A 106285-nucleotide genomic window follows, 5' to 3' on the forward strand; every position below is an offset into this window, starting at 1 on the left:
AAAATTAGAAAAAGCAAAAGATTTTTTTACAGTCCATCTGAGTTTTAATTTATTCTTGTTTTACTGCCCTACTGTTGGTGGGGTGGACATATTGGACAAAGGATGTAGACTATGGAGCTGCCAGGTAGGTGGAGGTTCATGGACGTAGTGAAGGAGGACATGCAGAGGGTTGATGTTACAGAAGAGATTCTTGGGAGAGGATGAGATGGAGGACGATGATGTGGCCTAATGGGAGCAGCTGAAAGAAAACGTTGGTCAAGGTTTTGAGTTCCTGCTTTAGGTTTATGGTTGTTCTAGTGATATGTTTCAGTTTATTACTAATCTCCACAGTTTGAGTTCCCTCTGTCTTATCTAAGTGTCAGTGACTTCCATCACTTCTGTGATGCTGCTTAGTGTTACCCTTCGAGTCATGAGTTCTGCTGTCTTGTCTTTAGGTTATTTCCTGTCTTACTTTGAAGGTTATCTGTCTTTCATTTCTCATTTTACTTTCTGTTTTTCGCTTCTTTATGATTCTCACTGTTACAGCCCCATCGTCTTCATGTTCCTGGTTTTCTGTATATTGCATCGTGTTGTTTAAAGTGTCTCTTTAATATCTCATAATTATCCCATGTAAAGTATCTCGGACTACACTCTAGTATTTAACTTATTTATGTGATATGAGTATGTTTTATTGTAAAATATTAAGAACTTCTCTGCAGGTTTCACACTTTTCAAAACCACCCACTGAGCCATCTGGTGGAAAGGTTGAAAGTAACATCATTTAAGTAGTTCTGGTTGTAGAAGCTCATCCGGTTCCCAATCCATCACAGTTCACTGGTCGCTCTGATCTGTGAAAGACAGAAAGAAAGTGATATGTTCTTGTCTTTGGATGGCTTTATTTCACAAACTAATCAAGTCACAGAAGCTCGTAAACAGTCATAACCAGAATGATTGAATCTCGTTCACCGTCAAATGAAAGTTTGGTTTAGTTTTACTAGGAACTACGACCATTGGAGTTGAATAAACTTGGCTGTCTGCTCCTTGCTATCTAAAATATAACAGGACACTGGAGTAAATTTTTTAACCACCTCACACTTCTGTTTAATCAGTTTTCTGTTCAACGTTTATTCAGCTGTGTGAAAATCCCGGAGGAACCCTGTAACATGGTAGACTAATGTGCCTGTATTAATTCAACTCCATATTATTGTGTGAAGTTGCACTGAGTTGTGAGTGGTTGTGTGTGCCACATTTTTGGTGAGCTAATGGCTGTAATGGGGTTGGACTAATTAGAGGCAGGTGTAACTGATTGCACTGATACACTGGTCTACTTATAGCCCACACAACAAACACTGCTGTGTGATTTTGTCTCTCTGTGCAGGTTTGTAATGTGATGAAGCCTGATATGTTTGGGATGGATGGGTTGTGCGCTGTGAATTATATAGTGAAGGTGTAATTTTGTCTCTCTGTGCAGGCCAGGGCCTATTATATGCCACAGCCTAAAGGCAGCGGAGTTGCAGAGGCTGGAGTGACCACTGGCTATCTATTTTAAGGGTGGTTAGTCTCAAAGGACAACTGCTAACCCTGTTGAAGTCGATGTGTGGAGTGCAACTGGCGTTGTGGCATAGCTGGTTCTGGCCTTGGGACTGTGTGCTTTTACTTGATCTGCAAATGGGACACTGGACTGTTTTATCTTTTGAGTACTGTATCAATAAATTATCTTTTAGAATTTTTATGACTGTCATTTTTTTGCCCACAGCTGAGACGGTTGGTCAGACCTAGAATCTTTTTGGGTGTGTTACAACCCAGGAATTAATAAAGTTTTATTTAATCTAATCTCAAAACTTTGATCTCAGCCAAACCAATTTACTCAGGAACAAATAAAACACTGAAAAAAGCCAAACAATAACATTTTTAAGTTATCCGAGCGACTTATATATCATGTTTAACCTGAGTAGTGAAAGACCGCGGGGGCCTGAAAACAATGAAGCCGGGAGTCTGCTGTTCTCGCAGACTCAAATGACCATTGGACCCCCCGGCTTGCTATCGAGCAGGTGGGTAACAGACATCTCCGACAACGTCGGAGCACTTTTGCAAATATGTGATGTCTTGATAAACCAAGCAGATATTTGAAGTTCACACAGCTACATTCTTGCCTGAAAATATCTTAAAAGTTTATTTTGTGACCCAGAAAGTGTAATAAGAGTAATTTTAAAACTTAGTAGCGGCCGCCATTGTTGGAAACTGGAATTGGCTGGGCCACGCTATGAATTCTGGGATTTGGTGGGCCACGAAGGATACACCTGACCCCTGCTTCAAATCTGAGGAAAAGGAGGACGCATTTGTCGGCCGGATTTGGGGGAGTCTACGAATTGGGACAGCCTTCAGCGCATCGCTGTGACGTAATCTGTCTACAAGTGTGGCCTCAGGAGGAGGTAGCCTATGTTTTGGGACACAGCTTCTATAGATTTGACTGCATGCTGAGGCAGCAATTCAGCCATTTGATTCATGTTACAGCAGCTCATGAGTGAATGAACATGGTGCAATAGAAGTACATTTTTCCAAGCACTTAGATTTACTTAAACCTACTTGTCTTTCTAATGACCTACAAATGGTATTTAGGTGTGCTGAAGCAGGGACACATGGAAAAGTCCTCGAGGACTGGAGTTTGGTAATCACTAATGTCTAACCAATCCTCTAGGTGGAGCAGTGAGTGTGTCTTGCTAATTGGTTCTTCAACCAGATGAGATAAAATGTGATGATGTAAATAAAACTGAATTTATGTCAAAGTGAGCAGTTAAGAAAATTGAAGTCTAGTAAGTTAAGATAAGGAAAAGTACAAAAGAAATTGAAGGACAGCTACCTGTGGTGTCGTGGTCCTGGGTCATTTGACCCAGTTTTCTGTGTTCTTGCATTTTCATGTCATATAGTTTATTGTTAAATTCCTTTAGTTAGTCTTGAGTTTATTCCTATAATGCCTAGGCTGTTCTGTTTTTATGCCTTTCCTCCACTTCTGTGTCATGTACCTCGTTTCCTGTTTTATTGTGAAGGTCTCGTGTTTCCACGTTCAGGATGTCTAGTTGTGCTTCACCTGTGGTGTCATGTTAATTCATGTCAGCTGTGTTCCCCATGTGTTCTCACTTTCCTCGTTATCCTTCTGTGTAATTATGTCAGCGTCTCCCTCGGTCCTGTGTCGTGATCCTCCTCCTGGCTGTGTAATTCTCCCTGTGTTTCCCTACATGTTCAGATTCATAGATTTCCTTATATAGTTTTGCATCGCTTTTTTGTTCAGCAAATGAAGCTGTGTTCTTGGAGTTTAAGTCATGCCTGTGACAATACATTTGGGTCCTATCCTGCCAGCGCTACACAGCCGTTTATGACATATGGTTGTAAATTAAAATTAAGTAAAGCCACAAAGTGAGGTGAGCTGAAGTAAAAGGAGGTGAGATTAGATGTGGTAATGCTACAAAGTAAAAAACAGAACAATATTTTGACTGAAATACATTAGACGGAATGAAAACTATAATTTTAATTATCAGTATTCAGAAAAAGAAATGAAACTTCTTAAACTGGTGAAGGTTTTAAAAAGTGGCTGAAGAGCAGAAGAAATTTACTCTCTTGCTTAAATTGATAAAATTTCATGTGAAAAATTAATGAGTAAATGAAATAAAGGAAATTGTTGACTTAAGTAAGAATTGATAGGAAAGTGGATACACAAAAAGTACTTGATTGCAAAAGAAGTTTGGCAGATGCTTCAGACAAAAAAAACGTTAACGTCACAAATTGGAGAAAAATAACAAACTGTGATGTTTATCTCTTTTATTTACCGACTTATAAAACCCCTGACGTCTGTTCTTCTGTCATGCTTTAATTCTCTCATCCAGCCAGGAGCCACTTCTTATTGTGGTTCTTGATTAAAAATCATACCGTACTTTATGAAGATTAACTTTAATTGCTGTACATGCTGACTTTTTGAAAACCTGCCTGCTGCTTTTTTCCAAACAACTCATCTGCCCTGCTTTGCTGACTAATCCTTCCTCATATTTTTTCGATAACATTCTTTCACTGTTTGTTTTACTCCTTCCAAATCTTTCCATGAGGTTTAAGGATTTTTTTTTAAATGTTCCCCTTGGCATGCAACTAAAGAAAAGACAGTCTGAAAAATACCCCTCTGTGTAATCTGAAGAGAAGTTTTGACATCTTTGACACGTCAAAGTCTGGTTTTGCTGTGGTTCTTTACGTCTCTGAGTGAAGCAGGAAGTCGGGATGAGTAATGTGTAAATGGATGAGACGTAAATGAAATTATTAAGAACTCACTATCTTGTGTGCATAATGTTTGGAAAGGCCAATACACTCAGAATGTGTTCGGTGCAAGATAAATTATATATTTCCTAAGAAAGAAGGCTTTTTTGGTAAATATTGCATGCAGGAAACATGATAAGAAAAAATGGCATGGAAAGAGATAAAGTTGGAGGTGGTGAGTGGTTGAATGTGAAAGAACTTAAGTGTTGCTCACTAAAGAATCATAGAATATTAGAAGGTAACAGAATGATCTGCCACATTCATTGCTGTAAGAACTGTCATCACTGCAGTAGTACATCCTCCACATATTTCAACACAGCGAGCATTTACTTTCCATTTACTTCCTTATTTTGAGCTACCACAAGGTAGTGAAATTAAGTTGTCATATCTAATACTAGTCTCACATCCTGAAATATTTCAACTCTACTAAAGCAGCCGTAATATCTAAACCTCGTGTTTTAGAGTTCACCTAAGGACCTTTTTGTCGGGAAAATGAATTTGATGCATGTCAGCAGCCACTTATGTTTTAAATGCATGAAACGAGGAAGGATGTCAGTGACATTTTGTGGCCAGTCAGTCTTGAATTTATAGGCCTTGTTTACTATGCAGACTGAGCTGGGGTGGGGAGGCGGGGGCTTCTAGCCTAATCTGGGGACCTGCAGTGTGGCCTCTGACTGTGACCAGCTCCAGGTGTGGTGTTCCTGTTCAAACATATCTGAGCAGTTTGGACATCTGAGGCGGGAGTTGTTTGTTCTTCATTTCTGAACTTCTGGCATCTGACAGGAAATAAATACTCTGACCGGCCAGCAGCGGTTGGAATCTGTCAAAAAGTAGTAGAAGTAAGCAAAGTTATAAAATCCAGAAAGAGATGTGAGAACTATACTTAATCACTCTGGTGTCATAGTAGCTACTGTTGAAATTCTTAAACTTGTTTATTTTTATTCACTTTTCTTACAAAAGTATTTACTGCCAAAGGTAGTAAATAATAAAGTAAAAATACTTTGTAGCAGTTCTTAGTAGTACCATTAACACTTTAAAACCTGAACCATGAAATAACTACCAGAAATCTTTCATTTTTCGATAATGGAGTGTTTTAATCTGCATGTATGAGTTTTCATTTGTATCACGTTTGCTGAATAAGCCATATATTTGCAATTTAGTCACTAAAAATTTGTCATGCAATTTATATCATTTTTGAGTTTTAAAAAAGAAAGTCACGCTCATAATGTAAAGTCTCAAACTCACAAAAATACATGTATCAAATACGATACACTTGGCTTTAAAGGCTTAAATGAATTATGAAGAATGGAATATGGAAATTTAATTGGTTTGTCTGTTAGCATACCTTCATGTTGAGTCCGTGCAAGCGAGTAAAAGTGACGTAAGGAGCAAACACACATGCACTGCAACCTTGAAATTGTCTAGACATCACCCCACAAAGGTGCACATTAGAACATAAATCAGTGATGGAGACAGCTCAGACATTAAGTGGTCATTAGCCTGCCAGCTCCTTAACACAGGGGCCTCCAGTAATCCTCCAAAAAGGATTAACTATATGCGCTATATACACTAAAGTCCAAGCGAGGCCTGAAAAATAAAATAAATGAATAAATAAAGTCCAAATAGCTATAACTGCACTGCCATCATCACACCATATCTTTGAAAGCAGTGCAGTCATTTCACACTACTAAGTATAACCATACTTTACCCGCAGCACCCTTTGAAAGGGAAATGCTGCAAACAAAAAACAATTAGAAAAATACAAGAAGTTATCCTGCACACACACACACACACACACACACACACACACACACACACACACACACACACACACACACACACACACACAGACGTTTTCATCTTATAGCCGTACAGGGTTGAGTGGACGAATTAAAACAAAGGACAGCAGGATTCAATCAGATCCTTGCAAAACACAAACACAACTCTCAAATTAGAAACTAAACATTTACAACAGGAACTCACAAAAAGGATCAGATGCAGTAAACATAACTGAAAACAGTTGTTAATCTAAAACTGCAGCACTGATAAGTTTCCCACACATAGTAGATCTTGGTCTCAGCAACTCCCACCCTCATAAAACAAGTGTTCACACTGAAATGTTCAGAGACAATTATTAAAATAAAATAAAAACAGTTTACTTCTGAAACAGAAGACGGTTCAAGGGGACTTTAAAGCACTCAACAGTGATTCTACTTAAGGGCAGCAGCCTGGCTGCTTACATGTTAACATTCGGGGTCTGGCTGCTGGGCTGGGGTCAGCATTCACTCGGCTTTAAAATCACTCTGGTTCTTGGGTAGCCTTGTGTCAACATGTCTGTGCAGATGTTTTACAAAGATCCAAACTTGTGTTAGCAGCATAACGTAGGTGTGTCTGTGACCTCGATGCAGTTCGTGCTTTACGGTTGCACTCGTGTCTTTTCATGCAATAACAATGTAATGTAATCCCCATATGTCCACTCCTCAAAATCTGTCAATAGCTCCATCATTTTGCTCTTCTTTATCTTTAATTCTATATTCTATTCTTGTTTAGTTCAGTAATATATTGTATTAATGCATTACTGACAAATACTTGACTCAATGTGTGGATATAGCATAAATTGTATATAAAGATGGATAGAGCCACTATGACATCACCTCTTGTTTTCTGGAGTTATTACCTCTTGTATGGTGTTCAGGTTTGATTTATCATTAAGTAACTTTACCCCCCAACACACACACACACATTTACATTACACATGTAGTGTTCAAGTCCAAGGGGAATAGAAGAAGAGAGAAGATTTCAAGGATTGTTACGAAACTGAGGCTTTTTGGACACTGGATATACAGTGGGGCAAAAAAGTATTTAGTCAGCCACCGATTGTGCAAGTTCCCCCACTTAAAATGATGACAGAGGTCAGTAATTTGCACCAGAGGTACACTTCAACTGTGAGAGACAGAATGTGAAAAAAAAATCCATGAATTCACATGGTAGGATTTGTAAAGAATTTATTCGTAAATTAGGGTGGAAAATAAGTATTTAGTCACCTCAAACTAGGAAAATCTCTGGCTCTCACAGACCTGTAACGTCTTCTGTAAGAAGCTTTTCTGTCCCCCACTCGTTACCTGTATGAATGGCACCTGTTTGAACTCATCATCTGTATAAAAGACACCTGTCCACAGCCTCAAACAGTCAGACTCCAAACTCCGCCATGGCCAAGACCAAAGAGCTTTCGAAGGACACCAGGAAAAGTATTGTAGACCTGCACCAGACTGGGAAGAGTGAATCTACAATAGGCAAGCAGCTTGGTGTGAAAAAATCAACTGTGGGAGCAATCATCAGAGAATGGAAGACATACAAGACCACTGATAATCTCCCTCGATCTGGGGCTCCACGCAAGATCTCATCCCGTGGGGTCAAAATGATCATGAGAACGGTGAGCAAAGATCCCAGAACCACACGGGGGGACCTGGTGAATGACCTGCAGAGAGCTGGGACCAAAGTAACAAAGGTCACCATCAGTAACACACTACAACGGCAGGGAATCAAATCCCGCAGTGCCAGACGTGTTCCGCTGCTGAAGCCAGTGCATGTCCAGGCCCGTCTGAAGTTTGCCAGAGAGCACATGGATGATACAGCAGAGGATTGGGAGAATGTCATGTGGTCAGATGAAACCAAAGTAGAACTTTTTGGTATAAACTCAACTCGTCGTGTTTGGAGGAAGAAGAATACTGAGTTGCATCCCAAGAACACCATACCTACTGTGAAGCATGGGGGTGGAAACATCATGCTATGGGGCTGTTTTTCTGCCAAGGGGACAGGACGACTGATCCGTGTTAAGGACAGAATGAATGGGGCCATGTATCGTGAGATTTTGAGCCAAAACCTCCTTCCATCAGTGAGAACTTTGAAGATGAAATGAGGCTGGGTCTTCCAACATGACAATGATCCAAAACACACCGCCCGGGCAACAAAGGAGTGGCTCCGTAAGAAGCATTTGAAAGTCCTGGAGTGGCCTAGCCAGTCTCCAGACCTCAACCCCATAGAAAATCTGTGGCGGGAGTTGAAAGTCCGTGTTGCTCTGCGACAGCCCCAAAACATCACTGCTCTCGAGAAGATCTGCATGGAGGAATGGGCCAAAATACCAGCTACTGTGTGTGCAAACCTGGTAAAGACCTATAGTAAACGTTTGACCTCTGTTATTGCCAACAAAGGTTATGTTACAAAGTATTGAGTTGTATTTTTGTTATTGACCAAATACTTATTTTCCACCCTGATTTACGAATAAATTCTTTACAAATCCTACCATGTGGATTCATGGATTTTTTTTTCACATTCTGTCTCTCACAGTTGAAGTGTACCTCTGGTGCAAATTACTGACCTGTGTCATTTTAGGTGGGGGAACTTGCACAATCGGTGGCTGACTAAATACTTTTTTTGGCCCACTGTAGCTGGGCTAGGCTCCAGCTCCCCCATTGCAACCCTGAAAAAGATAAGGGGAAGAGGATGGATGGACATAATTGCATAAGTGTAGCAGTGCAGTAAAATCTGAATGTAGCGTAAAGCACTTTGTGGTCCTTAGGGACTAAGTAAAGTGCTATACAAATACTTTTTTTCCCCACTGTAGTAACGGGAAGGCAAGGAGACAGTGAGGGAGAATGACACACAGGCAAGGGTCTGCAAAACCAGACCCTGTGGGGAGGTCTCTAACCTGCAGTTTATGGGCCACCCGCTCAGCCAGGTGAGCTATTGCATCACCCTTAATGTAGAGTCTGTCAGTGAGGCAAAGGTGAGTCAGCTCCTAAACAAGCACATCAGCGCTCAGAAGAAGACATGGATGTGAAGATATGATGTTCCACACAAGAATATCCACCCATTGTGCTGGGCCTGGCTTCACCATGTTGAATGCCATGCAGGTGCCTCATTCCTTACAATAACACAATGTCAGGGCGTTTTGTTTAATAACAATTAGACAGGCTAGAGGTTGAATTACGAGATATTAAATAAGAAGCGTAAGTTTATAGTTTTGATTGCTTTTCTATTATGGGACTGTCGTAGAGTTTTAAAATATAGTCTGGTTTCATTTTATATCTGTTTTTTTTTTTCTTGTTTTTTCAAGATTGACCACAGCACCTAAAGAAGCTGTTACATCTAAAACATTACAGAGAGCTACGCTAAGTGTAGTGTTCGAACAAGGTCAGTTGACTGAAATGTAACAGAGGCACCATTCAAGCACTTTAACAGATTCATTGTAATATTAGAAAAATGTAGGATAACGAAAAATTCAAGACAAGAAAATAAAAGTACATAAACAATAAAAACAAAGTGAATTGAAAATAGTTGTTACATGCTTATTTAAACATGTTAGTGTGTTTTACACATTTCTTCCTTTTTTTGAGATGTAGCCACCACTCATTTTTGTTTTGTCCACAGCAACATCTGTAAATACACAAGTCAAACACCACCAAATAAAAAAATAAAGGAAAACAAATACTGAAACATTAATGTGAATTTTAGAAATATCTAAAGAGTCACTCTTGAGTTTTCTAGTTCTAGCAAGACTGATCTGCAGGCAGGAAAAGGACCTAAAGGCGTGGAGACCAAAACGTGTACTCAGAATACACTGCTTTATTGCAGGGGTGGAGGTGGTACAAATAGAAATAAACTAAACTGGGATAACATAAGAATCTAAACTCACAGGGAGAGTCACACAGCTATGAGGGAGGATGCGACAAAGGACAGAGGGAGACGCTGACCTAAATACACAGAAGATAACAAGGAAGTGAGAACACAAAGAACACAGCTGACATGAATAACCACAACGGGACACGGGAAACAAGGGAGAGGGAGCAAGGGAACACGAGGGAGGGAGAGGAGACATGCTGGGCTGGGCCCATCCGTTATGTTTCATAATGGAATAAAACACAAGGAGGGGAAATGAGGCACAAGAACTCACACAACTGTACAAACACAGACACACAAAGGGAGAAGACACTGGGAAATCTAAATAGTTAGAGAATCTCAATAAGGTAACTAAAGACTATTAATAAACCAGGACATAACCCATTATACAAAAATACCACAAAAATACAAGAAAACATAAAATGCTGGGCGAAAAGGGTCCAAAACCATGACAAGGGGTCTTTAAACCTTAAACCTTTTCTGATGTTCTGCTAAAAAAAAAAAGTAATATTAAAATTCTTCTCTCATATCCTGAAGATGTCTATTCCCATTATTATTATTCCTATCATTATTACAATGAAAAGCTTCAGATGTATCATCTGAGTCCAAGCCTCTTCTTCTCATCATGCTCAGTGAATATAATAACTGTATCTTTGAGCACAAACTTATTCAGTGACATGGCCCACTGATAAATGCACCCAGGTCTTTCTTCAAATGACTGACTTAACATTAGCAACTGTTAGCTCAACGGGGACATGTCAGTCACATTCTGTACTGACAGAAGATGGAGCTAAACATGTTTTAAAACTTCAGCACTTATTTCTTTAATCCAGCCTCACAGACACTGCTACATCTTGGGCTGTGCGATATAACCAAAATCTCATATCCTGATTTAAGACATTTCTCATCCTGATAACCATAAATATCCCAAAATAGTGCTTTTTCTGTAAATTCTGTGAATCTCTGGCATTATCTTATTTTTCACTTTTAATCCTAGGTGCCATCAAAGACTGGCAACTCAGGATAAGGACCCAAAAGCACAAGTTGAGTCGTGTTTTTGGCTAAGTTTATAGTCGTTACTGAGGTAGGAAGTTTGGTACACAGGAAATAAGGCAGGAAGTCCAAAAGCAATCAGATCAGACGGAGTAGGCTGAGGCAAACTAGGAAACTGTATGAGTTTTAGACTCAGCACCATATATATATATATATATATATATATATATATATATATATATATATATATATAATCTGTATGGCTTAGAATAAAGTAAACTTCTGTAAGTAATTTTTTCCTGAATATCTATGGCTGAATTCATTTAAAAGCCCAAAAAATGTAGCAGGTCTACACACCCACAAACACTGGCTAAGTTACAAAAACATGAACACCACACAAGGGTTAATTAGTTCTTTCTTTGGGAAGTGACCATATTTGGATGTGCTAGTTCACTGCTCAGCTATTGGGCGCCGACAGGCTGGATGAAAAGCTGCGTCAGAAACTGGATGGACGCTTTTCAAAGAGAGATACCTCAAATAGTGCAACACAATGGTAAAATACTAGAATTTGACTCGGCACAAATTTGCATGGTCTGTACCATACAGCAGGCTGTATTATTAATCAGACAATACTATTAAAATACTTCAAAAAGTAACAACAGTGCAATCTAAGTATCTGTCAGTCAAAGTTGCAACATCCCTAAATTTAAGCTTTTGCCAAATCTGCACAGGGGAGATACAAACAGTTAAAAATATGAAAGAAAATACAGCAACATCTGCACATTTGGGAAGCATGGGGTTAAATCAACAGATGCAATGATCTGAATGCTGAAACCCTAAAGGTGAAAAGGTCAAGAATAAGCTCGCGTTAACATAACAGTCATGTTTACACACCACATACAAGATTTAGCTACTGAATTGCTTCAAAGGGCTTTCTGTGACACACCAAATAGTGATGTCATAGTGGCCTCATTAGTTTCCTCTGAAATGAAGAGAAAAAGCTGAGACCCACAGACCTTTTGATCTGCACAGTGACACAAGTTGGGGGAATTTACTAGTGTGCAGAATGCTTAATTAGTTGTGAGTGATGTCAGCCAGTCAGCATAAATATTTCAAATTGTCCACTGAGACACCTGCCGGATGCACTGATTCATTTTTACTGTTCCTGTCCTATTTGAAACAATGATGCTGAAATATGCAAAAATGCACCGTAAACTATTTCTAGCTTGCAAACTTCCACTTCTGGTTGGCCTGGATATTGTAGAGAATCTAAGAGAGGAAAAAAGCAAACATTTGAAGGCCTGTACTACAGCTTTTTGAGCTAAATTTAAGTCTTCATAGTGGTTCAACTCATGCAGTTAAGTGAAAGTGAAAAAGACAAAGGCTGAGAGAAAAAGAGGAGAGACATATGCACACTTGGAAAGACATTTAAGTAAAATTTTAAAAAGTTAAGTGCAAGTTCTCCCACTTAAAAAGATGAGAGACGCGAGAGATGAGAGAAATAAAAGAATTTATTTGCAAATTATGGTGGAAAATAAGTATTGTGACACAAGCAAGATTTCTGGCTCTCACAGACGTGTAACTTCTTCTGTAAGAGGCTCCTCTGTCCTCCACTCGTTATCAGTATAAAAGACACCTGTCCACAACCTTAAACAGTCACACTCCAAACGCCACTATGGCCAAGAGTCAAGACCAAAGAGCTGTCAAAGGACACCAGAAACACAATTATAGACCTGCACCAGGCTGGGAAGACTGCGTCTGCAGTAAGTAAGCAGCTTGCTGTGAAGAAATCAACTGTGGGAGCAATTATTAGAAAATGGAAGACATTCAAGAGCACTGATAAGTTCCCTCGATCTGGGGCTCCACGGAAGATGATCACAAGAACGGTGAGCAAAAATCCCAGAACCTCAGGGGGGACCTAGTGAATGACCTGCAGAGCTGGGACCAAAGTAACAAAGGCTACCATCAGTAACACACTACGCCACCAGGGACTGATATACTTCAGCGAGAGACGTACCCCCCCTTCAAGCTTGGACATGTCCAGGCCTGTCTGAAGTTTGCTAGAGAGCATTTCAAGGTCCTGGAGTGGCCTAGCCAGGAGTGAAAGTCCGTGTTGCACAGCGACAGCTTCAAAACACACTAGAGGAGATCTGGATGGAGGAATGGACCAAAATACCAGCAGCAGTGTGTGTAAAACCTTGCAAAGACTTACAGAAAACATTTAGATAAGATAAAACTTTATTAATCCCTCGGGTGGGTTCCTCTGGGAAATTCGATTTCCAAAAAAGCACAGCACCGACAGAAGTTACAGAGTTACAGAATATTATATATATATACACACACACACACACACACACACACACACACACACACACACACACACACACACACACACACACACACATACATATATATATATATATATATATATATATATATATATATATATATATATATATATATATATAGACAATATAAATAAAATATACGAAGGGGATAAATAGAATAAATAGGAATAAAAAATACAAGTGAATTGCACATTTCAAGTATTGAGGTCTATTGCACTGTTGACTATTTACAAAAGGTATTGCACAGTGAGGTGAAGAGGCACTACAGCTTAGTTGTTCCCCCCTCCTTTGTCCTGCTGTCTCCCCTCCCTCTCCCCTCCAGAGAGGAGTTAAACAGTCTGATGGCGTGTGGGACAAAGGAGTTATTAAGTCTGTTAGTTCTTGTCTTTGGGAGAAGCAACCTGTCACTGAACAGGCTCTTCTGGTTGTTAATGGCCGTGTGCAGAGGATGCCCAGCATTGTCCATAATGTCCATCAGTTTCTTTAATGTCCTTTTCTCTGCCACTGTCACCAGAGTGTCCAGCTTCATGCCGACCACAGAGCTAGCCCTCCTGATCAGTTTCTCCAGCCTGGATGAGTCCTTCTTTGCTGTGCTGCTCCCCCAGCACACCACAGCATAGAAAAGTACTCCAGCAACCACCGACTGGTAAAACATCCTCAGGAGCTTCCTGCAGATGTTGAAAGACCTCAGCCTCCTGAGGAAGTACAGTCGGCTTTGGGCTTTTTTTATACAGGTGCTCTGTGTTGCATGACCAGTCCAGTTTATTGTCCACCCACAGCCCGAGGTACTTGTACTTGTTGACCACCTCCACCTCCTCCCCCTCTATCTGAACCGGCAGTGGACCTGCTCTAGACCTCCCGAAGTCCACAACCAGTTCCTTAGTCTTTGAGGTGTTGAGTTGCAGGTGGTTTGTGTGACTCCATGCGACAAAGTTCCTCACCAGACTTCTGTACTCCTCTTCCTGATCATCCCAGATACACCCCATGATGGCCGTGTCATCTGCAAACTTCTGAATATGGCATAATTCAGAGTTGTAGCAGAAGTCAGAGGTGTACAGGGTGAAGAGAAGAGGGGACAGCACAGTTCCCTGTGGTGCTCCTGTGCTGCTGACCACTGTGTCAGACGTGATGTCCTTCAGCCTGACGTACTGTGGTCTGTCGGTGAGGTAGTCGGAGATCCAAGCCACCAGGCAGGGGTCCACCTCCATCCTGTTCAGTTTTTCCTGAAGCATACAGGGCCGGATGGTATTAAAGGCACTGGAAAAGTCAAGAAACAGGATCCTGACCGTGCCTTTTCCCCCATCCAGGTGTGAGTGGGCTCTGTGTAGGAGGTACAGGATGGCATCCTCCACTCCGACACCCGCCTTGTATGCAAATTGTAGTGGGTCCTGGGCATGTTGTACCTGTGGTCGGAGGAGGTTGAGGAAGAGCCGCTCTAGAGTCTTCATAAGATGTGACGTCAGTGCCACCGGTCGGAAGTCATTCAGCTCATTGGGCCGGTTCTTTTTGGGGACCGGGACGATGCAGGATGTCTTCCATAGGGCGGGCACTCTCCCCAGTCGCAGACCTCCGTCATTGCCAACAAAGGGCATAAAATAAAGTACTGAGATGAATTTTTGTTATTGACCAAATACTTATTTTCCACCATAATTTGGAAATTATTTAAAAATAAGAGAATGTGATTTTCTGGATATTATTTATTTTTATTTTTTTTCCCCATTTTTTCTCGCATAGTTTAGTTTGTATCATAGTACCTATGATGAAAATTACAGGCCTCTCTCTCATTGTGGGAGAACTTGCACAATTGGTGGCTGACTAAATACTTTTTTGCCCTACTGTATGTTCAGAATTGTAAAATAGTATAAGAACAGCGTTGACTACTTATAAACGGAAAAGTATTTTTACTTTAAGTAATCATAAAGTCTTTCCGATTCCCTACCTTAAAGGAAGAAATGTACTTTTTACTCGACTGCTTCATTGGTTTAACTGCTGACTGATCTTCAACAAGTGATATTTTTGCTCATTTTAAGAAAGCAATTGCTTCAGTCTCTTTCCACATGCATAATACGCACATAAGGCAGTTATCTTTCACAATCTGCTTCTCTGTCCCTGATATGAAAAACAGACACACATATAGCTTTCAAGAGTGCTTCCAAAATTTAAGGTAGCATGAGAAAGAATGAAACTAACCTGTGTAAACAGGAAAGTTGTGAAAACTTTATAAAACAGAAACCTAATCATAGCGTAGTTGTGTAGTCGAACATGTACATATTTGGGTAAAAAATACTGGTGGCAGCCAGTGGTACCCCTCAGCTTCCCAGTAGTGACTTGTTTTCACGTCACCTGCCCCCTGAGAAGTGTAACGACAATACAGCCTTTTACAGGGAGGTGTAAAACTGATCTGTGATCTGTTTAGTACCACTTATGGTAACATTTCTATAAAATAATGAACAAAGAAACCCTTTGTATTCAAAATGTTTAGAAATGTTGCCTCTAATGGCCAAAAGCAACATTTAGAGCTATATGTTATTTTTCTACCCATCCATTCGCTTCTGCTTATCCTTTTCAGGGTCACGGGGGGCGCTGGAGCCTATTCCAGCTGTCATAGGGCGAGAGGCAGGGTACACCCTGGACAGGTCGCCAGTCTGTCGCAGGGCTAACACAAAGAAACAGACAGCCAGTCACACTCACTTTCACCACCTTACTCAGCACCTTCTTGCTGTGCGGCAACAGTGCTAACTATGCCACCGTGCTGTCCTCATTTTTCTATTGTATGTTAAAAAAAAACAACTTAAAAATATCAATTAAATCTTACTAAGCTTAAAATGCCATCACATACCATATTATCACCAAAAATATAGTACCTGCATCAAGAATGTACACAGCTGTTGGTAAACCCCACTGCTGTCTGGCCACTGTAAACTAAGCGAACAATCTTAGCTTAATCCTAGTGTTGCATAATTGGGAACAAATCAGTGTGGAAGTGTTGCTTTGATAATCCTCTCATGTTTTAAAGCATATTTAGGGCTGAATGTTACAGCTGAAAGTATTTAAATCATCAGTTATCAAACCCAGAGTTTGATGGGCCTTTTAACTGGTGGAAAATCCTTGATGCATACTAGCCCACACAGGCCCCACAGGAGTTTTACCCCTTGAGGCCCCCATTATAGTTTTCTGTGAGCAACTCATGTGCTTATCCATAGAAAACCCAAATAGGGGCCTCAAAGAGCACAACTTCTGTGGGCCCTGTGGTGGGCCCTCTGGTTTGCCCTGTCCTGCCCACACAGCCCCACAGTTCATCCACATCTACCCACTGTGGGCCCGCATTATTATGGTTTACTACAGCTCCCTCCAGCTGGTGCTTGTGTGTGGGTCTTTGTGTGCTCAGTTTTGCCATAAGTGTTTGAAAAGAACTCTCTGTTGAGTTGAAGTCAGGTGACTGATTTGGCCCTGTGGGGCAAAACTTAACACATGAGTGTCATTGTCAAAACTCCCTTAAATATTTAACTGTATCATTAGCAGATGCAGATGCTTTTGTGTCTGGAGGATTGAGAGTCTAACACAGTCCATTCACAGCTCTTCATTGCTCTCTGTGTGATTACCATGCAGGTCTATCAAGCCACACAAGTCTGCAATTGTCTCAGCAATTCATCAAAGTGGCAGTTGTGCTGGTAACAAGGCTTTATGATTAAAAAATACCTGATTGTCTGAATGAATAATATTTAAAGGAATTCCCCAGTAAATTAAAGAAAAATCCAAAAATGCATGTTAAGTTGATCAGTCATGGATTTAAATAAAACAAGCCCACCTAAAAGTTGAGAACCACACAAAATTTACCAAATGTTATGTCCCTATTTATATGCAACAGAACAAATGTGGATGGGGGCAGAGACATTATGGCACTTAAACAGATAACAAAAAAATTAATCAAATTCAATATAAAGACCTGTCACCTTTAAAAAAAGCATCAATTCCATTGTTTAGCAGGTAGGTTGTTCCCACAGTTCTTTTTTTTTCTCTTAATTATGTTGAGATAGGGACCCTGTGGGGCCATAACATCTGTGCTGGCACTGGACTCATTATTCTGTTTATTTTGGAAGTAAAAATACTTCTTTGTCATTCTGGAAAATTTATTTAAGACCAGTCAGACTAAGACTTCTGGCTATTTTTGGCATCAGTTACTAAATATGTGTGTTGAGACCATAAAAGTATTTCAGCTTTACTGAAATTAATGGCAGATGAGCTACATTCTTTCACTTTTATGCTATGAAACACCATGGTGAAAACATAACATACTTCTCTTTTAGCTAGAAAAACTTATAACTACATAACATATGAATGGGGTATGTAAACCCCCCTCCCCAACCCCACCTTTTCCGCGCAGACCCCAGAATGAGATCAGAGTTAGGCTGGGGTCTCAGACAGAGCACTGAACCCAGACAGGCTCAACAAATTCCACAGGAAGCACTGACACACTTGTTACCTCAATCTCAGCTTTGATGTCACGCTTCATTTGTTGTCTATAGGGATATCTGGCTGTCATCTGTCTGCCAAGCTGAATTCCTGCCTAATGTGATGGTTTAAATTGGTCCTGGTTGAGTCTGAGGGTTCAAAACCAGACCGCAGAGCGTTTGATTCCTAAAAATAGTGAATGCGTGTCAAAGTGTGAATAGGCAAAATGCCAAAATCTGTGCAATATCTGAAAGTTGTTTTGCGGGTGGTGGCTTGCATTGTTTCACGCTTGGATTGTGTTTTTCTTACTGAGCCGAGCATGTTGTTGCAAGTAATAAATTTAATAGCATGCCTTCAGCATATTTTTTAAGCTTTGTGTGTGTTTGTATTAGTGTCAGCAAACAAAAGAAAAACCTGGATCTTTGAGTGATGTGCATTCCTGCCTCCCCCAGTCGCCCATTCACTGCTGCATTCTTCACATGCCTTCATTCAGCAGAGGTCACAGAACACGAGAAGAGCGTGAACTAGAGTAAATGATATCCGGAGCGTGGGTGGTTGGGGAAATGATGAAACAAGTAGACCCGACTGTGCAAATCAGTATTGAGGATGAGACCACCTCATCCAATCCACATGCTCGCTTACTGAAACATGCAGTCTCTCCATTACCCCATACGGCTTTGATGATAAAAGAGAGAATTAGCGAGTCATCCTGCAACCTTTATGACGTGCTTTCTTCTGTTCTTGCACATCACTTTCTCTAGCACAAAGTTCATTAGTTCAGCATTTCATGAAAAACACTATCCAATTACTACAGTAATATGTATATTGGAAATGAGGGGGAAGGATATAGTTCTCATGCACATATATCAACTTTGTATCCTGGTGGGTGGAGTTTTTAACTATCAAACACATTTCATAAGAAGCAGGAAACTACTGGCTTCTTGGAAACTCTGTAACGTCACTCCTTAGACACGGTGCCCCCTGCCAAAGCAACGGTGACACAAGCCAAACCACTGGTAATGGATAAAATAGGGTAAAACTGTTACTTAAAATGTATAGATTTTTGGCTAACACACCTCAGGTTCATAGTGACTCAACCTGAGTAAGCTGTGAGTTACTGAACGTAACATTCACCTTCCTCCCACCCTGCCATGCTTTGAAAATTCCACTTGTTACAAGTGTTACCTCAGTGCAAAGTCTTATGTCTCAATGTCTATGTAGGTTTCAAATCATTCAAGTCATAGTAATCTTGAGGGCTTGAAAAAGAAGACAAGGGCTGCATTAGGTTTGTGAAGACATGTCGCCTCTCTCATCCAAGAAGCTCCTTCAGTTCTAAAAGAGCTTGTGTAGAGTTCCAGGCAATAAAACCCTAGTGGGGTTGTCTCCTTTGGAGGTGGTCGTGAGGGTCGTTAACTCACCAAAGGCATGGGTTATTATCGTCACTGGGGTTAATGGGGGAAATCTCGCTGAGATATTGCCTTACCCCACCATCACTGAACCATCAAGATGTGATGCCTGATGGTTGGTGTCATAAGCCACCACCTCCATTCAGTGATTGTCATACAGTCTCTTGTGTGCAGAAAGGCCTTTCTGAAGTTTGTTCTCCTTCTGTCTGTGTGGGTTCCCTCTGAAAACCTGCTAGTTTAGTTAATTGGTGATACACCTAAGTGGCAGCAGGTGTGGATGTTAGTCAACATGCGTTAATCCTGTGATGGACTGGCGATCAAAGTACACCCTACATTTTATGGCAGCTGGGATAGGCAACCCTTTATTGGATAAATGGTTTAGAAAATGAATGGATGGATATTTAGTTAAAGCAACTGTAGTGACACTTGGCATAGTCAAGTGGGAAAAGGGCAAACATTGTTCTCCTCAATGCAAATTGCGTCAACAAAAACAGATAAGAAACAGCAGCAAGATCAGTTTACAGGTGAGTTACTAGATACAACAGTTAACAGGCAACTTGAGATAGGATCAGTGAGCATGGGCACAGAGGGACACCATTCATAAGTTCAAAACTTTCTGTTACACAGACTGACGTCATGCTCTACCCACAATGCCAAATTATCCACCATTGTGTGTGGAGGGTGTCAGGCCTGAGATTGAGACTGAAAGATCAATTCTGTTTCACTGTGTAACACTCTTGGGCCAAAAAAAAATCGTCATCCGATGAAAATGTAAATTCCCAAGCCACGATAAAGAGCCTGAGAAGAGAACACTTGGAGCTTTTTGTAGAAGAGAGTCACACCCTCTACTTTACTTTACCACAGTTATGCACTGGCACTGAAATGGCAATATTTCACAGTGCAGTTCTGTTGATCTTATGTGCTGCACAATAATGTTTAACATTTAGTATTTACTGTCATATTCCCATATATCATTGTGATGTTGTTTATTCTATTACTCTTGTTCTCTTCTGCTTGCTTTCTTTTTTCTTTCTCAGCAGGTGATCCAGGTGATTGATATATGCATTTTTTTTTCTCTGCCCGTTCTGTTGGTTTTTGTCTTTTGCCCTTCTCCCCCGTCCCTCTTCTCAGCTGTTTCTCTTTCCCTCTTTCTTTCTCCCCTTCTTTCCCCCAGTCAAGTCTGTCCCGTATTCAGTAAGTGAAAATAAAATAAACAATAAAAGGTGAATCAAATGGACCATTACGGCAAGGCTGGGATGGTCAGTTTGGTAAAGTAAATCCGTTGGGCATCTTTCTTTGCCTTTAGACAACAATTCTGATGGCAAAAGAGCCAAACGGGACAGGCCCAAAAAAAAAAAAAAAAAAAAAAAAAAAAAAAATTTCACAGTGCAACACAATTGATCTTGCAATCTCAGTATATTTTGCTTGCACCTCCAAAAGCAAATAACTCCCTCCAACCACAGCCCATCTCAAATGCCAGAATATGTGTCTGAGAAAGAATAGGACAGCCGAGATTAAATTTGCCAATGATCATCAACACAAATACTACAGATTTTGGAGACTAACTACTGCAGTAAGGCAGAAAGGTGTGAATAAGTTTACCTGACACTGTCCAGTCCAGTTAGTTTTGCAACTCTAGGAAATGGATCAGAAAAATTTTGAAGCATGACTTGTCTGTTTGTGGAAGAAGTAGTATAGAGATCTATAAAGACTAGGTAGGGCTGAGGTCCTGGTAAGTGAAAACACTCAGGCTGTGAGGAAAAACTGTACGCTTCAAATGAAGAGGAATGTGCACACATCATCAATTTGTAAGAAAAGAATTTATCTTTTACATAGACATCTTATCAGATGCACACATGTCCTAATATAAAAACCGATATTGCCCCATTACTGCTGAATATGTCAATAAGCAAATGTTAATATCAATATTTATGACTAAAAAGGCACCCAGAGTCTTCTGCCAAGACAATGTGAAAAAAAATACTACTGATGGTCAAACAACAAACCAATGCACAGCCATATGGTCCATTTCATCTGTTTCAGGGGAGCTAACATTTGAAGAAAAACATTTTTATAGTATAAACTTTATATAACAACCAATGTAGCCACTGTGATGTGCTCCTCTGGTTAAGTAAATCAGGTTTTGAACTTTTGAGCTGAACATTTGATGGTTCTTTGTAATAGCCTAAAAGCAATGTGAACAATATTGAAGGAAATTACAGAAAATAGAGAAAAAAATCAATTGTCTGCAAATATTTTGACACCGGTCAAGTCTTGGATAAAAAATAGTTCTAAAATTGAAATTGTGCAGATGTTGAACACCTCAAGTCACCTTCTGCTCAGCACTCTTTTAAGGACCTCATTATAAAACTGGTGAATGAACAGGGCTGACATCAAGTTGACGTCACAGCCGTTGTTACATACTTTCATTTTTCTTTGCGAAACTTTGAAAAGGTTACACTTGAATACAATGTGTGATGTCACCAGTGGCAATGGAAGTGACCAATGTGCCAGGTATGCAGGAGTACTTGAGGATTGCTGAGATATTGTTTTTAGACTTTGTAGAACAATATTTCTACTGTTGTAGAATATGAAATATTAGAGTAACTGAGAGAATCTGCTACTAAACACTGGTTTAGGATTATTAGTTATTTGTATGTTTTTAATGGGTTATATGTATACCACACTTATGTGGGGATAGAGATCCCACCTCTAGTTCAGCTGACAGCTATTTGAACACTAGAAGTAGTTGACTGGTGTGAGTTTGAGACCCGTCTCTATAAAGAGGCAAGACAGGAGGAAAGGAGGGTGGGGATACCAGAAGCCAGGTAGAACACAGGAGCAGCTGGTTGTAATTGGATCTTAGTTGGAGAACGGCACATCTTTAAAGGTGGGTGTAGGGTCTTGACCTTATTGCATCTTGAGGCAGTTGTGAGTTGGAGCTATACAAATGAAATTTAATTGATTTTAATTGAATTAAAGGCAAATAGTTTTATTGGAAGGAGGATCCGTTTTTAATCAGGGCATATGTGGAATTTTTAACATAAGACTGGACCAGAAACTGTCGAAGGATTAAAACCTTATTGTGCAATTAGAGGGTTGCCACCTTATGAAAGCACCTAAGACCTGAAGAAGATGACACTGAAGGCTGCATTTCCAAGATCTGGTGAGAAAACTCACTGCCTACTAAAACAAAGCCTATTAAGTTTGATGAAAACTCAGGAAAAGTTAAGAAGATGCAAGATGTGATTGATTGCTAGTTCGTCAGAATGAACACCATTTCCTGTTTGTAACCAGGATGATAACTGTGAGTGTGGTGTCCTTGTGCCCTGGACTCAATGCCAGAATTACACTCCCAACTCACTACTTCTATTGTGAGTGTGGTGGTTTCCTGCTGGTCACAACTAGAACGTACTTCCTTATTGTCCTGAGGCTTTTTTTTTGCCCACGCCCTAACACTTCCTTAATCAGGGATCACCTGACTGGTCCAAATAGAGATAAAGTCCACATTGGTCTCTGTCCCGTTTTTCTCACCCATCTGCCGCAAGTTCTGACCAAGGAGAGCCCCTTCCTGTTTCAACCATGGGTTATAACTGTTCATTGGAAGACAATCCTGCAGAAATGCTTTAGATTAAAGATATCTTCAATATAGTAGTGAATCTAAAGCGCAGCTTCTCATGAACACGTTGGGCTAGTTTTTGAATGCAACAAGATCTACATATATTATTATCCTCTTTAATGTTCATACGGCAGCTTTATTTGCAAACAGTTATTTACGTCATGTTCCATTTGAATGTGTGAGTCAGGCCAAGATTAATTCTCTTTTACCTCTGTTTTGGTCTCCACCACCTCACAAGAAAAAGCTGCTAATGATGAATATTTTACATTTTGTGTTATAATCATTTTCCAAATCAAATCATATTTACAAATATTGAGTAGGTGCTTTAATCGGCTTACAAACAAAATGATTAAACCTGAACGTTTCCATCACTACACTACAGAGATGACTTTCAGCAGGGGGAACTGACGTGATCCCTTTGATACGCAAACTCGCAACTCTGAAGAAATTCATTAGTACAGCCTCAGCTCTTAGAAAAAAAGAATCAATTTTTTTTAAACCCAGGCAGGAGATTATTAACAGAATGACAATAAAAGATCATCTTTTTCCAAACTTTTGAAATTCCAGAAAATCAAATACAAAGAAAAGTGTCAGAAACAGAAGTGAGATTTCCTCCTTTATGAGTATTAGTTTCTATTATCTGGGAATAGTATTCAGAATCAGAATCAGAATACTTTATTGATCCCTGGGGGAAATTATTGACTTAACTCCTGGCACGAAGCTACACTCGGTCTTCATCTCCTCATGTTTTTCACCTTCTGTACATTTATTATTAATGGTCAATGCTGCTGGGATGTGGTCACACTGTTTGCGCTACTTACTCCTGCAAGTATCACCATATCCTCTTTTATTTAATATGTTGTTGTACAAATTATATTTTGCTTTACAGCCACTTTCATTCCTACAGAGTTTACATTTACTTTCTTAAATCTGTTTCAGTGTTTTGCAAACTGAGTTTTATTTTCTAAACTTAATGTAGTTAAAATAAGAAAGTGAGGTGATAACATAAGAGTGGAGAGAAAGAGAGAGAGGAGGAAAGGAAAATTGCTCAATCTGGTATTTTCTGCTTTTTTTTTTTAATTTATCATTTCCTCCATTTAGAATCACCTCAACAAACAAAGAAATTTGAAGCTTTTTCAGATAAGGGGGGGGGGGGGGGGGTTAGAGGAGGGGTGGTTGGCCAGCGTGGGTGTGATGCCTAAATGGCGACGATGGCTGATGACTCAGGTGATGTGTCATACTCTATGCTATAAAAGGGAACTTTTACATTTGTCCACACAAACACAATCACTCACACGTACTGTACTCACACTGGACTCAGAGGAAGGTTTGTTTACTACGGCAGGAGCAGAAACATGAAATGTAAGTTGGTCTAAGTTACTTTTTAAAGAAAGAGGGGGAGGTGTGAGTGACTGTGAGTGTGAGAGTGAATGTTTGTGTGAAGAAGGGGGGCTTTGCTGCACGTGGTCTCCTACTTTTACTTTTAGCCTAAAGGAAGTGGAGAGGGAGAGGCAATGAATGGATGGATGAATGATTAAATCCCAAGCAGTCTGTGGCTGAAACTAAACTCAAAGTGATATTTGAAGTGCTTAAATGTTTAATTTGAACTCTAGAAATCAGCCACTGTTTAGTTTCAGGTTGGGCTGTGATTGGCTGGTGCTGTGTGTGTGTCAGTGTGCATGTCTTTGTGTCTTAGGGGTTTCCCGGGTTGTTCGAGCTGGTTAAAAAGTAGATCCTTAGATAAAAAACAGGTACTCACAGATAAATGTGAAAAGTAAAGTTGCTTAAGTACACAAGGACTTTAAGCTGAATGGGCTTAGGGTATTAAAAGTGTTGTAGAAAGTAGCATTTGTTTGGCCAACCTACTCTTTAATGCTGACACATGAATTTCCAGGCAGCATTTCACTGTAACTGCTCTGTAATGTAACTGCTCAAGGTGGAAGAGAAACACTCTAAGTAATAACTATATCGCTCAGATAATGAAGTAGTCGCATAAGCTTGTATAAAATGTAACTACTCAGGTAAAGTAGAGGTATTTAAAATAGTACTGCATGAATGTGTTTAGTTAGTTTTTACTATTGAAATGCTCAGTTATAAAACTGTGCTGTGTAGGATCAAAGTGAAGTAAAATAACTTCACATTATGGTGCTGTTTTAATGTTTTACAGAGGCAATCATCATGTCAACACAGTGTATGAAAGTCATAAATTGTTGTTGTTGCTTAGCTGAGAGATTTGGCAACACTACACGTGGACTTCCTAGTTTCTGACAGCAACAGAAATGAATGGCTGTGTAACTGGCGCACATATTTATGAATGAAAAGGAAGCTGTGGTCACTGGGCAGTGAAGGTGGGCTCTGTGGTTTTCCTTTGTAGTCAGCAGAAAAAACAAAAAACGTTTTGACAGTTTTACTGACATGAAAACACCAGTTTTCCTTTGCTTTCACGCAGTCGTCTGGAGGTAATCAGTCACAGTGACAGGAGGAAAAATAACAGAATAAATCAAGTTGCTACTTTAGTTGTGTGGTCATCTCAGGTTTTATAACATTTAATAGCTGGAGTAGTTTTAAAGAACTGAGCCTGTGTTAACTGTATTCTCTTTATCTGTGCTTTGGGAATGATATTTCCTTGATGCTCATCCAATCAGTTTGGTATTGTATGACACTCTTACTAAGTCAAAAACTACTGGATCATCAACGAACTGTGAAAACATGATGACTAGTAACAAAAACAGGAGCCATGAGGCACCCAGAGTCTGTTTATCCAAAAGTTGTGAAAGCTACGAGTCAGGTCATCAGACAGTGATGTCATCATTGCACATCACCAGCATTTACTGTAATGTAATTTGCAGACTCACTATAAGGGGCCTGAACCCTGATTCTGCTGTGGAGTCAGTCAGCTCATATACCAGCTTGCCCAAGTGGACAAAAATGGTACTGCAACTCATCCACTCCAATTTTTTTTAAACCTCAATATAAACAACCTCAATATTCAGATTATGCGAATCATTATTACTGCAGTGGTTTTATCCATTATGGTCCAAAGCTTCTTGGGAGATTTCAAGCTTGGCTATGATTTTTTTTTTTTTTTTTTTATGATGTTGTAGTGAGTATGAGTCATTTTAAGGAATAGGTTTCCCCTTGTTATGCTACATAAATGGATTAGCTGTATGGGGCAGAGCAACGATTAATTCCAGTGAAGTCTGTATATAGCTACATACTGGAGTGATGTCACCCTGTCTCCAGTGAACCTAAGAAAACAGGATGCTGCAGGAATTGAAACTGCACACAGTCATGCTCTGCAATTTGAAAAACAAAGTAAAATAAATGTTTGGCTAATTTAATATTATTAAGAATTGTTAATTAAATCAATGCCACTTATATTTAAGAATCTTTTTCTTCCCCCATTTAGCTGATTTTTATAGCGTGAAAATCAGCAATATTTTGACATTTACATGCTTTTGTTCATGTCAGGTTTGGATAGATTCAACAATTTAGTGCTGCAAGAACCTCACAAGTTATATATATGGGACCAATCAGCCACAATGACATGGCACATCTGTTAGGCCAGCAGAGTGGCATTTTCAGCACACTTCCTGTTGCATTTCTCTGTAACAGTAATTTGAAACTGGGCTTGCGTAAATTTCTATAGAACTATTGTACTTTCCAGGATGCTAGCGCGTAATCCCACCAGCAGGACTCATGCCCTCCTTCTCTTGTTTTTTTTCTGTTCTTTGGCTTTTCTTGAGTCAAACAATTTCTTTCTTCTAGTTTCAACTCTGTATTTGTAGCTCTGTAAAATTGTACCTATAAAAAGAAGTTTAGGCAAACAGACGCTGAAGTTCAAATCCCGAATGATCCAGAGTGACTGAACTTACACCTCACTTTGTAAGTGCAACTTTCACACTCTTGTAACTCTACTCCAGGTCTCCACCTCCACTCCCTAAAGGGAAGTATGTGGCTTTTAAATAGTAAACACTTTTGGATTGTTATAGTGTAAAGCTTTTTAGAGGAGTTAAACAAGCACAGTCAGGTTATAATTTTATAGGGTTTGTCACCTTAGGGTGCCACCTTTTAGACTACATAATCATTTGATTCACTGTTAATATAAAATTATATATTTATGTTTATCTGAAGTATCCAAAGTGTTTTTTATTTTAGTTTTGGTAGAAAAACATATAAACACGTTCTTAGTGCTGTCACTCTGCTCCTGAAACAACCTGTTTGAAAGCCAAACCTCACACTTCAGTTATTACAAAGTTACCATTTTCTTGTTTATTTGATGGTATTGGAGAAAGATGACAGAGCTCCTCCCGCCACTCAGGCTTTACACTTTATTCACTGGACGGTCTTCAAAGTAAAAGAAGAGCAAATAAGAAGAAATAAGGCACTCACTGTGTCAGAGAGAAAACACAGGAAACTCCAGTGTTTGTTTGTCTGACTCAGCAAGAAAGAGCACACGAACCCGATCGGAAACGGTGGAAGCTTGTGATTATGTGAGAGCTTGCATGTGCGTGTGTTGATATTTCGTGCGTGGGTAAACGAGTGCTGATGAAATGACCTGTTAAACACATTAAAGGTGGCCCATTCACTCTGCTTCTTAAGCAACTTTGTTCTGTGCCGTTATGCTGTCACAGCTGTTTACTCTGCCAAATACATGACTGTACGCAGCACTGCTGGAGGATGTTTTTCTTAGTGTGACAGTTGGGTTTTGCTGATGGCTTTTTCAGTAATTTTCCAATAACTAAATGAAGCATTTTGAGCCCTTCACTAACTGAAAATCATTTTAACATGAAGCCTGCTGTTGCATGTGCAAAAGCCACAGTTGCACTCATTCAGTGCTTGTACTTTTGTTATTAACTATTTCGTGTTTGAATCTTGTTCAACACTGAATCCAAAAACTACACTGTTCTTACAATCAAGCCACGAGGTTTTGTGCTATCGGGAAAATTGAGGATAAGTGAAGAGCAGACAGCAATATATTTGTCTGGTGGTCGATGTCTGACTCATATCAGAGTATTAAATTGTTCTCTGATGCAGTATTTTAGCTCTGTAATAAGATCCAGACATGAATGCTGATGGCGGAAAAATATTGTTTCCCAGCTCTTCTTGACCCCCTGTGCATTTAATACTAAACACTCATAACAAGAACAAACAGATGAAGAGTGAAAGAGCAAAACTCTTTATATTGAGATTTTTAAGAAGAAAAGAAAGTTATTGACTTGTTGGATGAAGAAGGTGTGTCGTGGTGGTGGTGGGGGGTGGGGGGGGGACATTTTTTTAAAGCCTAAATTCATCAATTTCAGTTACATTAATTAACAAACAGCTCTATTGTTTGTTAATTAATAGTCACATTGTGAATGTAAAAGTACATTTCACCAGATGCGTTGATTTAACAGCCATCTTTTGTTTCAGCATTATGACACTGGTGCCCTCAGTGACTCAGCTTCCATCCATCCATTAGTAAACACTTATTTGGATCATGGGAGGTCTGCGTATTATCTAAGCTTTCTTTAGCTAAAACACTGAGTACACCCTGAACATGTTCCCAGTCCAACAAAGGGCCATATGGATGCCATCTTGGTGAATTTAATTTGGACTAAGACCAAGTGCTATCTAAACAAATAGGGAGAGGCATGATTTTGCTTTCACTGGTCAGTAAGACATAAAAGTATACTACAAGTTCATTATGAAATTTTTAGTTTTTTAGCAAATGAACACTGTTTTGTTCCACAGGCTAAACTGACAAGACAATCATAACTCCATTAACCTACTTCGAGTTGTAGCTCAGGAGGCAGAGCAGGTCATCTATTAATCAGAAGGTTGTTAGTGGTTTGATCCCTAGCTGCTCCAGTCTGCATGCGAAATTATCCTTGGGCAAGATGCTGAAGTTGCTCTCCAATGCATTTATTGGAGGGTGAATGTTAGATAGAGTGCATTCAGACCTAGAAAAAAGCCCCAAATTATCATATAGCATTGGTGGGTTTAGTAACTAAAAAGTGGAGGATAAAATTCACATTGTAATGACATTACCGTAACATTTATAAAGTCACAGCTTTATACGTCTGTCTGGCTGCTGACCTTCTGCTTTCCTGCTGTTTCCTGATCAGCCAAAGTCACGAGATGAAATCTGACTTCCAAAGAATAATGTCTGACCAAAGGTCACCAGCAAATTAGATCAAGGTTGAAAGTTATCTTCCAGCGACAGCAGCTAGAATAAAGCTAATATATAGAAATATAGAAAGAAAAACTATAGAAGCAAAAATGGAAGAAATAAAACCTAAAATATAGGGAAGACAATAAGTAGAAACATTTAATAAATTTTCACCTTTACTGAACTGTGTAAAATAATTTAAATATTCAAGTCGTTTTCATTTTAAATGGATAAAACATCACGAAAACTTCACTTTGTTTTCTTAGGTAAACAATTTCACCCTTTTTACCTCATTGTTGACCTCTTTAGCCCATAAAGTATACTGCCCCGAGTGCCTGAGTGGCAGTAAAAGTGCTTAAAGTGCTCCGACACTCATAACAAAGTGGATGTTTTCCCTCTAAAAAGCGCAGCCCGGGGCATCTGCCCGGTGATGTCACCGCCAAGAGATTAATCTGAGTCAGACTTCTGCGCCAGCTCCCTTCTCCTTTTCCAACAAGAGGCCCAGAGCAGGCTGGGAAAAAAAAGCCCACAGCATACCTCTCATTCCTTATCCCTGATCTAACACTAACGGACAGTTCATTTCTTTGTTACTCTGCATAATGGGATTTCTGAAGTTACAAAGACCTGCAGACATGAACTAATCTTGATTTTGGTGTTACTCCTTTCAGTTATGATGAAAAGAAGTTTATGAAATAGAGACAAAACAAACTACAGAAGACTCATTGCAATTATTCATTCTCAAACAGATAACATCAGGGTGGTTCTTCTTTCCAGGGATTAACTAAGCACAGTAGGAGGTATTCAGTCACGGAGGTCCAGTCCATCAGACTTAATTTTTTTTTTATTGTTCATACGTAAACATTAAATGGGATGGCCATAAAATATAAACACTGTGCTGCTTCTAGTAACATATCTAAAGTGCCCCTCAGCTTTATAGCTTAGTTTGGTGTTCTTGATTAATTGCCTGTTGTTTTACAGCCCTCAACCCTTGCTTCATTAACCTAAATGCGGCAGCAGGAGGTAGCTGTGACTCATGAAAGGTGTTTGAATAGAGTTTACATAGTTAAGCATTTAGCAGCCAAAGAGACAGATAATTTCCCCAGAAACCAGTGGAGACCAAAACCAGAACTACAACAAGGTACTGATGGAAAATGGCAAATCTGGCATTAATGTGTCATTAGGCAACTGCCAAATTGAGCAAAACAACTTTGTATGATAGTAAAAAGGCAAACTCATAGTTTCTGTTTCCAAAGTGGTCAGTGTAGCAACTATTCTGAAGCCATGCAGCCTAAAATAAGAGACTGTGGTACTAGATACAAAGTATTATTCGCTGTGAGTTAAGTAGAATGTTTTTTAACAGTCTTATAGACAAAGCAGCTATAGTCGTCTTGCTTTTTGTATTGGGTTTATGTCCGTATGGGCTAATCAGTGGTTGCTGCTATAACTTTGTTGAGGTTCGCTACATTTGCATTCTCTACATTTAACCTGAAAGCATAATATCAGCAAGTATGAGCTAAAAATGTCGTTTTAAGGTACTCATCCATTCATTTTTGACTGCTTCAAAAAGAATTGCAGGGAAAAGACAGCGACCATTTGAAGCCATTTGAGGCTCCAGTTTGTGCTGATGTTGTTCCCTGGTGACACTTCTGAGATGTGATTTACCTGAAACAGCGTCTGAAATTTAAAAAAAATGAAAAGACTTTATGCAGGTCAAATAAAAACAGTGTTATGAAAAATGTCAGCTAACCTGTTAACATGCTGCTTGTGTTTCTGGGAAACACCGGCTATCACTTTGCAGAAAATTTTCTCCTTCCTTCTGTCACACACCCACACTCCTTCAGTACTAAATGCTAACAGTGACCTGCTTTAGTGTCTAAACCACCATCCATGCTTGTTTTATCTCGTATCTGATCTCCTGCTCTTATCTGATTTCTTTGAATTACTGTTTATGTCTGGATCTGATATCTGAGGGTGTGAGGTTTTTTTTTTGGTTTTTTTTGTTTGTTCGTTCGTTAGATCCGATCTCCAACAAACGCTTTGGTGTTAATGCTAGCATGTACCTACAGTCGCATCAGATTGATGGCGTAATAGTTCCTAACTGCCGTGACAAATACAGCTGCCTCAGGATTAATCTTGTGGGTCATGTGGTCCAGATTTAGGCTGGAAATGAAAACAAGTTTCCATGTAGCTCTGTGGTTTTTCTATCTGATTCAGAAGCAGCACGTCTGGGTCGCACAGAGGGGAAGAGGTTGAGTTGTGATACTTTCTGCTGCAACGTGAATGCAGCCCAGTAGCCACCTGTTATGAGAGAGTGTGTGTGTGTGTGTGTGTGTGTGTGTGTGTGTGTGTGTGTGTGTGTGTGTGTGTGTGTGTGTGTGTGTGCGCAGCTGGGAGCAGCATCAGCTGAATGTTACTCAGCTCGATCCTTTGCTTTGAATAAATGTGGAGCTGGTGTTTTTATGTGGCTGATTGTGTTTTGATGAGGCGAAAGACCACAGAACCTAATGAAATACACAAGATTGTAACTTATTATTTTGATCCTTTTTTCTTGTCTTTGCAGTTTTCCATGACACCACCTCTTTTCTTCTCTACCTGGTAATACTGGCTGAGCTATTTGTCCATTCGTCGTCCCGTCCCACCCCTTGTCCGTACAGCGTGTTTGAACCAATGATTCATCAGTTGGACAAGATCATCACCTCCTCCAAAAAACTCCATGGTTTGGTAAGGTTTAACTTTACACTTCCTGTTCCAGATCCATGTTGGCTTTTCTGTCATAGAACCATTTTTTTTGTTTCAAAACTTGTTGTTATTAGGTCAAAATAAATCAGATCTTTCCTCACTGACCGAAAACTGGACTCCAACTAAGAAATAGAAAAATTTGAGGCGTAATTAAAAATAAGCACGATACACTCGAGCACAAACTTTGTAGGAGTGTTACTGCAAAAGGCTTGTAAAATGTCTCGGTAAATGAGAGAATTGGTTGTGCGCTTTTTAATAAAGCAAGTGAAAAATGAGTCATTTAAAGAACATAGTAAATCACCAAAAGTGAAAGTGCATAACTGTGAACTGAAAGCTTGAAAAATGTCTTATCTGATTCAAGTGAGCATTCTAGTTTATGTTTAACAATTAAAAATCCTATATAATAAGTATTATAAGAAAATGTGGTTATGTTTTAAACCTCCGTTTTCGCTATATTTTAACAGCCAGAAGCCGAGCTTGTGACCTTCATGGACATAGAACACAAACTGGACAGTCTTCCTGTAATAAAACACACTGCTGCCCATCTCAACTCGTTGAAGGTAATCATCCAGTTTCTCCTATCAGTGATTTAAACGGTCGAAATGCACTCTAAATGCTATCAAAGTTTAAAAGATATTCACTTAATTTGTCGCCTTAACATCTCTGCAGGTTAACGAGTCTCTCTCTCAGCTCTACGTGTACGTCGAGTCCTTCAGGCTGCACACCAAGTGGTTGAAAACTGCACAAGTAAATGTCAGTGTGCCCTTTCAGGCAGCTGAGGGCGCCAGCAACCACCTCGAGCAATTGTCCGATCTCACTAAAAAATTTCTAGAAAAGGTGAGAGCAACAGTATGGCTTGAATTTACTGAGTCTGCTTGTTTTTAGAAAGAAAATCCACTGAAAATGACACACAAGAGATTTCTTACACTTTAATTTAATATTAACTTTAACTGAAAACTGATACTGTTGATATTAGAGCAAAAAGTAAATTAAAGAATATGGCTACAAAATGTAAAAGATAGTGTTTGACATAACAATGTAAAACTTTAACTTTGACTCACATTCATCTTTTGATTTTTTTGTTTTTTTGTGTTGTTTTTGACCACGTAGTCATTACATAATTTAATCACCACCTGGGTTAAAAAAATAAAGGAATAAAGACTAAATTCTTAAACTCTTTTTTCCTGTCTCTCAAAGAAAGCAATGACCAAAATATAGATTAACAAAAGGAAACAAACAAATTAAGAACAGACCTGACATTTAATCATTCAACTCCACAGCTAAATGTATTGATTCCCATTAAATCTCATCCAGAGAGTGAAGAGAAAACAATCAGTTTTTGTGCTTTCTCTGATTCAACCAATGACTTTGGTTTCTTTTTCTTTCCATCTTCAGATCGGTGAACAAGTTCCTCAGACGGCGTCTCCCTCCCTCCCGGTCGTCTCCACAGCCTTCGAGGCTCTCAGGTTCTCTGTAGAGATCTCAGACCGGCTACAAGTCTTCTGTCACTGGTCAAAAAGAATCTTACGGCAACTCCAGAGACGATCCCCCTGTCCAAAACATTAAACTCAAGCCTCCAAGACAAAACTAGTGATGTCTTCCTACATAACCACTGTCACGTTTTATGATTTTCCCTTCAGCATTTGAGCTGGACTAAAAAATATTGAATATTTGATGTCATATCATGTCATGACAGGATATGATATTTAATTTTCCATTACTCTGAAATTTCTCATATTTGATTGAGGTCCATGATACAGAACTTTGAGTTAAACGTCTCAACAGTGATAGGGTAATAGATGTTGATGTCTCCCTTGAGATGAACGGTCTGACGTCTTGTCTGTATTTTGTTTATTTGTTTAAAATTCAGTTACTTCACTTTAGTTTATTTTTAACAAATGCCTTTAAAACTGCAACTCCCAGCTGGACTAAACTTTGTGTTTTGTGCTAATAAGTCAGTTTTAGCCTGCTAACATGCTAATCTGAGACAGTGAACATTGAATATCTGCTAGCACCAGAATGTACTGTCATTGTTATTGTGAGCATTCTTAAATAGCTACTGTAGTCCAAGTACAGCCTTACGAAGCTACTAGCATGTCAGAAGTGGTGAGTAGAGAGTAGAGCTACAGAAAAGTTCAAAAAATGCAAGATCAAGGTTTCAGCATTTTTAAAATGAGAGAAATCTTACTGGATTATTGGGATTTTCTTTATGCTGCCTGTCATTAAGACCTATTTTGAGAAAAGGAAACGGAATGTACTGTACGTTAATGTAATTTGCTATTTATAAGACGTGTATGTCACAGTTTACGTGTCGCCTTTGAAAATGTATTGTATTAATGCACTGTGCTAAGGTACTGTCACCCGTGACCTTTACTCCCTCTCAGACTGTTTACACTCACAGTGCCTGCAGTTCGTGTTTTTTATTGTTATTTTCGGTACATAATTAGGTTACTATTTATAAGCTTTTATATTATGTATTTGTATATCAGTTTAGCTGCAGATGCAGGCATCTCCAGCTAAACATTTTTCTATGTCAAAGTATTTTGTAATATTTAATAATAATATCTATTATCATTCTATAAACCATCATATTGCTATTTATATATTTGTATGTCTTGTTTTACAGTCATTAATAAAACTGCCTTAGAAACTGATGTAAGTGCTCAGTGTGATACTTTTGGGGTTTAGGGACACAAGAATAAGTGTGTGTGTGTGTGTGTGTGTGTGTGTGTGTGTGTGTGTGTGTGTGTGTGTGTGTGTGTGTGTGTGTGTGTGTGTCTGTCTGTGTTTGTTTTTTGAATATAATTACATTAAAGAGATTTTTGATTATTTACTTTAACATTTGCTCCTCACTTGTTAGAAAAACCTCAGCACTGGTGTTTTTTATAGTTTTGATCATCACAATCTCCTGTGTTGAGTTCAGTATATTTTTGAGTGCATGATGCAGGAAACAGAAGTACAAACATAATGGGAGAGTTGGTTACTGATTGTGCAAACCAAACACAAAATCCAAAATTGTTGAGTCCATGAAGGCATGATGAACAAACCACCAGGGAACCCAAAGATCCAAAAAGGAACGTGAAACCGGAAACACAGAGATGACATTTTTATATTTTGGCTGCTTTGACACAGTAATTTCCCAACCTTTGAGTAAGATAAAGCATATTTCTATTTTAACTGAGACCATAAACTCATTAGGAAATCTTCACTGAGTTGTAAGTCAAAAGTAATTTCCAAACCCTTGAAGTTGCTTTTGATGTCATGGGAGTCGCCCCCTGCTGGCTATTAGAAAAAATGCAGGGCACTTCAGCATTGACTTCCCTTTTTAGTTTATATATATATATATATATATATATATAATCTGCTGAATCCCAAAAAGGAACATGGTTTTATACAACTTTTCCCCTTAAAGCTGAATAAATACTCCTAGCTTCTTGAGTAGAAAACACAAACATGCCACACATGTCAGTGGAATGCTAAAACTTTTAAATAGCAGGGGTAAAAGAGCCCACACAAGTCCAGGTGACACATGAGGGGAATGTACCGACTGCCACTGTTCAGCTGCGACCTGTAACCCTGAACTGAAGTGACACTGTGTTGCTTGCATAATGAGGATTGCATATGAGCGTGTTGACATGTAGGCACAGACAGATGATCTCACTCACAGACAGACTTTCACTGTAACTAATATGAGGCCTCCAGAGGAACACTGCAGTTGTCCAGTATGTGTGGACTGTGGTGGCTGGTAGCAGCTGAGAGCAGGATCAGTGAAATCACAAGGGGTCCGGGTGTTACAGGAGAATCCTTTCACTGGATATAGAGCTAGAGAGGGTTGAAGAAAGGCGTGACTATATGTGTATGATGTGTGCTAATGGGTTGACTTAGTGACCAACGGAGCAACAAGGGACCAGCAGAGGAGGGAATAACCAAAACAACAATATGCTGACTAAAAATAGTTTTTGTTTTATTGGTACCATTAAAAAATATGACACCAATGTTCAGTTTGGTTCAGTTCCTCATAGATTACTATGAGCTGATAAAATGCTCTTCATCTCGGTGCCAGAGGACACTTCACTGGTGTTTACAAGTCAATGTTCAGAGCAGCTGTTGAATATTTAAAATGACAGAGAAAAAAGAAAAAGAGGAAAGGAACATAAAAGACATGCTGATCATGCTACAGATTAGAAACAGGCTGAATAAAGATTCTTCAGCTTTTTTTGAATGACACTTGCTGATTTAAAATCACAAAGCCAAATATTTGGGTCATTACAGGAATGTAGTCTCATATGTTCCATGTCCTCTGCTTCACCACATCTGCACAAGAAGAGTAGACCACAGTTACGTGTGGGAGCTGAAAACAACTCAATACATTACTGTAAGTGCAATAAATGCTTCCCAGTGAGTGCTGAACCTAACATGACTGCATGAGGAAAAGAATCCAACTGTCGGCTACATTTTCCTTTGAGAGCAACAGATTTTTGTGGGGGTTTGTACTTTCTCCTTCCATGCTCTTCCAAGCTAGTGTTCCTTTTTGAAAGTATGCAGGTCTACCATTGTTAGGTGGCACTGAGGTGTGGTGTAGAAAGCATTGAAAAACACACCACTCAAGCTTTGGCATTCAAAATAAATATCAGATCTCAGATATTTGCATTCCAATCACAGCAGTAATAAATTTTATCAAACTGGGTGCCATATTAAGTGAGATTTATTCTTTGACTTGATCACCTATCCATTTTCTTAACCATTTATCCAGCTATCCAGGACTATATCATGGATCCAGACTAATTCCATTGTCCTTTGCTGCAGCTGTCTATTGTCAAACCACCAACATTTATTCTTTAGCAGACAACAAAAGCCATTTAAGATGTGTCATACTTTCTACAAATTTCTGGGGTTTTTTTTACTTTATTTTTATGACAATGTGCACTAAAGATTATTTCATAGAGAGTCATGTTTTTAGCAGTCGTCAGTGCCACTTGTGGAATTTTAAGTCAATTTTGAAATTACAGTCACAATTGTAAAATGTGTGAAATGTTCAACAGAGATAACTGGTGCAAAACACAGGTCAACTGAACTCAAAACCCAAATAATGACAGGTTGGAGGTAACATACGGTCTTCTACACACACAAACATGTGTGGATCCGCCTTTCACTGCAATAAGAGAGGACACGAGGAGGTGGGGAGGTGAGGACAGAACACTTTGGGATAAAGGTTGTAGCAGCAGCAGCAGCCACGAAAGCCTCTCGCAATCCAGTCGAAGGGTTTTCCTGACTGAGTGCAGACTACAACCAAACTCTGCCGGCTGCGACAATTCTGCATTTTGGTGCGGTGGGTGGAAAGAAGACTCGGTGTGGAGGCTCTACCAGCTGGTGCACCTGCTAAATGAAGAGGAGAACGTAGCTTTGGATCACCGACTTTGAACTGAACAACTGCAGCAACATGACGGTAAGTCAGAGGTGGAGAAGTATCCTGTGTAACAAGGACAGTTATTCTCGAAGGAGATATTTTAATTATTGATTTGTCCTAACCTGGACCAATCAAACCCAAATTACCTCTGGAAAACTTAATTTAAAAAATACACTGGCTCATCCAATCATTTAAAAATAATTTAAATAGAGTAACTGGATACAATGCACACTGCACTCACAGTGTATGTGCATTAATATGTCGACCCATCAAACTTGGCCCAATTACAGTTGAGAATTTTAAAGAAAATATATTTAATTACTAAGAATTTGGAACCATTAGAAATTCATTAGGACCATGTAAACTATAAAAAGTGATGGTATGGTAATGGCCACATCATGTATTTAGTATGGCTCATTTCAGCATCAGCTGTTTACAGTGATTGTTTTACACATGTTTTCTATTATTTGTAAATGTTGCTCTACATGTGAATCATAAACCCAAATGGCTTAATTACTAAATTAGTGCAAAATATGATTTTGGGCAGAGGGATGAGTACAACAACCACACCCATCATTCGCAGCAATGCCTTTTATGGCAAACATGGTCAAAAACTGGCCAGTTCTTAACAGTTAAATCGTCTGGTGGTCAGTAAAAATATAACGTGCATTTGGACAAACAGTACTTTGTAATTGATGTAAATATTTTGTATTACCACACAAATGCTACAAATCTTGGTACCCTAAGTAGCTTATAGGCTTAGTTTCTTCAAGATTGAAGCAGTAATCTACGAGTTTGGGAACAGACATAGAGATATACATATACTACACTCATTAAAGTATTTCAGACTCTATGCATCCTTTGTATGTTATTAATCTTCATGGTGTAAGATCTAACACGTGTCAGTCTCTGGTTTTGCTAAGGTGAAGAAACACACAGACACATTAAAAGGCACAGAAAGAACATCTTATCATCATAGGTGCTTTGTGGTCCCCAGAGATCCATTTTCATATAGAGGACATCACCAGGTCATTTATCTCTGAGACACACACATCAGTTACTACTGGTCCAGCTTTGTGTTTGTCTCAGCCCGGCATCCCACTGAGGGCTGCTGGAGTTGTTCTGGTCAGGCTGAAACTGATCCTGACTTCATCTTACATCTTTCTGACCTCCGAGGCCGTCGGCTATGCTGCTCTTTAAACACCGTCTTAACTGCCTCTTTGCATTTAGTCTCACTAATGGAAAACTTTGGATTTTTCCCTGTTATCTGAGCAGGAATCTTCTACATGATCCCTGCTCTTCAGTTAAACCATGCACCTTCATATTTAGAGATAAAAGAAGCATATTAAAATGTATACTGTGTGTTTTAACACTTATTATTAGACCCACAATAACGAAGATGTTATATTTTTAAAAAGTCACAAACAATTTACTCCCTCATTTACTGATCCTGTTTCTGTTGCCAAAGTGCTTCCTCACAGGGTGTCTTGTCTGATTATTGGGGTTTTCTCTGTGTTTTTGTCTTTACCTTACAATATAAAGCACCTTGAGGTAACTGTTGTTGTAATTTGGACTATATAAATCAAATTTAATTAAATTGTTTATCTAACAAATTACATATAAACTGCTGCAAAGGATCAAATGTTCCTGCCATTTATCTCTGATAGTTTAGTAATCTGGGCATTACACAGATGCTCAGAGGGTTAGAGTTCAGTTTCCACCCAAACCACCCAGTGGAGGAGGATTAGAGAGCATAAAATGACACCCACTGATGTTGCAACAGTTTTTATTATTATTATTATTATTATTGATAGCTATCAAAAAGCATGGGATAAATATTTGTTGCATTTATTTTAGGAAGGCACATTTTGCCAAAGTTATAATCTTCATTTCTTTAAAATGGAAACTTAATGCAAAAACTTAATTTGGTGCAAATGATTAAAAATAAGGTGCATTTATTCCCAGCTAACTGCTAATGTAATGTAACTCTTTCTCGGGGCCCTTTTATGAAATTAAAGACAAATAAGAGTAAAATTCCCAAATTTTATGGGTAGAAAATTTTTAGGTAGATCCGAGTCATTCTCTTAGTGTGAACAAAGCCTCAGTGAAGGGTTCACAGCACATTGACGGCTCTGAGCTGTTCACTGATGAGCTGTAATGAGAGGCTCCCTGTCTGGATGCGTACGGTGACAGTTAATCCAAACTAACCCAGGCCCGAGGGTGCCAGCTGTAGTGGAAACATCACCAGACAAAACAAAACACTGCTGCGTGTGTGACTGTGTGGGGGGATTTAACGAGGCTATTAACAGACATGTTTATACCCGGGAACGAGTATTGCAAGCATCACCATGACGACGATCATCCCTGCAATGGTGGTGTTACATTCCAAAGAGCTGCGAGGGATTCAGTTCAGAAGAGAGATATTTTAGGAAGTCAGTAGTATGATATCAATAAATAGTGTGGAGTCTTGTCACCATCATCTGCTTACATGAAATATAAGAAACCTGCTTATTCAGCCTGCTTTTACACAGGGACACTACTTACCTAGAAATCTTATTATGCAGATTTCTCACATTCCCACCCATTAAGCTTTGTATCAACAAAGCCAAAGACATTATACAAGTAGGAGACATGACACTCACGAATAGAGATCTATGAGAGGAAACAATCCCTGCTCCCTAAGGACCCACAACCTGTTAAACAGGAACCATATTAGCCAATCGTGTTGTTACACTGACACCTGTACACAGTGGAGGTTCATAGTCAGAGTATAGGAGTACAAACACAAAAAGATATTTTTAGCTTTCTTTAGTCAACAAACTTGAAGCTTTTTTTTTCATTGGATTTGACCAGTCAGTCTGTACTGGTTTAATGTTTTGTTATCTCACCCCCCCTATTCAATTAGATGTGGGCTTTAAATTAACCACCAACACTCAATTGCAAGACTAATATAAAATGTTATCACTATGCGGGTTTCTAAGCAACCACATAATCAGGTACTCCTGAAACCTACTGAGCACTTACCCAACCTACTTTGTTGCGGTAAAGATCTTTTAATAGATTTAAGAGATTACCTGTTGATTTCTTATTGACTGATACAAATTAATAAAGGTCATGTTGTTTTCGGCTTGTCACATAGGTTTTAGACAATTTTTAGACACTTTTATACAGACTTTTGAGTGGAAGTTTTAAAAGAAAACTGCCATCCTGTCGTGAGTGATTATGGTGAGTCAGATCTAAGAAAGCTGCTTGGGATAGCCAAAGGTCTTACTGACTATATGCCCCCCCCCCCCCCCCCCCAAAAAAAAAAAAAAACAAAAACCAAAAAACAAAGAAACCACTGGAAGAGCATTGGTGTAATTACAGTACTTTGTGTTTATTTGTCCAGGCTGCCGCAAAACTTTTGGATGAGATGTGTCATCTGACGGCTCAGTCTCTGAACTCAATGGACACATCAGAGCACTTCAAGGTCCTGAAGCTGCTGGGTGAAGGCTCATATGGAAAGGTTATGCTGGCTGTACACAGAAAGAGAGGTGAGGAGCTAAACAAACACATTATGGCTTCAAGATCCCCTAAAAACACACCTACATCAGTACAGTATCTTTGGATCTTTCAGGTACTCCGATGGCTCTGAAGTTCTTCCCTCGTGACTCTACTTCTCTGTTCTCTTTCCTGAGGGAGTATAACCTCTCCCTGTCATTCTGTACACACCCATCCCTGACCAGAGCTCTGGGAATAGCCTATTCCACACCATCACACTACATCTTTGCTCAGCAAGCCAGCCTCTTCGGTGATCTGTACGAAGTCATCATACCTGAGGTATAAAGATTTTAACAAAGGACTTATGATTCCTGAACAATTTAACTCACACTGTATTTATGTTTTGGAAGATAATTTGTTTTGTTAGACGTTGAAATAATTATTTTATATTTCTATCTTCTTCTTCTCCATTTGTTCTGTAGCTTGGTATGGAGGAGGACTGCTGTCAGCGGGTGGTGTCTCAACTGTGTGGTGCACTTTCCCACCTGCACTCTCTTGGTTTTGTCCACAGAGATCTCAAACCAGAAAACGTCTTCCTTTGTGACTCTGCCTGCCGCTGGGTCAAACTGGGAGACTTTGGCATGGTCAGTATGAAGGACAAAACTAACATAAATAACAATAGCATCTAGCTGGCAGGTCTATTAACAAGCTGTTCGCTAAGATATGATGCAGAAGAAAACCAAGTAAAAGCAGCCGCCTATGGCTCAGATGTGTTCTGCACAAGACTTATGGCATATTTCATCTAATTTATCCATATTTGCATCCACTATCAGTCTAAATGTGGCAAATCAATATTTACCCAGGTAAAGTCCAGGGGAACCAGGATCCCAGAAGTCTGGTACAGTTCTCCTTACTGCACCCCCGAGGCTGAGGTTGCTCGAGGAAACAATGACAGCAGCAATATAACTGATGGAAATGATGGCATCAAGGATGGTGAAGAGAAGAAGAAAAAGAGAGTTTGGGTTTCCGTGGAGCCAAGTACAGACAGCTGGGCACTGGGCATCCTGACATATGCCATGCTTACCGGCAGCCACCCCTGGGCTGAAACAGCCAGCGACTGCCACTCATACCTGAAATATCAAGAGTGGTTTGAAAGAAGTAAAAGCCCCAACGATGAACTGGACGTATGGGCTGAGCCACAAACAGAGAGCCCGCAGGATCTGGATGAGGCTGGACTGGAAAAGAAGAAGCACATTCCCAAAGCTCCCCAGTTTGCATGTTTCACCCATTTGGCCTGTTCCTTTTTCCAGTCACTCCTCAACCCACGGCCACAGCTACGTAGGCAACCTGATGAGGCTTTGAGTTACCTGGGAGGAGACTGGATGATGGAGAAAGAGAGGGTGAGGCTGGAGAAGGCGCGTAAGAAGAGTAGAGGGAAAGGAGGGATCAGAAACATGAAAGAGATGGAGGGGAGAGGAGAGCGTTAAGTTAACAAAGTCTACCAAAACTAAGCTGAAAGAGACAAATGTCTTTCTATGCTCTTTTCTGTCTTCACTTTAACCTTACAAAAGCCTCACACTCCTGGAGTTCTCTTCCTGTTAAAAGGAGTTCTTCCTCCCTACTCTCACCAAGTGCTGACTGATAGGGGATCATTGGGGTTCTCCCTCTGATACCGTGGAGGCTTCACCGTAATCACAAAGCACCTTGAGACAACTTTTGTTGTGACTGCCCACATTAAAAAATGAACTGAATAGAAATTACATTTGAAAGTTGAGTACATACGATTTATGTTATTCACAAGTTAATTTTGTAACTTTACATCACTGCTTTTTAAATTCTTTCTGTTTTTCTGTTGCATAGATTAACACAAAAAAAATACTACACTATGGCCAATGCTGAGGTAAGCTTCTATTACATTTAACTGCGAGCCATCAGGTTGTGTAAGGGAAAGGAAGCAGGTGGTCGATGTGTTAGAAGAAGAAAAAAATCACCTCCCACATGTTTAACCTCTAAACATTAAGAAAACAACTTTGGAAAAATTCCCCTTGTTAAAACAAAACTCCATGGTTTATGGGGAATTTGCTTTCTGGGAAACTGTCGGTTAGTGAGGAAGTCTAACAGCTGCTTGATTCACATCAAATAAATGAAAAATATTTACTTTAACCAACATTTTAAATGACCAGTGTAGAAACAGCTGTAGGCATCAAGATTATTTGCATTAACTGGTGTGTAACTAGTCTGTTTAGTGTGTAATGATCACATAACTTCTGCAAAGCACTGCATCTATATTTGACTCTAGATTTCAGAGAGTATAATACGTCATAGCAGGCTATGAACTGTAAATAGACCGCAGCAGAGCCAAGTCATAAACACCTCTGAGGTCCACTTTAGACCACGGAGGGGGTTTTGACTGTTTGGTTTTTGGCTTTAAAAAACAGTTTTCTGAAAGTAATAATATATATTAACACTTTAATAGCACTTTTATACCCTAAAATGCTTACAAAGTTTAGCTAATGTAACTCATTATTATTGTTATTATCTATCACTAAGCTCTTGGCAGCTCATGTGTAGCATTTTATGCGCAACCAAAAGACTAATTTTGTATTGTAAAACATTATAAAATATAAAAATTATTATACATAATAATGATAACAGTGCAATATCTTACTGAGACTGTGTAAATACTTCTGTAGCTGTATAATGATATATTGTTTATAAAGTATACTTTTAATGTAATAAAATTATTTTTATATATATGACCATTTTATTTGAATGTAAGTTGTTTTACAATTATATGCATTTTTGAGGATTTTAAACATGCTGACCTAACATGTATGCACTGATTGGATCATATCTCAGTAATGTTCTAGTAAGATTATATACCACACATGCACGCACTCACAGACAAGGATCCGCTGGAAAGCTTCCCAATGTGTTTGCAAAAATAGGGCCCTGGTTGTAAATGTGTCGTTACAACCTTTCAGCACTGAGTATGTGCCGCGGCCCACAGTTCTGACCCCTCAGCACCACATTGCAGCCGGATCGCACACGGTCATACTTTCTCCTGCAATTGCAATCAGCTGGACTTTTAACACAGAGGTCAGTTTCACCGCAGACACAGTGAACTTCACCAAACATGGACTGACAACTGAGACAGACAAATAATGACTGAAACACACACAACTCTTACTCAAACACACACATAGGGCACAAAGGAGACCCAGTGAAAATAAAACATGACAAAAATATATAGCTGGTCATTTGTGAGTACCAAAGGTCTATGAACCTCAAGAATTGGCAGCTGAAGTCTTTCAGGTGTTTTCAGTCCATGAAAGGTGTGAACTGATGCTCCTATTTTATCTGAAGAGCAGTGGGATCCATCAGAGTCTGACTCCATTACTGAGGACCACCGAAAGAGAGTTATTGTTGCTCATCACACTACACTACACAGTCTGACAGATTATTTACAAACACAAGAAAACACTTTTAACCATCAAATGAGCGATTAAACAACAAATATCCCTCTGAGAGTAAGGCGTGTATTAGGAAATCATAAAAGTCAAAAAGGTAGTAAAGGGGGCAACTTTAGGGAAAGGGAAAATCCTCTCATGTCTGCTAATGTTCATGTTAATGAGGAATAATGTACAGCTGGTCTAAATCTGTAGTTTGCTAAATATAACCTGGACCTGCCAAACATCTGTTTGAACAATGTTTCAGATGAGACTAAAATAGAACTTTTGGCATTGAATGTAAATTGTTTGGAGATGAGAAACCATTGCATTCCTGCATAATGGTGTCTTTTTTTGGGTCTGTTTAGCTACACTGGGGTCAGGACGACTCACCGTCTTTGATGGAGCAATGCATTCTTGAATAATACTTCAAAGGAAAATGTTAGGATATCTTTCTGTGAACCGAACAACGAGAGACAGCAAGAAATTTAGCTTAAGCACACAGCTTCTGCTACTGAAGAATGGATGGTGATATTTTTGAATGACCAGGTTTAAGTATTGACCTTAATCCACCAAAAATGTTGTGGAAGGATTTGATTGGAGCAGCTTATGTGAGGAAATCCACCAACACCGCAGAGCTGAAGCTCCTGAGCAGCTAAAATTCCTCATTTATTGGAATAATGAAGGTTCTGCTGCACAGGCACTGAAAGCATCATACCTGTATATTTGTTTTCCACTTCACAGATATGTTTTACCAGCTAAGTATAATATCACTGTGGTTTTGGTACATCTTTGGAACATTTGGCTAATGTTTTGGTTTATATTTACAATTAAATTCACCTGCATGATGCTGTTTCAGATACAGGAGGAGATGATATGTAACACAAAAATACAATACCATTACCAAAACTGTTTTATCTGCAAAGTTGCACATAATAAAAATAAACTGGATACATTATTTCGGTTTCACCATCTGCACACTTTGTGGAAAATACAGTTTTAACCAGACATAGGTTTACCAAACTTTCTGGTTATCTGTCATCTTTATGATGTTATGTTTAACAACACAAAATTCAATAAAGAAGAATTTTTGTGCGGCTTTTTTAAATTTTACTTGGCGTCTTGTGCACCACACTGTGATGAGCTCATCGCTGTCATCTGTGGCTGGAAGCCAGAGACCCCACTGGTGATTGGTTAGAATGCAGTTTTAGAGGAAACAGATGCACAGATGACATTGATGCTTTATCTGAAGTGTTTCCAAACTGCACTCTTTAACCACCTACACCACCAACCACAACTCTGCCCTTTTAGGACTGGAAACAACTTCAAGGCTAATTGGTTCTCATCTATAGTTAAAAGAGCAGCTGCTTCCACAATGGAGTTTATTGTAGAAATAATATATAGTTCTTCGAGTGCCCCCTACAGAGCCCTCAGTAGCAAATCTACACAGCACACACAGCCATGATCGTGTTTCACCTGATGATACCTTGTAAATGTATTTTTAGTCGTGATCATATCTTTAATTCAGTTGAGAGTTTGCTCGTCAAATCTTTTCCCCATCAGTTGGATAAACTAAAGCGCACATGGCCATGAGGCTAAAACTACAGCTGGATGGTTTCTCTCATTCCTGAAAAGCTGAGATTCTAAAGTCGTGAACTGTGTGAACAAACTTACAGGTGCAAATATTTCTTCATTTATACAAAGACATCACTAGCATGAAAATCATCCAGCTAAGTTGCTGGTTCAGGTTTCTCTGAAAATGTCAAATCAAAAAGGTCACTAATCTTTTAACCTTTGACCTTTAAGCTCTGACCCCAGCAATACCTGAATCACCCTAACATCCAGTTTCATGTAGATTAAATCAAGAAGCATAGTTAAATGAAGAGATCATCTGCAAGGAGCAGCAGTTTGTAAGTTATCTTATAAACCTCGCCGTGCCAGAAGTCGTGAATTAGTGAGCTCGTTAAAGAGAGACAGTTTGATGATCGTATCATTCTCTCGAAGGCCAAAGGCCCCGGGGCGGGGGGCCGACGTGGCCGGTGGCCTGAGACCTGCTCCCATCCAAACTTCTGACATTTCACTTGATATGTTGCATTAACGCTATGTGAAGTATGCCAAGATTGTGTGACAGTATGTATGACTGTGTATTTATCTAACAAGCCGACAAGATTAAATGTATCCTATAAGTGTAAGGAAGTAATTAAAAACTGAGAAACTGAATTTTAAAAAACTTGCTGTGTTTTGAAAGAAAAAAACAGAAAATATACAGCAGCATACTGTAGCCCTGTGCAGTACCTGGTATTTCAATTGAAATATGAAAAACTGCAGGCCAAATACATCAAACAGACTCTGGCCTCAAAAACTACACATGTACCAAATAAACAACTCACAAAAAATATGAGCCCCAACCAGAGAACAGCTCACTCCTTAGTCTGGATCTTTAGACGTAACACAAATTCATCATATTCATCTATTTGTTTCACTTTGGCTCTCATTGATATTATCCAGTTTAATTAAGTTTCATTTTCACTCTGCTTGTTAATTTAACTGAAAAGTTACAGATGAAATTTTTCCTGGAAACAAGCAGCAAAAATCATCCTTCAGCTGTTATTCCTGTGAGAGCAGCTTTACTCCAGTTCTGCAACCAGTAGGACCTGTAGTAAGAATAGGACAAATATCAGGGGAATTGTTCAAATTTGGACAAATATTGTTTTACATTTTTACATTTACAGAAACCTTGCTACTAAAAGTGAGCATTTTAAAGATTAAATATAAATATAAACACTTTTTATGTGACTGCAATAGTTACTTGATCATGTGACTGTCTCGATGTTTTCACTGAGATGCCTAAATGAGAACAGCTGAGGCCAGTTAATGATTTTGAAAAGTTTTTTGTTCTTCTGATTCTGAATGAAGCCACTTCACTGTTCCAGACTTTACTTCATACCATGCTGATGTAGAATTGGCATTTGTTTGGTGGAGCAGAGCGTGTACCAAAAAACAAACAAACAAAAGTTTAAAAAAAGACACTGCAGTGTTGTTTTGTGGCTGACTTTAAATGAAACTCACATGTGCTGAGACAAGAGATTCAGAGCAGAATTTAAATGTACACTTGAACCTCATTTGGATCTGAAGGAGGAAAATCGATCTCCTCTAATGGGTACATGTTGACTCCAGGAACAGGCTTTGGATTCTTTAAATCGTATCCCTGAGCCAAGAAATAAAGTACTTATGTATTTTTTATGGAGTGCTGATGAGTGTGCTCTTGAAGGTGATGCTAGGCTATGATTAGACTCAAGTCCAGCTGGCTGTTTAGTTAGTCTGTCTGAGTGAGCTGCACCAGACTGGTTTCACAGACTCTGTTGTAAATGCATCATTAAAGCTGTCATTTTTTTTGCAGTCATTGAAAAGATGGTGGATTTTGTGGATTATTTACATAACAGGTTAGGTATAAGGGTTGTGCAGGGACGTAGAGACAGTCTGTAACTATAACTGTACAAAAAGAACAAATATTGCTGGGATATTGTGCGCAAGCATAATATCAGTATTAACTGACTGTTCATGGCCAAATCACGCCCAGGCCAGAGAAAAGAGAAACGTGTCCCAGTGCTCCAGATGGGCAGTTTACCTGCCAGTGACTTTACTCTTGCAACAATGGCATCTCTTGGTCAGATGGCAAAATTTTAATTTGTCCCAAAGGACGACTAACATTGCTGTTGAGTGTTTAAAGTACGTGAGAACCTGCAGGGTTTACAGGCGTCAGAAAGGAACAAAAACAAGTTTTTATCAGAAGTTTCAGTGTTGAGAGTAATGCACATTACACATCAGAGTCAGGAATGACCTGTTAAATTTGATAATCACACTTGTGATAGAGATGAGGAGATTCTCTGGAAAGTGAAACTAAATCTTTAGTGAGAATGCAGGGATAACTAGTATAATGAAAGCCCAGAATTTCTGTGTAGTGTGATAGAGAGATGTTACAGAGCATGAGGTGACCCAGATCAGAAAAAGGATCTGGATTTACTCACATATACATATGTTGATCTTCTAACTGTCTTTAATAACCTAAACCTAAAATTAATTTTAACCTTTAACCTCAAACAGTCCTTTAAAATCATCTTTAAGTCAACAGCCTCTCACCATTCTTCACTATGTGCACACAAACACACTTAGTCCACCCCCAGGTCTCATTTAACACATTCAAAACAAGTTTGCACAGGAACACACATGCACGTAAACATGCATCCTGACATACAAACTTCAAGCCTTCACACCTGTGCTTGCACGTGTTCGGTGCTGGTGCAGCTTTAGTGAAAAAAGACACCATAAATGACCTCAGAGGCCAAAATGGGGTGACAACAAAATCAGAGGAAGATGAATCGTGTTCCTAATGAAGCTCGGAGGAGACCAGCAGTCTGTCTGTCCAGCTGTCTGTTGCTCTCTTTTTCTGTCTGTCAGCAGAGCTAAAAGCTCCTACCCAATGAGGTCACCTTATGCAATATTTCTCACTTCTGCTACAACTGTCTCCCTAACTAGCTTCATGCTGAGTTCATAATATGAGAGCGATTGAGAAAATATTAAAATGCTCGATATAAATTCAGCACTATGTTTTTGTAAAGAAAATGTATGTAGCCTATGTGCAGTAGTATGATCAGTGATTGAAGGTCAAGTTTGATCTCAGGTCACACAAAAAATGTATTTGAGCATTTTGTAAATGTGCAAGTGAGAGCACGTAGTTCCTGAACAACATACCATTTTTAATGCATTTTGAGTAAAAAGGAGTTCTCCGTGCAGATGAAACAAGACATTTGTGAGCTGCAAAAACAGAATAAAATCCATCCAAGAAATTGCTACAATATTAGGAGTAGAAAATCTACAGTTTGGTACATGCTGAGAAAGACAGAAAACATTGGTGAACTCAGCGACCCAAAAAGACCTCGACATCCACGGAGGACAACAGTGGTGGATGATCACAGAATCATTTCCATGGTGAAGAGAAACTCCTTCACAACAACCAACCAAGTGAACAACACTCTCCAGGAGCTAGGTGTATCGATATCGAAGACTGTATGAACATAGATACAGAGGATTCACTGCAAGGTACAAGCCAATCATAAGCCTCAGGAATGGAAAGGCTAGATTGGACTTTGCTTCCCCGCACCCTCACAAACCCACTGAATTAAAGCTGAAAGTCTGCACTTCAACTGTGTCTCAGTTGTTTCACTGAAATTCATTGTGATAATGTACTGAACCAAAATGAGAAAAGCTGTCTCTGTGCAAATATTTATGGTCCTAACTTTACATTCAGTACACGTTACAGTTGAAATAATCACATCTACCCACCTGCCTTCACTCGTTTTTTGTTGGTTTTTTTGTACATTTCTAAAAAATCATAAACTTAAATCTGTCATTTAGACTCTTTATTTTTAAAGTTCCTATCGGGTCCAACATGTTTTGCTCTAGTTAAGCTGTGGCAAAGTGAATCATTTGGACACATGGTTGTTTAGAAAGACACACACCTCAGGCCCTCCAAGGTTTGGAGGCCTATCTCCACCCCTCCACCACTTCCCCTGCCGGTGGCGGACTCCCTCAGGTGTCGGTGCGTTGGTGGTTCTTTGTGTCTGGGGGTGGGCGTCCAGGTACACACCGGCTCACTCCTTGGCGGCCGCTTATCGGGGCCTGGAACCTGGGGCTCGCTCGGGCCACTTCGGAGGTGGGGTGCCCCCGGCCTCTCGGCCTGGGGCTCGGTCACTCAGGCACAGCTGGCTGCCGGCGGAGCTCACGGGCGCGTCACTGCAACTCCCCCTGGCTTCTGCTCCGCGGCAGCTGAGTGAGCCCTCATCTGGGACTCTCCTCAGCTCTTGCTGCGACAGTGGTGCGGCTGCCCCTCTGTTGGTCTTCTATGGTCTCTTGTGTTCTGGGGGCCTCTGGATGTCTGGAGTTTTGATCTCCTCCATACCTGCTTCATACCCTGGAGGACGGGGCTATGCCCCCCCCACACTCCCTAGCAGATCGTTACATGGAGAAACCTTTGGAATACAAGCACGCTGATCCACACAGGTATGCACATGGGTGTTCACTGCTCGTAGACCCAAATTACACCTTTCTTGGCTGCTACTTCGAAGCACATCTGTCCTGCGTACTGCACAACAACATTGAATATTTAGTATTTACTGCTGTTTACACTTAGCTAGATTAATGCGATGGTGTTGTGTTTAGTATGTTGCTTTGGTTTTTTTTTGCTTGTTTTCTATTCTTCTCTCAACAGGTGATCCAGGAGATTCTTATTTTTTTTCTCCCCCCCTTTCTCACTGTCCCTCTCCCCTTCTGTTTTTCCTTTCCTTCCTCTTTCTTTCTCCCTTTCCTATCCCTCACTCATGTCTGTCCCATCTGTAACATCTGAAAATAAAATATAATAAATAATAAAAACAAAGATCGACCAAATGGACCAATACGGCAATGCCACGAAGATCCATTTGGCAAAGTAAATCCATTGGGTATCCTTGTTGGTCTTCAGACAACAATTCTGATGGCTAAAGAACCAAATGGGACAGGCAAAAAAAAAAAAAAAAAAAAAAAAAAAAGAAAGACACACACCTACGTGTATAAGGTCACACAGCTCACACTGCAAGTCAGCATTGCTTCTAATATTAATTCAAGATGAGCTGATCATTTCTTCAGAGCCAGCAATGAGAAGTTTTTCCTGTAACTCAGTCTTCTGAAGGAGGAGATGACTTGTGGGGCGATCGTGGCTCAAGAGTTGGGAGTTCGCCTTGTAATCGGAAGGTTGCCAGTTCGAGCCCCGGCTTGGACAGTCTCGGTCGTTGTGTCCTTGGGCAAGACACTTCACCCGTTGCCTACTGGTGGTGGTCAGAGGGCCCGGTGGCGCCAGTGTCCGGCAGCCTCGCCTCTGTCAGTGCGCCCCAGGGTGGCTGTGGCTACGTTGTAGCTTGCCATCACCAGTGTGTGAATGTGTGCGTGAATGGGTGGATGACTGGATGTGTGAAGCGCTTTGGGGTCCTTAGGGACTAGTAAAGCGCTATATAAATACAGGCCATTTACCATTTGTATGATTTTTAGGCCAGAACTCTGGGTGACTTTGTCTTTACGGTTGTCAGGTGCTAAAGAGGACACACACAGATCTCCAAGTTCATGACTTGAACTTTGAAAGAGTCAAAAATATGATGCAACAGTATGACTTACTTTCCTCGGGCTGCCGCTCTGTGACCACTGACTTCCTGCTTTGTGTCGAAGGCCAACATATCACCTACTAACCCCCATGTGACACATCTCTGGTGGCTCCTGCCTCCCAGTGACCCAAATACATCCCACTGGTGGTTATGACTTATGAATCTATGCTACACAGCCAGATAATAAGGACTAAACACCTACTGCTGTGGTGAATTAGACAACTGCAAGTGTGAAAAGCCTTTGTTTTACACGCACTTGCAACTTTACAGGAAAGGAAATGCAGTACGTGGGTTCTTTCCGGGTACTCCGGATTCCTCCCACAGTCCAAAGACATGCAGTTAGTGGGGTTAGGTTAAATGGTAATTCTCAGTAGTCCATAGGTGTGAATGTGAGTGTGAATGGTTGTCTGTCTATATGTGTTAGCCCTGCAACAAACTGCCGACCTGTCCAGGGTGTACCCTGCCTCCTCCTCTAGCTTGAATAGGGAGGAAAATGTGAGAGGAAAAATAACAGAGAGAGGGGGGAGAGAAAAAGGAGAGAGGATCAGAGCAAATGTGACAGAGATTGAATGAAAGAAAAAGTGCAAAAGAAACAAGAGTGTTTATTTTTCTTTCATGTCTGCGGTTCTGCTTTATGCTGCTGAAGATGTGGCGTCACATTTGTGTCCCAGTGGTTCACCACACGGTCTTCTTGCTCCACCATCAGGATTGTTCTACATACTTATTCAAATTTATCACAAAGGATTAGAAATAATTAATCTTATACTCAAATGAATTCGATGCGGTTTCTCCTGGGGGCTTTAAATATTCAAAAATAATAATGACGAGACTCGGAGGGTCCTTTTAAAGGATTTATTGCCTCTTTCTCATTAAGTTGGTCATAACTCAAAAGGGTTAGTTCAGTGATTTTACAGCCAAAGTGGAATGAATGAGAAGTGGGAGACATTTTTAAATCTTAGCCAGCGATGCGAGCAATGTAAACAACAGACACGTCAACATATATCAGTCAGCCCTGTGTCTTAATGCCAATTAAACACAGCTCATGTGATTTGATCACAGCGATACTATGCAGACATATTCACAGTCAAGGCATGTTTTATGTCAGACATGTTCACAATCACCCAAAGCCTTCTTAGCACAAAGATTAACATTTCATTTGCTGCCATTAAACATTCATCAGATGATTTAACACAATCGTTTTGTTTTTCCCCGCCATAAATCCTGAGACTGATGTGTTCGAATCTCTTACAGCAAACAGATCACTTCAATGAAAGGAGCATTTCATTTTAAATAGGCCACAAAAGGATTGCCACTTTATTTAAGAAAACTCAATCATATTTAACACAATATAGTGTGTTCATCAGTCTCCTTTAGAGGTATTAGAGGTGGACTCTGTCACAGCCAGGTGTCTCAGATTTCTTTCATCGTTAAGCTAAGCTAACCACCTGCTTCAAATTGATGAGAATCAACCTTCTCATCTAACTCTCAGCAAAGAAGTCAAATGGTAGATTTCCCAAATTATCAAACTGTTTCTCTAATTTCCAGACATTATCCACAGACCATCAAACCTCGTACAGTCACCACTGTTTGGGACTCATGTGGAGATTCTTCAAATCTGCCAGATTTATTCTCATTTCCATAATGATGAGTTCACCACACGGCCGTCTTTGCAGGTAAACTGCAGCACATGTGGAAAACTTTTCATGGTTGTTTCATTAACAGAAACCAGCAGGCTGTGAAAACTGCAAGTGAAAATCTGGAGCACTCAGACTTCTTCCACTGCACAAAGAAACTGTCAGTTTGTTTTCTCATTTCCAATAATATTGTGTCTGTGCACCAAACATTTTCCTCTAAACCTTTAAATCCAGTTGATATAAATGATTACTGCATGTTTCATATAGAAAGTGAAGCTAAGCTTTGGGCTGACCTCTCTCACAGCAGTTTCCCCTCTAAAATAAATACAAAAAAGCAACAAAAAAAAAAAATAGAAATGTCTGATAATAAGTCCTACATTTCTGCTCTGATTCATTTTAACCAGACTTGATTATGTGTCGGTTAATTCAAGGTCAAGAAAATTACTTGGGGTGAAAAAAATAGCCCACTTCGTATTTGAGCAATTTTAATTTTTCTGCCTCCAGTTTGATAGAAACTGAGTAGGACATGCAAATATTTCATCCTTCTTAGCTTATGTAGTTCTTTAAACATGCAGCAAAATATGTAAAAATAGTGATAGTCTGGATTTGGCAGCTGATTTTCTGATTTGCAAATATATTAGCTAATCAGAAGCACCCAGAAGTAAACAAACATGATTTCATAATGTAAACATACATTTTTACATTTAATACACCAGAAAGAAAACTGTTAATGTATTCATCACTCACATATTGTAACATCAGCATCTCATCCAACTATTTCAGATTGAGCAATTTTGCAAACATGTGAATAATTTAGAAGATTATTGATTCCTGTAAAGATTTATTCAGGAAATTTGGATAATAGCAATTAAACTTGTGCCTCACGTCTGGAGATTCATGTACAAATTCACCTGTATTATCAATTTCTAATCAAACCCAATATGAGCTGAAGTTGTTAAATGTGAATGCTGACATACACGTGAGAATTTTGAGCCATGTAACTGCATCCACCCTGATGACAACGCTGTAATGCTCCACATTTCACAATGTGAAAAGGAGAGAGTAACTTAAACTCCACTTCAGAGTAAATTTATCATCTTATATAAACTCCTTCTGACCTTGATCATCATGATGCTTCATCAACTGTTCCTTTGTTTTTAGGATCAACATTACAACTACTCAGATCACTGCTGGAAAAATGAATAATTTACAGAATTAAGATTTATGTTCCAGTACAGAAATCATCGTATTTTCTTTTTTTAATTTGTCTCCTGCAGCCTTCACTTAATCTTTGCTGTGTTGCTCTTTACATGTGATTCACAGCAGGATGCAGAAAGCAAAGGTGTGTTGATGTAGTGCTCTGCAGTGCCTGCAGGGGGACAAAAACATTCCAGATCAAAAATGAAGCTCTGCTCGCAGTAGGAGCCACCTACTGGGGAGGAGATGCAGACACATGAAAGAGGAACACCTGCTACTCGGGACATCACGCATAGCCCTTAAATATCATTGAGATGGCGCATATAGAGTGATGGCTTTAACGCATTAATGCTTCACTCTCTCTGAGTGAAGTGATTCTACAGCTCTGTGGGTGTGTCATGTCTCTGCTTTGGGTTCAGTGTGTGGGAGTTACACTCAGTGTGATGCACAGGAAGCTACGGACACAGATGCAGGTGAGATGCAGGTCACGGTCGACGATCGACGACTCAAAACTGGATCCAGTTTGTGGCGTTTTGTGGTTGAGACGGAGGTGGAGCAGAGCTGAAAACAAAAACTCGCAGTCAATTTCCAGTTATTCAGATGACATTTTGAAATTTAGGACAGGAAGTTTGTTTTGCTGCTGCCACAAATACTTAATTACTGTAATCGTTTATCAACAAATCAATTCTATTTAGTGTAACAAAAAGATTAATATCTAAACTAATTGTTTAGATATTTTGTATAGTTCTTAGTTTCCCTGCAACAAAAGAATGAATAACTAACGACAAAGTAATTAAAAAAAATAAATCAGCATCAAACATCAGCCAAATACTTACTGTAAACAATTTTAAGTGTCAGCTGCTTTTACACACACACAGTAAACCTATTTACATGGCAAGTTTAGTTGCATTAGAGTATCTGGAAATATTTTTGCAACTTTTAGAATAAACACAGGCAAAAAAAATGGACCAAATGCCAGAACTGACTAATTAACCATCTTAATATGGCCCTGGACAATCTAGCAGTAAAACCAAAAAAGAAAACCCTCAAAAATTAAAAACAGGCAGTTTTGTGCTGAGGAACCTCACAGGGAATGACTTCAGGTAGCCTTTACTGCTATTTAACTTTACTAGAGTACAACATTTTTAATCACTCTTTAGTATAGACACGAAAAATTGTGACAAGTTTTTAGGCCATTTAAATGCTTATATAGCATTAAGTGACTTTTCTTTAATGTTAGTAATATTTTCCACTGTAACAGTGTTTTCTCTTTCTTTCTTTCTTTCTTTTTAAAGGAAAGGACATGCTAATATTAATGGGAATGGACCTCAGTATGCAAAACTGTAAGATGCAAATGGCAGATTTGTGCAAAACTGCTAGTTTACATTGTAGTTTTGATTCAGTTACCAAGTGTATGACCCTTCACTTGCTTAAGCTAAGTTGGTACGGCTGTCTGTGAAAAATATGTTCCCTCCTGCCCTACAGTATGGCAAGGTCAGTCCATCCCTGTGAAGCACCATGTAAAATCCATTTCAAGTGCTATCACATCAAAGGTATGTTTGAATGTCCTTCATCATTACTATGACTGCTATTCTCATTCTCTGTGTTTTTTTGCAGGTGCTGAATATTTTAAATGATTTATTAAAGAATTCTCTTCATGTGTGGAGGGCCTTGACTGGTCTACAAAAAACACAGAACTCAACTTCAACTGCTTTCAGCACCTTTCAAACCGGGAGCCAGTGCTAATCAGTGATATTCCTCCACAAAGTCACTTGTGGACAAAAGCTTAGAAAATACCCAATCCTTCAGTGTCCTCATACATTTAACACAAGAAATAATTTTCTTACCTTGCAGGAGCAGAAAATTCTCCCCAAAGAAGATCTGAACTAGTGTTTGACTGAACCACTGTGTTGGAGTTACTACTGTCCAGCTCCAGCAGGCAGCCTGACAGACGGAGACAGAAGCAGAGCTCATTAGCCTACGAGCTGGCACAGATTTTACTCATTTTCTGCAGCCTGAAGCTTGAAGACGAATGAGTCATCTAACAGCCACTAATTAACACAGTGCCTGTGGAAACGGGTCACTCGTGTACTCATGTTAAAGCTGCACAAAGGGGAACATCCCACCTGACATCCTGTGTGCACTTTCATTTGCTGATGAAGATGTTTATGTAAAGTCAGTTTGCATACCTGTCGCTGTGCTTCCCATCTGTGGGACGATGTTGTGATTCGATAACCCTGATGAAGGAGGAGGGGCTATCTTGCCTCCAGGTGGTGGTGGGAGAAGTCCAAATCCACCCGATCCTTGTGGGCGGGGCTTATCCCTCTTTTTCCCTTGCTGCAGATGGAGAAGAATGAAGTTAGGCTCATGCGATGACAAAAACAATGTATTTCTTCATACTTCATTGATAGTTAAAGAATTGGATCACAAACTGTAACCTTCAAATTTAATCAGGATTTTCATTTTTATGGGGTATTTCTGTTTTGTTTTTTTTAAATGAGACTTAAATGTAAGTTTAATAAGTAATATCTGTATTCATTTGTCTGCCTGCACTCCTGGGTGCTCAGGCTGTTCTTCTGTCCTTTGCATCACTGTCAAACTCAATTCTGTTGTCATCACTGGTCCAATCATTTTCATGACTCATTGTGTCATTCTGCCTTTCAGACTCATTTGTGTGATCTGCCTCCACCCCATCCTTCAACAGCACAGCCCTGCATGTGCCTCTTTTATAGACAGATTTTTATCTGCATGTATTGTATATGCACATAAGCTGGTTCTCACCCCTATGTTGAGTGTGATGGTCTGCCCTTCCTTAAAGCCCAAGTCCAGCTTTGGTCCTGAATCCCCAAGCTGGGCATTTTTACTGAGTTCGGTCTCTTGTTTCACCCATCTGCAGAGAAGCAAGACACACAAACACACACTCTCAGCACTGATACAGAATTAAACAATGCACCTCAGCAGTTTTAACAACAACCACAGCAGCTTTCTACAAGCGCATCTCAAAAACAACACTTCACTTTGATGTGGAGTGCTTGTGTTGCAGACAGTTACAGTGAAAGAGAAAAATCAATACTCTGAATACCATTAAAGACAGGATGTACATCTGATGCGTATTAGATTCCTCAAACACTCAGAATTTACTCATTTTAAACAAACCTTTATTTAAATGCAACAGTCTAGCACACAGGTTTGATGAGCCCCTAAAACACTTGGTTTAAATGGTCAGACTTTCTCCCCCCTTTCTTAAATATTTCATATTGTATGGTTGAACCAAAACCTAAACAAACTTTTTTTTTCAGCTTACTGCTTCCCAACAACCACCAGCTAGGAGGCAGGAGGAGTTCAGAGGCTCAGGGTAGAGCCACTAGATGTGGCTCAGATGCCTCCTGGTGCAGGCTGCAAATACTTCAGTATCCCAGGTAGAGCTGAAGGAGGTGGGCATGTAGGAAGAGGGTGGTCAAGGCATCCCTGCTTAGACTGGTGCCCTTGCGACCCAGATCCAGATAAGTGGCAGAAGCATGGATGGATGCACCCAGCTCTGCTGCTTGTTATATTCATTTCTGAACAACTTCAGCCGGCTGAAGGCCTGTAAGGGGAATGAGGGCAGTACTACTACTTTTACTCAATATCATTCTGCATAGGAACATACAAATATCAGCATGTTTTTGGTCGGTTGCTTATTTGTGGTATCTTGATCTGAAACTTCAGGAAATTCTGGCGTGGTCAGAATGGCTACTGGATGATTTGGCATAACCAGTGTTTCACAGACATTACATGTTTCAATCCCCTGCTATCAGATTGTCAACAAAAAACAGAAAGTAATCCACTAAAACCACCAAACCACCAAATCCTGCTTACTTGAAATGATCCTGCAAAGCCACGTTGAAGTCAAAAGCATCCCCTCGGTCACCAAAACCAACTCCTATGAAAGCACTGCGACCTGCCAGTAAGAGATGATAACTCACATTAAGACCAGAAGAGAAAGGATTTAAGGTCTTTGAGCAAGGTTAAGAAATATTCTGGAGTTGCCGGGGTACTTAAATCCTCACCGTTGTCATCCTGTATCCGCAGGACAAAGTAGCGGCTGGAGTCGCTGACGGTTTCCACTGCTATACCAGGATACTCCTTCACTGGTGCCTGGGCAAACAGCTCCCCTGCAACAGCAGAGGAATGTTAAACCAATACAATGCAGTGAGGAAAAGTCGTGCTTCAGCACAGATGGGTCATAATTCTGAGTGCAAACATCACCACTAGCGTGACTTTCACGTTACAGCAAGTCGGTGTCAATTTTACTATAAAAATATAGTTTTAATGTAGTTTTTAGTGCTAAACCCAGTGATGTCATACCTGAGATTTTGTCCTCCAGTTTAACGTAGGCCGCTTTGCCCTTGGCTGTGATCCTCATTCGACCTGACCAGTCTGGAGCATCGAGCTTCCAATCAGCTGCCCTGCAGAAATTATTTGACATAGTTTAGCATTTTCAGAGCTGCAACTATCAGTTAGTCTGGTTACATTTCAATTAAATGTTAGTTATTCTCTCTGTTAATTGCTTTGTCTCTAAAGGAAAAAAAAAAAAAAAACATTGTAAATGGCTTCCAAACAAGACAAAGAAATCAGGAAAATGCTCCAACTCAGGCTACTAATACAGTACATTTCTGCTTAAAGAATAACCCAAACCTGGCTTTTGAGGTGTGATTGGCATAGTGGATTACAGGGCTTGAGGCATACTAGAGTGCATAGACATTTACCTATTTGCATATCACCAAATAAAGCTACAAAACAGACAATGGAAAGAGAAGTGATGCTTCTTGTAATGTATTTTTAATTCTTAGAGAATTTAATAACCTTTAGATTAAATGATTAGAATCCAGGGCTGCTTAAACAGTTATTTATTTTCAGGTCATAATGCGGCCTCATGAGTGCTGACAAAAGTCCAATGAGGTTCCACTTGTTTCACTGACACTAATATGTACAAAGTCCAAAGTGATTATTTTGAACAATAAAATCCAGAGAGATTCAGTGATATTTGGTTGAAAATTTATATTTCTAACATCTAACAAATGTTTGAAGGTGGTATTAAAAGGATTTGTGTATTTTAAATGAGGAGAATCTTTATTTTCTCTCTCTGATATTTCTTGATTTAGGTGTTCATTTACTTTCATTATTGCAGTTTTAATATGTGCTGCCTCAGGAGCCACAAACCATTAGTGGAGGCTGCACATATTAAAGTGGGATTATTTATTTAATTGTAAAAGCAAAAATCCAAGGTTATTGCTTTAATGTGGTTATGTCATGAAAAGTAATTTTACTTTTTAGCAGTTTAATTTAAAATACTATTGAAAGTGTAAGAGCATTTTACAGAGAAATGGGTAAAAATGGGCCCATTTTTCCTCCATTCGTACCCCTTTAAAAGAAATCTTGAGCCTCCTGGTTTATCTCCAGAGCCCTTTTAGACGTTCCAGAATCACAAAGCAAATTACTTTGATTACACTGAAAATATGCATTTATTTTACACATTGGAGCTCTGGCTCACAAACAAAAAGGATGGTAAAAGCTGACACTTACACGTCACCTTTTTTTAAACAGAGATTTTGTTTTGGGTTATATTTTTGTGTTGCGTGATCAATTCAAATTATTTTTAATTAGTGTAATTTATTACTAAATTTATGGTCTGATATTCTTCTACACCTGCAGTAGAGGGGTGCACTAACAAGGTCCTCTTAGAGTCATGTTATTCCACATTACTCGGCTTGGCCTTCAGTAACACTTCAGGAATTTTGTAGTCATTTTTGACCAAGATATCTCCATCAGCATGCATGACAGACAAATATGTAGGACTGCTTTCTTGCATTTGGCAATATCGCTAAAATTAGAAATACCCTGTCTCAGAGTGATGCTGAAAAACTAGTTCATGCATTTATCACTTGACTACTGTAATTCATTATTATCAGGATGTCCTAAATACTCCCTAAAAAGCCTTCAGTTGATCCAAAACACTGTACCCAGAGTACTAACAGGGACTTGAAAGAGAGAGTATATTTCTCCCATTCTGGCTTCACTTCACTGGCTCCCTGTTAAATCCAGAATCAAATTAAAAATCCTTCTCTTCACATACGAGGTCTTGAATAATCACCATCTGATCTTAATGACCACTGTTTACTGCACCCCAACAGAGCACTTTACTCTCAGATGGCTCCCTTATTTTCAATTTTAGGTTAGGTAAGGTTTTTTACCTTACAGTATTAAGCGCCTTATGGCAACTCTTGTTTAGACATTACACTATAAAAATTAGACTTATTTAAAAAGATTTTTTATTAATGGCATGTTTCTTAGAAGTATGAACTAATTAACTGTTAGAGAAGTAATGATAATAGTAAATACTAATTTGTAGAGATACAATTTGGGGATTATTCTAGCTTAAAAGAGCTATATGCAATTATTAGGAAAAAAAAAAGTGTTTGAACTCTTTGATTTAATTGCTTCTGTGACTGGGACAGAGAACTCCATAACATGGTTGTACGTGAAGGTATCATGGCTGCAGCCAACAATTTTCTTCATTCCTAAATAAAAAAACCATTAACTTAGATTGAAAAAACAAAAGCTGTTAAGGTGACTAACATAGAAAACTATGGAATTAGCAAATGTTCACATATTTTAAAAAAAAGCAGGATCCCATGAATATCAGCTAATAATTTCATCTGGTGGGTTTCAGGGAACAGGTGCAGGGAGAAAGGAGTGCTTCAGCACATCTTTTCCCGGCTCCAGGAAGTTAATACAGCCGTGCAGCAGAGCGGGATGGATTTGAAGATTTTATCTGAAAGGATCAATTAAAAGCAAACAGAAGATTTCAGACTGAAGAGCCTGAACAGTTTGTGGAGAAGACATCCCAGCTGTCACAGAGGAGAGTGGGACTATCCTGGCAAGCCGCCCGTATCGAGCCAGCATGATGACAAATACCCCCGGTCACATCTCTGACAGCTCAGCGAATCCCCGCACACCAAACAACCAACATTTCAGCCTCTCTTCATCTTCACAACACCTGGAGATGGACTTTCATCTCATCAGCTGCTTCCGACATCAGAGCATAAAGCCAGCACTGTCCCTCCGTGATTTGTAAAGCATGCGCTGACTATCGAGCAGTTAAAGTACAACACCCAAACCCGCCCAACAAACGCATTTAAACTGCATTTCACAGCAACATCAGCGAGACACTGGTGTGTCTTTACCTGTACGCTCGGTTTGAAGCTCGCGGCGGGATACGGTAAACGTTGACATCGGGTTTAACGCACAGGATCGACTCGTACTCTCCCTCGGCCGCCATCTTGGTCCAACTGTTATTGATGTGGGAGTTGTGGTAGTGACTCATTTATTCAGCTCTTTTCAAACGGGGGCATGTGTGTGTATGTGTGTGTGTGTGTGTGTGTGTGTGTGTATGCATGTGTGTATGTGTGTATGGTTCAGGGGGACCTAACTGACACACGACGTCATTTAAAGCTTAGACCGTAACCGTAGGCAACAGAAAAAAAATTATACTTTACTACCATAAAACTGAATGATATTTTAAATTTTAAACAAAAAGAAAATTATTTTTTGGCACAAAAGAGAACTAGATTGTTTATATTGGGAATTTAAATCAATCAATGAATAAATAAATATATAAAGACATAAATAACACTAATTTTGAGAGGGGGCGTGGCCTGGCAGGTGCTGAAAACTGCGGAAGCGGAAACCGTCCGGTCGTGTCGTCTCCTCGAAGATTCCTGAATATCTGCTCATGGTTAGTGCTTTATTTTTACTGTAAATATGCATGTTTGATATGCAAAACGTCAGTTGTAGTTTTGAACTAAAAGCAGGGGACGTTTCGTGGAATATATCCCACCATTTGAACACTAAAATCGGATATTTATGATGGAGCTCGCTGCCTTGACAACACCGCTTGGCTGTTAGCCATATTGACGCCTGCTGACCGTCTTCAGTCGCTCTCCGAGGTCCTGAAAACACCTACTCTGACTCTTGTTACAAACACCACGACTGCGTATCCTAAGACTAAGTATCCAGTTGCGCTAAACATGCAATTTTATCTTTTCTTTTCTTAAAATTTATCTAACATGCCCTGGTAGCTAACTAGCTTGTAGCTCAGCTAGATTCTGAGCTAACGTAGGTGGGGATATATGTTTGTCGCAGTGACAAAGCTGTCACCTACATTAGGTTAGTTTACGCTTTGCAGTCAGTTATGTGTACCTCCCACTGGTCAGCTCTTTTATATGTTGACTGGTTTCTCATTGCAGCGTTAGGATCTGGTTTCTGACATCCTCAGACAAACCAATGCAGGCAGGAGGAAGAGGGGATCAGCAGGATGAATGCTAACTGAGCCAGGAGCTGCACAAATACAACCGAAAGTTAGACTTTTACAACAGAGGACGATTTTACTGAAGGTATGTCACTGTGTTGTTCATGCGCGAGAACATATAGTTGCATTGCATATGATTTGTGTATTGATTACTGTTATATGTGGCATTGCCATCGTCAAAATCAATTGAGTTGTAGATTAAAAAGCAGGCCAGTAGGTCAGAGTTGTATTGGTCCAGAGTGAAGTACAAAAAAAAACATAACTTTATATGCAGCTGCAGACTGAAGGGTTTTGGGGGGGTTTTCGGGCTCAAAGGGAAACCAGTATTCATAGCTGAATGAAAGAGCAGTTCTTTGACTGTGTCTTTCACAGTGTTTTTCTCCATTTGTGGCATCTACACCATGCATGACATTTAGATTTTTATGTAAGAGTTTTGCCTCTGCACTAGCAACTATAATGATTCCTATCATCTGACAAAAGCGTTAACAGACTGCTTTTTAGTTGTTGTTTTTTTTTAGTTTGGGGGCTTTTTTGAATTCATTTAATAGCACAGTGAAGATTACATGGACACACAGCAAATAACCTCAGGTTGGAGTCAACCATGGGCTGCTGCATCTAGCCTTGCAGCATATCTTGACTTGCTTAGCCTACGAGCTAATTGAGCATCCACTTTAACAGAATTTTCTAAATAATTAATTAAAAAAGTTTGTGCAGATGCATGTTGTAGAAATAACAACAAATAAAAAATGATTGTCACTGAATGACAAGGCAAAACTTGGCATTAACATGCCTCAGCGAAGCATTAGGGAAACAGTGGCTAATTCCCGTCTCGGCCCTGCAGGTGGTCTATTATTCAAGCTCGAGTCCTCTACCACAGGCCTAGGATTTTGAGGGTCCTGCGCAGTATCTTTGCTGTTCCTAGGACTGCGCTCCTCTGGACAGAGGTCTGTTGGAGCCACTCGCCTAGCTTGGGGGTCACTACACTAAGTGCTCAGATCACCGCTGGGACCACTGTTACCTTTACCCTTGACAACTTCTCGAGCTCTTCTCTGAGCCCTTGGTACTTCTCCAGCTTCTTGTGTTCCTTCTTCTTGATTTTGCTGTCATTCACTATTGTTACGGCCTCTTCCTCTGCTTCTCCACCACTACTATGTCTGGTTGGTTAGTTATCTCTAGTTTGTCTTTCTGTATCTGGAAGTCCCACAGGATCTTAGCTCAGTCATTCTCGACCATCCTAGGGGGCGTCTCCCATTTTGACCTTGGAACTTTCAGGCCATACTCGGCACAGATGTTCCTGTATACTTTGCCAGCTACTTGGTTATGGCGTTCCATGTGTCCCCTGCCTGCTAGCATCTTGCACCCTGCTGTTTGTTTGCATTTGTTTCACATTTCACGTTCAACATACGTTGCCCATATGTAACTTAGAGGTCACTCAAATTTATATCCATGATGGAATTTTGTTCAAGTTGGAGTGAAGTTTTCAAAAAGCAGTGTAGGCCTGGCCTGGATTTATAATAATAATAATAATAATAATAATAATAATATATAAAATGGCATCATTTATTAGTATATTGTCTGTTTTTATGAATGATATAAAACAGGAAAGTATAAAATAACTTGAGCTTTAGAAAATAAATGTCATAGAGCTATTGTGACTTCCCTTTTGACTCACCCTGTAATGCTGCAGGTATCTCTGCTATAAAGACAGAAGCAGGACGGTCAAATTTAAAACTGACAAACTCACTCAGTTTATTTGTATAGATTATACAGCTGTCGGTGTATAAAACAAACAGGTGTTTGATGGGAGGATCTCCTTTTCATGTTAAGGGCTACTGAAGAAATAGCTTGATAAACGACTCGTGGGCTTTTTAATTGTAAAGGTTTGATTGTGATTACAGAAACAAAGTGTTGCTGTTTGAAACTATAGAAAAAAAACTCCACCTGAGTCTCCGTCCAAGTGCTCACTCTCTGCGGCTCATAAAGTGAGCCCATCAGAGACGCTGCACTTCAAATTACACCAAATCTTGTGAGTGTTTTTATCACACACATGCTCCTAGACATGTGGATCTACAAGATTTTCAGTCATTATTATAAGTCAAAGTCTTGTGCTGCTTCACTGATTGTGCAACAAGCTGAAAGATGGGGTTTATCTTCTTCCAATTTGCTGTCTGATGAAAAACTGATCTGAATAGGCCAACAGCTGGGTAGTTCCTGGTCCAACATAACATTTTACTGGGTCTTAGCAATCAGAACACCAGTTATGTTGAACCAAGCAATCTGACTAAAATAAAGATAGCATTTTCACAAAACAATAAACCTCTGCTTCATCTCCATTATCGACCAACCGTCAACTACAAAAATGATGCACAATTAGCAAAAAAATGTATATGTGGATGTAGCTTCAGATAAAAGTTAGGGTAAATTTCCTTGGTAATCGATGTAGAAATCCCCAAAAATTTCAAAAATGTTACATTTTTAGAACTCTTTGTGTTTTCTTTTGCTTTGTTCTCATGTTTTCTCTAAATCAGATCGCGGTGGTTTGATTCCCCACCTCTCCTCCGGACATCATGACGTCTTCTATGCTCCGTCGACAGCTGAAGAACCTGGTCCAGAACTACTCTGAGGCCGAGGTCAAGGTAGGAGAAGCTAGATTTAAATTGTGTATGACCTCAAAACCATAATGTTTTCAGCCTTTCAATTCAATATTACCTCATCCAGTAATGCAAATAATATTTTAAAAATTATGTAGGTTAAATTTAGGAGGACAATAAAGGTAAATATTTATTATGTAGTCTGTGCATCATTGTATGCACAACAAATAATACATTTCTGGCATGTGTTTGAACACTAGTAGCTTTAAATTCAAGTCGTCTGGTGTGGTAACAATTGCTTATACTTTAAGAGGTTAGAGTGACTAAAGGGTTACTCAAGTAAAAACCCTACTAATTAAAACAAAGCAGAAACCATCAATTTTAAGCCCTGAACCTGAATTTCTTAGAGTCAAAGAAAATATAGAGATGAACTCCTTTTTTGGATGCTGATCTCAAACATGATCAATAATGTCCTTGAGAACTGATTACTAAACATCTTTGGTAGCATGGCTCATGTAATGAGATGCCCTGCTGCTGCCAGTCCTCCAAAACCCTGATGTTAACATTTTATAAGTTAGCATCTCAAACTTTCAACTTTCCTGAAGCTGTTTTGGCCTCTTTCTACTCTCTTTACTTCTGTTGCAGGTGAGAGAGGCGACATCCAATGACCCATGGGGCCCATCCAGCTCTCAGATGGCCGACATTTCCGACCTAACGTACAACGTTGTGGCCTGTAATGAGATCATGACAATGCTCTGGAAACGGCTGAAAGACGACAAGAACTGGAGACATATCCACAAGGTGAGCGACGGTGAAGGAGTAACACTGGAACAAAGAAGGGTTTGCTTTAGAGGATAGATGCTGGTTTCAGACATATATTGGATTCTTCGGGGATGAGATGTTAAGTGTGGAATTGTCCATTTATTCACAAAAAAGATGGGAAACATTCATCTTCAGATATAGTCAGTTTCTGTCTTCTGTTACTCATCTCTACAATGCGGTGCCCATCTGAAGTGAGGGTTATTTTTTTATTTTTTTATTTTTTTTTGCAGCTACAGTTTCCAGATGTCCCTTTAATGCACCACATGCAAAATCATGTTATGTTGATACAGCTACACGATACAGTCACTGAATATGTCTGTGTGATTGTGCCTGTTCAAAACATGGCTGTACAGATTGTGTGTTGCAGTTTGCTCCAAACTACATGAATGACTGACTGAAGTCATCTGTCACAGGAAACAATAAATCAATAAAATTAACACAAAAGAACTAGTTTGAGTTTTAATCCATCACAGTGTTGATTGTTTGAATTAGAGTGAGGGCAGCATGTAAAACCTCATATACCACAGCTTTTGTTTTATTTTTGTGATTAACAATAAAAGGATTGTTGCATTGGTTAAACTCCTCAACTATTCCCCAAGCCTCTTACCCTTAAGTTTCATAACACTGTTTCTACTTGTTTCCTGTGCAGCCATTATCAAATGAAAAGCAAAAATAATCTAATAAAACAGACTGTGTAAGTTGAATTCAGTAGAACAGCATAACAGTAAGCTAGCACATAGGGAACCCTCTATCAGCTTGGTGTGAGGGTTGGTGTGACACAAGAGGATGCGGAGAATAGGGTGAGATGGAGGCAGTTGATCTGCTGTCACGACCCCCTGATGGGACCAACAGAGAAGATAGAAGGCATTCTTCATCTAAGTAGCATGTACAGTATCTATATAGGAATATGCAAGGTTTTAAAAATAAACATTTAACTTTGTAAAGTTTTTTAATATTTAGTGTTTAAAAAAAACAAAAAACCTTACAGCAAAAATATATTTAGTTTCTCTTTAAAAGCACAGTTTAGTCTATTAAGTGGCAGTTATTACTTTCTGAACATCAGCTGTATCACTGCTTCCATTTCAGCTTTGCCAGTCAGCCACATGACTCAGTGTTGGCTCATCAGTTCCAGAGAAATTATGTCTTTTCAGTTGTTTTTCTTATCTTTCATCCATTGCACCAATATTTTTTGTTCCTTTTTACTTGTCCTATTTATTCCCTAATGCAGATAAAACAAGAAGCATTGTAGTGATAGGAAACTGCATTTTTATTGTATATAAATGAGTTTGTGTTGTCATGTGTTTTTTATCCTAGTCCCTGACACTCCTGGAGTACCTGCTGAAGACCGGTGATGATCGCGTGCTTCTGAAGATGAAAGACAACATCTACATTGTCAAAGCTCTCACAGAGTACCGCTTTGTAGAAAAGGATGGCAAAGATCAGGTGATACACACTTCCTGATTATGTCAAATGGATGTAGTCTTTTAGGTTCCATTAAAGGATTTCATGCTATGCATTAAGACAGTTACTGGTACTATAATATTTATGTCATTAACCTTCAGACCAGGTTTACAGCAAGAATGAAAGTGTAGTCTAGGTTTGCTGCCTCAATCACCTTAAGATACTCCTAACTGAAAACCTTTTCAGAGTAACAAACACATTTAATTTCTCTACAGCATGAATAAACTTGTTTGTTTTTTTTTGTTTTTTTTAATCATGTGCTATAGTTTGTTTTAAATTAGATCTTGAATAGTTCTGATCTTGTTTAGCAAAAAGCATTGGGGTTTTCTTCAAGCACAAGTATTTCAGGCTTAAATAATTTTTCTGAAATGGTCAGAGCCAAGTGAACGCTTATTGTAGCCATATTTGTGCTAGGGTGTAAATGTGAGAGACAAGGCCAAGGTTGTTCTTGTTCTTATGGAGGACGATGAGAAACTAAAGGAAGAGAGAGAGTTTGCTGTCAAAACCAGAGAAAAGACATCAAAAAGTGCAGCTGGTAAGCCTTTTTTTTATATCACTGCTATATACTGTTGTTCCAACAGGTTTTCTTCACTGATCATTTATATTCTTTTGCTTACTTTCTAACCAGCATCATCTACGGACAACGTCAAGGATCCAAACTATAAGCCCTGTTATGTACCTGGGGCCTCAGGGCTTCCATCTTTGGACAACATACCCTCTGTAGCTGACTTGACGGCTTCCTTCGCCGCCCGCAAAGAAGAGCGGCTTAAACAGGAAGCTGAGAAGAAAGAAACAGAGAGACGGGTAAGTACAGTGCACAGGTGTAGAAAGATCGAACATTACGCCAATATGATGCTGCCAAGAGGCTCTATTTCAGATAAAAAGCCATTGCCGATAAATGGTAGGCTAACGAGGAAACTCTCCAAACATTTAGCCAATGTGTTTACATTTGAAGGCCTTCTGTTTTATTAAAGTAAACAAAAAAATCTCAATAGGCAGAAGTTATATATTGAGAAGCCCATTGCAGATTCCTATGATGTGTTGCAGTTTGATCTCCATTGGTTTTTAGGGCTGCCTCAGTCCAAGAACCTGCAGTCTATCCAGCAACTATAGTAGTAGTAGTAGTAGTAGTAGTAGTAGTAGTAGTAGTAGTAGTAGTAGTAGTAAGAGTCTAACCTAGCTATATATTTTTAATTACTGTATGTGCTGATTAAGAACAACTATCGTCTGTATTATGCCATTAAATGGAGGTTAGCCACAGCATATAGCATTTTGGTATATGAAATTATTATGGCATATGAATTATTTGTATTAACCATTTTGCAACGATATGCTAGGCCAAGATGAGTGAAGAGGAGCTAAAATGGGAGGATGCTAATAAAGGTTCTGATGTTAAAACTGATGCTTGGGGAGGAGAGAAAGAAGAGGAAGTACAAACGGACCCATGGGGAGCCCCCAAAGAACCTAAAGAGGCCGTAGATCCATGGGGCACCCCCTCAAGACCTGACACAACTGAAACAGCAGCTAGCAGTGGTCCCTGGGGGGCTCCAACAAGTCCTGATAAAGATCCATTTGCAGCAGATCAAACTAATGATGATCCTTTTGTGGCATCAAAAAATGGGGAAGATCCCTTTGCGGCTCCGAAAAATGGGGAAGATCCTTTTGTGGCACCGAAAAATGGGGAAGATCCCTTTGTGGCACCGAAAAATGGGGAAGATCCCTTTAGTGCATCAACACCTTTCAACACCCCAAAGGACAGTTCAGACCCTTTCAGTGCCCCCAAAGACACGGAGGATCCATTTGCTGCTCAGAAAGATGAACCAGACCCTTTCAGCTCTTCTAACAATGATCCGTTTAATGTTCCAAAGGATGATCCTTTCAAAGCTCCAAAAGATGACCCATTTATCGCCCCAAAAGATGATCCTTTTAGTGCCCCTAAAGAAGATCCTTTCATTACCCCAAAAGACGATCCATTCAATGCACCTAAAGACGATCCATTCAATGCACCTAAAGACGATCCATTTAATGCACCTAAAGACGATCCATTTAGCTCTCCAAAAGATGATCCCTTCAGTGCAAAAGCATTAACACCCCCTAAAGAGGACCCATTTGCAGAACCGTCATCAGGGAAAGAGGACCCTTTCACTGCTCCCACAACACCACCTAAAGAAGATCCTTTCTCAGTGCCAACCAAACCTGTTCAAGATCCCTTTGCTGCACCAACAACACCACCCAAAGAGGATCCGTTCTCTACACCATCTTTACATGCAAAAGATGACCCCTTCGCTGCCCCAACATCTCCACCTCAAGAGGATCCCTTCTCCACAACATCTAAACCGACCAAGGAAGATCCCTTTGCTGCACCAACAACACCACCTAAAGAAGACCCATTCACAGCACCATCCAGTCCACCAAAGATAGATGCCACAGATCCCTTCGATGCCCCTCTAGTGAGCTCGCCTCAGAGTAGCACAGCTGCATGGGGAGCCCCAGCCACTTCTCCACCAGCCACCGGGTCAGATCCCTGGGGGACCACGGCAGGTGCTTCTTCACCTACCAGTAATTCTGATCCATTTGGAGATGCATCCAAAGCAGACAATGACCCATGGGGGCCTTCAGGTAAGAAACAAACAAATAAATACTTGTATATGGATAGTACTTCTCAGAACGTAAAGCTGAAGAATTTTGCTAACTTCTAACCGGTTTGAATTAGTCGTAGTTCAAAATGACTGTTATACTTATCTGAAAAAAGATGCCAACTTTTTTTCATTGGCTGACCCTTATCAACAGAAGGTGGGTGGGGCTGCTGTGCTCACCACTCCTTGCACTGAGAATGCATTGTAAGTAGGTGTATATGCCTTTCATTTCCACTGTGGAGTTTTACATGGCACTTTAAAGTGCACACATTCACAAAAAGGCATATCAAATTCAAATTCAAATTTTATTTGTCACACACACACAACCATACACAGTATGACATGGGGGTGAAATGCTTGTAGCTGTACAATGCCCGACCATTAAATGACAGAAGAAAAGTTTTACAATATTTACAATTTACACTTTACTACAAAAATTTACAAATTAACTTAGGAATTTACAGTAAAGAATGTGCAAATAGCAGAAGAGATTATAAAGATAAGGATTATAAATTATAGGAATTATAGGATTATAGGAAATGTGTGGTGACGTGTGTGAGAGTCCAGTCTTATAGTGACGTGTTTGGGAGAGTCCAGTCCTACACCTGGTTCAGGCCCCGAATAGCCTGGGGGAAGAAGCTCCTCCTCATTCTCTCTGTTTTGGCCTTAAGGGAGCGGAAGCGCTTCCCAGACCTCAACAGTGAGAAGAGTCCATTGTTGGGATGGGAGAGATCCATCATAATCTTCCTAGCTTTGGACTTGCACCGCTTGGTGTAGATGGACAGCAGGTCAGGGAGCTCTGATTGAATGATGCGTTCTGCCGAGCGCACCACCCTTTGCAGATCTCGTCTGTCCTGCTTGGTGCTGTTCCCAAACCAGGTGCAGATGTTTGCCGTCAGGACGCTCTCGATGGTGCAGGAGTAGAAGTTCTTGAGCACCTTCAGTGGCAGATGGAAGTCTCTAAGTCTTCTGAGGAAGAAGAGACGCTGACGGGCTTTCTTAACCAGGGTGTTGATGTGACAGGACCATGACAGGTCCTGAGTGATGTGGACACCCAGGTATCGGAAACTGTCCACTCTCTCCACTGGCGTGGTGCCACTGATGATGAGGGGTTTGTAATTCCTCGCCTGCTTTGTAGTGAAGTCCACGATCAGCTCCTTAGTCTTGCTGATGTTTAGGAGGAGGTTATTCTCCTGGCACCAGGTCTCCAGGTTCCTAATCTCCTCCAGGTAGGCCGTCTCGATGTTGTCGGAGATCAGGCCCACAACAGCAGTGTCGTCAGCAAACTTGACAATGGAGGTGGTGTCTGATGTGGCTACACAGTCATGAATGAAAACTGATTTTGGAAACTGATTTTTTATTAGTTGTAGAAAGACCTGTGACTGAATTTCTGTACTTACATCACATGTGGCACCTTTATGTCTTTGTTGAAGAAGGCTGAGTAGCATGGTCCAAAACTCTGGAATAACCAGAGGAGTTAATTCTGTCATTTATTTCTCCATCACCTGAACCTGTCTGTTTAATTTACTCATCTAGCTTTGGCTCCTGCCAGTACAGACGATGCATGGGGTGCACCTGCTCCACCTTTAGACTCCTCCCCATCTAGTGACCCCTTTGGAGATGGAGCATCTAAATCCAATGACCCCTGGGGTGCATCAAGCAACACAAGTGGCAATGGCACAGGTACATCACATTCTACACACTGTCTGAATACATGTTTGTGTCATTTATCCATTATTCCCATGAGCAAACACTGATTGTCTGTGTATAATCACCTATAACACACTCTGCTCTGATTTAATTGACTAAATGTTTGGCTTGTCTTTAATTAATATCCTGAAAGTGGGGACTCGTTAAACCTTCATTATTGTGTCCATACATGGTGATTTGCACTTGTCACCATTTTCCTTGTTTTCATCCTCATTTCCCCGTCAGTCAGCAGTCACCTAACAGTCTTAATCTATTAACCTTCTCTTCCACTTTGCTCTCTCTTCTTCCCTGACCTGTCCCCAAAAGAAAACACCTTTTAGAGTAGAACTGGACCTTTATTTTATTGCAGGAAAGCACTCGAAGCAGGAAGACGCGATGTATCGAAAGACTGCTTCCTTCTTGGGCTCAGCAGAGGCATCACTGGTTGACTTGGACGATCTGTTTTCATCTGACCCTAAACCCAGACAGCGCTCTCTCATTGACGCCCAAACACAAGCCATCGGTAAGGACAGAAAAAATGACGCGTCAGTCTGGGTGAAAAGTAACTTTTCTGACAAATTCATCATGTGGAAATATTTGTGGTGCGCTTGACTCAAACGGATGCATGAACACCCTCGAAGACCTGACAAATGAAAGTCACTCCCTGCTGATTTTAAAAATGCATTCCACTTGTGTTCGTCTGAAGTCATTCAAAGATAAGATGAGAGGGGTGATGGCTAATATTTATCAGTAGGTTTGTATGGAGAAACTTATTGTGGTCGTGTGTTTTACCTCCCCTTCCTGCCCCTGTGGCCTTGCTGTAGTGTGTAGATGTTGTTCTGTACATTAGTGTGTGTGAGAGAGCATTAGTGAAGTTACTCTGTATAAAGACTAGTGTACATTAACCAGCAGATGTATAACCCTTCTCACCCCTCTCTCTGCTCTGCCTTGGCACATTTTCTCTTTACTGGAATTCTTCAAACTGTGTTTAACTCCCTCCCTCCGTCCTTCCCCCTCAACCCTCCATCTTCCTGCCACTCTCCTTGATTTCCCAGGCACTTTCAAAACAGCGGGCATGACATCCAGCCCTTTGCTAAAACCAGGAGCTTTTGCTGAAACATCACCCTCATACTCCAACCCTTTCATTTCGACCATAGCTTCCCCCCATGGTGCACCAACTCCCACTTTTGGAGCTAACAATCCTTCAGCATCATTGAATACTCTGGAAATGTCTAATTCTTCCATCAGTATGATTCAGGCATCTCAGATAGGTCCAGAAACACAAATGATACATCCCATTTATATCAATGAGAGTCCACAATTAGGACACAACATGAACTCCCCCATTGGAGGAGTGGGAATGGTGCAGTTTGGATATCCAGGCTCCATCTTAATGGGAACTGGAATGATTCACTCAGGTGTCTTTCAAGGAAATCACCCATCAGGTGACGGTCAATTTAGAGGCTCCGTCCCACAGGCTGGCGCTGAAGTCGTCTCAGGCAGCGGGTCAGATGAGATGGTGAACAAAAATAATCCATTCCTGTTCTGACAACTTGACATGTAATTTGGATCTCTGGAATCACCAAAAAGGTAGTTTTGCATGTTTAGTGCTACAGTTTAGTGTATGCATTCTCATTAGGATCAATTTTAGAGCAAAATATCTGAACCTTACTTTGAAGTGTCTCTTTCCCCCAAACCAATGCAAAGTTGTTCTGAGTAATCACCTTAGCCTGTAATGGAAATTTCTATCTTTATGGTTGTCGAGCCTTGGAGGAAGACATTGTTCTCCATAGATAAGAAGGGGTCACAAAAAGGTAAAACTGATGTGAATCATGTGATGTGGCCTTTGCAGTGACCTGCTGTGGCAAATCTAGATCAGCATGTTTGAGGGTGTTCTCCACCGCCATTATCAAAACACCAAATGAGGCAATATCTTTAAAAGACAGGAGTTCATCCCTCCAGTAGAGTTCCAGAGACGTGAGTCATTTTTATACAGAACTAGGCTGAGAATTAGCACAGAGCACAAGAGCCCACGTATGACACATTCTCACTGAATCATATGCTTTTGTTTGGTTTGGACAAGCAAGCTGCCTGAGAAGAGCAGGAGACAGGACGCACATCTACACTCCCTAGTGATGAACACACAGGATGATTATCTGTTCAGAGCTCACCACGTGGAAGCTGGCATTCACAATTCAAATATATAGTATACGTGGCAGTTTTTATGTTTCTAAGCTTGGTTGTCAAAGTGCTGTTGAATTTAGCCAGAAGGAAATGACAGTACTTAACATGTACGAAGCAATCTAAATATTTGACATGGTAAACTTACATCTGTGTCTTTCTAGAAAGAAGGAAACAATCAACAAAAGTGGTGTATTGATAATGGGAAGTGGTGAGTATATATTTATACATATTTAGAAGCATAAACATGCAAAACCACCTAATGATGCTTTAATAAAAAACCCTTTCATTCCTGAGCTTACACTAACCTCCCCTGAACTCAAGATGCTGCCCATGAATCAAATATATACAAACACAATGTGTACAGCGTAATATATATAAACAAATACACAGATTATTAAAAAAAGAGCAAAGTAATTCTTATTTAAAAATGAATTTATTAGATTTTTTCCTTTCCCTGCACAAGTGTGACAAACTGAGAGCACCTCAGTGTGTCTGTGTGGAAATCCTAAAGAGTTTTCGGTGTGTTTGAGTGTTGTGACAGGACCTGTAAATCTTTGACTGGGACATGCGTCACTGTAGGATTGTGTGTGTGTGTGTGTGTGTGTGTGTGTGTGTGTGTGTGTGTGTGTGTGTGTGTGTGTGCAGTATTTTGCTGATGTAAATAGTGGAAGTATTTACAAGTAAACCTGGAAATATACTGTACTGTATATCAGAGTGTTGCAATCACAAGTAACTATTTATTGATCTATTTATTAATTATTAATTTATTGCTTGGTTAATTATTGACACAGCAATGAAATCCAACAAGATCCAAGGTCAGGTGTAACTTTCATTTCAGGCAGGCTGGCCTGGTGGTATTGATCGTGTGATGTTAACTGACTTTAATCTGATTGGTTGTTTAAATATTTCTTTGTGAATCAGCTCGGTAACCAACGGTGGCTTCATCTTCCCGTTTAGCTCTGTAGACATTTTTGAGTCATTGTGTAATTGTCTTCTTGGTTTCCCGGCTCTTTCTGAGGAGAAACTGAAATACCGTTTTGGCGAAATTAAAAACAGAGTTCAAGAATATCAACTTGTTTAATGTGTATGCTGTTTGAGCGGACGTGTATGTGTACTTGCTCCTCATTTACTTCAACACAAACATCTGAAAGGAGACTAAATGGTTGTATTTTCTCTTCTTGTTACATTTTACTTTGAAAACTTAAATGGTAGCAGGATTCATCATCATCATTTATTAGTTTTGAAAACTGTAAATTAAAGCCACAGTGAAGCAGGCAAACCTGATGAAGGGATCACATGGCTTTGTGCTTCATGGGCTGTACGAGTCCTTACTGTGTTACTGACTCGTTAATATGTGAACGTTGGTGGAAAAACAGACTGGAATACAGTCTAGCTTCACATGACTATTATTTCTCAGATTTAATTTTGTATGAAATGAATTTATTTTGCTGTGTATTAAAATGTATAGTTGTGTTGTAAACTGTGACAGTACATTTGAGAAATAAAACGATTCATGATACAGTCACTCTGCCTCTTTTGGGTCTGGCTGTCCACAGTGGATCCCTCAACTTCTCAAATCTCACTTTTCTTAACCTGAATTATTTCTCACTCATGATTTCTGTCTTTGAGGACTTTCTCACTGTCACCACTAGAGGGCCATGATTACCAACATTTACACAAAACATTTTCCAGCACCCGTGCAGAAGAAACGTTTAAAGCTATAAATATTTGCACATTGATAAATTCCGCATCGTTAGCAAATATGGGATTTTTTTTTTTTTTTTTTTAGTTATTATTACTATCATTATGATGTTTAAACCAGTTGTCTTAGATTTTTATGGAATAAATATGCAGACATACAGCCACAAATTGTCAAAGTTAAATAACTGTCTTCAAACAGTATCTTTAGCCTATATTTATTTGGCCACAGCATTAGGCCTGCTTTAATTATTCATTCACTCATCATTCATTAATCTCCTGATTAATTTAGAAGTGCAAGGGTGAGTGGAGGGCAGATGAAGCCATTACAGATATTGGGCACAAGAGCAGAAAATATAGGATTGATAGATGAGCTGAGTCCCTCCATTCATGAATAGAGGGCTTTAGTGTCTTAAAAACAGACCAGGGCAGATTGGGAATTTGACAGTCAGCTTCAGTCATTTTAGGACACGATGGTCAGTTGAGACCTTGTGTCGCCTTTTGTTTTTTTGTACAGTAAGTAGAGTTATATAATCCTAGCCATCGCCTTCATACAGCGGGATAGATTCAGAATAATGACCATGAACAATTTTTTCTGCTCATTACGAATCCTTGAACTAATTAAACCTCTGTAAGCTGATTCTGAATAAAAAGTGTCACCATATTAAGTGCAGGTTTTCCTTTAACACCTGCCCAATTAATTAAATAAATAAATCACAACCTGACAAAATTTTCATAATTATAATTATTAAAGTTTGTTGTACTTGAGTCCCTCTTTAAACCAGTTTGGATGGATAATAATCATAAAATCCTCGCTCGCAGGCTGAGGAGAAACATGTTTAAAATAGCCCAACAACACATCATTTGCTATCTCAGTGTGTTTGGTAACATTTAGACGTGTGATTGCTGAACATATTGCTTTCAAAGTCAGTGATGCCCACTCACTACCCCAGGGGGTAGATGTGAAGAGCAGTTCAAGTTACTTGAAACCAATGCTTTCATTTTAAAGGACTGGTTAAAAAACAAGCTTAAATATTAATGCTGTGTCAGGGCAGCTGGTGAAAATGTCACTTAAAGCAATAAATCTGGAATCAGGGAAAAAGAGTACGTTGGTTAAAAAAAACAGTTAGTTAAAGGGGTGTAAATGTACCTGTTTGGTTACTGTGTGCCTTGAAATGAGAACAAGCCCACAGAGTGGAGCTGCTATAGATGAGAATGAATCCAATAAAGTAACAGGAGAACAAACAGTTTTCTTTAAAAGGTCAAACTGCATCAGAGTAGTTAAGATAATGTCATAGAGAGTAAAGTCACTTGCTTCTTCTTTCTATCGTTCCCATTTCTGTTGTCACAGCAACTTGCCTATCCCTTACATCCTCTTATGTGACACCAGTACTCTTCATGTCTTCTTTCCATGAGTCTTCTTTGTGGTCTTTATCTTTTCCTCCTGCCTGGTATGGCCATTTTCAGCATCCTTTATCCAATTTATCCGCCATCCCTCTTCTGCACATGTCCAATCGATCTCGCCCTTTCCTCTGTACCTCTGCCTCCAAACGGCACAATCTGAGCTGACCCTCTGATATACTGTCACAAACCAGGCTCCACAGCCATGACAAAAAGGGAGATGCCAAATGAATCCCAATTAAAACACTGTTTATTTTGAATGTAAGAAACAAAGGAAAAAACTAAACTAACCTAGGCTTTCAATGCACGATGAGGAATGTGTTGTTTAGTGCAAGAAACAAAACCAAGAAGCAACCACAGAAGACATCTGGAGGCACGCCGCTCAGCCTTAATGTGCTTCTTATTTAGCCACTCCTTTGTTCCCTTGGTGTTCTGAGTCACTGTCATGCTGGAAGAGTCATCGATGACCCATCTTAAGATTAACAGAAGTGGGCCCCATCCATCTGCATCATGATGTCATCCTGCACCCTTAGCATGAAAACAGCTCCAAAGCAAATGTTTCATACTCAGCATTTCACTTCCTCCAACCACAGTGCGTTGAGTTGATACCAAAGAAGTCAACTTGTTTTTCATCTGATGGCAGCATTTTCTCCCAAGACTTCTCTGAACCATCTCTGATGTTCACTGGCAAACTTAAGATGGCCTGTATACATTCCTTCCTGAGGAGGGGGATACATCCATCAGTGTTAACAACAGTATTCTTGGTGACTGTGCTCCCAACTGGCTTCAGATACTTAATATAATATAATAAGCTCCTCCCATGTAGTTTTGTACTGATCCACCATCTTCTCATGATCACCCTCACCCCATGATTCAAGAGCTTACATGGAGCTGCAGACCAAGGATGACTGATGGCCGTTTAGAGTTCTCCCTCTTCCGGACAATTGCACCTACACCTGTCACCTTCTCACCAAGCTTCTTGCTGATGGTCTTGTAGTCCATCCCAGCCTTGTGCAGGTCTACAGTCGTGTTCCTGATGTCCTCTGGGAGCTCTCTGGACTTGACCACAATGGTGGATTGATTGATTGGGAGAATTCTGGCTGGGTTCCAGGGGATTCCAGCCAGAATTTCACTTAAATTTCTCAGTGAAATTTAAGTCAATAACTTTTATGTGATGCAATTTCTTCTGGACTTTTGTTGGATTTCTGTCTCTTTCAATTAAAATGAAACTACCATACAAATGAATTTCAATACAGCAGGGGATCAAATATTAATGTCCCTGTGTACAACACAAATTCATAACATTAGCAATTTAAAGCACTTTCACAATAGTATGCAATGTTGATGACTAACCGGATAAGAAAACCAAAGCTGGGCCTCACATGATTTCTGACTGGTGACTGATAATTAGAGAGTGTTGGTAAGGTTTTGGCATCATCTTAGGATACAGATGGAGAAGTTCTTAAAAACGTTTTTTAAGGTGTAGCAACAAAACAGATGTTTCATTTCAACAGACCACAAAGGCAACTGAAGCAAGAAAACATCCAGCAAACTCAAAATCATTTTCTAATCATGGCCCAGTGATTTGTGCAGTCATCACTCAGTATAAACAGTAGCTGCACCTCACTTGTGTTAAGACGGGTCAGAGTTAAAGGAGCAGAATTACAATCACAACACCAGCTCTCGTCTCAATCTAAGCCTTTCTATACCATGTATACAAATTAATCTATAGAAGGACAGGTCAGCAAGGCCATGACTGAGAGAGGAGGCGTGATGAGGAAGGCAGGCGAGGCGAGAGTGAGAGTGGAGGAAAAGACACTGCAGGGAGCAAAGGGGAGGGAAAGTAACAGATGGACTTGGGAGGATTAGAGGGAAATCTGGGTTTCTGATGGAAACTCACCCAAAGAAGCACGAGGGAGTAATAAGGGAGCATGAAAAAGAAAGGTGAAGGAAACTGGAACCCTGCTTGAAGACAGGTGAAGGAAACACAAAAAGAGCCTCTCCTGAGATCCAAGGAAAGGTAAGTAGATTTTTTTTTCATTATGTTCTGCAAGTGTAAGCCGATCAATCGGCAGCAGCTGGATTTCAGCGTTTACTGATGAGATGAAACAAAGAGCTCTCTCAAACAGGGAAACTATATTTTTTTACTTGTATTTATGGAAATCTGTGATGCTTCAACGAGCTGTGTTAATTCAGTTTTTCTATCGCTGACATCTTCAGTAAAACCAGCATTTCTAATCTAAGACTGAGATCAGAGTCAGTAAAAATGAATGTCTTGAGGAAGGTGTCACCATATCGGATCGTCACCATTGTTGTGTTAAACCTGACAATGATTTTATCGTGATGTCTGTGGAAAATCTAAAAAATAAATAAATAAATAGCGGTAGCACTCTCAGCTCAGCCCCTCTCCTTCTAGGGATCTTTGAATTTCAGGTTTTGTGCAGTTTGTCTTCATCATTTAGACTTTTATACTGATGACGTGGTCAGGTGCGTGGTACCAAATAATCCAGCAGAACAGTACATGCATTTGTGGAGTGTGTGGATTATAGGTTTGCCTCACGCTGATTTGATAAGATGAAATTAAACCTCAGTGCCTCGTCAATCAATCTGTGTTTATAGCGTACACAGAGAAACTCCTGCTGTGATGCCCATCAAACTTGATCTAAAATAGGAAATTGGAAATACCTAATTTTTTATAGTTATCAACACTTTAATTCACATTTAGTGGATAATAAATTTTGAAAAGAAAACTGTCAAATACTGGGAAATATGATTTCAAATATGAAAACACACACACTTTTTTTTATTTAAAAAATGGTGCTTTTCATGTTCTAGACGTCTTTAATGATCTGTATGTTTCTGACACACTGATCGTAATTTGTAATTAATTGCTTTTACTACAAAATCTGCACACATTCAGACTTCAGTGGAATCTTTTTAAGTAATTGCTTGTGTACAAGCAGAGAGAACACAAGAACTGGTGATCAAGAGGTCAGGCCCAATACGTTTGTGCTTATAATGTATGATGTGTTGCAATAGGACATGATACAATACAATATGGTCTGATGGAATCATATTATATTATATTATATTATATTATATTATATTATATTATATTATATTATATTATATTATATTATCACAGGGGGGTGGACCCTATCCCAGAATTATATTGCTACATCAGATTGTAGTTTAATGATTTGAGTCTAATACGTTGTATTAAATATAACCAATTTACAAATGTGGCACCTGGCAGGATTAAGTGCAGCTCAAATTACTTGGACATAGACGTGACTCTGTCTTCATGACTCCTAATCCCAGATCTTTGCCTCCATCATCTGTTTTTCCCTCTCTTAGGTGGTCGTTCAGACAATGACAGCATGAGTGTCAGTAAGCATTAAACTCATCCACCTAACCCCGCAAGATTACCACAGATTACCAGGCCACGAGGTAGGCCTGAGACGCTGGACTAATCACTTCTTCATGAGTTCAATCCCTCTCACTGAGGTGGAGGAACAGGTTGAAGAACGGGATGTGCCCTGAGAGTGGAACCGATTAGTCTCAAAATCCACAGGATAAGATTTAGATGTTTGTCTTTATCTGAGAGGGGAGAAGATATTAATATGAGACCCGAGCGGTGACTGCAGTAGAAACATGGGCTAAATTTGTGACCAAAGTCTCCAAAAGGAAACAAAGGTCCCAAATTTAAACCTGGCCTGCTTCTCTTCATCATGCTTATTTCCTTTAAGTGACACTGCAGCAGGAGGAGAGTTAGAGCTCCCCCTGCATCCTCTGGCCCGCACATCTGTCTCTTGTTGCTGGAAAAGATTAAATCCCATAGCTTCATCTTTCTTTATTCCACTGTTATTTGACCTTTGCTCAGCGCTAGCTCTCCTTCTCCAGCGCTGCCCTACTTCTATCTCTCCAACAGACTACTTTTTATCTTCCCCTCCGTCCTTCGTTCCACTTCTCAAATACCACTAATCCCCTCTCCTCACTTCTGTCTCTTTCCTACCACTTTATTTTCAATCTCTATTGTATTATTGCAGAAAGCTCCCCAATCTTCTGCTCCAGACAGGTCACCAGAACCTGTCTGGCTCTTGCAGCTATTTTTGACACACACTTGCCAAAACCATTTCATTTCTCATTTGGCTGCTTTTGAGTTGAGACACAGTCATGCTGGAGAAAATGTCCAGACGTAACCGCTCCCTGCTGTCACTGTTCCTCACCTCTCTGGCCCTCACGCTGTCCGTCTGGGCTTTCTGCACCTCTTATTGGTGCGAAGGGACACACAAGGTGGTGAAGCCGGTCTGCCTGTCGCCAGTCAAGATGAAAAACTGCGGGCAGAACAACAGCCAGCCATACACCACAGGTAAGACACACAGGCCACACAGTGCTTATTCTGGACATTTCAAAGATTTCAAGGATCCTGGTTAATTTGGCAACAGCTGAAGTCACTGATGGTAACAGCAGATGCAGTTTAATCATCTCAAAATGGAAGTAATGACACAACTATCTGCACAGTTTTCTTAAAAAAAATGAATTTTAGGGTAGCTGAGGGACTTTGTTCTTATTTCATGCATCATTTTGAGATTTTTTGCTTTTTTTGCACTGTTGGTAGTTTTACTTTTTTGTAGTTCTCTGTACTTTGGGATTAGCTGTGATCAAATAGCCCACAAATTAACCAAAATAAAATATTCTGTAATTTTGATCTTGATGGAAATCCTCAGGCTCTGACTGCACATACACTAAAATTATTTATCATGTGATGGATGTTGCTGACATTAGTCTGAAGAGGTGAAACTATATGCTGCTGTATATACTTCGTGCTTTGTTCTTTTACTGCCGGTCATATAAAACCAAACAATCAATAAAAAGCTGTCATCCACTGATATTTTATTTTTCAGTTGGACAGATGATTCAGTGTAACTCTGGCCTTTACTATTAGGGATTTCTATATTTGTGACCAAATTAAAATGATTTATGATAACCCTAAAAACAGAACAGCAACAAACTGAGAAGACAACTGATACAAACTCATAAATTCACACACGACGTTCGTTACAGAAGGCAACGACTTGCTAAGATGCAGATATTTATCATAGCAACCTAATGTTTATAGTTTTGCATAAACAAGGTTAAACTCACTTTTAACATTTACATAATCTGTGTCATCTGTTTTGCTCATTGTTTGATGTAGTGTCACTATGAATTATGGGACAGCATTGTCTCCTTTGGTTTCTTGGAGGATGAGCCAGAGCTAAGGGAGATAATAAAGGATTCGAGCTCCTTTCCATAGAGAATTTAAAGAGCTCTTATTATGTGCCTGCCACACTGCTGTTTCCAGGTCACTTCACTCAGAAGAAAACAACTATTTGAGTATTTGACGGTGTCTGCTGTGCTCCCATTAGAAATGGGTGCTCCCCTTTCCAGTATTCCCAGCTTCCTTACTGTGCCGTGTGCCAATCCTGACACTGGCTCCACCACCTTATGTGGGTAGAAATTTAGGTTGTCATGACCAGACCTTCTCCATAACCTATGCAAACCCTATCTCATGAGTTCTGGGCCACATGTGGGCCAAAGCGCAGAGTCCTCAAAACGTCTGTTTTCTTGCTCATCTTAACTGGCTTTGATGGATGTTTAAAGACAACTCAGAAGAGCATATAACAAATCTAAGCTGTATTCACTACTTACTCACAGCTAGCAGACAGTTGGAGCATTTGATACATGCCTAATTGAATGAAAACCAGCTTCTAAGAAAGTGCTTTCACCCTAAGGTCAGTTTAAACATGAATTATCTCTTTTTCTCTGAGTTCTCTTTTGCCTTCTGCCAGCTGGATTTCTAATTTCTCTCGGCTGCACGTGCAGTTTGTGCAGAAAGTCTGAGCGCAGGAATTCTCAGTGCACCACAGTGTTGTCGCACACCAAGTCATCAAAAATGATCTTTTCAAAGTGCATCTGTGATGTTGTTGTGGGGTGTGGGATCGTCCAGGCTTCCCTGTCACTTTTACTATTTTCCTGTTTGCTTATTACAGTATGGCATTAGTAGTTTTACTATTACAGGATCTCCACAGCTGCTTGGGTTGAAGTATTTTTAGACTTTATTGCCAGAGATTCACATAATCCCGGCTTTGTTGCTTATCTCAGCACTTTATGGCAGCAGCTGCATGTTGTCTGGATTTGCTAACCCACTTTACCATCATTCAGCTTTAAACCAATTTTATCTCTGTGTAGTATTTAATTTTTATTACATAAAACAAGGGCTGATAACACGGAGAACAAGGTTTCAGGGCTGGATTGTGTTACACACTGTGACCCAAAGGAGACCTACTTCAGGATTTACAGCACTGTTTGCTGGCATACTTTTCTCATATTTCCGCAGCTCTAGTCTTATTAGAGCAAAAGCTCCTTGGAAAAAAACAAGAACACAAATGATTCTGTTAATTACTTAAGTTTGCTCATTTCAAGCAAAAAGGTATGTTTTTATACCGTTTCTGTCCCCCTAAAACTCCTGTCCTCTTCATCCAGAGGTGCCCACCCCAGACCCCAGGAACCCAGCCTCCAATGTCACGCTGTCTCCTCAGCAGAAGGAGGAGCTGGAAAGGATAAGGAAAAAGCAGCTGGCCAACGCTGTCCACTACATCTGGGAGACAGGAGAGGACAAGTACATGCTGAGATACTTCCACACTGGCTTCTGGCTGTCCTGCGAGAAGCACAATGAAGGTTGGTGAGTGGAACAGACTTTGATCAGGGATCGAATAACTGGGGGATTTTTGTGCCTGAATAACCTCCATAAAAAACTCTCTGTGCAACATTCAACTGATTTCTTTCATAATCTCAAGATGACACTCTCATGTCAAAGGGGCTATGTAAAAGTAAATGAGGTGGAAATAAATTACCTTTTAAAACAAGTTTAATTACAACATTTTAATTACCATAATGACCCAAAAACTAAAGGCAGGTTGAGATAGAGGAATAAGTTAATGCATACATTAAAATGCATCAAACATCACTTAAAAATGGGCAACAGCAGATTTTCAAATATTATTTTAACCCTGTTCATGTGCATTAATTAAAATAGCCTCTTCAGACTGCAGTAAACATAACTGTGAATAAACAGAGCCTGCATGAAGCCCTGTGACTAAAGTTTACAGCATTTTTTACTTGCAAGTGAAATTGAAACTAGAAAGTGGCTGGAACGCATTTTCATATTAAAATTATCCAAAATAAATAAGAAACTAAGAGGAAAGATAAGTAAAATAAATCCAAAAAGCATAAAATCTGAGTGTCTCGGGTGAAAGTTTGGTGTGATCTGCAAATACTTCCTTGACAAGTCATTTGTCTGTCCTCTTTCAAGGACAAGCCACAGTCAAAGGAGCATTAAAAGCTAGTAAACAGTCAGTAGAGCTAATAATGCAGTTATTATGCCATTAGATTATTCCTGCCTTCACTGTAAGAACAATTAATGTTGCAGAGTATTTTTATGCACAAATACCTGGCAAATAATATTATTGAACCATTTATTATCACATGCACAGCTGTAACCTTATTGGTCATGAGGCCATCTTGCAGCACTGACGGTGTGAAATGGCAGTGCTCAGGTATGTAACTTAAAGCCTGGCAGATTCTTAAACTCTTAAATCTTGTGAAACTTGCATCAGTCCAGATGTCCCACAGAATGAACCTCACCTCTTCCTCTGTCTGTGTTTTAACTGCTTCACAGATTTGTGCAAATTAGAATTTTTTTGCAAGAACCTATATTATTTGTTTTAACAGTCACTGGCAATCTGGTTGATGAGGACAAGTTGGAGATGTGCTTTCTATAAGGACACATCTCAACATGAGGGGACAAGTCTAAAGATTTTATACGCACAAACACATTCACATGTTTTAATCTTCATGTGAGGTTTTATCCAAGCTTTACAAATCAAGTGGAGATGCCAGCCTCTTTAAGTATAAATTATTATTCCCTCTTTTTTAATGTCCTTTCACTGGAGCTCAACAGGGACATGCTGTCCAACGAATAAAACACAAACAGCAAACTTGGAAAATACCCATGTGATTTCGCTGACTCAGCCCAATGAAATCCCGTATTTGCTTCAGAGGAAGATTTGAATACATTTTGTTCACTGCATCAGGATTGTGGATTTTCAGAGTCCAAATCTATCATTTAATATAGTGCACCTCATTTAAGCTGCTTTCTAAGCCTGGATTATTGTTGCTACGCAAAAAACTGATGGAAAAACTGTTGGTAGTATTGAGTTAACACATGTGAGTCACACAATAAAGTGCAACCATCCTCTCTTAATGGCAAAAGAAGCTTGAGAGGGTTTCTTCTTTTCACGAACTAAATGATAATAGAGACCAAAGAAAACATTGTTATTGTTGTTAAGTGCCATATGGGCTACATAGTTATGAACACACACATATAAAAGCATATACAGAGTGATGTTGGGTATCCTGTAAACAGAAAGCAATCACTGTCTTATACCCTTCGATGGAGTGATTGCAACTATGACTGATTGTGGTTCAAAGCTGATTGTAGCTTTAAATTTGACCTTTAAGTATGTGTGTGCCTCTCAGTGCTTACAAAGGATTATTCTCCCCAAACCTAGTTTGTATAAAACAGGTAGACCCCTGTAAACATTATAGATTTAAAGACAATATAACAAGCTTCTTAACCCTTGTTTTTAGGTGCAGATCAGGAAGAAAAGTGTCGAAGTTTCATTGAGCTGACACCAGGAGAGACACAAGGTTGGTCCAATACCAAATTTTCATCTCACAACAGAGAAAATCTTCAATATTTAACCTGAAGAAATTGTCTCTATATCCTTAAATGCTTCCAGGTGTGCTCTGGCTGTCTGTCATCAGTGAGTTCATGTACATCGGTCTCCTGGCTATGGGCTTCTTACTGATGTGTGTGGAAGCACTGTGCCTCTGCGCCAAGAGGGAAATGAACGCCCTCAAGATCAATGCCTTTGCAGCCATGTGCACTGTCCTCTCAGGTGAGAACAAAGAACATTTTCTGAGTCCTAAAAGGCTGTGGGCACTTGCTTGCTTGCTTGATCTAAAAACCTCAAGAGGAAAAGGGTTGGATACAAATGGTGGAAATTACTTTCCTTCAGATGGTGTGTGGGTGAGGACCTCAGTAATTCAGGAGGGGCTCAGAGTAGAGCTAGGATGCATGGATGGATGGATGGATGGATGGATTGATGGATGGATGGATGGATGGATGGATGGCAGGACTGCCATGTTTCAGTCATTCCTACAATAATAACCTCCAAAATTTGAATTATTTTATCTTACTTTTTTATTTTTTAACCATATTTTTTCAGGTTGCAGCAAAGGTAACCGTATCTCCATGTTTCTGTCCTCTCCCAGGCATGATGGGGATGGTAGCTCACATGATGTACACAACAGTGTTTCAGATGACTGTGAGCATCGGACCTAAAGACTGGAGGCCACAGAGCTGGGACTACGGCTGGTCTTTTGCGTAAGTTTCAATTAAACCAAAGTAATTATTCTGTATTAAAGTAAAATATTCCCCAACAATCGTCAGATTAGATGAAATATCCCACAGAGTTTGATTATCACCCAATATTGTCAAAATATTTTATATCTGCAAGGTGTGTAAACATTATCTGGTTAGCAAGCTATACAGAAAGCTGTTTTGAGAGTGGCTGTGACAAACACTAACATGGTCTCAATTACCTACAGCTGTGGTCAGGAGTTCACATGAATGATTGACATGGTGGCTTTTAATTATTTTTCTATATTTCTTTTTCTAGGGTCAAATGATTGCACAGAACACATCTTTAATGACTTTAAAAACAATAATTGAGAGCACGAGTTTTTAATTTATCTGGAATTTTCTGTGATCCACACGGGGTCAGAAGCAAAAAAGATACATATACCGCCACAAATATCTGGTTAAATGTCCCTTACCAGACACTTTTGGTAGTCATCAACAAGCGTCTGGCATAATTCTAGCTATTCTAGATATTTGACCAATCTCATTGGCTGATTTGTTGGATTTTCAACATGGTTGAGGTCAGGGCTTTAGGTAGGCCATTCTAGGTGCATAATGCTAGTTGCTTTGTCCATTTCAAAACCAGTGTTGATGTGTGTTTTTGATCATTGTTCTGTTGAAATGCCCATTTGCATCTAAGGTGCAAACATCTAGCTGTTGGTTTGAGGTAAAGTTGAATAATTTGAACATATTCCTCCATTTTTATTATCCACTTTGTGAAATGTATCAGTACCACTGACAGGAAACGGCATGATGCTTCTACCACTAAGCTTAACAGTTTGTATAGTTGTCTGAGGTTTGAAAGCCTCACCTTTACTCCTCCAAACAATTCCTACTATCATTGTAGCTCAGTCTTTGTCTCATCTGACCATGAATCTTTCTCCAGGAGGAATTTGGCTTTTCCATGTGGGCAGTTGAAAATTTCAGTTTAGCTTGAAGGTGTCGGTTTGGGACCTGGGACATCTTTCTTGGTCTGTACTCTCAGTCCATGGCAATGTAAAACTGGTTTCCAGTTCATGGGAGGCTTGAGCCTTTGTGGTTCCCAGGCTGTTCTTGAACTTAATAGGCCTTATTTGAAGTGAGTGTACGTATATGTTTGAGCCTTCATTGATACTCCTGACCATGTGTGGATTAGAGAAAATTTCAAATACATTCAAACTTGTGTATCCAGTTCTTATTTTTTTAAATCATTAAAATGTATGGTTTATTGTCATTCCACTTTGGGAAAAGAACCCTTCAAAGAAACAATTAAAAGCCCCAAATTTCCATGACATTCTTGCTCGTGGTGAGTGGATGTAAACTAACTGACCACAGTTATAGATGCTGTCTCTCCAAGCTTCAGTAGTCATATGGCACTTTAAAGAGCTTCACTGTACCACTTTCTGATCTGATCGAATCTTTACACAACCTTTTGTATTGGCTGGTCATCATACTAGAAAGATTCAATCTTTCCCCCTCTCCAGCATGGCATGGCTTTCATTCAGCTGCTGCATGGCAGCTGCTGTGGCCACATTGAACTCCTACACCAAGACCATCATTGAGATGAAGCACCGGGCTCGGGTAAGGCTGGAGGAGGCCCGAAATACCACCAGTGCCCCCTCCTATGAGGAGGTTGTTCGAGCTGGGCCGGGAGGGATTTACTCCGTCAGTCAGCTGATGCAGCTTGGACAACAGGGGGCTCTAATGGACCCAATGTGGCCCAGAGGAGTGGGACCAGCTGTTGGACCTCTGGCATGTGGCGCTGGGGGAGCACTGCTCGTTGGTGGAGGAGGAATTGGAGTTGGAGGCATGGGTAATCTTGGCGTTGGGATGGGACTGGGAGGAATGCCATCTATGGCAGGTGCTGGGGGAAATGGTGGAGGGATGGGAGGTGGAGCAGGGGGAGGAATGGGAGCAGGTGGAGTAGGAGGGGGGAAGCTGGCAGACCCTCATGGTGTGGTTGTGGTGGAAGGCTGCGGCACCGAAGGATGTGAAGATTGTGAACGTGAGATGGACGAGATAAATTATGCCCTCCAGGAGGAGCGAGAGGACTCACTCTGCTAAGACTTCTCGGGGCAGAAGACCTCGACAAACATCTCTCCACGGCAGATTTTACTTATCTCACTAAAACTACAATAAAATATATTTTTTAAAAATTCACAGGACTTGCACAGACACACACACCTTTAACCTTTAACTGCAGTTTTGTACATGTGGGGTTGTACAAATGAAGTTTCAAATCAATTCTGGACTATTTTCAGTACTACATCTATTACAGTATGAGAATTTCAATTTCTGGACCAGTAGCGAGCAAAAGAGCCCGAACTATTAGTGTTGTGGTTTATTACTGTAAGAGTTACCACAGTAACATTTTCATCCTATCTCAGTAATGTTTCTGTCCACATGGCAAACTCTGCAGACGTATGTGCAGTAGAAGAACCAAAATAACTGGCTTAAAGACAATGCAAGCTTCACAGAGCTGCAAAGTTGGGATTATTATATTGGCAAGCGAATATTTGAATAGGGTTTAATACTTGAATCAGAATATTATGATGTAACATTTATTAGATTTGCCCTTCTACATGTCTTACACATGGAGTTAGCTTACAGTTGTTCCTGGCTGGAAGTACATATAACTTTAGGCAACTGAAATTTAAACACACGCACACACACACACACACGCACACACACACACACACGCGCACACACACTCACAGTTTGATTTTATAAAACTGCACAAATCATTTTGTTTTTCAAGCCTTACATTTCTTCAGGGATTTGATGTAATTCAGTGACTCGTTGGATGTTAGAGATGATGTGAATGTATTCAAGGGGCAACAATACATAACAAATAATATAACACAAGTTTGCAATCACATTTGCTGTATGTATATTTTTATTTTTAATCTGTTTTTGCATGATTGTATAAAATTCTCTCCACATTAAGGTGATGAATAAACATGAAGCACATTCATTGCATGACTGGACTCGTCACTTGTAATAGACTTTAATGGAGTCAATGATACTAAAGTTCTTCAAGACAAGAATTTATTTTCTTTTTCAAGTTCATTCAAGTTAAGGGTTTAGGCTTTCAAACCTAACTTAACTGTACCATTCGGTGCTATGTGCACCCACATAGATTTGCATTCAAACAAATAGACTTTCTAAACTTTCTGAACATGATGTACCAGTGCGTTATTTCTACTTTAGAAATTTATAGAGTCGACCTCTGTAAAAACCTTTTCAGGAAGAGACTTGTCAGGAAGAGGCCAGACTCTATAGATGCCCTTCTGCATCCAGCAGTATGCGCGGGTCCACTGGGACACCCGAACCGCAGGTTTTTGGTATTTCCACATTGGCTTCATTCATGCTAGAGCTACAGCTCCAAGGTAATGTATATTTGCATCGATGAAATCAAGAAGAACCAGAATTTTGAGTGTTTGTCATCTAAACCTGCAGATATTTCTCAAAACTGTCAGAAAAATGTAGTTTATTTACATTTCTGAAGAATAAACTGGAAATAATCAACCCACTATTTTGTCTGAAATATTTGGGTATGACGTGGCTCGTCTTTAGCCTGTGGCAATAACGGGGTATACTGTGATCAATGCTGTCTTGTAAACTTAGTGTTGACATCAGAGTTTTTTATCAGTTTTTATCATTTATGAAGATACTGCAAGCGTATTTATCTTTTTGCAATGTAACTACATCACTACAATAAATTAAAGAACCAACACTCGCTGACATCTTTAAGTCAAAATACACAGAAAATAAATAAAGGCAAAAAATACATCTGCTTTTACATTTAAACAAGAAGTTACGATTTTTAATTTTTTGGTCTTTAGCTTGGCTTTGACATGTTACATATATTGACCTTGACCTTGAAATAATTTCGGATGATTTCTACTCACTTTGGAATTATTGTGACTTTTTTTCTTCTTGCTATTATGAGATCTACCTTCATATATTGTATTAAATATTTAAATAAACAACTGGCAACATTTATAAAACATTAATTACTTTGGTGATCACTTTACCTTCCACTCAGAACCATCTAAAAATCCAAGTTTTAACTCGCTGAATAGAATCAAATATCTGCAGAACCAATACCTGTTAATGGTTCATTTGGGTCCCTCAGACACAGATACAGTAGATCGAGGAAAGAAAGAAAAAAGAAGGATCAACAATTACATTCACAGAGAGATTTGGATGTTCAGACAGATGCTTTCAAATGCTGGACAGAAGATTATGTCAGTAATCTCTGCAATCAGGGGAATGAGAACGAGAGAGAGAGAGAGAGAGAGAGAGAGAGTTTGACATCATGCGGGGACAGAAACAGATAAAAGTCAACTGTAAGGTCTCTGAGCAGTATGTGGAGAGTAATTAAAATGTATATAAACAGTTGAATTATGCAACAGTTCCACAACCAACAACATATACAAATTAGAGGCTTTTTAAAATTTGTATAAATTTGCATAAACAGACCTGTGTCACGTTTCATTTTGAACATTTTGGGAACACCTGAAGGTTCCCAGACACCAAACATGTTTTTGAAGGAAGCATCTGAAGTAAATTTATTCTTCTGTGACTTGAAGTGAATAAAAAAAGTAAGGCAGATGTCTCTAAGAAACTAGAACAAGAAAGTAGGTCTTTTTTCTTATGAAACAACATTAATCTTTTATGCAGACACTTCTGTGTCTTGTGTAATTTAAGAAAGTGTCCACTGTTAAACAGGGCATCTGGAGATGCATGCATGAAGGATTTGGCTCTTATTTGTAGATAAAATATGATCATGGTGATTTTCCGATCAGTTTGGTTTGGTGACAAATTTCTGCTACTGCAGCAACATAAAAGAGGAGATTTTGATGCCGAGGTATTTAAAAATCCACACAGTAATACTTGTTTCTTTGGATTATCTATAGACCATAGTGAGAACACCAAGGATTCGTTAAATCTGAATTATTCACAGCGGGATACAAGGATTGTACTATAAATAGTTTTGTTTTTTTTGGTTTGCTTTTTAGGGTTTTTTATTTTTCAAATGTAGTTCTTTTTTTGATAGCACAGTTACAGATAATGCATTATTAAGTTTTAAGTCATCAAATAATATATATGGGAGAAGATAAATGGGAAAGGATGTAATAATAGAGAGACACAGTCATTAACAAGAAATTTAGTTGTCACTTACTTCAGCACATTTGCTGTTTGTGACACAAAAACTGTGCAGCTGTGTAAATAGCAGTGGAATACTTCAGCAACTACAGATTGACATTTTTTCTTCACTTCTTCATTTCGAGCACGCTCTAATAAAGAAAAAATGGCAATATTGTCATGGTTGCTTTATTAACTTTGTCTTGACATTTTGTGCAAGTACTGCATACTTAGCTGTGGATCATCAACAGTGGAGTTACATCACTATGACTTGAACTATACCGGAAAGCCAAATCCTTTTCAGAGAGTAAATTTGTTATGATGTGGCAAAAAGGAACAAAATGCAGACTTGAACAAAAAAATATAAACTTCAATTAGGTGGCATGCATCAGTCAATCAAAATCTGCATGTTTGTGTACTAAATTTTTTTTTTTTAAATGTTACAGAAGCCATTTTCCAGTTAACAATGTTTTTGTTATTTTGTTAATTTCTTAATTTTAAGAGGAAATAACAGTTTTTAAATTAGATTTACATCGACATAAAAAAGACTTTTGATAATAACATTTTATTACAATTCCAACATGTTTTATTCAGTGTATTGTACAGGATCAAGACTTGATTTCACATGTTGTCTCACAATAACAAGTCTATTCTCCATATTCAACACTTAACTAGGACATTGAACATTTAAGACTGTGACATATGGATACAATAAAGAATGTAAAAGACATGAAATTAGACCAGGATAATGGAAACCTCCTGCATTTACTGTAGTTACACCGTGGGCTATATGTTGGTTTGGGTTAGAAAAGGAGGTAGAACATAACTTGTGGTCGTAATAATTTTGGCTACTCTGAATGACACTTTGTAGCTTTCATCTTCTTAAGAAATTCAAATTAAATACTTACTTTCTAAATGTGGAAGAAGCGATCAGAAGATGGACATTTTATTTACATGCTGTAAAACTTTGTTCACAGGTTTAAGAGGGGATGTTGTCTGTATGGTAGACACATACCGGTGATACTTTGAAATTTGAAATGCTTACAGTTTGTCCCATTTTTTTCCTCAACATTTATGTGCTGTAAATAACTTAGACAGCACATATGGGTATACAATAAATGTTATAAAACCATTGAAGAGGTTCTGTGTCATTGTTTAAATTAGACCATCTGGTCATTATCATCACACCTACAATGTGTTCATGTTTTGTGAAATTGCTGTCAGGTGAAGTGGACAAAAAAAAGACAGTGACAGAACTAGAGAAATATACAGTGAAAATGTCTGAACAGCTACTTTAAAGGTGAGTATTGAATCAAGCGAAGAGCATCGTCATTGTCCAAAACTCCCTGGATGAACTCTCCTTCTGCAATTCGGTCTGCAAAGAGAAAAAAAAAGTTTCTTATAGTTTATTAGTTTTGTTTATTTGGAGTAATATCAAAAACTGAAAGGAAGTCTTCAAAGATGGACATTAAACATAGATACACTTAAAAGGCATTGCAAATACAAACTGTGTAATTGAGGAATGTCATTTACTTTGATAGTATTACAATCCAGTAGCCTAACCTATGACTACCAGATTTGTCACATTCCTCAGGGATTTACTTCTAAACCAGTGTTTTCACTATTGCAAGTGTGATCTACTTATCTGTCCATATTCAATGTCCATATACGTCTTCACTATTTCTTACCGTTGTCACCCTTGTCAAAATAATTCCAGAGTTTATCTGCCCTCTTCTGAGCTGTGTTTTCATCTTCAGGCAACTTTTCCATCTCTTCTTTGGGAATCAGCTTAAAAATTGCCTGTCAAGGGAAAAATAACAAAATTTGGTGAAAAGTGAGAAAAGATTTCACTTGTGTGAGCTACAGCTGTATACAGTAAAATCTATTTTTGTGGCTGCAGAGGGAAATGGAGCCATTGCCCCCAAATCCTCCTTTAATCTGAACCGCTTTGTCACATCTATGAGCTGATGAGCTGCCTCGCAAACAAAAACAGCAACAAACTGCTGTGATTCTACAGATTAACCAACCAGCTCTTTTGGTCTCTCTGGCTTTATTTAGTGAATATATGAATACTAATCTTTAAGAATGAAATGTGGCTGTTCTAATAAGGTTTCCAAGCAATATAAAGATACATTAACACTACACAGCACAGTAATACTCTTCAGCTGCCTGTCTTAAGAATATATGAAAAAAATTTATTTTTCCAAATGTAAACCGAATAATTTTGTTACATATCAGGGAGGATGCACTACTGTGGGCACAAAAAACTAAAGTGAGAAGGCACTGGCTTTATATAATTCTAAGTGCCTTTTTATATTTGTCTGCATACTGTCAACAAATAATGATGGTGCTTATTGATGAAGGTTTGCAGTTTTCTCTCTAAAAATTAATTCGAGTGGCCGGTAGATAAAACTGATTAATTTTCAATTCCATTCAAATTATTTCGGTTAAATTTTACTTTGTATTATTATATTATTTGTACATTTATAGCTCCAGATCATATCAAATATTGCCTCAATGTGCTTTATTTTTGCAAGGTTTTATGACATCAAACAAGCTCAAACACTGTCTTAAATAATCCTGTGTGCCCATCACACATTTGTTTCCGTTATACTTCATTTGCTATTCAAAGTTTAATAGCTAACATACTGTCATGCTTCTTTGAAATGTATTAAAATTAGAACATTTCACTTACTAAGAGTAAAAAAACGAATATGTGGAAAACCGAGGCTACGTTGTGACATATTAGAATAGAATAATCCTTTAATTGTCCCACAAAGTTAAATTTGGGTGTAACAGCAGCAAGAAAGACACATATACAAACAAACAGTACACAAGACACAGGACAGAAACATACACAATTTTTACATATTTACATCAAGGACATTACCTGTTACCAAGGACATGACCAAGGATTTTACCTATAGACATTTCAACATTTGTGTAAAACTTTGCAAGATTATGTCTATTTCTTTAGGATTAAGTTAAATGCAATCTATTTATCAGCATTAATAAATTATTTTTTATTTATGATCATATATAAGAAAATGAAAATGTAAACCCATGTTTAGGCTCAGAATTCAAGCATATTTGGAGTCTTAATTTCAACTATAGTGGCCTGTTTTGCTATTTTACAGGTTGCACATGTAGTTCAAGACAGTCTAACATGATCTTCTATGCAGATAATACGTTTGTCTAACTTTGTTCTTGTGAATCCACCTGTTTCTGTAAACAGTGTGCAAACATCTAGAAGCCAAAGCTAAAGGAAAAGCAGTGATTTAGCACTTCATCACCACCCTTTCACTCACCGTGCAGATTTCCGAGACCTCTGACTTGGTGATGTATCCATTCTTGTCCACATCAAACAGCGAGAAGGCCCATTCGAGTTTCCTGGTGGTCTTTCCTGTTGATGTCATGTGGAGGGCAATGATGTACTCCTTGAAGTCCAGAGTGCCATCGTCATTTGTGTCAAAGGAGCGGAAGACGTGTTGAGCATATGTATTGGCATCACTTTCTGGAAAGAACTTGGTGTAGATTGTCTGAAACTCCTCTTTTGTGATGCGGCCATTTGGACACTGCTTCTTGAAGTTTTCATACCACTGGACAATTTCAGTCTCTGAGAACTTGGTGTTGAGCTTCAGATCCTCCAGGATCTCTTTGGACACAGCTCCGCTCTTGCTATTTCCCATTGCTGGTGTTTTAGTGATGTTTTAGAGCTTTATTTGAGAGTGAATATGTGGCCCCTGGCTCTTCTAGGGCAATTATAACCCAACTTTAACCTAAGAAGTTACCTCCTCTGCTTTGTTAAAGGGGTAACAGCCCTCTTGATCCTGTCTTCGCCTGCTATTCAGCCCACCAACGCAAAAGCTGTGAAAAGAACAGTCGTATGGTAAGCTCTTTAAGCCACTCAACCATCTGTACTTCCAGCAATAGGTGACAAGGTTCATTTCAGGTCAAAAGTAAAGTCCTTGCTTATCGACATCGAAGTGTGCAAGTCTCTACCCTGTTGATCTCTTAAAATAAGCACCAAGCCAGGTTGCAACTGAGGACTCAAATAGACATGATCTTGGCCCCTGAGGGCACCTTGTACTCAGAGTTATTTAGTCCCGGTAAGTTTCTATAATGAGCTTCATCCATACTTAGGAGTCTTATCTATCTATTACTTCATGGGGAAAAATGCTGTGCTTTCCAAAGTTTACATTTTCATTACCAATGTTGAACAAAAACTGAAATGGCCGAACCATAAATGTATCTTCACATGAGTGATTGCATCTATAAGTGACAGTCAATCAATAGCTTTAAATTTACACACTGGTAAGGGTCTTCAAAAGTCAGCCTGCAGCTAAGCTTGTAGTGAACATTTGTACAACTGGAAGACCCTTGTTTGATATAATATCTAGATCCAACATCATTACATGAAAACAAAAATGTTGTTTCCTTGCAAATTATAAAATACCCAAAAAATTGTGCAAGTGATTATTTTAATAAAATGAATGAATTCGTCTGTGAGAAACATAAGTGAATAGGACCAAATTTCTCTTAATTATATTTTCAAAAATTCAGTTTTGGATAAATGTTTCTTGTGAGCTGTAAAACAGAGAAACTAAAACAAAGAAAAGTTTCAGTTTCAAGTCAAAAAACTTGAATTTAACCATTAAGAAATAAAAATTCATTGCTCATTAAATTGAGTTGAACAACACCTGATTAAGATGCCATAAAGTAATAAGTCTAACAGTATCCTTAGTGTTTCCACACTCCTTATAATCAGAATTTATCTTGCAAGTGTTGCTCAGCTCTTTCTGTCTCCTACCTGTGTGATCAGCTGGGGAGTCCAGGGCAAACAGTGATGCTCTGTCTGTGAGTAGCTGAGGAAATCAACCTCCACCTGATGGGTAGAGTCAATTAATCTGGATCACCCTGAGGCGGAGCCACATCAGCACCCGTGTGAGCCCCTGAGCTGCTGCTTCCTTTTTATGTATATGTACATAGTCAAGAGGTGGCATCACTCATAAGAACTTTTTATGATGTTTCTCACAAATAACTTTCACTACTACTTATACTCAGGAAGAGTATTTTTGTTCATTATCAAGACTGAACAAAAGGCTCAAACCACTATTGATATATTCTCATTTCTTTGGTTTGACACACATATAGTTATACTATGATCAGGTTGTCATTTTGTGCCATTTTTCTGAATATTTTGCACTTTGTCGGAGATCTGGTCAGTCTGTCATTGTCATTGTGACATGAAAACAGAGCCTGTAAGGACATTTACAATGAGAAGCCACATTAAAATAGCTCCACCTGACGCTTGCAACAGGACAGTCTGGCAGTCTGACTATGGCAGTAAATACTCTGTTTTTTTGTTTTTTGGGGGGGTTTTTGTGTCCTGTCTGGCACTGTAGCAATCAGAATTATTGTCTGAGGGCCAAGACAATTTGCCCAACAGATTTACTTTCCCAAGTGGGCCTTTTGCTATACTGGTCCACTTGATTGTGATAGTTTATTTGATCTTTATTAGTTATTTTTATTCTAAGTTATTGTAATCAGGCCAGACTGGACTTGGGGACGGGAAAGAAAAACAAGAAGAAAAGTTCAGAAGAAAGTTAACAGAAGGAGAGGGAAAGAAAAAGGAGAAAAGAGAGAGAGAAGACAATGAAAATCTGCTTCATCACCTTTGTCTCCCCCCCCTCTCCCCCCCCCCCCCCCCTCTTTTTCTTTTCCTGGATCACCTGTTGAGAAAAAAAGAAAACAAGCAGAAGAAAACGAGAGCAATAGAATAAACAACATCACGATGATATATGGGAATATAACAGTAAATACTAAATGTTAAACATTATTGTGCAGCACGTAAGATCGACAGCGCACAGTGTGCTTTAAGGTAGGAGCCAAAAAGGGTGTAGTTTGTGGGTGTGATCACCCGTGTGTACACCTGTGAGCATGGACGCGCTGGTTTTTTGGTTTTTAAAAGGTTCCTACATGTAATGATCTGCTAGAGGGTGTGGGGGGGCCACAGCCCCGTCCTCCAGGGCATGAAGCAGGTATGGAGGAGATCAAAACTCCAAACATCCAGAGGCCCCCAGAACACAAGAGACCAAGGAAGACTAACAGAGGGGCAGCCGCGCCACTGTCCCAGAAAGAGCTGAGGAGAGTCCCAGATGAGGGCTCACTCAGCTGCCGCGGAGCAGAAGCCAGGGGGGGTTGCAGTGACGCGCCCGGGAGCTCCGCCGGCAGCCAGCTGTGCCTGAGTGACCGAGCCCCAGGCCGAGAGGCCGAGGGCACCCCACCCCCAAAGTGGCCAGAGAGAGCCCCAGGCTCCAGGCCCCGATAAGCGGCCGCCAAGGAGTGAGCCGGTGTGTACCTGGACGCCCATCCCCGGACACAAAGAACCACCAACGCACCGACGTCTGAGGGCGTCTGCCACTGGCAGGGGAAGTGGTGGGGGGAGATAGGCCCCCATACCTTGGAGGGCCCGAGATGTCCCCAGAGAGGTGGCGTCTGAAACCCGACCTGACATATGGACACAGACATACAGGCACACACATATACAAACATCCATTCCCACCCTCATGCTCTCATATGCACTTACTCCACACTCAACCAACGTGGAGACAGACATAAAGAGACGTTGTACACACAATCACACTCCCCAAGCGTACTCTAAGCCCCGGGTCTAGGTACCCTTGCCCCTGGAGGGGGGAACTGCACCCAGACCCAGGTGGTGTTACCCTTTTCCCTGCGGTGGGGGGAGGCAGACCGCCCCGACTCCGCAGCAGCAGGGAGGCCCCACACTCCAGACCACAGTCGAACGGCCAACTCCTCCTCCTAGCCCCCCCGCTCCAGCAGAGAATGGGGGTGAGAGAAGACTCCAAACCTCCCTCCACCCGCTCATATGTAGTAAATGGGTAAATGTTTTGGGTTTGCCATTTTGTTTGAGACACTCCTGAGCAGGTTTTTCCAACTGGCAGTGAGCACTCGTGGTCTATTTAGTGGGAGCTATCAAAGTAACATCCACAAGAATGCACAGGGTTTCCAGATGTTGCATTGTAACATCAATGCTATCCAACATTCCTGTGTACGATGACCAATCAGTTTATGTCATCTGTTATTTTCAGAAAGATTTTCTTTAAAATCCTGTTCTAGATTATATCATTAGAGTTTCTTTAGTTTGGGTATTCAGAGAGAGAGAGACAAATAAAACCAAGGTAATTATAATTTAGCTTCACTAATTTTGGCTGTGGTTACTTTGATCATGTAGCAGCTCATATATGAAGTCAGTTTCACTTGAGGCTGGCTGCACAAGTGAAAAATGAACAACCAGGTACAAAAATGGATTTGGTCAGTAGAGATAATTTCCTTATTATCACAACTGTACAGAGAGGACAGTTTTTATGCCTTACCTATGTGGGGATTTTTAACTGACAGGAGTAATAATAATAATGATAATAATGGATTGCATTTATATAGCGCTTTTCGGGGCCCTCAAAGCTGGCACAAGCAGTTTTTTAGGCTCACCAAATTATAGTTACAGAACTGAGTTTCTCGCCCTGGTGTATGATGTTTAGGCCTTCAGTGAAAGAAGTTCAGTGACTTGAATTAGCCAACGTAAAGTCCAGTAGATTCGTACTGCCTTCCGTCCGTTTAAATCTGACAAATACTTTTGTGGCTCCCAAAAGAATCCAAACTCTTAAACTGAGGCTACAAAATGCGCAGTTCAGGTAGTAGGAGGTATCGCAGTGGTTATACCCCTTCTTTATATACAGTCTTTGTATAGAAAGAGTCAAAACAATTTGTGAACTAATAGAATAATAACACAGCCTCTGAAACTTAGCATCATCTCACAAAGCAATGGCAAAAATGAACATATATGTTTTAAGTATGCAAAAAAAAACAAAGCCTCTGTTATTCTGGTGTGAGATTTTTATCCTTTATTATTAATCAAGCTGCTGAAGTAATTCAATTTATGTTTTAGTAATCCTATTTAATTTAATTTTGAATTATCATTGTCTATATAAAAGCTTAATTATTACCACTGCTGTAAAATATTATTCCTTAAAAGTAACAGGAAAGGCTTGTTTCTATCTTCAGCCTACAGAGCAAATCAAGTCAGCTGACTGATCTAGGCACTGAAGCATTGCAAGCGCACTGCAGGGTTTGTCTGCTGTAAAAATAAACCCGATCAAGTGAAGTGACAAAGTTAAAGGAAGCTGTTTCCAAATCTACCTTGGACCTTTAGGCGGGCCAAGGTTTAGCAGTTTAAATCCAGTTGGCAGGCAGCAGGTGGAGGATATATCTGCTCCAATCAGCGGGGGATTTAAATACACTTAAAGTGAGTGTTGACTGATCCACCATTTGCTCCACTGTCAACCAGTCTACACAGAAACCCATCAACAGAGTGCACTGAACCAACCAAAGTTTCTATCAATACAGAAAAGCATGATGGGAAAGCAACTGTCTGAACCCCACTGAAAGGTCACAACCTGTGTGACACTCCACACTTTTAATTTCGTGCGTCTAGATTTTTCTTTTATCTTGTCTAATATTTGTACTGCCCACACAGTCGTGCATAAGTGATAAGAATTACAAAAGTCACATCATTTACAGTTACATCATTTTATAAACTCAATCTCTGAAACAAACTAGGAGGGCACAGGGAATGCATTCTGTCTTTCAGTGCATTCAAACACTCCATCTCACTTCCTACCTTGGCTCATAATGATGAATGGTGACAGTGCTAACGTCCAAGCTACCATGCTAATGCTAGACCCCAGTTACAGAGGCCTAAAGACTGTCAACAACCATCTGCAAGCAGTTACTAGTAAGGAAAAATGTGTATTCTTCAATTTGTTGGAACGGTTGCTGGAGATGCATGGCAGTTGGTGGGTGGAACTGGTTGCAAAGCAGTATATTGTGCTGTACTACACCAAAACCTTGTTTTGCGTTTGCTTTAATTGCTCATGAATCACCTAGGCTGCCCATACTTTGTATGGAAGATTCCAACTTCTCTGCAAAAAACCAGACAAACTGAGGTAGTGAAACCTGAAAGGTGGAAATGTTCACCTTCAAAGTAAAAGGTGCACTTTTGAAACATGTTGAATGTGAATATTCTCATATTCTCATTTTCAGTTTTTGTCACACTTTTTCAACTTTGACTACCACTCGGTGAGTATTTGGCAAGTGTTTGCAGACAAGCTGGTGTCTTTGAGGCAATATACAAGTATATTAAGGAATCACATAGAGCTATTCGGTAGAGCACGCTCTTTGCAACCAGTTTCACCTAGCGACAGCCAGCAATCACTACCCAACCACTGGAACCCCGATGGGTCTCTGAGTGTGTGAGACTAAGACTTCATAAAGAATTGTGTTCACTGTATCATAGGTCGCACTGGTATAGAAAGGGCCCTTTACGCTATTCAGTGTTTCTGCATTGCATTCTTATCTCAGAAATTCAATTACTGGTTAGAGTTAGCACCACATCTACTTCGTTAGGTTTACAAAGACATTAACCCTGCAACCCTGAAAATATGGATACCAAGTGTACAACGTACTAACTGTACAGCATCCTTGTTGGCTTTTAATGCCCATTGGTCTGCTTAAATGGTATTCATGAAGCAGCATGAGGTGAATTTCTGCCATGGTTATGGAGAAGTTTTAGAAATGAGCTGCTTTCATACTTTTTATATACAAATTATTAATTACTTTAATATTTTTACTCATTTATTTAGCCAAAAAGCTCTGACTGTTTTAGGTCCTACAATGACTTATTTTAAGTGAGTACAAGCTGATTCATAGTCTAAACTCAAAAAGTGAACTCTGTTATATAATCATCATCAACAACAACAGCAACTGTGATGTTGACTTGTTGATGGCGATGGGTCTGTTCTACCTGATTAAGATGACATAAGTAGCTACCTGCAGAAATCCTCTCCACCCACTGCTTTTCTGTCAGGCGGAGCTGTGCTGATTCTCTAATGCAGGACAAATTTAGAGCCACATACCGTAAGCTCTCCCTTGGCAAACAGCTGATGTCTCTTCTATAGAAGTAAAACATCTTAAATCCTGTGCTGATGTGCTGAGGCCTAACTTCATCATCCCGCCCTCCTCTTGGCATCATTAACCACAGCTCCACGGATCATTTGGATTTTACCACTGGACACATGGCAGAGCCAGAGAGGATGAAGAAGACATGCAATGTCAGCTTTCAAGAATAAATAACTTCCTGCAGCAACAACAACAAAAAAAACCAACCTCTGAACTTGTTCAGATTTAGTCTGACTCGAATAGTGCTGGAATAAAAAAACAGCTAATGCAGGCTAATGTTAGCTAGCTATAGTTAGCAAGCTAAAATCACTACGAGTTCTATAAAATGTATTACTGTTTCAGTATATTTTAGCATGCCACAGATAAGTATTTCACAGTTTTTTAGAAAGTGAAAACAAGAAATGACACCTTGGTGATATTATCCCTTATATTCGACCGATTTGAAAGTTTGACTGACCTAAGATTCCATGACTTTGTTTACAAATAGGATTTCAGCACACAAATTAAATTGTATTAGTCTGCATACAGTGTATTTTATTCAACATTTGTACCCTCTTTGTGTTTCCAGTCCAAAATGACCAGTCATTAGAAACGAATGGGGGAGACAACTTATACATACATACGGACACACAGAAGCATGCATGCATGTGCACACACACACACACACCAACCACTATCGGAACCTTTGCCCAGTCAATCCTCTCCTCCATAGGAACAGCTCGTGCGTTGGCAGTTCTCACAAACAGCTGCAACATTGTTTCAATTGCACTGAGTGTTTCTTGTAGCTTTGGTGTATAATGCTTTTTTGATGCCTTGCTCACAAGTCACTGTGTGGCATGACCAAGGCAGGTCAATATACTCTAAGTGTTACTCTTTATGACATATTTGATCACTACACTTGTGAGGAGGACAGAGAATCTGACTTTTTCAGGCCTCAATGTCACTTCAGATTTGATATGTTGTTACTGGTGATTCGCTTTGACAACATGATACAAAACCAGGCCGTCATCAACAAGACAAGCTGACATGATGAGCGAGGTTTAGGACAAGCGTGTGGAGCGCCGGCCACTCATCACTGTCTTAAGTCCAAACATCAGAGTGGCTTTTGGGAGATGCTGGCCTTTTATTTGTTTCTTGCTAATGGGCACAACCAATTTTCAGACTAGCATAGCTTTCATTGATTTTGTCTCTCTTTTAAAAATGGAATATTATCAGTAAGCACATTAGCATTTAAACCCCAAAGATACTTGTAAATGAGGAGAATATAATTTTCTTTACCCTAAAAACATTCATGGCCAAGATAACTAATGCACAGCTGTCTTTTTGAAGCCCACCATGACTTTGGTCAAGACGTTCAAGTATTCAGCACATTCTCCCTTTAAACATACTGATGCTTTATCAGCTTTCTTTTTTTCCACTTTAACCACTCATTTATCGTCATCTTCCAATATGCCTGCTGCTATATGATTTTACAAGAATACCAACTAACAAAGCTCCACAAAGGTGGCAGGCAGGGTAATGAGTTCCATAAAGAGACAAACACTTTCCAACCACAGAACAAGAATTTAAGTCTGGGACAGCTAAATTTTACACTTTTATACTAGTTTTTGATTTTGGGGGGAATTTGCTCTGTTGGTATCCTGGTAATGCACGAACCACTGATTTAAAGGAGGAAAACATTTTTGATTTGGATCTTGTTTTGTTTTAGATTAATTTCTATTTTATTAGAGAAATTACAGCAGCTGTTTAGTTCCCTTTTGCAATTCTTCTCTCACAGAAGGTAACGATTACCTGTGAGTACTATATTTTTCATTCTTCTGGGTTTCTGGCCTTCCAACACATATTTTAGACCCCCCTTTTTAATTCTTGCTTTATTGACCTCATTCTCAATCAGCTTGCCTTTTTTAAGAACAAGGATATTCCCGTCGGGATTTATTGGATTAGCTGTTTTTGTCCCTTGGTTCTTGGGACAAGCCTTTCCCTGTCACTGTCTCACCTTTAACCTACAAGATTGGGTTCTAAGAAAGGGAATCCTTTGATTGTAAGGAGGAGGGGATTAAGATGGACCAACAGAAGGAGAGCCTGAGAGGAGCGGTGCATGTGGTGATGTTAGGCAGCGTAAGGAGGATTTGGCAGCAATGCAAAGCAGACAGAGAGTTAATAAAGGGAATGGAAAATCTAGGGTTACCTGAACATAGCTGAGAGGTTTTATCAAAGCTCTTTGGCTTGACCTTGGGGAATCTGTTCTTAGAAAAAGAATATTTAATCTAGACATCCTAATTGATATCATGGCGTCAGTGTGGATACTAGTCGAAGGAGGTAAGGGAGGTCAGATGAACAGTCGGCCAAATGACTGAGGATATGGACCGAGTGAGGAGGCGGGACTAATGCAGGACTTTGTGCAGTTACTTTAGACTGGGTGAAGCAAATGTAATGTTGACTGTTAGCATACAGCTATCACATAAATTGAGCAGCATTATAAAAAAAAATAAATACGAGTTTTTTGGTTTATTTATAATTGTAAAAGCATCTATTCCCTTTAGTTCAGCCAAACCTCTTGTTTTATTGTCTTTCTAAAATTGATCCATGTCATTGGATTGTTTGGTCTGTTGGTCAGCTACTTGTTGATCCAAAATAGAGCTGTATAAAAAGATACATTCAAAAAAGCTCTGTTATTCCCACTAGCATGTAAAAAGTGCTGTGTGCCACTCTAACCATGTTCATTAAAAGGATAAAGTATTGATTTGGTCTTAGCACATAGGACCAAATAGAGTTCCAAGTCACTTGGAAATGAAACTGCAATTTAATCTGTTGTTAATATAGAAAAATATTATGGCAAAAAAAAATCCAAAAAACTAAACTAAACCTACAATGCAATCACACTACTTAAATGTGTTCAGTGCCATAATAAACTACCTACACCCTTACTGTTTCCATAGGGGGTAAGTGGCAGCCAGATAATTAGGTCCATTTGATTCACTGATCATAAGCAATTGTAACAATTTCTATTTTTTATTTTTATTTTTTAAAGGTTTGGTGGTTTGCAGGTCTGAAGCATTTGTGTGTATTCACGTAAAGCCAAGGAGAAAATACAAAAGTACCGATCTCAAGTATGCAATTGTTGCTGCCCATCAATATAGGAAGGGATATTTCACCATTTCCAAACAAGCTGAAGTCCAAAACATTCAAAGCAGTTCCCAAGGAGTGGCTGTCCCAGCAAGGCAGGCAGGGCATGCTCAGAGAAACAGCAAAATAAATATGAGTTCTACGTGTCAGACTGTGCAGGCCTCAGTTAACATGGTTTATGTTAGATGTTTGGCCATAATGCACAGAACTATATTTATTTTCCAGCAGTTGCTGGATCAGTCCACCAGGAACCGATCCACAGCTACTGAGACTAGTGACTGGGACGTGGAACGTCATCTCTCTGGTGGGAAGCAGCTAGTGCGTGAGGTTGAGAGATACATCAACACATGGCTTGGGCTCAGAAACCTCCTGGAGTTCTCCTGAGCTAGACTCTGTCTCAGTCTGGAGTTGCTCCTGGTGATAGGCAGCAGGCTTTGGTGGGTATGTTAGTATCCCTCGGCTTGCTGCCTCTGTGTTGGAGTTTTTTCTGGAGCAGATGGAGGCCAGGGAGAGGGAGGTCTGGGCTTCTCTACTTAGGCTGCTGCCCCTGCAACCCAGCTCCAGATAAGAGACAGAAAATGGATGGATGGATGGATGGATGGATGGATGGATGGATGGATGGATGGATGGATGGATGGATGGATGGATGTTCAGCAGCTACAGCTTACCAGGTTATGACTCAGGGCAATCATCATAAGTGCAGCAGCCAATCTGCAACACAATGGCTGATGCAAACTCAAAGTGCTCCGTGCACACACACACACACTAATACACGTATTACTGTAGATTGTTGCCGTTTTAATGACTGTCAGACAACAAAATATCCCACAACATCCTCCATAAAGTCTTGTCTGACTCTAAAAAATCATGCTTCATGGTTACTTGCTACTGCTACAGCACTGACAGAGAAAAGGTAGTGAGAACAAGACCAGTGAAAACATCCTCGCTGCGTCATGATCCAATTATTAGCTATATAATTACTGTCTGCAGGGAATGCTGTCCTCACACAGAGAAACCAGTAAGGTTATTCAGGATAGGAGACTGAGAGTGGAGTGAGTTTACTGACCATGCTGAGCTGTAGAGGAACACTGAGGTCGAGCTGCGAACTTTCGATGTTCATAATTGCTATTGTAGCAGATGACCTGAAGGCCAGCTCTGATTTCAAACCATAAGTGTGTCAGGTTAAAGTGGAGTCAAACAGTTTTCAAGCTGTAGTCCAAATTTAATTCACTTGATTTACCACCTAGGAGGGGCTTAGCATGCAGCCTAAGGTCAACCCAGGCCAAGCTGGCAAATTTCCTAAGAAAACATGTCAGACTCAATCTAAAACAGATCATTTATTAGATAGTCTTAACAGAACCCGGCTGGAGCTGGATCCTAATAACCTTAATAAAGAGAAGAATCAGATTTCTTTATTTTAGAATGGATTTCTTGGATACAACTGAGGTAGATTTTGTGAAAACTAGGTTTTATAATTAAATATAATTCTAAATAATAAAGTCTCACCTTCCTTTTAAAATGTATTTATTTTAATTTTGGGAATGAGTTATTTTTTGTACAAACAAAATGTGAATTTAACTGGCGTCAGTAACCAACTCTTTAGCG

At 39.6% G+C, this 106285-nt stretch overlaps 6 protein-coding genes across 11 annotated transcripts; 4 read left to right on the forward strand and 2 right to left on the reverse strand.

The window, feature by feature from the left end:
• The first annotated feature begins 22257 nt into the window (after positions 1-22257).
• Positions 22258-34287, forward strand: il11b (interleukin 11b). Of its 2 annotated transcripts, none has more exons than XM_080863051.1 (5): positions 22258-22322; positions 31487-31647; positions 32130-32225; positions 32335-32502; positions 33061-34287. In XM_080863051.1, the coding sequence occupies exons 1-5, from the start codon at positions 22292-22294 to the stop codon at positions 33229-33231; spliced, it is 627 nt and encodes a 208-aa protein (XP_080719177.1). In that variant the 5' UTR covers positions 22258-22291; the 3' UTR covers positions 33232-34287. The 2 variants fall into 2 exon arrangements, with proteins under 2 accessions (XP_080719177.1, XP_080719178.1); XM_080863052.1 differs by lacking the exon at positions 22258-22322 and adding an exon at positions 24000-24137.
• A 2608-nt stretch (positions 34288-36895) lies between these two features.
• LOC308384620 (serine/threonine-protein kinase SBK2) lies at positions 36896-43113 on the forward strand. The gene is made up of 5 exons (XM_080863159.1): positions 36896-37111; positions 40461-40605; positions 40689-40891; positions 41035-41196; positions 41416-43113. The coding sequence occupies exons 1-5, from the start codon at positions 37106-37108 to the stop codon at positions 42037-42039; spliced, it is 1140 nt and encodes a 379-aa protein (XP_080719285.1). The 5' UTR covers positions 36896-37105; the 3' UTR covers positions 42040-43113.
• An 8941-nt stretch (positions 43114-52054) lies between these two features.
• On the reverse strand, positions 52055-61388 carry necap1 (NECAP endocytosis associated 1; the record flags this gene model as incomplete). Its single annotated transcript, XM_080863334.1, has 8 exons — positions 52055-54583; positions 55870-55966; positions 56212-56359; positions 56804-56912; positions 57881-57962; positions 58072-58176; positions 58370-58470; positions 61249-61388. The coding sequence occupies 8 exons, from the start codon at positions 61386-61388 to the stop codon at positions 54529-54531; spliced, it is 837 nt and encodes a 278-aa protein (XP_080719460.1). The 3' UTR covers positions 52055-54528.
• Positions 61389-61690: 302 nt separating this feature from the next.
• On the forward strand, positions 61691-75280 carry epn1b (epsin 1b). Of its 5 annotated transcripts, none has more exons than XM_080862542.1 (12): positions 61770-62010; positions 62311-62457; positions 63214-63432; positions 64901-65008; positions 65609-65764; positions 67100-67228; positions 67661-67781; positions 67875-68050; positions 68584-69865; positions 71419-71565; positions 71942-72094; positions 72627-75280. In XM_080862542.1, the coding sequence occupies exons 4-12, from the start codon at positions 64940-64942 to the stop codon at positions 73118-73120; spliced, it is 2727 nt and encodes a 908-aa protein (XP_080718668.1). In that variant the 5' UTR covers positions 61770-62010; positions 62311-62457; positions 63214-63432; positions 64901-64939; the 3' UTR covers positions 73121-75280. The 5 variants fall into 5 exon arrangements, with proteins under 5 accessions (XP_080718667.1, XP_080718668.1, XP_080718669.1 ...); XM_080862543.1 differs by having other exon boundaries at positions 63214-63316; XM_080862541.1 differs by lacking the exon at positions 63214-63432 and having other exon boundaries at positions 61691-61799.
• Positions 75281-78755: 3475 nt separating this feature from the next.
• LOC308385027 (germ cell-specific gene 1-like protein) lies at positions 78756-89321 on the forward strand. Its single transcript, XM_080863744.1, has 7 exons — positions 78756-78874; positions 80212-81226; positions 83383-83577; positions 85549-85608; positions 85701-85859; positions 86236-86347; positions 87847-89321. The coding sequence occupies exons 2-7, from the start codon at positions 81031-81033 to the stop codon at positions 88424-88426; spliced, it is 1302 nt and encodes a 433-aa protein (XP_080719870.1). The 5' UTR covers positions 78756-78874; positions 80212-81030; the 3' UTR covers positions 88427-89321.
• A 2795-nt stretch (positions 89322-92116) lies between these two features.
• LOC308385047 (recoverin-like) lies at positions 92117-96373 on the reverse strand. Its single transcript, XM_080863763.1, has 4 exons — positions 96324-96373; positions 94822-95380; positions 93202-93313; positions 92117-92888 (listed from the first exon to the last, which is right to left on the reverse strand). The coding sequence occupies exons 2-4, from the start codon at positions 95200-95202 to the stop codon at positions 92803-92805; spliced, it is 579 nt and encodes a 192-aa protein (XP_080719889.1). The 5' UTR covers positions 95203-95380; positions 96324-96373; the 3' UTR covers positions 92117-92802.
• Between the last annotated feature and the right edge of the window lie 9912 nt (positions 96374-106285).

This window comes from Rhamphochromis sp. 'chilingali' (assembly GCF_963969265.1).
Source record: "Rhamphochromis sp. 'chilingali' genome assembly, chromosome: 17".
NCBI lineage: Eukaryota > Metazoa > Chordata > Actinopteri > Cichliformes > Cichlidae > Rhamphochromis > Rhamphochromis sp. 'chilingali'.

Bases quoted from the DNA above. Each gene is read 5' to 3' on its own strand.
- il11b (XM_080863051.1), top strand. From the start codon at position 22,292: ATGACACTGAAGGCTGCATTTCCAAGATCTG. The intron at 22,323-31,486 runs GTGAGAAAACTC...TTGTCTTTGCAG, and splicing joins GGCTGCATTTCCAAGATCTG to TTTTCCATGACACCACCTCT. The intron at 31,648-32,129 runs GTAAGGTTTAAC...ATATTTTAACAG, and splicing joins CCAAAAAACTCCATGGTTTG to CCAGAAGCCGAGCTTGTGAC.
- LOC308384620 (XM_080863159.1), top strand. The intron at 40,606-40,688 runs GTGAGGAGCTAA...TGGATCTTTCAG, and splicing joins GGCTGTACACAGAAAGAGAG to GTACTCCGATGGCTCTGAAG. The intron at 41,197-41,415 runs GTCAGTATGAAG...ATATTTACCCAG, and splicing joins AACTGGGAGACTTTGGCATG to GTAAAGTCCAGGGGAACCAG.
- epn1b (XM_080862541.1), top strand. From the start codon at position 64,940: ATGACGTCTTCTATGCTCCGTCGACAGCTGAAGAACCTGGTCCAGAAC. The intron at 69,866-71,418 runs GTAAGAAACAAA...TTACTCATCTAG, and splicing joins TGACCCATGGGGGCCTTCAG to CTTTGGCTCCTGCCAGTACA. The intron at 72,095-72,626 runs GTAAGGACAGAA...TTGATTTCCCAG, and splicing joins CGCCCAAACACAAGCCATCG to GCACTTTCAAAACAGCGGGC.
- LOC308385027 (XM_080863744.1), top strand. From the start codon at position 81,031: ATGCTGGAGAAAATGTCCAGACGTAACCGCTCCCTGCTGTCACTGTTC. The intron at 81,227-83,382 runs GTAAGACACACA...CTCTTCATCCAG, and splicing joins CAGCCAGCCATACACCACAG to AGGTGCCCACCCCAGACCCC. The intron at 85,860-86,235 runs GTGAGAACAAAG...GTCCTCTCCCAG, and splicing joins CATGTGCACTGTCCTCTCAG to GCATGATGGGGATGGTAGCT.
- LOC308385047 (XM_080863763.1), bottom strand. From the start codon at position 95,202: ATGGGAAATAGCAAGAGCGGAGCTGTGTCCAAAGAGATCCTGGAGGAT. The intron at 93,314-94,821 runs GTGAGTGAAAGG...TTCCCTTGACAG, and splicing joins AGGTCTCGGAAATCTGCACG to GCAATTTTTAAGCTGATTCC. The intron at 92,889-93,201 runs GTAAGAAATAGT...TTCTCTTTGCAG, and splicing joins TTTTGACAAGGGTGACAACG to ACCGAATTGCAGAAGGAGAG.